Below are 144,179 nucleotides of genomic sequence, written 5' to 3' on the forward strand. Positions count from 1 at the left end.
AACAAATTTCCAAGTCTGCTAAGACCAGGCATCTTCGCTCACTAGTCTAGCTTCAAACTTCAAAGGATTATCGATTACGATATTTCTCGTGAATACACGAGTCCTTTGGCTTTGGCACTTGCAAGTTCCAAACAAAGTGATCCCAAAGGGAATACCCAAAACTAAGACCAACTAAGGACTGGGAGACGCTCCACTTATACTTAACTGAGATATTGATGACGTCACCAGAAGACTCATCTTATCGTTTCGCTCTACCAAACTTCAAGGGTCCAAATCAGGGCAATAGCCAGGGCAGTAGTCCTTTGTAGCCGTCGGGAAGCGGGGAACCTCGCAGCAAAGACTTTCGGACCACGTCGACATGCAGGGGTCGATGAAGTGGTTGGCCTCCAGAATTTTCACACGAAGCTCCTCACGAACCTCTGGCTGGACCGGTACCGCTGGTATCGCCCCACGTTGGGCGCCAACTGAGGTACTGGGTTTTTCAGAACCGGTACCGAACCGGTAACCCAGTGGTGTCAGGGTACACACCCAAAGACCTCGAATACTTTCCTGATTTAGACCACAGAAACTCAGAGTCTTCTAGGTGAAGTCAAAGATCGAATTTATTGGCTGCAACCAAGTAACAGGTCCTAGAAGTACAACAACACGGGATGTATATTCTCAGGAGACTGCTCAATCTTACAAAGCCAGGCTTCTCTTTTTATACAAAATATTCAGCTCCAGGCAAACATTCTTACATTTACAGTAGACTATTCACATATTTTCACTACAAAGAAAAAGCAGAATCATGATGACAAGCCCACATTCCAATTTGTTCAGCCCACAATAAATTACCCGGCAAGGCCCAACAGTTTCATCAGATATCGGTGGACCCCCAATAAAAACGGACACCTCCTCCTCGTAAAGCAAGTCAGAGAGAAAGGAACAGGGACAGGTGGGAGCAAGATTAGGCAGGGTGTGTGCGCGATGAAAAGGGTTTATGACATGTTGTGCCTTGATGCTATCTCGTTCGGCCACTGGGAGAGGAACTGACCAAACAGGTTCGGCCTGAGGCAATGGTTTCAGCTTGCCCAGGTCAGAGAAAAGTCAATCAAGGTGTAGGTGTCCTTTGATATCGAATTTAGCTGTATTATAAGCCTATGTGAGGGCAACCCACAAAATGGCTGCCGTACACAAAATGAAAGCCAAGGGTTCAAGACGAAAATGACGATTTCGAGGTGAAATCGTCACTCGAATATGACGAAAATGCTTGTACATAGTGTACTAGCCATTTTCGGTCTTTTGATATAATAATCGTCATGCTACGACGAAGTTTTATTCACGAGTCCAGAATTTTAAGAACTACAAGTGATCTCTAAACTGGAGGATAAAGTACAAAGGTGGATTCAATTGCCGTTGTCACTTGCAGATCGCATTGCGATAGTTAAAATGAACATACTGCCTAAACTGCTCTATCTTTTTAACAATATCCCCCTCACGCCCCCTGCCGAAGTATTTCGCCGTATAAAAACACTAGTGTTGAAACTCATATGGGCAGGCAAACAAGCCCGTATAGACCTTCAAACACTGTGTCTTCCTTACGCGCGTGGAGGCTTTGGAGTGCCAGACTTTCTGCTATATTTCCTGTGCGCACAGGCGCAATATGCGGCCTATTGGTACCACGAAGTACCATATCTCTCCCACATAGCTATCGGAAGTGATGACGCAGCTCCGATTCCACTGACAGCAATTGAATCCCACACCAGACAACCACTGCATGCGAGAGACATCAACTCGGTAGATACGACGGTTAGAGCTTGGCAAAAACTTGCTCAATTAGCGCATAAGACACCGCTATATGCACTTGCAATGCCACTACATCACCACCAAGAAATATCAGTAACCGGGGAAAAAGTAGGTATGACACTGCTGCAACGGGCGGGGATTGACAAAATGGGAGATTTATTCAACGAGGGTGAATTTCTGGAAATTACAGAGCTTACATATATTCAGAATAAGTCACCTATGTTTCTATTCACATATCACAGGCTGAAGAGTGCTTTGAAAGAATTGTATCCTGCGTTCCCTACTGAACCTAAAAGCCTGAACACACTGCAAATGGTTATTACAACATCAGACATATCTCACATGGTATCCAGATTGTACTCCAAGGCACAGGAGGAAATACCGCACGACACGGGACGAGCCAAAGCACGATGGGACAGGGTATTAATAGAACCACTAACCGACCAGGAATGGGCGCAAGCATGTGCACTAACACAGATCCTTACTCCGAACGGAAACCTAAGAATCATTCCCTATAAATTCCTCCACCAGGCATATTATACACCCGCACGGATGTGTAAATTTAATGGTCAAATGGTAGATAGATGCAAGAGATGCGGACTAGACAACGCAGATTTTCCACATTTAGCATGGAACTGCATAAAAGTACGGGAATACTGGTGTGAAATAAGCAGAACCCTCTCCGTTATGTTAGGTACTGAACTAGATTGCACAATACAGATTTGCCTACTGGGGCTAATTCCACACCTAAAATCCACTAAACGAAAGTTCTGTGCGGTTTCGCTATTATTGGCCAAACGACAGGTGGCACAATGCTGGCACAGTAGAAAAGTACCTAAGGTTTCCAGATGGTTGCAAGATATGTCCAGCTGCAGAGACAAGCTTATGACGTACGAGGAAGAGTTGCCAGCGAAATCCAGATCTAAAGACTTTTGGTGCTATCTAACAGATTATCTCCTCACATTGGAAGAGGATGTCGGGGGGGAAGTGTAAGGCCAGATTAGCTAGTTTAATGGCTGTGCGTAGGTCGATGGATGTCTGACATGGTCCGCTGCGCCACGGAACTATCACCATTTCTGAACCCACAAGGATGGTAACTCAAAGAAGTATGGAACATAAACACATTAGGATTAGGTCTCTAAGTTTCAGTTATGGGTTAAGTTCTATGATTCCAGTTGTAAAAAGGGAAATATAAAACAACAACAAAAAAAAGTGCAAAATGTATGACCACTATACCAATATTGTTATATATGAGACGATGTCATTGATGACGTGTGTAACCAACGTAAACATCCATATAGAAAAGTATATCTGTCCTGCGTCGGTTTTCCTATGGTTTTGAGGCCGGCCCCAGGGTTGTAGGCCAATAATGATGTACTTTTGTAAAAAGATCAATAAAGGTTTTGCAAAAAAAGAAAAAAGAAAAAAAAAAAAACTACCACAGCCTGCTCTCAAGAAGCCACCTGCATCAGTGGAATCAGTAAAGAAACAAATTCAGGATAGTATTCCTGCCATGTTAAGGCCAGAGGGACAGTATGAATGCACCACCCAACACCATGTACAACATGAAGCTGGCAAAAATGTTAGCGCTGGACCTCCTCCCTTTTGCTTTTGTGGAAGGGGTGGGCTTTCTTGAATTTTTGGCAGCCATCTGCCTGAAATGGAAGGTTCCCAGAAAGTCCTATTTTGACAGAGTTGCTGTTCCAGTGCAACATCATGATGTCCTGGAATTGCTTGGACAAGCAAGCAAACATTGCAGCAGAGTGCTGTTCTCAGTGTCCTCTTAAAAAAAGACATGTGGACCAGGCACCAAGTGACTGATTACACGAGCAAGCAAAATGACATCCCGGCGAGTCTTTTTCCTCGTTCGCGATCAGCAACATCAAGTTGCCGATCGCAAGTGTGGAAAATAAACCTCCCGGTGAGATTCTCAACGCGGGGAGGTCAGGTTTCTCATTGTGAGTGGTTGCGTATGCTCACGACCGCACGCGATGAGAAACTACCAGTCCGCGTTGAGAAAGCTGCTGCTCGAGTAAAAATCTACTCGAGCGGCAGCAAACGACAGCTCACACTATACATAATGCCATATTCAATGACTGCACAGTGCGGACAAGCATCCGGCACTGTGCTATTATTGCGAACAGTGCACTACGCAGTTCGCGTAGCGATACGCGTAGCTCACGTAGTGAGAAGTGCACTTTGCGTAGCTATGCGTAGCGCTACTTCGCGAACTATGCCCAGGGTTACCTCGAAACAGCTGAGGGTCATTCAGCATGATAATACAATGCCAGTTAAAGCACTCATACCAGAGGTGCCAACACACTAGAACTCGACCTATTACATGCTTGAACACCTGTCTGAGTAGTACAGACTTATCAATAAATATGACATGCAAAGAGGGGATGCAACTGTGAAAGGCATGATCATTGAAATGGACCAATGGGGCCCTAGTTAAATGCCTGACAGAGATGCTGCTTACTTTTGAGGTGTGCACATAGGAAGTACACAAAAAGAACAGTACCATGGGCCAAGCTATCCCATTGTTGCACATGAAACAGAGATCACCACCATGAGCTTCAGAGGAAGTAATAAACTAAAAACGCAAACAATTTTACATGAGTTTTTTTGACACTGTAAAAAGAGGGCTTAATAGCCGCGAGGACTGGGAAAAACTTTTATAAACTTTGATAAAGTTTTTTGTAGCAAAAGTTTTTTCTGTAAGGGAATTTGCTGTATAGAAATCTTTTAGAATAACATGGATAACGATTAGAATCACTATACCCAACATATGGTTCCAGAGTTCCAAATAAAAAAATAGTCCTGAAAGAAACCATAGAATTGATTAACTAAGGGTGACACTTAGTATACATAGGTGAAATTAAACTTCAGCCATCTATTCTTACTTTCCAATACTACTATAACTAATTCGGTTTATAATACATATATGAATCAGTTACATACATTTATGAAAAAATTCTTTTAGCATTACCAAATAAATACTGCGAGCAAGAGTAAAATAACTCTGGTGGTTTTCATATTTTTGCAATTTTTGTAAATGCATATATTGGGAGAATAAAAATGCAGGTTTCAAGTTATACGATCGGGATTCCCGATCCAAGATGGCGGCCAAAAAAACGTTACAATCGGACCGACTGATCGGGTATCATCTAAATATCCCATGCATAGTTATTAGAACAAGTGGGAGGATGAATCAGTACGCACATTATGTCGACCCAAATCAGTGTAAAATTCCTATATTTTAAAATAACAAACAAAAATTCCGATCCAATATGGCGGCACAAAATGTTATTCAAGTAAAGCAAATAACTTCACACAACTCAACACTATAATACAGACCAGAATGCGGTACTTATGGTACATTGCTATAAACCTATATTGGGTAAATCAATAAAGAACTTTGATATAAAATTAATGAAACCTCTCGGGAAAGTCACGTGACTCCTAGTGACTTTTGACCCAACGTAACACGGTATAAATGCCAAGAACGTAACAAAGGGTTTTCCGTTGGAGAATATCAAGTTCCGCGTGGGTGCAGGGAGGCAGTTCGAACTTCTAAAGGTAAGCAATGGAGAAAAGTAGCCAGACTATTGGAGGTTGTGTTTAACATAGCACTTAGTGGAGACCATTACGATATGGTTAACGTATTTTGCCTTCGGTCCAATACAGGCAATACAGACACTGCACAGTGTCTGTATTTCTTTCATGTCTACCTAACACGATATTAGTTAATAGCACTCAATAATTATGAGGCTGTTTGTTGATTCTTTAAAAAAGTATTTTTGAATGGAAAAGAAAAAGAATCCGATGGGGAAAGTTTTTACCAAAATCTAAAGGTCACCACATTTTGAAGATAAACGTTTTACTCTGATACCGTCAAGTGAAAGAGGAAACGTAGAAAGTATAATACCAATAGAATTTGTGCAGCAATAGCCTGAATATATATCACAACCCATCAGTACAAAGAGGATACGGTTAAAGGCAGGGGAGACATAACAAAGTATAAAAATAGAGCGTGAAATCAATATGATTTCAATAAAAACTTTTTAATACATGGTGTTCTATTAAATATGAGACATCAAGAAACCACGAGACACACGTATAAAAGGGCAGCTCCTAATGCTAACAGATAATTGATAGGCTCTTTTAAATTAATCTCTTTGCAGAATGAAAATGAGAAAGTGATCGGGAGAAACAAGGTTCCTCGCCATCTTCAGCGAAGTACCATCAGACCAATTATATAGTCTTATTGATATTCATTTCAAGGCAAGTCGACGTGGACCTCTGTTATATTTTTAGCATTCCCTGCCTAAATATAAAATAGAAGTATAAAAATTCTACAATGTACTCTTATTTATTTTTATCTCTAGTGGTATATATTCACTTCTGAATACTTCGGTGGCACCCACAGACGGCCGGCCATTGTGAATATTCTCTCACTATAGGGTAGGTCCATAACAATATTCCTCTACCCATTACGGCCTTGGAGATAGATGCATATTTGAGACATATAATAGATTGAAAATTTCATGGTTCGCTCTTTTTACCTATAGGTTTCCAATTGTGGACCCATACTAACAATTCAATGTCAAAGGAATTGCTATGTTGATCATTGTATAGAAGTTGAAATCTACAGTTGGCCCTTTAGCCAATATAGGTATGTCATTTTGAGTTAATATATTTTTATGCATACATGATCTATTGTCAGATGGTCTAACATGTTACATGAATTAGATGGTTGATGATTTTCATAACAAAGATATATCAACCAATAACATACGATAAACAGGAGAGAGAGACAAAGAAAACGAATAATGATGTATCCTTGATCCTCTTCCTTTGTTTTAATATATATATCATATCATCATACGAAAAGGTTAGTTGTAAATGCCTACGGCGTAAGGATTTCAGTTTAACGAACAATGTCATGTTTACACTTGTCAACAATATGTGGTCACCAACAATGGATGTTAATATTAATTGCACACATCATTTCTTGTAGAAAACAGTCCTGAAGAAGGTGTATATAGTAGAAAATTCACTGAAACGCTGCGTCGACGAATGTTTTCTTTTAACTAGGAGTTGAATTATTGGGAATTGTAATTACTTTGTGAATGTGTTATTTTAATATGTTTTTACATGTGATATTTTTAAACCATCAATCTAATGTAGTCTTTGATATTTATGAAATGATATAATAAAATGTGTTAAAGTTTTTACTTTCAGAGTAAATTTTGCTTTTATTACTATCTGTTGTTGTTTTGACCCCGGAAACATCTTTTGTTAACATAAGACATCTGAAATTTCTTTTTGACACAATATATGGCCTAGCAGACATACTTTAATAGATATTTGTTCCTTTTTTGAGGCACAGTTCTGAGAACAGACTTGAGGGACATTTGTTTACTTTTCCTTCTACTGACCCTGTCCTTATTATAACAATAGTAGGGTTCCTCCCTTTTTGTTTGATAAATTCAAGTGCACGGCTTTTTAGCTGGGGAGTTCAACATACCCATCCATATAGAATCTAAAAACGATCCATGGAAGGGTTAAAAACCTATGGTTTTTCTGAGGACCATTTTAATAGAGTAATAAATGGTCCGTCAACGACAATATCCACAGTCAATCTCGATAACACAAATGAAGAACAGTGGAAAACCTTGTGGAATTTAAAAAAGAGAATAATACGAACAGAACTCCACGCCGACTTTCTTATACAATATTGCAAGAAGGGTATTATCCTGAAAGGTTTACAAGTAGTTAATGAACCTGGTGTTTTTATCAAAAATCCGAAATTTATAGAAAACTGGACTTTTATTGCAAACAGATGCAGCCGTGACTGGATGCTTTTAATTATTGAAACAGCACAAGAAGTCCTAATAATAGAAAGAGGTGAGATAGACGAAATGGAAGGTAAATTGAGATCAATGGATGCGTTAGATGAAGCAAAGAAAAAGTTAGAGGAAATTAATAAAGACATAGAAGGATATAGGGACTTTATGATCAGCAAAAAATCCAATAAACTTAGAAAGGATATTTCCAATTACAATCTAGAGATAGTATACCCCTATTTGCAAAAAGACTTCTATGAAAAACCTAGGGATGAGTATATTTTCTTCATCGGAAGCAAGATGGCGGCTGTGTGAGGTAGCCGCGGAGTAGCAGCACGGGCACGGCGCAGCATACCTCTCTCCCCCCATCGAGGAAGCGACTTACCGGTTGAAAGGGAGGTGCACTGGCCGGGCGGGTTGTCGGCTGTGTGAAGCAGCCGTGTAGCGCCGGCGCAGGCTCGGCTCGGCTCAGAGCTGTGGCTGGAAGCTGTGCGGATGAATTGCGGTCTCTGGCGGCTCGGAGTGACGGGCTTCGGCGTGAGGCAGACCGCAGACGGGCTTCTGGGGCTGCTGCTCGCGGCCGGTCTGGCGTTCTGGAGCCGACGCCTGCACCGCTGGGGGCGTGTCAGGTGCTGGCAGAAGCAGGCCGTGCAGAGCAAGGGGAGAGCAGCGGGAGGAGCATCTCTGCTCAGAAACCTGCAACAAAGACTGCATTCAGCCATCACTGCATCAATAATGGCCCCGAAAACGACAGCAAGAGCAGCAGCAAAGGCAGCGGCTGCTGCAAAGAAGAAAGCCCAGGCAGCACAGGCAGCACAATCAGCACAGGCAATACAGATTACACAATTGGCTCAAGCTGCAGCCACAAGTATGGAGCAAACACAGCATGAGACAGCGGACTTATCTCCGTCCTCAGGGATCCCGATTATGGGTGAAAATGTTGAAACGCCGGCGCAATCCAAGAGAGGAAAATTGGCGGCACAGCGTTTGCGGCAATCGCCCTCTATTTCGGAGCTGCTGATCCGTGGCGGTAAGAACCAAAAGAACGCTGATGCTATGGTGCCGCAGCCCTTAGCCCAGGAGTCAATGACACAAAAATCCAAGGAGTTTAAAGAAGCAGGTATGGATCCTGCACTTACCCCCCTTCCGGATGAAGTAGAGGAGCTGACGGACGAGACGATGCGTGCTGCTGTGCAGGCAGAAGAAACAGTCGAAACCGAGGGACAAGTGGTAGCTGACGCACTTTTGGTGCTTGCAGGTACAGATAAACAACCTGGTGGGACTATACCTGAAAGCGGGGGGTCAGTTGAACTTGTATCGTGTATCATACAATCAGTGCCTGTGCAGCCCCCGCGGTCAAGCAACCAGCTGGTGATGACTTTGGGTCAAGCTATAACGATTAATGAGGACGCAGAAAGAGTAAAGGAGAATGAGATTACACAACTTTGCCCTCCTCTAGCTCAGATGACTCTCACTGGTGAAAAGTATATAGAACAAGAGAAGGATAAAGATAGTAGCGAATGTTTCTTCTCAGTATCAGAAGATGCAGAATGGTCCGATGAGGCGAGATCTTCTGAGGGGGAAAGTATCTCGGGTTCCGATAGTGATTTGGAGCAGAACCCCCCCAGCACGGCTAAAAGACTTGCTGCCCATGGAAGCGCCTATACACAACCTATGTGCGATCTGGCCTGGGATCACTCTTCCGCTACACCCCTTCAGGAAAGTCCTAATACCGAGGCCCCAGCATCCTATCCTCCATTATTAGATGTTATCTACCAGACCATCCTTACGCACAGGGAAGAAGCTAGACAGGATACCCGGAAAGCACAGACAGCTATGCGCAAGATGCAGGGTGTCGTCAGAAAACTGTCTAAAGCATACACTAATGTGGGGGATAGGGTCACTAACCTGGAGGAACGGATTGTGGCAACTGAAGCAGAAGCCGCTGCAGCATCTTCTAAGGTAGACTCCCAGAGCGCTCAGGTTATTGACATCCAGTGGAAACTGGAGGATATGGAAAATCGGTTAAGGCGCAATAACCTGCGCGTTCTGGGAGTTCCGGAAGGGGCAGAGGGCTCGGACATCAGGGTCTTTATGATCAATCTTTTTAAGTCAGCATTCCCCGAAATATCGGTGTGGAACTGGGAGGCAGAAATGCAGAGAATACACCGCACACCGTTTAGACCTCGCCAGGGAGTGGGAAACAGCGACAAACCGAGGGCAGTCCTGATCTTTTTTGGAAACTTTGTCCTTCAACAGCTTGTCTCCGAAAAGGCTCGCCCTGATGCAAAAAGATCTAGCGAGGGTGTGACCTTTTTTGTGAGACCGGATTTCTGTCATGCAACGGTCGAGAGGCGGTGGAGACTCCGCCAGATGATCAAGCCCCTCCAGGACAAACATCTCCAAGTCTATTTAGTGAATCCAGCGCAGTTAAAGATAATTAAGGATGGAAGGACTCTCTACTTCTCGTCAGAAGTAAAAGCAAGGGAGTTTTTGGATTCTTTGTAACTCAAATAAATTAGCTTGTATACCAGAGGGTTCAGTTCGCTGAGGGATTTAAAGAGAGGGGGGAAGGGGGGAAAGAGAAGGGAGAGGGAAAAAAAAAGAAAAGAAAAAAAAGGGGGAAAAGAAAATGCATAATGTAATTGCTCCTCTTTTGTTTGCTTAAATTTGCCTAGGTTGCTAGTATTCTTTTTTCTTTTTTTCCCCTTTTTTATATAGGGATTTAGAAGGATCAAAATGATGTATGCTTAGGACCGGTTATTCTCTTAGCCTAGCCTCATTCTTTTGATTCCACTTCTCTTTCTGGGGGGGGTAAGATATGGTTCACTTGATTGTTTAAGTTTATCTAACTGCTGCGCCCTTGATCCGTGCTGCTACACTCAACCATCATTAGCTCAGACCAAGGTCTGAGTGCTTCCAGAGGGAGAGGGGTAGCAGGGGGGAGGGGGGCATGAGGGCAGCTCGAGGTGTGGGGGGGGTCATGGGTTGGGGGAGTGAGGGGGGGAAAAAGCAAAATAAAATGAGAATTTATGATACAGTGATTTTTGTAGTTTTTGTATTTTCAGGAAGTGACGCAAATGTTGCGGAAACAGTCTCTTCTCTGTATGTATTGCAAGTAAGAGTAGGGCGCCTTTCCTATAGTGGGTATGTCGAGCCTTAGTGTATATTCAATAAATATAGGTGGGTTGAACGATTGGAGGAAGAGAGCAAGATTGGCACAGTTTGTTAAAACTGAACCTATCGACATTCTTTGCATACAGGAAACCCACCTTCCATGGGCTAAGAAGCAACTCCTTAGGCTTGAGGGGTTCAATATGTTGGCATGCTCCACTCAAACATCAACAGTAAGAGGGGTTGTAATTTTAGGGAAAACTATGCTGGGGGTGGCAAAACGTGCTAAGTCTGATGCACATGGTAGATGGGTCCTGGCGGAGCTGGAGTGTGGCCTTACAATTTGCGGCATTTATGGTTCAAATCAGGACGACCCAGAGGTTTTTGAAATATTGGAAGTGGAATTGGCTACTTGGCCAGCTCCCATCCTCGTTTGCGGGGACCTCAATATTTCTATAGATCTTTCTGCAGGGAGTCCGTATGCAGGCAGAAAACCCAGGGTATCTGCAGCTCTTCGGTCTATGATGCTATCTCAAGGTTTAACGGATGTCTGGGGGGCAAAGGAGCCTACTGACCCTTGCTACACATATTTTTCCTGTCCTCATCGGAGGTATAGCAAGTTGGATTACTTTCTTATTTCTTCCACGGAAATTAGTAAGATTAGTATCAGGAAACTCCCCAAGATCCTCTCGGATGATAATCCTCTGGCAATCCTATATAATGGCATAGCATTGGTTAGGAGTCGTAGGGCTTGGACATTCAATCGAAAACTCCTGTCAGATGCACAGTTTGTGGAATATATGCAAAAATGAACCATAGAATACTTCGATGCAAACCGATATAGCGCATCAAGAAACGGTGTGTGGGATTCATATAAGGCAGCACTGAGGGGGGAGGTTATTAGTTACACTGCCAACTCCAGGAAAAAAGCTCAAGCCAATAGGAACAGGCTCATGGCGGATTTAGTAAAGGCAGAGGAACAGCACTGCCAAGCTCTAATTCAAGGAAAGGAAGGCAGAGAGAGTCAAACCAGTATCTGCCTAATCAAAGCAGAAATACAAAAACAACTGGCAGAGAAAGCGGCAGCAGAATACTGGACATATAGGAGGAGAGTATATGAGACCGGTGAGCAGGCAGGGAAGGAGTTGGCGTTAAGGGTCAGGCAAGGCTATACTAAGAATACAATAACTAGCATTCAAGAGAACGGTCAGGAGGTTGTGGAACCTCAGGGTATCCTTGCAGTTTTCGCAAATTACTATCAAACCCTTTATATGGAAGAATCGGCTGGGGAGCGCCCACTTGGCAGATATCCGGACAATTGGCCCAGAGTGGGATCAGAGGACAGAGCAAGACTGGAGCTGGACATAACACTGGAAGAGATCCGCGGGGCGCTGTCTGAACTGGCCTCCGGTAAGGCCGCCGGGCCAGACAGCATTCCTCTGGAGTTGTATAAATGCCTCTCGGTGGTGCTGGCTCCAATTTTGCTGGATCTATTTAATGGCATTATGGGTACTGGTAGGATCCCGGAAACATGGAATGACACTACCATAATAGTCTTTCATAAAAAGGGGAAGCCAAGGGAGAATCCGGGATCCTACAGACCCATATCTCTGATCAACTCAGACAACAAGTTGTATGCAAAGATCTTGGCCGCACGGTTAGGGAGGATCATTGGGGTGCTCGTCTCTCCCTGGCAGCATGGGTTCATCCCCGGCCGGGGAACGACGGACCATGTTAGGAGAGCAATCTCATTGTTTGAAGCCCATGCTGCCGGGGAGAGGGGGGTCGCCATGATCCTCCTTGATGCGGAAAAAGCATTCGACCGCGTCAGGTGGATACATTTGTGGGACATCCTGACAGACAGAGGCATCGGCTCGAAATTCCTGATGGCTATGGAGGCCATGTACCGTGATCCAACAGCCCGCATTCAGTTGATGGGTCAGTGCTCTGATAGGATCCGGATTAGCAGGGGTACCCGTCAGGGCTGCCCCTGCTCACCGATCCTGTTTGCACTTTACATCGATCCACTGATTAGGCAAATTCTAGGGAATGTGGGAATCCTGCCAGTAGTAACCAATGGTTTCGAAAGCAAAATATTGGCCTATGCCGATGATCTGGCAGTCATTACTCCAGAGCCAGTTGAGGCCATGCGGATATTGGTGGAAGTCACCGGGGAATTTGGCATGTACTCGGGGTACCGACTGAATGAGTCAAAAACTCAGGTGATTTGCTCAAATCAGGTCATTAAAGCCGATGAAAGATATGTAGACTCTGCGACTTATCTTGGGGTAGTAATTAACGCAGAGACAGGCTCTATTGTTCAGGATAACTATGCTCCACTATTAAAAAAAATCGAGGTAGAGCTGAAGCGATTAGATTCACTGCACTTATCTTTGATAGGGAGGACCAATGTGCTAAAGATGACTATGTTACCCAAGCTCCTCTATTTGTTTAGATGCATACCTTTTTTAATTGAGGAAGGGTTGTTAAAAAAGTTTGAGTCTATTTTTAACAGTTTTCTCTGGCAGTATGGTAAGGTTAGGAGGGCAGCCAGGTATATGACTCTCTCACAGGAACGCGGAGGCCTAGCAGCCCCTAACATAAGATTCTATCATTGGGCTTGCTTGCTGACCCAGATGCCTATATTATTAATGCCAGCACCCAGTAGAAGGTATTCGGATGACCCGATATCTGATTTATATGAACCTCCATCAATCTATGAACTATTGATGGGCAAGGAGGCGGTAGGAGCACTGCTGAGGAAAACTAGCCGTAGATTTTTTTTAAAATCCCGGCATAAATGTATGCTCAGTGCCTGGGATTTATGGAAAAAGCTGCAGAAATTGCTTCATATCCCCAAGATTAATAAGTATACCCCGCTGTGGAATTCAGGGCATTTCCCAAACTTGAGTGTGGATAGAGGCTGGCAACAATGGGAACTAAAGGGTATTCGGACGGTTGGAGATGTAATGCCAAATGGCAGCATACTGAGCTTTAACAGGCTACAGGAGAAGTTCGGTCTGACCAGCGACCACATTTTCAAATATCTCCAGATCTCGCAAACGCTTAAAACTGTTGCCTCAGAAATAGCTCTAGGCCCACCTTGCCCAATGCTGGGATATCTGATAAGAGGAGGAGATAAGATAAGGAATATATATCAAGCCCTTATAGAAAGAATACCAGATGATCTCGAGAAGCACGAGGCTGCGTGGGCAGACAGACTACAAGATCCCGACACCGATCTTGATAAAGCTTTGGGGCTCGATAAACAAATACTGCGCTCCTCAAACTTGAAGGCTCAACATTTAAAACATTATTTAATCTGTATTATAGTCCCTCTAAACTCCATGACTGGGGTATGAGGAGTGATAACAACTGTCCCAGGTGCCAGAAAGGCCCTGGAGATCTCTTACACATGTTTTCTAATTGCGAGAAGCTCAGTTTGATAAAAACTGAGATTGAGAAGTTTTTGGAGGGGCTGCTGGCATAAAGATCAGCCTATCCCCGACGGTGATGATTTTTGGGAGTGACAGGGATACGGCTCTTGTCGGCAGGGAAATAGAGGCTTTTATTTTTCTGGCTGTGGCGGTATTACGCATTTTACTCGCAGCCGCCTGGAAAGATTCTAATGTCCCAACATTCCAAATGTGGCTGTCCAGACTTCTCGGTATACACAATATTGAATCCACCTTATATCTTTATAAGGGCAAGAAAACACAGGTCTTCGGCAATAGGATGTGGGATCCCCTAAAAGTTTGGAGGGATGGACAGTTATAATTAAATGAGGCTGGGCAACCTATTATCTATATTTATTTATAATGTATGTGTAAATAGGTATTTATTTATATATATATTGTATTAATATATTTTAGCCTGTATCTCTGTTTTGCAAAACTATTTTTATTGAGTAATACATCTTCGCTAGTACTATGTGTATGTATTGAAAAGAAAATGTGTTCTTTCTTTTGCTGCATCTGTTTTGTATCAATGAATTCTCAATAAAAAAAAAGGGATGAGTATGCATACAGAAAACCCTGGTTGAACCAATCTAGAAACTTTGCTAAGAAGAAGGTAAGATTTTTCGATACCTCATACACCAGCTTAGACACTGATAATGAGTCCAATCAGGAAATGAATAAGAATCCAGAAAGAGACACCGGCATCAGTGCCAATAGGGAATCACTGTCTTTTTTAGACCAACGACCAAAGAATTTTGCCCCCCCGAGGGGGAGAGGGAGAGGCAGAGGAAACTTTCACACACAGAATCAATTCCAACAACGTCCCTATACCAGGAGTCAGAAAAAATGGGAGTAACTAATAAAGCACCCATTATCAATCTTTGTCAAAAAGAATTTTCAACAGCTGAAATATCAGTATTAGGAAAGGGATTGGGGTATGCAATCATACAACCCATTAATAAATATAGTCTCGAACGAGACTTACAAAACTTTTTTAGAAAAATTAGACTCTGCATTTTTTGAAGATAAGGATAAACCCATTAGAATTAATAAATCAAGACTCAAGCCCAAATCTAACTGGACACCGTCAATATCTCAAGTTAATAAAGACATTGAGGCCTTCGAAAGAAGTGTAAGTAAAAGCATTGAAAACTTACTTAAGAAAAAATCATGGACTCAACACAATCTCAATAAAGAGGAACATCAAGCCCTTAAAAAATTAGAACTAGACCTTACCTTGACTGTCAAACCGGCAGATAAAGGGGGTAGTATTGTGTTGATGTCCACTAATGATTATAATAAAAGAATACAAACAATGCTTAATAATGAACTGCACTATTACAAATCAAGCAGAACAGAATGGATAGCCTTGCAGGATAAGATTAGGGAAACACTTAATTTCACAAAAGAGGATGAAGTCATCTGTATGGAAGAGTATAATTTTTTATTTAATGAAGAACCGGTTATCCCAGCGCTCTATGGACTTCCAAAAGTCCACAAGAGCATTACAGACCCACCAATGAGGCCCATTGTGTCCAGCATCAATTCCTTAAAAGAACCATTGAGCCAGTATGTAGATGTCTTTTTGCAACCCTACGTCACTCAACAAAAAGCTTACATAAAAGACACGATAGCCATGATCAAAAAGATTGAGAACATTGTGTTTGAACCCGATGTCTAGAGTCTTGTGACTCTGGACATCAAGGCTTTATACACAAACATTCCCCAAGAGGATACAATCAATATGATCAAAAATCTTTTGACATCAGGTGGAGAAGATCTAACAGCACATGCCAACTTCATTGTAGAATGTGTCAGTATCATTTTGAAAAATAATATTTTTCTATTTGAAAAAGAATTTTATAGGCAGGTCAAGGGGACCAGCATGGGAGCAACTTGTGCTCCCAGCCTGGCCTGCCTATACGTGGCTAAATTTGAAGATAAACATATTTTCAACGACATGGCACCATTTTTTGAGAATATTTCAGTTTGGTCACGTTATATTGATGATGTGTTTTTTATTTGTGATTACTATGATAGGAAGGAACTCGCACAGCTCAATAAATCAAAGGTTGAACAACAATAACAGGGTGTAGTGTGCTGCTAGAGTAAAACACTGTCTGGCCTGGCAGTGTTACATCCGAAGGAACTAATACAAAGCTATCTCAGCAAGGAGAAAGCAACTCTGAGCACTACGGAGGTGACCAACAGGTCTTATTCATTAAATCAAAAATTTAGTCTTGAGGTATACACCAAAAATCATCCAAAGTTCAAGTCATTTATTTTTCCAAAGTATAAAGATGGTTGAATCACCAGTCAACGAATTGGATATTCAATGACATATCTTCAATATTGAAAACGTTTTAGTAATGTTCACACATTCGGATGCATCTCGGGCACCGCCCTTCTTCAGGGGATTACTCTACAAAACAATCCAAAATAAATACTGTTCAAATACACAGTTATATGAAGTCAAAAATGCAATGTATCGAGTGCTCATACATGATCAAAATGCATAGAAAACCAAAGATCCTGACTTGAAAGTCTTCCTAATGCAACTGACAATGTTTACATTATATCACAGTTATTTCACTGTCCTGGACAAATGGATACTTCAATTAAATGGCACCGCCATGGGAAATTCGGCAGCTCCTTGCTACGCCAATATATACATGAGAACATTTGAGGAGACTCATATATTATGTCACAACAGCTGGCTTCAACATGGTAGACTTTTTCTCCGATACATAGATGACATATTCCTGTTATGGAGTGGATCAGCTGATAACCTAGTGAACTTTCTTGAGACATGGAATACCTTCAATGAGAGAATACGATTCACCTGGGAACTTAGTGAGAAATGTGTCCATTATTTGGATGTGGAAATCCACAGAGAAAGAGATGAGTGGTACACGACCATCTTTCGGAAACCCACTGACAGGAATTCCACACTACATTACAAAAGCTTTCATCGATCAGGGTTAAAAAACAATCTTCCTTATGCTCAACTGCTCCGAGTCAAACGGATTGTTTCCAACGAGAATGAAAGCAAGAGACAAATGAAACTGACCTTGGAGAGATTAAAAGCGCGAGGGTATCCTACCCCCATCTTGGATTTAGCTGCAGAAAGAACGGAAAAAACCTGTAGGAGTGAACTACTGCAACTAAAACCTAAGAAACATTCCGATCGTATGGTCGTGGTTTCCAAACACTCCAGGATATCAAACAAGTTTCAGTACATTATCCGCAAACACTGGCCCATTTTGGCCATGGAACCTGACTTTCATGGACTCTTTAGTCAACCACCAATGTTTGCATTTACTCGTGGCAGAAACGTCAAGGAAATCCTTAGTCAACCGAAATCTACCACCACTCCTTCTACATACATGGGACTAAAACCCTGCTACAATTGCAGTAACTGCAACAACTGCATTCCGGGTAATACCACACACCACCCGATGAAAGGTCATATGATAAAACTGCGAGTTAATGCCACTTGAAACAGCAGTAATGTTATCTATATGTTGAAATGCCCTTGTGGTAAGTGTTACATCGGACACACTGAACGCAAGATCCGTGTTCGCATTTTAGAACACAAAAGTAACATTCGTACCCACAATCAGAAATCGAGTGTGGCAAACCATTTTCATGAAAATAGACACAGTGTGGCACAATTGAAATTTCTGATCTTGGAACAAGTCAAGGTGACATATAACAACAAGAACACACTACTTAAACGTGAGAACTTTATGATCCGATTTATGTCCACCATGGTACCCGATGGGCTCAATGATCGCATGGAATTTTTATGTTATCTGTAATACATTCATGTCATCTTGTTATTCTACATAGTTATTAGTTATGAATTGTTTTTCGTGTATATCAGTTTTATGTCTTCTCTGCATTTTTTCATTGATTATTCTTTTCCATGATTTCTGTGATTTTCACCCCTTGAGGTGTTGAATCTTTCTTCTGATCCCCACCTTTGTATCTACCAGTCTCTTTACTCATCCGTCTGTCGACACGGGGTTGTCCGTTTTTTATTTTTATTCACGTTGTCCGTTTTTTATTTTTATTCACGTCTGCGTCCTACTTTACCGGGGACTTGTTTCACTTCCGGTTTAACCTGTGCCCTGCGGTAGCCCGCGGAGCTTGTATCGGCATACGTTTATGTGAGTAACCCTTCTGGGAACACATTATACTAAGGACTTTGCACGCGGTCCCCACGTTATGTATTTATCTTGTTTGAACCTCACGCTGGGATATATTTTGCATGCGGCACTTGAGTTATGATCTTACCTTTCTGTGACTTTGACGCTATTTTTCATCTAAGCACTTTTTCTGGTATATTCTCTTTAACTAGCCATATGCACCACTTTTGAGTTTTTTCGCTGGGTGGAGAGATTCATGATTCATTTGGAGACTGTTTTGCACGCATCACCACTCATTCTACATTCTTTGAGACACGGTTGGCTCGGGTGAAGGTGTATTCTCCTTTCAGCATCTTTGGTTTTCTATGCATTTTGATCATGTATGAGCACTCGATACATTGCATTTTTGACTTCATATAACTGTGTATTTGAACAGTATTTATTTTGGATTGTTTTGTAGAGTAATCCCCTGTAGAAGGGCGGTGCCCGAAATGCATCGGGATGTGTGAACATTACTAAAACATTTTCAATATTGAAGATATGTCATTGAATATCCAATTCGTTGACTGGTGATTCAACCATCTTTATACTTTGGAAAAATAAATGACTTGAACTTTGGATGATTTTTGGTGTATACCTCAAGACTAAATTTTTGATTTAATGAATAAGACCTGTTGGTCACCTCCGTAGTGCTCAGAGTTGCTTTCTCCTTGCTGAGATAGCTTTGTATTAGTGTTTTTTATTTGGACAGGCACAGATGACCTTTTAAATGACTTCTTAGAATGGCTAAATTTAGGCGATGACAATTTGAAGTTTACTTCGAATATCAGTAAAAATAAATGTGAATTTTTAGATATCCAAATGAAAAATGTTAATGGATATCTAAATGTAGAACTCTACACTAAGAGCTGAGATAGGAACACTATGCTCCACTATAACAGTAACCATCCGGCCAGTCAAAGAGATAACATCCCGTTCGGCCAATTTTTACGGTTGAAACGTAACTGCACTAATAATAAAGACTATGAGAAACATGCACCAGTTTTGACCCAAACATTTAGTGATAGAGGCTACCCAAAGAAATTGATCAGACATGCCTTCAAAAGGGCCAAATATTTTAACAGGGAAACTTTTTTCGAAGACATAAAGAAAAATATAGACGAAGAAAAAAGACCTCTTATCTGTGTGACTAATTTTTCAAATGCCAGTAATCAAATTAAAAACATCATTAATAGAAACTGGCATTTAATAACAAACAAAAACAAAGAAATGTTACCCAGACCCATGTTTTCTTTTCGAAGAAACAAGACCATCAGGAATTGTTTGGTCCACACCTATAGGGACATTAAAACAAACACCCAAGCATTACTGCCCAATGCCAGCTTACCTGCTGGCACGTTTCCTTGCCAAGGATGCAGTATCTGTCCACATATAATGAGAGGACCAACCATCATGATCAATGACAGTAAACATAAGATATGTAAATTCATCAACTGTCATTCTAGCAACTTGATATACCTAATCAAATGCCCTTGTGATTTAGCATACATAGGTGAGACCTCAAGAGAAATTAAAACTAGGATCCTTGAGCACAAATCTGCTATTAGAACGAATAAGAAAAATGCTCCCCTAGTTGAACATTGGTCAAAAGAGAAACACTCGTTGGATGATTTGAAATGGTGTGGAATTGAGATCACCACCATGAGCTTCCGAGGAGGTAATCAACTGATAAAAAGGAAAAAACGCGAACAATTTTACATGAGTTTTTTTGACACTGTAAAAAGAGGGCTTAATAGCCGCGAGGACTGGGAAAAACTTTTATAAACTTTGATAACGTTTTTTGTAGCAAAAGTTTTTTCTGTCAGGGAATTTGCTGTATAGAAATCTTTTAGAATAACATGGATAACGATTAGAATCTCTATACCCAACATATGGTTCCAGAGTGCCAAACAAAAAAATAGTCCTGAAAGAAACCATAGAATTGATTAACTAAGGGTGACACTTAGTATACATAGGTGAAATTAAACTTCAGCCATCCATTCTTACATTCCAATACTACTATAACTAATTCGGATTATAATACATATATGAATCAGTTACATGCATTCATGAAAAAATTCTTTTAGCATTACCAAATAAATACTGCGAGCAAGAGTAAAATAACTCTGGTGGTTTTCATATTTTTGCAATTTTTGTAAATGCATATATTGGGAGAATAAAAATGCAGGTTTCAAGTTATACGATCGGGATTCCCGATCCAAGATGGCGGCTAAAAAACGTTACAGTCGGACCGACTGATCGGGAGTCATCTAAATATCCCATGCATAGTTATTAGAACAAGTGGGAGGATGAATCAGTACGCACATTATGTTGACCCAAATCAGTGTAAAATTCGTATAATTTAAAATAACAAACAAAAATTCCAATATGGCGGCACAAAATGTTATTCAAGTAAAGCAAATAACTTCACACAACTCAACACTATAATACAGACCAGAATGCGGTACTTATGGTACATTGCTATAAACCTATATTGGGTAAATCAATAAAGAACTTTGATATAAAATTAATGAAACCTCTCGGGAAAGTCACGTGACTCCTAGTGACTTTTGACCCAACGTAACACGGTATAAATGCCATGAACGTAACAAAGGGTTTTCCGTTGGAGAATATCAAGTTCCGCGTGGGTGCAGGGAGGCAGTTCGAACTTCTAAAGGTAAGCAATGGAGAAAAGTAGCCAGACTATTGGAGGTTGTGTTTAACATAGCACTTAGTGGAGACCATTACGATATGGTTAACGTATTTTGCCTTTGCTCCAATACGGGCAATACAGACACTGCACAGTGTCTGTATTTATTTCATGTCTACCTAACACGATATTAGTTAATAGCACTCAATAATTATGAGGCTGTTTGTTGATTCTTTAAAAGAAGTATTTTTGAATGGAAAAGAAAAAGAATCCGATGGGGAAAGTTTTTACCACAATCTAAAGGTCACCATATTTTGAAGATAAACGTTTTACTCTGATACCGTCAAGTGAAAGGGGAAACTTAGAAAGTATAATACCAATAGAATTTGTGCAGCAATAGCCTGAATATATGTCACAACCCATCAGTACAAAGAGGATACAGTTAAAGGCAGGGGAGACATAACAAAATATAAAAATAGAGCGTTAAATCGATATGATTTCAATAAAAACTTTTTAATATATGTTGTTCTATTAAATATGAGACATCAAGAAACCACGAGACACATATAAATGGGCAGCTCCTAATGCTAACAGATAATTGATAGGCTCTTTTAAATTAATCTCTTTGCAGAATGAAAATGAGAAAGTGATCGGGAGAAACAAGGTTCCTCGCCATCTTCAGCGAAGTACCATCAGACCAATTATATAGTCTTATTGATATTCATTTTAAGGCAAGTCGACGTGGACCTCTGTTATATTTTTAGCATTCCCTGCCTAAATATAAAATAGAAGTATAAAAATTCTACAATGTACTCTTATTTATTTTTATCTCTAGTGGTATATATTCACTTCTGAATACTTCGGTGGCACCCACAGACGGCCGGCCATTGTGAATATTCTCTCACTATAGGGTAGGTCCATAACAATATTCCTCTACCCATTACGGCCTTGGAGATAGATACATATTTGAGACATATAATAGATTGAAAATTTCATGGTTCGCTCTTTTTACCTATAGGTTTCCAATTGTGGACCCATACAAACAATTCAATGTCAAAGGAATTGCTATGTTAATCATTGTATAGAAGTTGAAATCTACAGTTGGCCCTTTAGCCAATATAGGTATGTCATTTTGAGTTAATATATTTTTTATGCATACATGATCTATTGTCAGATAATCTAACATGTTACATGAATTAGATGGTTGATGATTTTCATAACAAAGATATATCAACCAATAACAGACGATAAACAGGAGAGAGAGACAAAGAAAACGAATAATGATTTATCCTTGATCCTCTTCCTTTGTTTTAATATATATATCATATCATCATACGAAAAGGTTAGTTGTAAATGCCTACGGCATAAGGATTTAAGTTTAACGAACAATGTCATGTTTACACTTGTCAACAATATGTGGTCACCAACAATGGATGTTAATATTAATTGCAAATATCATTTCTTGTAGAAAACAGTCCTGAAGAAGGTGTATATAGTAGAAAATTCACCGAAACGCTGCGTCGACGAATGTTTTCTTTTAACTAGGAGTTGAATTATTGGGAATTGTAATTACTTTGTGAATGTGTTATTTTAATATGTTTTTACATGTGATATTTTTAAACCATCAATCTAATGTACTCTTTGATATTTATGAAATGATATAATAAAATGTGTTAAAGTTTTTACTTTCAGAGTAAATTTTGCTTTTATTACTATCTGTTGTTGTTTTGACCCCGGAAACATCTTTTGTTAACATAAGACATCTGAAATTTCTTTTTGACACAATATATGGCCTGGCAGACATACTTTAATAGATATTTGTTCCTTTTTTGAGGCACAGTTCTGAGAACAGACTTGAGGGACATTTGTTTACTTTTCCTTCTACTGACCCTGTTCTTATTATAACAATAGTAGGGCTCCTCCCTTTTTGTTTGATAAAAAAAAAGAAAAAAAAGCACATGCTACAGGAACAGATAATGGATGTGACTCCAATGTACACATGTGTGGAGGATAAAAAGATGAGTCTGACTTGGTGGCGAGCTTAATCCTTCACTTGTCTGCTAATACAAGGGTACAAAGAGACATTGTGTCCTTCAAACATTACATCTGTGCTACAATTCTTGAACCACGGTACAAACCATTAGTGTCCACCTTAATTCCTTTTTCAGATGGGGATGTTAAAAAATACAAAACATTAATAGCTGAGCAAGGCAGTGAGCTGGAAAAAGAATGGCAGGGAATTAGAGGCCCACTCCTCCAGGGCACAAGTCCTGCAGGGAAGTCTTCAAGTTCACAACCTGAGGGCAGTGCTTTTGGCTCACAGCAGCCAAAACCAATAATAAGAACACGATCAACAACAAGAACACGAGCCACAGCCTCTTTATCAGGGTACTCTTCATACATTATTATTGCCAAACGCTAAGATACCGTCCACTGTTCCCCCTCTGCTTAAAATAGCTCTATTATACTGGAGTCGGACAATACAATACACTAAAAGATTTTACCCATATTCTCCCAATACCCTCTTGCTTGGGATACCCACCGCGACTGGGCTAATTTCTACACATGCTGTGTCCCAATGGATGCAGGAACAGGTGACGACAATTGAAACATTGTTTATAGATGGAATGCTAGCAGGCCATGATAATTTCACTCGCACCCAAGGGGTCCCCAGACACTGTTTATACTCCATACTACCATTTCCCATTATATTAAATGCCACTGGTCCCCCAAAGGGATGGAACCTCCTACCCATGAGCTTGTCCACACAGTGCATTTTAAGTTGGTTAGATAGGGGCATCAGGGCACACTCAGGAACACCACTCACTTTACTCCGGACAAAAGACACCAAGGATTTGGGCAGGGACTTAACGAATAAAGAGTGGGCTTCCATACTGGAATTCCCTAAAAAGGTGTCTAGAAACACTAATTTTAAATATATATACAGTACATGATTCTGCATAGGGCATATCTCACACTGCACCGCCTTCATAGTATGTACCCGAATGCACACAACCCTTGCCCTAGGTGTCAGGAGGATGATGCTGACCTACTCCATATATTATGGAACTGCCTGCGATTACGAGGATTCTGGCATGCGATAAGATACAGGATGCAAGAACTTACTGACACTGATGTCTGGGCGACAGCAGAAAGTTGCCCATTGGGACTGCACCGGTGTCCAAAGTCTGTTACAGATTTGCAGACATGTCTATCCTAACAGTGAAGTGAGCCATTACATGTCTATCCTAACAGTGAAGTGAGCCATTACTATGAGATGGAAATCTGCCTTTCCCCCTACACCACTTAGATGGCATGCAGAAATGACTTGTTGGGGCAACGCAGAGAGTGTGATTATTAGACAAGAAGAATTTCATGGTTTACGTAAAATACCCATCTCTATGGAATGGGATCAGATGCTGGAATCATTGAAAGCTATAGACCCTCTGGCCAGTCAAACATCTCAGGGTGCAACCAAACCCGTATAATACCATATATCCCAAATTGTCTTAATACCTAGGAGCCTACAAATGTGTGTTATCTGTAAAACTGTATAGTTTTCAAACAAAAGAACCCAATCTTCTGTCGAGGTCACAATTATATTGGGAGCCAGAGAACCGGGAGGAGGGGGTATTTTTAATTTAAGGTCTAATAGTTTATAGTTAACTGACTAGATACATGTTTTCTACTGTACGGCTGATTATTTACAGCTGTATTTTTATTCATCATACTTGATACACCGCTGCAACACAAAATGCTATTATGTCTAATCGATCATGTACATGATTACAGTTTGGCTAAATTACTGCACCACGAGAGCACCTGCACAGAACTATGTGTTATTGATCAGCTGTAGATTTCATATGTTATACAAATTGTAAAAACTCAATAAAATTGTGTTTTAAAAAAAGAAAACACAAGAACAGGAGCATAAGCCTTAAAATCTGCAACTGAGTGGTTTCTACTGGCAGGGATTAAGTCCAGTGCAGAGTCGAAGGCAAAAGAGGTCAAGCAAAGTAGAGCATCAGCAATGAACATAGAGAGAATGATCCAGGCCTATTTGGATAACCCAACGGAGGTCTACCTTGATCAGAACCCCTTGGTGTGGGTAGAGGCAACAATGGCCAGTGCTCAGCAGTCTGACAATCATTATCTGACTTGCCCTATAGCCAATGTCTCAGCTTAGAGTGTTTTCAGTACTGCTGATCCCATTGTCACAGTGAGAAGGGCTAGTCTCTCACCCAAAACGTGGAGAGACTAACCATGATCAAAATGAATCAGCACTTTATACCACAGGATTACACAATACCTAAAGTACCACATTATGAAGATGAGGGTGACTCAGGTCATGGAAGTAGTGTGCTAGGTGACCTACTTCTGGGCGAACCACCAGAGTTTGAGGACGAGCTCTATTTCCCTGACTACTAGGCCTGGACCAACAACCACCATAGAATGTTATCTCTCAGTCTCTAGGCTATCACTGATCTTCTTTCTTTCTTACTTATTTTGATGGCAAAATGAATGAAAAAATATATAGCTACTAGGGAATATTATTATTTACTTTATTATTTGTTTGTGTCTGGTTGATGAGTTCATCCCCACCGTCTTACTCTTAGACACATTTTATTGCAGGATTGGAGTTGCAACTGTGTCCAGTGAAGAAGTCCCAGCCCCCACACCCATTTCCCTAAAGTCGGGCATTGGACGGAGAATACAAACAAATGTGTGCCTGCCTCCAACCCTGGGCCCTGACAACCTATCCTTTCCTACCCTAGAAGGACTGCCCCACATGTGACATCATAATTTGATTCACACTGCTCATTCTCTGTTTCGTGAACAAATGGATCTGCATTCTGCAATGTACCAAGAATCGATCACGGTGAGCCCACTGTAGGAATAGGTAAATGGCATGCATTGCACGCTGAGTGATTCATTGTGTTTTTTATTTTTTAGTCCTCATTCGCCTTGGATAGAAAAAACTAAAGATTTAAAACATGCTACGAGGTCTCTCTAGGTTTAGCATGCAGCCAGAAATCTTTGTTTAGAGCCAAGGATGGATATCTTTACACCCTGCTTCAAATTCTCCAACCGTAAATAGCTCAATCTGACACAGCACCACCTGTAGGAGCTACCGCCAGAATAATGAAGCAATATAGTGTAAAGACCTAATCATCGGACTGTATTCGAGCAGAGGAGTTCACCAGATTTTCATAAGGAGTCGAAAACTCATTCCTCTTGCTTTGGAACATGGCATCCGACTAGACACGGTCGCGGAGGCTCCCGGAGACACAAGCTTTTTCGTCTCTTTTCGTTAGCGGTGAAATTTACCACCAGCTTAAATCAACAACTCACCCCCCCATGTTCTCACCTATTCTGCCCCATGGTGGTGGGCTTTGCGCGGGCTGGTGGCATAAGGGGAGTTTGTAGGATCGCCCGACCAGGTCTCCAGCTGGGCTCGAGCGTCTCGTGAGCTCGACAGGTGGTGGAGGGCAGTTGCCCAGCACTCCCTCCAGGGGAATTTTGGCAGAGGCAGCATAGGAGTAGGAGGAGACTGATCTGCCGATTTGGATTATCAGAAAGCCACGGAAAACACTAGGACCCCGGAGAATATAGGTCAGAGCCCTAGTAAAGAGGAAGGTGCTGTAAGGGGGTCAGCTGCGGGGCAAAAAATAAAAGAGGCAAGGTTTGTAAAAAATAAAAACAGATACTCTCAGCTAGACAAAAGTGGGGTCTTTTGGACATAAAAGAGTTAGCCCAACTGAACATAGTGGTTACCCAGGTGCTAGAAAATGGGGGGGGAGGTACCATAAAACTACATACCTCAGGGCAGATATCAGCTTAGAAGCCTAGCAGAGAGCCTAGCAGCGAAAGGGTCCACTGGAAATACACAATTTGAGATAACAAAAGGTACAGCTGGGACAGACCCAGTTAAAGAAATGATAACATCAAAACTAGGCTATACAACTACAGAAGACTGGGTTAGCCCTACAAGGAGGACATATAGGAGGAGAAAAGCAGATATACAACCACAAAATTTGAAAATAATGCCCTTGTTGAGGACCTTTTTTAAAGTGGTGCCAAAAAACCTAATATTAAAAAAGTTGGCTATAGCTCCTCCAATGAATGGGTCGTACCTGCCAGAAGAAAATGATATTATAAGCCTGAATATGTTTCAGGTACTGGCAAGTCCCCCTGAGTCCCCAGAAGCAGATGCTTCTAGCACTCTGAGGCTGGAGAAGGAGAGGAACTCAGGGTTTACTAGAGACATGAATCGCTCGCCTCCATAGGCAGAACACACTCAGAGGAGACAAATAACACAAGGTGATTCACTCCCACAGTTTGAGCGGGGGAAACTAGCTCAGTAGTTGTATCCCAATTACAGAGACCACGGAAGCCACTGACGAAGGAGGAAGCACTGAGGTGTGGGGGTTGATTGGACCCTCTATACCCTTCGCCCAGCTTGGCTCATGGGGCATTGTCTCACCATTCAATAAGCTTATATCATCAGTATTACTGACCGAGCTTTTTCACGTGTATTTAAATTATTTATACACATTGATCATACTCAACACTCTCCATCTGTGGGAGCGCATTAGTGAGTGACAGGGGGATCTATATATCCCGGTCCTGACGAAGGGGCATGTCGCCCCGAAACATGTTGACCCACACAGGAGAGCAAGACTAGTAACCCGATCTTGCACTCCGCCTCACCCCTTTTAACGATACCAGCCAGTGCCTATTAAATAATTTTTTCTAAAACACCAGGCCAGGTATTTTTTAATTTTAATTTCACTGTTCATCACTTCTGACCTCACTGACACTCACTCCATTATCACTCACATAGTACTCACAATTAAAAAGGTGCTCCGGCGTAGCCGCTTGTCGCAGCACTGCCCCGTCCCGCAGCGGGGGCGGGAAGACCCCGATGATGAAGCATGACACCAAGGGCCCTTTTGGTGTGTGAGGGGTATTTTAACACACTGAATGTATTCCAACACCATCGGAATATGTATTGTATGTTTGTCTCAGGTGGTCTCTGTTGATTATTTAAACGTTCATAAGAGGAGGATTAGCCCACCGCGGTGCCCTGTTGCACCACCTCTTCACTCCCCTTGTTGATATTTTTGGTATCCCAATTACAACCACAATAAGTCACAGACTTAATTCAATTATTACCATAGGAAGTCAGGAGCAGATTTGAAGCTTCTGAGATGAACCAAATGGAGATCAGGACAGCGTGTGATAAGCTGGAAAAGACGATAGACGGTTTCATAGCCAGGACTTCACTATTGGAAACCTCAGTTAGAAACTTATCGCTTCAATTGGAAGCTAATAAGTAAGAGATTCTGCTTCTAAAGGGGAACGAAGTGATGATTAAAGAAAAACTGAAGTCTTTGGAGAACAACCAAAGAAGAAACAAACTCTGTTTGTTGAAAGTTCCAGAGGGGGCATAGGGGAACCATGTGAAGGCATTTGTGGCAAGAATGATTAAATTGGTGACCCATATCGGTTGTACTGATCAAGACCTTGTTAATGATATAAAGAGGGTCCATAGAGATCCATTTAGGTTAGCCCCAAACAAAATGACGCAGGAAAGATTTTGGTCCATTTTCACACCTACAAAATCAAAGAAGGAATTCTTACAAAGGCCCTAAAAAAGGAGATACTAGCAGTAAACGGCATCAACTTTGAGATAAGGTCTGACGTATCTCAGATCACGGCTATCCAGCAATGGGAGCTGGGTAAACTAATTGAACCCCTAAAACTGAGTGCCACAGCGCATCTGAGATTTCCTGCCAGTCGGTGCATAATGCATAATAATAGTATGCAGAATTTCAGAGGAGTGGAGGAAGCTGGGCAATTTCTTAAATCCTTATCTGAAATAGGAACTAGTTAGTGAGGATTGAGGGTGATGGTATCTACTAATCACCTCCCTTTCATCCTTTTCACTCTTTTTTCATTTTTTCCCTTCCTTTTTCTTTTTAAGTTATTCACATTGTTTATTTTATTTTGCCTCTATTTGTGAGTCAACTTAGTGTAACGCATATCCTTAACGAGACAAAATCTGTTGAAATGTTATGTTTTTTCTTTTGTCTTGTGATCCTGGGGGGGAGTCCTTAGGCGATGAAGGAGGAAAAGGAGGGTTCTCCAGGGTGGGAGGTAAAGGGTACACAGGTATGGTTAGGTGCACTGGGTGGAGAGCAGTGAGTAAATAAGAGAAAGAAATTGCCCTCTTCCACTAAATTGGGGGTCTGGTTCCCTTATGGCAGTTACCTTATGGAGTAAGAGATGCGTGCCAGTCAGCAGTTACAAATTGAGTTTTTAATCATGGAATGTAAACGGGCTTAGAGTTTGGCATAGGAGAGAGAGGATTTTGCAATATTTGAGAGATACCCCTGCCCAGATAGTAATTCGCCAAGAGACCCATTTAACTAGTGAGGATATGAGAGGGACCTTTAAATCCAGAAAGTGGATGCAAAAGGCTGTATTCTCTGATCAACAACTAACTATAAGAGGGGTGGCAATATTAGTAAATAAAAGATGACCCGTATATTACAATAGAGGATAGCAGTGTGGCTAAGGCTGGCAGATGGATCATTGTTAAATTGAGATGTTATCATCATCTTTATTCTGTGGTCAGATACTATGGCCCTAACTTAGATGGCCTATCCCATTTAGCAATTTGTTGGCAGAGATCCTAAATTTCCCTGATCCAATTATCTTAGCCAGGCATTTTAATGGTTTGCTTGACGGGAACCTGGACCGCTCGTCTAAAAGAAGAGCTGTAGTAAAAAACAAGATGCGGTCCTTTAAAAAAAACTCTATTAGGCAACCTGGATGGTGCGATTTCTGTAGGGAGAAAAAGTGTGCCTTGAAGAGCTTTACATTTACCAATTAAAAATATGGTCTCCAATCAAGAATCAATCTCTTCTTGATCAATCAAAATCTAAAAGACTACATCCATGAAGTCAGTCACGTAGGATAACACCTGTCTGACCACTCGGCTATTACTTTAGTGTTGACTACTTAAGAGATGAAAGTACAGAGGAGATGGACATTGGATCGTACTATATTATTAGATGTTGTCGTAGTTGAGAAACTTTGTTTGGAATCCCAGGAGTCTTTGTGGTCAATATAGATAGTGCACCATTTGGGGTTGTCTGGGACGCATATAAGGCTTTTTTGAGGGGGAAAATAATGTCTACCCAATCCTATAAAAGCAAAAAATACAGAGCTGAGGTGATGGAAATTGAGAATAAGATACAGCGGCTGGAACAACAGTTACTAGAGAGTGGAGCAGAGCAGTGGTTGTTGCAAACCTCTCCTCAGGCTCTCAACATGGATCTCGTAGGGGTTGTTGAAGAAGGACTCCAAATAAAATGGCAAGCAAGTAAACTTGCCCATTTTAATTATGGAGAAGGGTGTGGGAAGTTACTTGCCTGGAAAGTGAAGAACAATCTGTCAAGATGCTTAATAAAGGAAATATGAGGCTGCAAAAAAATCTATTCCAACAAAGTAGTGCATAGAAGAAGCCTTTCTAAGCCATTTCAAGAAGGTATACCAGGGGGACCTAGCTACAACGGAGGAAGAGGTGGAGGGATGGTTGAGCCAGGATGTTCCTAGTTTAGTTAGCAAAGCTCAAAAGGATGCAATTAACAGAGCTATGTCAGAGGGCGAGATCAGGAAATCAATCATGGCAGGGAAATCAGGCAAAGCTGCAGGTCCGGATGGGCTTCCCGCCAAGATATATAAAAAACTGGGGGAATATCTTATTCCGGTGATGGTGAGGCTATTCTCAGCTATATTTTAGAATGGAAGGGGGATCCCCACCTCCTGGATTGAGGCCACAGAAGCCCTGAACCTAAAGCCAGATAAACCACCAAATGTCCGTGACTCCTACTGCAACGATAAAATCTTCACAAAGATACTTGCCGAAAGGCTGAATGGGGTGTCGGAAATCTCTTACATGTGTGGGGAAAGGGAATTAAAGATCTTACGTACAACCTAATTGGAGGTATAGAGATAGCATCTGTTTATAAAGTACCCCAGCCAGTTATTACCTTGGACCCGACTAATGCCTTCAACAGGGTAAACTGGTTCTATCTGCAGAAAATTCTAAGACTAACTAATCTAGTTGAGAATTTCTGCAGGTCCATAGAGCAGATTTATAAAAACCCTACAGCCAAAGTCTTGGTAAATGGGAATCTCTCAAGGTCCATGGGAACTAGGCAAGGGTGCCCATTATCCCCCCTTTTATTTAACCTATATATCAAACCCTTAGCGATGAAGATTTGAAAATATTTTAGAAATACTCCCTTTCAGGTTTAGGGGATGGGACTTTATGCAGGCAACTTAGTGGTATACACGTTCGATCTATGTACCTCTTTGCCTTTAGTATATGAGTTGTGATTCCAATTTGGGCACATTTCAGGCTATGAGGTTCATGAGAACAAAACAATTGTAATGGCTTGGACTTAAGTGTGGCTAGCCCTGGCGTAAGGCATAAAAATAATTCAGTTGGGTTGGGCAGGCCGTACGTCCAATCATCCTCCAGAAGATCAAACACCAGCCAAAACAAACGAACAAGGAGGAGATAAAGGCTAAAAAAAAGGACGGTGCAAGGAGGAACCCCAAGAGGAATTAATAATGAACATTTCAGATGTAGAGTTGAATGATGATGACCGAGCTGTTCTCAACAAAGGTATGTTCTTTGTGCCGACCTATCAAACCAACGAACTAGAGACTGAGGTGGCAATTTTCAAATTTATGAGAAAACTTAGATTAAGATGGTTCTTTCATCATGTAGTAGAAGATTCGCAAACTGGAGGCTCAATTTCCAGTATGCAAAAAATCTTTAAACCGAAGAGTACATTTATGTCTCCTATTTCCCACAAATCTTTGGATTTATTTGAAACACTGATCGAGAAGGATGTATTTAACATACATCAAAAACCAAATAAAAAGAGAAATTTAAGTCATAAAGAAACGGTTACATTATGCAAATTGGCTACCAATGAACACATCAAGATTCTACCAGCAGATAAGGGAGGAGCGTTGGTTGTTTTAAATACAACCCATTATGACTTAAAAGTAAACCAACATGTCCAGGACACCGACACCTACATTGCATTGGAAACTGACGCCATGAAAGAGTTTCAATCCATACTATAACAAATTCTTAAAAAAGCCAAAGATTTAAGTTGAATTGACGAACAGACATGTAAGTTTCTTACATCAGAACATCCGAAAAGACCTTATATATACATACTGCCAAAGATGCATAAAAACCCAGTGGACCCACCATTCCGCCCCATAGGGGCTGGATGTGGGTCCATACATGAACCTTTCGGGAACTTTTTAGACCACTACTTACAACCTTGGTACAGCAGTGGTCTTCGTATGTTCAAGACACTACTGATTGCCTTAAGAAATTACAAAGCATTCTGATACCATCTAGTGAAGAGTTTTGGCTGTGTACAATCGACGTATCTGCATTGTATACATCAATACCCCATGACGAGGGCATAGAAGCCGTAGAGTGGATGCTGCTTAAACATGAGTATGATGAATCTTTGAATGTATTTTTGCTGGAACTTCTACGTTTTTATTTGTACCATGGTTATTTTACCTGTCAAGACAGATTTTATCTGTACCTTTATGGGTTTTACGTGGGCACCCACATATGCTAATATCTTTATGGGCAGGTTTGAAGATAAACATATCCTTAATAACACAACATGGACAGATCATCTTTGAATGTACCCTAAGGTACATAGATGATATCCTTATAATTTGGAACGGCTCACAAGAACAATTGCAAAGTGCTTCGAGCATATTGAACTGCTGCCACTCACAGATCAAATTCACTTACTCAATGAGCACCACAGAGATTAACTACCTGGACATCTTAATTGAATGGAAAGGGGAGAAGCTGACTACAAGGGTGTACAAAAAACCAACCGATAGAAATAATGCACTACACTATGATAGTTTCCACGCACCCACTTTGAAAAACCATTTACCACTTTCCCAATTTATCAGAGTTCGGAGAATCTGTTCAGATGAGGCACAGGGCATTAGAGAGATTGAGGATCTTTCACTAGTTTACAGATAGAGAGGGTATTCGAGCACTGTTTTAAATGCAGCTAGGCAAAAGGCCTGTCAGCTACAATGCAAGGATCTGTTAAAAAAAAAAGTGGTTACGCCACTAGCGAAGAGGAAGTGTTTGTTCCTAAGTTTTCCACAGCAGCTTCAGTTATAAAAAGAAGTGTTTTAAAACGGTGTGAGATCATAGAACAAGAAACTGACTTCAAACAAGTATTCATGGATAGACCCATTTTTGCCTACTCTAGGTTCAAGAACCTTAAAGAAATATTGAAGAAGGGGTTTGTAACCCATTCTGATAAAGGCAATAAAGGCATGAGGAAATGGCAAAACTGTGGGCACTGTGGAAATGTTATAGTTGGGGACACTTTTACACACCCCCATATGGGTAAAAACATCAAACTGAAACATACAGCAGACTGTAACACAAGCATGGTAATTTATGCAATTAAATGTCCGTGTGGACTGGTGTAAGTAGGACGAACAACTAGAAGAGTAAAAGTTCGCATGACCGAGCATAAGAGTATGATTAGGACTGCCAACATCAAGTTAGGACAAGTTTATGTACTTGAGAAGTACAAAATTGATGTACGAATAAGCATCGTAAGGGCCAGTGTATAGTGCGTTCCTAATACGGAAGGTTCTGTTAGCTTTTGATTTAGTAAATTAAATTTACACCATTAATTGATCACACACTTGGTGGGGCAGATGTGGTGAAAACAATCTCAACTCAAGGCAGGGTGGGGATCTTCTTCAGCTCTAAGTAATATGGGACAGGGCAAGTGTTTTTCGAAGGCGGCTCACAGCTTAAACGTAACGCTAAAAATATGAATAAGGATTCTAGTTATGCGAGGTGCAAAGGGACGAGGGGATAAGCCCTATAACCCCCCAGAAGAGTACTAACCGAAGTCAGTACATGAAAGTCAAATAAACAGGGCGCCCATGCACACTCTGATGATAAAGATAAACATCGTAGTCGTGGTTAGCAATTTCTGTAGAGACAAAGGTTAGTGAAAAAACACATGTGAAAAGTATGTAACACGAGTAGTCCAGCGTAGATGTGGTGTCTTTTATTGGTCAGACACGAGAAGGACCAGCCGACACGTGTTTCGTCGTATATAGCACAATCAGCCTACGACTCTTCAGGGCTGTACCGGACGGGTACAAAAATAAAGGTCGCTCTATCGGTGATAGTTCTGACCCGATAGGGCCCAGGACCAGTGAAAAAGGACATCACATCTGTATGTAGAGGCTCTTAAGCGGAATCTGAGTAACAATCCGAATCCAAACATCCAAACAAGGCAAATAATGCGAGGTAATCTGAAATGAGTGGTTAAAAATTGTTTCCGTAGGGAAGCAGCTGAAATTGGGTAAAGGACGGGTACATCCGGAAATGTTTCTGATGCGAGCCGGATAAGCCCCTTCTTCAGCTCTAAGTGAAGCCCACACTGGCAATGTTATATATTTAGATTAGCCACCCATGCACAGTATTCGATAATTAATTTTTTTCCAGAGAAACGTTATTCATAATTGCTAGCATCATCATCCTTCCGGCACTGGATTGCATGCATCACAGGTTACGCTTAACAACTTCATAGCTCGAGTCGACTTTATTTTGGAACCTTTATTAGCTCACCATTCTGATTGTTTTAATTTAGCATTACTTGTCATATTTTCTCTATTGTATATTTTTTTCTTGTGTGCTAGTAGTCTAATATCCCTCTGGTGACTGTCTAATTTTCTCTGTAAAGCGTGCAAATAAAAAGACCTTAACTCCGTTTTTATTTCAATTTAATTAGTTCCTTATGATGAATATTCCTTATCCTACAGTTTGAGTTCCGCTAAGAGGGAGTGGGACCTCGCTTCTGGATCTGGTTCTTTCACTATTCGACTAGTACGCTAGCATGCTGCTACTGTCTACTACCACCACCATGGCACCTTGGGAAACGATAGAGCCATCACTTTGTCTACTCACAGGTCAGAGAAGAACTGTGGGGGATTCATACAAAAATCTTCATACAATGGAAATTCACATACCCACACCCCCTCCGAGTCCTTAGGAGTTAATATAGATGCAGACTGCAGAGACTGGGAGTAGAGAATAGTAGGACAAGTGAGGGTACTTGTTACATCTGGCTTATGTCTTTTATTTCCCTTGCTTAGACTTCCCTGTTGCTTAGCCAGTGTAAGTGGTAGAATGCCTGATGACATCATAGAATGTTTGGTGCCTGAATTGTGTGTAGAGTAGCAGTTGATGGCAGGCAGGCTGAGCGACAGGAGAACTGCTCCTGGTGGGGTTACAATTACATCTGCATATCTTTTTTATTATTAACTTAACATGGAACTAAGCTTCAATAAATGAAACCTATTTTTATATACTGGATTCAAGGACTTTTAATTGCTACATTTGGCAACGGGGTAAAGAACCTATGCGTGGAGAAAAAGACTGGTTTAATGGACTACTGCAACTAAGGAACTTAAAGACTACTGCAACTAAGGAACTACTTCAAGCTTGAAAGGAAAAGGTAAATAAACGGAAACGTCTTGGTTGGCCCCACCAGTGTCTCTAGTCATCTGGACAGCCTGCAACCCCAGGGTGTTTGAGTTCTTGCTGCAGAATTGGAACAGTTTTGGCCTGTGTGTTCAAGATTTTCCTGTTTGATTGGGATGTGCTGAGAACTATTACATTTTTGCCTCCGTGCCTTTTGAGAGGGAGTGCTCTGTTGGGCTCTGTTTGTGACCCTGTGTGTGTAATCTAATCTGGAGGCCTTATATTTATTAACTCAAAAGAAAAGGAAGAGGTTAAGAAAAACAGTGTGTTTCAACAGATAGCTACCATAAATGTGGTTGTGTCGTTTGAAGGCAACCTGTCTTCTATTCACACTAAAGCTTCCTGCCTTCAAAAAAAACATTACTAGAGATCGTTTATCTACATTTAAGCAGTGGTTTAGATAGTCTGACAGCGTGAGGAACGCCAATCTTTTCACACGGAAACTTGCTGCCTTCCAACAGGCATTAAAGGAAATCGTTCTCTACATTTAAGCTATGACTTAGATTGTTTGACAGCGTGAGGAGCAAGTGCCATCTAGTGAGACTTCCCATGTACTTCTTTTGGCTTTACACAAAGGATTGATTCCTCATTGCGGTGAATACTTTTGTGACTTATGCGTTCTTGCAGAGCCTCGGACAACAAGTTCAGCGATAAGCAGTTTCGGAGGTCACTGCTATCAACTACAGGTCAGAGCATTTTTATTTACACTTACTCGCATTTAATATTTTAAAAAAAAGAATATAGTGCATTCCTAATACGGACAGGTTCTGTTCGCTTTTGATTTAGTAAATTAAATTTACACCATTATTGATAACACACTTGGTGGGGCGGATGTGGTGAAAGCAATATCAACTCAAGGCAGGGCGGGGATCTTCTTCAGCTCTAAGTAAAGCCCACACTGGCAATGTTATATATTTAGATTAGCCACCCATGCACAGTATTCAATAGTAATTTTTTTTTCAGAGAAACATTATTCATAATTGCTAGCATCATCATCCTTCTGGCACTGGATTGCATGCATCACAGGTTTCGCTTGACAACTTCATAGCTCGAGTCGACTTTATTTTGGAACTTTTATTAGCTCACCATTCTGATTGTTTTAATTTAGCATTACTTGTCATATTTTTTCTATTGTATATTTTTTTCCTGTGTGCTAATAGTCTAATGTCCCTCTGGTGACTGTCAAATGTTCTCTGTAAAGCGTTGCATATAAAAAGACATTAACTCCGTTTTTATTTCAATTTAATTACTTCCTTATGATGAATATTCCTTATCCTACAGTTTGAGTTCCGCTAAGAGGGAGTGGGACCTCGCTTCTGGATCTAGTTCTTTCACTATTCGACTAGTACGCTAGCATGATGCTACTGTCTACTACCACCACCATGGCACCTTGGGAAACGATAGAGCCATCGCTTTGTCTACTCACAGGTCAGAGAAGAACTGTGGGGGATTCATACACAAATCTTTATACAATGTGTTTCAACAGATAGCTACCATAAATGTGGTTGTGTTTTTTGAAGGCAACCTGTCTTCTATTCACACTCGCATTTAATAATTTTTTTAAAAAGAATGAGTGCATTCTCAGTGCTATGGAAGTATTTTGCAGCTACTATCGTTATGCCTGCGACATTTGAATTGGCCACGAGGCACATTCTTACCTCGAGCCCCTGTTGCGAGAACTTTCAATCTGCCACATCTTCCTGTGCTGCTGGCGTCACATGAGGTTCTGCACATTTCTTTCCTGGAGCTCCAACACTACTATGACGTTTTGCGAGACTGAAGGAGCACGCACCTGCCGTGAGCCAGCCGACTCTGATGTTTCTTACGTGCCGCCATCTTTGATATGCCTGTGGGAGCTGCCGGAAATGCCAAAACTGTGGTGATGTTTGAAATACTTGATTAAGGTTTATTGCACGTAACTGGTAATCCATATTTTAGTAAAGAACATGTGTACTGTTGAATTGTTCTCACCTAGATTCACCGAGATGACATTTGGGGATTTCTCTGCTGAAAAGTAACATTTTGGTACTCTGTTTCATTAACTACAATCTGCTCTGACAGGAACTCAGTAACATTATCTACAGTCTTGATTCACCGGGATGCTTTGCTGTCATTTCAACATTCAGACTACGGTGACTACTTTTGTTGTTTTAATTTCTTATTTTTAAAAACAATCTGTGTAATATGCTTTGCTATTCATATGTACCAACTTTGTGCTGTTTATGCTACTTTTACGTATATCTACTTGTTACTGATGAATGGTATTGTTATTCCTTGGTGATTTATGTATCTTAATCAGTTTTGGAATTAAGCGATGTGTTGAGTTTGTTTACTTTTAATGGATTGAGCCACTCACGTGCTCAACTTATGTTGAGGTGCTCAACTTTATTTAACTCTGATGATTAATTGCATTAGTATTTAACACAGCCAGGCATGTTCGAGGTTTAATTGTAGATCAGTTGTTCCTGTGTTTGGACTTATTGGATGTGTACTTTTGGTGGAGCCACTTCAGTGCTCATGTTTGAGGCGCTCCATATTGAATATGTACTTTTGGGGGAGCCACTTTGGTGCTCATTTTTGAGGCGCTCCATTCTTTTCAAGTTTAAGGTTGTGATGAACCGCAGGTTGCTCAATTTTGTTACAGGAGTTCAATTTGTTAATGTTGTGAAGAGCCGCAGGTTGCTCAATGTTGGTGATATGAACCACGCAGGTGCTCTAATGTTTTAGAGGAGTTCATATTTTATTTATTATTGGATGTGGAGGAGCTGTGTGCTCTAATTCAATTTAAGAGGTTTTGGGATCTGTGTGTCCCAGTTCTGGATTATAGGAATGTGGAGGTTGTTGGAGCAGTGTTCTCTAATTTTTTTAAGAGGTTTAGGGACCTGTGTGTCCCAGTGGATTACAGGAACATGTGTTTCCTATTTCATGGAATTTTTCAAGTGTTTAGTGGTATGCCAATGTGGGGCAGCAAGGTTTAATTTAATTTTCCCCTAGGGAGAGGGATGGGCTCGTTATATTGGAATATGCATTTGTTGTTATATTTTTGAGAATGCAATTGTCATTATATTGTTATAATTGAGAATGCAATTGTTGTATATCTGAGAATGCAATGTAATGTGTTTCTTTCATATTGCATTGTGTTTATTGATATGTATGTTTCTTTCCTCAACTTCAGTTGTTGTTTTTCTATGGAAGAGGGATATGTTACATCTGGCTTATGTCTTTCACTACCCTTGCTTAGACTTCCCTGTTGCTTAGCCAGTGTAAGTGGTAGAACGCCTGATGACATCATAGAATGTTTGGTGCCTGACTTGTGTGTGGAGTGGCAGTTGATGGCAGGCAGGCTGAGCGACAGGAGAACTGCTCCTGGTGGGGTTACAATTACATCTGCATATCTTTTTTATTATTAACTTAACTGCATGCGCGCTAGTGGTTTTCCCGCTGCGCGCTGCGATTTTAAAAACCCAGCGTTACATGACGAGCCCAGCTCGTCATCCGCGTAGGGCACGTTACGCTCATGATGAGCTGGGCTCGTCATGAGCGCCGAAGGGGTTAACATGGAACAAAGCTTCAATAAATCAAACCTATTTTTATATACTGGATTCAAGGACTTTTAATTGCTACAGTACTACATAATTATTTTGTTGTTGTTACACGTTCAGAAGAATTTAAAAACTGGCTGCTGGGCTGCGGCAAAGGATAAAGTGCAAAGTAAAATAGTAACCCACCCAAAAAGATTTAAATCATATGTACAACAATAAAAAATATATTTCCCTAACAAATATAAACTAGTAAACCCACAACACCTGGCCCACCAATCTCCCTGACCCCAACAAATGTCCAAAGTAAGCTTCTTCTTAATAAAGAATGTCCAAAAACATAACAACAAGTCCCACCCACCAAACAAAAGATTAAAAAAAGGGCAAGAGAGGCCTAGCTGTGGGCCTGGAGCTTACTCTCTAATTTTCCAAAAAGCTCCTCCATTCTGGCTTCCAGGTGGACCATCCTCTGCAGCATGCCGGGCTAAAAGGCTCTATTAGGGGTAACAAATTATTAGGGGAGCAGCAGTGGTGGCATGGCAGCGAGCGGCTGCCTTGTGACCACGGCGCCAGACTATCGGAAGCACTGGAGCCTGGCTGGGGCCCGAGGCATTTGAGGCTGCAGCAGCTGACACCTCCTCTTCAACCACCAGCTGCTGGTATTTGGCCATGATGGCCTCCAGCTGCCTTTTCCGGGTCCTGGCTGCTACCTCCTGCCTGTTGGGTTGTTGTGATGGATTGGCATGAGTAGCTATATCAAGAAAGAGACAAGACAAATTGTAACCAATACTCAAAACAAAACACATACAATTATTTAGTGGCACACTAGCAGTACATAACATTTGCTGGTATCCTCGGTTCTTCTGACCATTCGATTTTGATGTCTTTAGAGTTTCAGGCATTGGGCACTGTGGAGTAAACAAGAATTATTTTCTCTCTTGTTGAGCACAGTTAATGTTGGCCATACTAGCTCAGCTTGTGCCCTACACAGACATACTCTTGTCGCCGTACTTTGCTACTGTCTGCAGGTGGGGCAACTGTTTTAGACAATTTTCTCTTTTCCTATCATGGCCATTCTCTGTTAAATGCCTCAATTTCCCCCTGACTACAACAAGACAGATGAATAGTTACTATGAATGATATACATCACGTGAGGTACTCCTAGCTAATTATAAAGAAGACAATTACAGAGGCAGACATCCTTCTGGCTGTCCATGGGAAAAGCAATACACTACAATACAGGGAAATGATTAAGCAACATGGTATTGTATTTGGCACATTCATCACAGACTGTTCCATCCACAAAATGCAAAGTCACGTTAGGGCAGATGTATCAAGCGTTTTGCGACTCGCAAATGCCGAAATTCGCTGAATTTCGGCCTTTGCGAATCGCAAATGGTCTTTTTGTATGTTTTTGAATGTATCAAAAATTCGCAAATTAAGAAATCGCAAAGATGTGCGATTCCTTAATTTGCCATAGCATTTAAGGAATCGCAAATTTTGCGATACTTTAAATGCTATGTAAGAAGCATTTTTCTTTTGCGAATTTTGGTTAAGGAATCGCAAATTACCACCGGCTTGTAGTTGATGGTAATTTACGAAGTCCTCAACAAATGCACAAATTTGCATTTTTTAAGGTGGCATGTGACGTGCACACATGCCCATGGGGCATGTATGTGCGCCATATGCACACATATGTACATTTCAGGGGTGTAGCAGGGTGTCTTTCAGACACCCCTGCACCCTTGAAATAATTTCAAATTGCGATTAGCAAATTGCGAATTCGCAATTTGAGAATTACTTCAAAATCATCCCTATGGACCTCCTGGCCCATAGGAATGCATGGGAAATTATTCCTTATTTGCGAATTCGCAAAATGCGAATTAGCAAATAAGGAAGTGTAAGGAATCGCACAAAAATAGCGATTTTTTCATACATTCCATTTTGCGATTTCTAAATTGCGATTCCTTAAAAATCGCTATTTAGGAATCGCAAAATGGTATCGTGATACATCTGCCCCCTACTCTATATTCCCACTTTAGTCACTGACCTTACCCTCTATCATCACATTTGACATTACTTGTTCCCAACAAAACAGATTTTCTTGGCTTTAAGGAAAATATTTATAAACTTAGTAGACTGCAGGTAAGTTAAAGGGAATAGGCTTTATAGGTAGACGTTTAACTGATCATTATCATCATCATCAAGTGCCTAACCTTTTGCTAGTATTGAGTCCCTTTGTTCGGCAATTGTTGAAAGTGAAAAACTTCGTCATGGAAGCAATAATAAAATATATCAATTGGCCAGAGGAAAGTGGCGCATGTAAAGAATGTATTTTTTTTTTAAATGTTGGAAGTATGGGACAGAACAAGGAAGCTAGGAAAGGACAGGAGTTACTTATGTACTAAGAAGTGAATGAGTGGGCACTGGGAGTGAATGGAAGCACAACTATTTATTTTTCGCGCTGCCTTGACATATGTAAAGAGGCTCACAAATTAACACAGGCACACGCATACTCCACAGCAACAATGCAGTGCCGCTGATGTAACCATGCAGCTGAGCTGATAGGTCACCTGTGGCTGTCACTGGCGAATGCCATGGTTAGGGACTTGGAGGGAGGCGATTGATGATGATGGGTGGGTACTACGAAGAATATATAATATATGTTGTGCTCAAAAACTACTGTGCGTCAAGGGAGTGGTCTGAAATACCACCTCAACCCTTTGAATCAAAAACCTTGATTAAAAAGCATTCCTTGTTTACTCTTCTTCCTAGGGAGTTTTCCATTCATCAAAGTTCTTCTCGGATTTTTTATCCTTCACCCTTATCTTTGCTACTCAATCATCATTTAAGTTGTACATTCTCTACATCTAGTCTTCATCTATGAATACCATCCATCCATATATCCATCCATCCAAACATGGTGGTCATTCTCAACAAATCTTTCACCAACATACATTTGTCATTTAACCACACATTCATGACCCATCAAAACGTCCCGGAATATTCCTTTCACCCATACACTTTTACCCATCCAGGCAGGCATCCTTTCACCTTTCATCCATCCTTCACCCACGCATGCATCTTATCAGCCACCTATAGTATATGCATCCTTTCACCCATGCAACCTTCTCTTCCAGTCATATTACATTTCACCAGTCTTTCCTCCTTCCATCCTTCCTTCCCTTTTCCACCTACCCACCAAGGTCTGACTCCTCATTAAACTTTCGCTGCTGAGTTGAAGATAGAAGAGGCCATTTGTTACTCATCACCCGCTGTATGTGCTTAGTAATGAGGGGTGTGTTCAACTGTCCACAAGTTTCAACAGTACAGTGTACACCCTTGCAGTGAGTATATCATTAATTGTCAATAAGCAAGCAATATGACTCACCCCCTGCAGCTACAGCATCTGCTGCCTGGATGGCTTTGCTATCCCCGCTGGACCCAGCACTGTTGGTCGGTGCTGCTAGAAAAAACATAACACATTTTTAGATGCCTTTACGCCTTCCCCAATTTATTTTGTAGCATTATTGAAAGTACATACGCCACACACAACACTTACAATATCTGGTTGAGCATTTTGTTGGTGGAAATTTTTGAAAAGCCTCTCAAGAAGATAACCTGTAAAGTACTGGAATGGCTAGAGCTATTGATGAATCTGAATTTTTAAAAAGAAATAAGAGTGCCCAACTTGAAGGACATAAGGTCTTGGGTGACAAATGCAATGGGGCCGTCCTCCTCCTCCTAATACTTCCTTCCAGCCATGGTGCACGGTAACCAGTTCACCATCAATTGTTGCTAATAATACTCGGCCTAGATAAGAAGAATACACAACTTTGGGGTGTCTAATATGACCACGGCCACTCTCACGTTTTACTGATTGAGCAATGACATGAGAAAGTAGATCAAAGCCTTATCATTTCAACATACATGCATATAATACCTTACTTCTGCATGCAATATTCACGGCAGATTAGTAGTACTAGTGCTTGTAGTAGTAAGTTACCTTGACCGATGGGTTCCCTGAGTCTTACAGTACCACCACTAGGCAGTCCACATAATATATATAAGGGGAGAGGGAAAGCTGACTGAAAAACCAGAAGAAAGGAAGCTACAGAGAGACTAGTACGAACAGAGACCGTTTGAGGTAAAATACAGACACTAGAAATATGAAATAGGTAAATAGGATAATGCGGGGATAACAAGAATTTATAAACAGAGAGACCGAAGAGGATTTGGGAAAAAAATAAAATTAGGAAACGGGTAGTCAGTCAGTCAAAATTACTTTATTTGGTTACTTAAAACCATAAAAACATTCTACACAATACAAAAGGTAAAGAACAATAATATGACATTAGCTAACATCAGGAATATTGCACTGGTTACATGATCAAGGTAGACAAACAGTTTAAAAACAGCTTTAAGACCAGATTATAAAAAATTAACTTTTATGTTCTAAATCATGGGAATCACTCTCACTTTTTTCCTCCTTATTCTAACTGCTGCTGTTAAGAAACTCGCTAAAAATTTCCCAGACATTGGTCAGCATCTGTAAATATATAAGCGCTGGTTTTGCCTGTAAAAATCCTTTGCCCTTTAAAATTGGAACAATAAATCTTTTTCGAATGTGCAAAAAGTGCTCACAGAATGAAACAAAGTGCAATGTGTCCTGGGTGGAGAAATTATCCCATGTACAGACACCCAGGTCCTCCTCCCTTCTCCATCCAGGAGGTTTGGCAAGTAAAAAAGTTTAACTGGAAATGGGTAGAAATAAATAATTCAAAATTGGGATCAGTAAAGATTAGGGAAATATATATCAATATTAACAACAGGAGGATTACTGGGGCCAGCAGAGTCATCGGAGGAGGAGCGTTCTTGGTTGGCACCTCCAGCTCCTGCCTTAGACGACATTTTCTTGCCCCTGGATGCTGATGTAAGACATAATTAACGAGACAAAAAATTATTGGTGGTAAATAAATGTTAAATAACCTCTCCAAAAAGATTTTTTGACAGGGCGTGGCCAGCCGGCGGCGATGATGGCCGCTCAGTGAAGCCGCTCCGATACACGATCGCTTCCCTACACAGCTCTTCAGCAATGATCTATCCCCTCGGAGTGTCTCAGCGCTGCTGAAAAGATCGCACTGCTGACGGGAGCCAGAGAAACTCAACCACTCGAGAAATGTGGGTGGAAAAAGTGCAGAGTCTGAGCAGCCTTGCGGAGGAGGAGAGACACCGCCCTCTGGTGATTCGTGGAACCAGGGAGGACGCCTACCAAGATGAATAACGCTCTCACGGTCCCCGCTTTTCCGCCCGTGTCGTTAAGGTAGGAGTGGGAAGCTGGCGGAGGGAAAAAGGGTCAAGGGGCCAACTTAAACACAGCAGAACAAGCACCGGGAGGAACAGCCAGCCATAAATAAAGCAGCGGCACGGACGTGTAACAATGAGCCACGGGAACAGATGAATGAACTCGGAGGGGACTGAGACTGAACAGGCCATATCCAAGAGCTGGGTACATACTAAAGACAACCAGAGCAAGGGACCCTCTCCGGAGTTGCGATCCAGAGAGGGCCTAAGTTATAGCTGGACCCCAACCAGCAGCATCAGGAATATTGCCCACGTTGCCTGCTAGCAGAAAATATATAAACGTGAACAGTTTATCTATGCTGCATGCCAGTTTGCTGCAAGCTATTCACATTGCTGCATTGCGGAGGGGGGCAGCTACCCGGAATTAGACAGTGGAAAACCAAAAGGCTGCACGGAGTAAGTTATCGCTCCGCAGGCAGGCGGCGGTGAGTACTCCATTTCTCCTTAAAAGGGCTCCTCCCCCTCCTTATACTCGGCTAAGACAAACTCCAAAGTAGACACCAGAACTAACCAAAATGGTGGGCAGTAAAATGTGTTCTAACACAAGATGGGGGCCCAAGCAGCAAGGCCCGATAGCAATCATTGGCAGTGGGGCCTACCCCAACGGAGGGAGAGTCCCAATATTGCATGATATGATGGTGGCGATTCAAGGGGTTCAGAACTCGCTTGAAATAAGAATGGACACAGTCATAACAGAAGTGTCTCTCATATGGGCAGACCTCCTTAATGTAAATTCCAGAGTTAAAGAAATTGAGACACCACCACCTCTTTAGGCCAAGTCACAAAGACCCTACAGAAGCAAGTCCAGGACCTTTGAGACACTAATCCCAAAATGGAGGCTTGCTTGGAAGACTTTGAAGGAAGAGCCAGGCGCAATAATATATGCATACTGGGGGGTTTCCAGAACGAGCTGAGGGACCTTCAGCAGATCTTTTTGGTGAGCATTTGATAACCAAAGAACTACAGCCTTGACTCTCCAAATATATTTTGGTTGAAAGATCTCATTGAATTCCAGGAGGGCCCCCGTGGCCTGGGGCGGCCCCAAGGCCTTTCATTTTTGGGACAAGGACGTGATTCTACAGTCTGCCCATAGTGCACCCCCAGTTCTCTATGGAATTGTACACATCACCTTTCTCCCAGACTTTATGCTCAAGGTACAGAGACTACAGCAAAGTTTCCCAAAGTCAAGCGAGAGTTGAAGGCCAAGGGTCTCCGGTATGTGATGCTCTCCCCAGCTCGATTGCGAGTGGAGGCGGAGGGCAAAGCATGGTTTTTTGAGACACCGGAGGTGGCGTGGGAATGACGGGAGGGATGGAGAGCCATGGGAAACCAAACAGTTAAGATCCAATGTGAACAACAGTGATGCTTTTCAGGAGAACACTCACAACAACAACCCTGAAAATTGCCCAAGAAAAGGCGAGGCTGGCCCGAGAACTTGATCCATAATGGGAAAGAGCAAACTGTGTTACTTAATTGCTTATTTGCATTGGAGGCAAGATAGACACTGATAATGTAAACCACTGTCCAGCCACTTTAACTGTGGTAAGATGTTGTTAAACAACATTTGCCAGGGGTGGTACTCCCCCAAGAAATACATCTAATGGACAACACTTGAAGGGAGTTGGACAGGTGGTGGTATAAAATGGAGGCGCACACAGGATTCACGACCAGCTCCAGATGGGTGGGTATTCTAAGAAGAAAACTACCATTGATGAAACAACATTCCTGGGCAGACCACTTAGGTCGATATGTGGCGCTCACAGGAACATGGGAGGGGGAAACTAGTATCAGCACATGAACCGCCGGGTTTGCATAAAGCCACAGCCAGACTTAGGTAAACTCCTACTGGAGCTTCTCTCTGGTGAGCTCTTGATGGGGGAGATTTTAACATGACGATGTGTGATCCACTGGACCGCCTGCCCACAAGGAACATCACACCCTTCACAACTTATCTGACAGATTTTTGCACAGCAATGGGAACAATGGGAAACAGGGTTTACAAAGCTGTCATTACATCGCAGTACTATTGCAACGCGGTCGTCACAACGACTGCATTATTAATACGTGATACATTTACATTGCAACTCATTAGAATGACTTGCTATAGGGGGTGCTAAGGTATTGGAAAGGAATTCCAACACTTTCCTTACTGCGGCACAAACTGGAGTAGGAATAGTAAATAATACTATTCCTAAGTCCAGCGCGCCCCTACAGCAAGTCTTTATAATGACTTGCAATGTAAATGTATTGCGTACTAACAACGCGGTCGTTGTAACAACCGCGTTGTAAAAGCACGTAATGTAATACATTGAATTGTAATGTCCTATTTTCAGAATAACAGACATATGGTGCAACCAAAACCCTGAAGCTCTGAGCTTCATATTTCATTCAGAAGCACACAGGAGCCTCTCTAGAACTGACCTTTTGTTCACCTTGGCTCATAGGCTGCCAAGATTCAGGGAGGTGTGACATCTGAAGAGAGGGATTTCTGATCATTCCCCATATGGGCTTACTTTATTGCGGCCGCATCCTTCCCCATCGCGGCTTCATCTGGAAACTGCGCATGCACGTGAGCCTGCCAATGCGCATTTATCGCCAGGACTGCACATGCGCAGGCTCCCGCGCATGTGCAGTTTCCAGATGAAGCCGCGATGGGGAAGGATGCGGCCACAATAAGGTAAGTTTTATTTAAGTTTCATTTTAGGCTTTTAAATATAATTTAATAAGGTGGGCGGGAGGCGGGCGGCGGGTGGGTGGCCAACTTCCGTTGCGGCCCAGAATGTGCCCAAGGGCGGAAGGGCAAATCTCCGCACATTCCGTGGGCCGAATGGAGATGTCCGCCCAGCCCTAATAACATGCCATTCCCAGTATCTGATTCATATTTTTGTACAATTGACTCTGAACTACGGGCACTGCTGTGGGATAGGAAGGTTCCTCGTATAGTGCTAACAAAACTGACCTGTGACTCGTATGATGGAGGCATAGCGCTGCCGGACATCCGCTTATACTATCAAGTGGCACAGATAGCCATGATCAATCAGTGAATTCACTGTCCCCCAGGAGACCCAGGATGCCATAGACTGACACTTGCTAAAACTACATGGCTACATTGCTAATGGTCCAAGTATGGCACAGTACCCTTAAAGATCTAGGATGGGAGTGGAAAATAACAAATTCCATGCCTCTGTGGGATTCCAATAAACTGGGCACTTTGAGGCTCCAACCTGGGTTTCATAAATGAGATATGATTGGCATTTCCAGGGTGGGGGATCTCTGGAAAGTGGGAAGGGTGATAAAGTGTCCGGAATTACAAAGGGAAAATGGCCTTGCCAGAACTGAAACTTTTAGATACCTTCAGATCCAACACGCTATAATGGCAATTATTCCCAGAGGTGAGGTACTCCCTGAAGTGTCCCCACTGGAAGCTAGGTTACTTGAAGATTACATGACGTGCAAAGGTATCCCACTGACATTTAACAAAACTGATCATCTATATGCCAGACACATTGCTCCGGCTACGTCAGAGATTAGAAGAGGATATAGGGGAAATGGATGAAGTTGACTGGAGTGAAGCTTTATCCTCACCCAGAGAAGTAGCAATCAGGTCACAATTTCGTTTAGTACAGCTTAAGATTTTACACAGGGCATACATGTCAGGTAATACACCAGTAAGGATGGGGAGGAGAGCTGATCACACTTGTTTGCAGAGGTGTGGCAGGAACGGAACCTTCTACCATATACTCTGGGGCTGCTCAGTGATGCACAAATATTGGTCCTCAGTTCTGTCTTGTATAAATAATGTAATAGTAGGAGATGTTTCCGTCACAGAGAGGAGATGTCTACTGAATGTGTGGGAATCCTCTGACTTGGATAGGATGGAGCAAATATGGGTCACGTTTTGATAGATGGTGCCCAAGAGGAATACTGTGATACTATGGGGTACGGAGTTACACCCAAAGCTTAAAGACTGGAAACAAGACATCGACTGGTATATGATGGTGGAAAAAGTAATTTATGCAGGCCGTGGGGTCTGCAAAAGTGTGGGAAGATCAGGGCTCATTGGAATGAATACAGAGGGGGTCCTTGCCATGATCCAGGGAGAAGGCCTGCAATACATGCCATGGGCTGGGGAATAGGTGAAGGAGGGGCAGGAGGGCTCGTCTGTAGCAGGCTCCGACAGAAATTATGGACAACCAAAATATGAATGCTGTATTCATCTGACAATGTGCATCAAACTGATGTTACTGATAATATGGTGTAACTGCTGTCATGATTCTTCAATAAAAAGATATAATTTTAAATAAAGGATTTTTTAACAGGACTAACATTGAACTTTCCTAAATCAGATCGATTTGTAGTAGACTAGCATCACAGTTGCTGACCGTCCTGTCTTTATTCCACATTTCCTAAACCTAACTATCCCGCCTATTCCAAAGACTTTGGAATTACTATTAAATTGCAACAAATTATATTTGCTTCTAAGTTCCAATCTCATTTGCAATCATTCTCAACCCCCTTTGACAGGCCAATTCACTAAGTCTGCATTGTGTCTTTAAATGCATAGATGTACGCATGCATACACCAAATTGGTTGGTTCCTTGTCACTGTAAGAGCTCCAAAAAAGGTTCTATGAACGGAAGTGAGAGAACGAGCGATACTAAATTACTAATGCTAACTACCAGTATCTTAGTGACAGGACAAAGGAAAGGGGTCTCTCCTTAATCTACATTACTTAAGTTCTTACATAATCAGCCCAAGCGAGCGGAAAGTCACAAACAATTATGATTAGGTAGCGCCAAGCACCTGTCTAGAATACAAAAACAATCACATATTATAAGATGTGTAAATGTAACTTACATGCATGTGAACAGTAGGCTTGCTATTTGGGAAAACAATATTAGCAAAAACAGTACTCATAAGCAATAATATTATTCATAATTAGCTTCTCACTAAGCCCTGCGACCTCAACTCGTATGAGGTCCAGCAGGTCCTACTCTCAGTCCAGGATGTCGGGCCACCGGTGCGTCATCTGATTCTGGGTGCACCAGACCCTAGAGCAGTGATACACTGCTGTGCGCACCCTCGCCCAGCGCTGCTGGCTCTGCCGGAGCCCATACCTGGGCCCAGGCCTGCTGCTATCTGCCATGGCCATGATGGAGGGGAGGTGACGCTGCACAACAAAACAAGTGCTGCCACCTCCACCTCAGAAAAAAAGCCCCGGTGCTGCAACCCTTACGGACCACTCCATCTGCAGGGAAGGAGACTCCTAGTTGGCGCCTTTTTAGGGGTACTCTTCTCTGCCATGATGCTGGGTTTGGGGGTGGAAAATAAAATGTAGAAAGGTGAAATGATGTGCGACACTTAATACTGCTTTATAAGAAGATTTATTGAAGAGTAGAGATGGGTGCAGAGAGCCATGCCTGGTACAGCTGAGAATCATGCAGTAACTGTCACTAGGAACACCTAGAGAATGCCAGGCACAGCATTCCATACGACCTCATAGAATGCTTACAGTTCCCTTGCCTTTGGAACCTTATATGTAATTAGCTATGCAGCACATTAGCCTGGGTGCTGAAACATCTATAGTTCTTTAACATGGAGGGAAAGTAAGGACCGAACTGTGTCACACGGCAGGTATGGAAAATGGTATAGTCCAAAGCTCTGTTTTTAATTTTAACCGCATGCGCGCTAGCGGTTTTCCCGCTGCGCGCTGCGATTTTAAAAATCGCGCGTTAAGTGACAAGCTCAGCTCGTCATCCGCGTAGCGCAGGTTACGCCCATGACCGCCCCGAAGGGGTTAAAAAAGGGCTTTCGGTGGTCATGTCACTGAAAATACAAGATTTGAAAAAAATATTATTGTCTACGGGTGCTTGCAGAAGACAATTTCTATGGACTGGAATCTAGAGAATGCTAAAGTGATCCTGGTATTTTACGGACCTCTGCTGGTCTTTTTCCATCAAGAAAGTTAAATAGAGGCAGTTGCAAGAAAAATTAAAAAAAGAAAGTCCCTCAGTAGAAGGTAGTTCTGGTATTTTACTGACCTCTACTGGCCGCTTTCTATCAAGTCAGTTAAATAGAGGCAGTTAAACAAGCAGAAAGCACTTCTGGTATTTCATTGACCTCTACTGGTCGTTTTCTATGAAGACAGTTAAATAGAGGCAGTTGAACACGAAAAAAGTCCTAAGCAGAAGCAGACTAGTCCTAGGGCTGATCGCCAGAGCCCACAAAGTACATACACATATAAGTATATGCTGAAGTATTTACAAGTGGTCTTGAATGCTCAATCTAAAAAACAGGAGGAAGAGGAATGAAAGTAAAAAAAATTAGGAAGCAAATAGAAAAAATAAACCACAAAACTCACTAAAACACAAAAAAGTTGAAATAAACACAAAATACACACTTAGGAAGACGGAGGGAATGATAATAAATAAAAAAGATCAGAAAAAAGTTTGGAAATCAAGGATTGAAAGGATTAAAGAAGGATCAAAAAGTAGGCCCCAGCACCAAAACAGAGAAAGAAACAAGTTGGCGGATATTTCCACCCGAACACCAGATCCGCGTTGCCTTATGGCGGAAACATCATGTGAACGGGCATGACAAGCAACTCCCCCTACTTGCGGAACTCCTCATATTGCGCCGGAATTTTTTGCCACTTAGCAGAGTTCCGCGAAGCACTGCTACAAGCACTTCGCCCAGGCTACATATAATACTGAATAGAGGATTGCATATTTTAACAATAACTCTCACTTACATGAAATACAAAAAGCATTACCTAACTAGAAATCTGTGAGTAAATGTGTCTGTCTTCAATTTAGTTCATTGTCACGCTAATTGAATAAAGAGAAAAATAAGATTGCTTACCTCTTTTTGAGAATAAACCAATTTAAAACTCTGAACTAAGAACTGATAAATCTTGATGTCAATTGAGATGATTTGGTTTAGCTTCCATTTAAAAATGGTGGCAAAGATCTGTTGTCTAGATGAAGAAACTGGTGTGGAGCTGGAGCCCATTCTTGTAAGTTACAGGTTGACCTGGCACTAAAAACTAAATCGGAAGTAGGGTCAGTAGGAGAGAATACGGTGAGTGTCTATGGATAGGTGTAAGTTAGTTTTAGACTGTTGAAAGAGAGTGGCTTGGGCAAGAGAGCATGGGGCTCATTTGCAACCCCCTTGCGCTGCTGGTACAACACTTTTTCCCATATTAAATTTGACGCACTGGCGACACCAGGAGATTGTAAATAAGCCTCAAATGTTTGGGGTGAGAGTAAATATGAGATTTGACCAGTAGTGAGAGGGAAGAGGAGGTACGAAGAAATACTGAGAACTGGGTTTTAGTTAGTAAGTTATAATCTGAAATTCAGCTGAACAGACTGGAACATGTGTACAAATGCGTCTGTAGTTTGTAATATACAAAATAACCCTATTTTTATTTGTGCAGTCTAACTTTGAATTCCTCCTCATCTGAAACTGATAGCTACTAAAACGCCATTAGGAACCACACGCTCATGTGAGCTTTTACTGGCCAAAAATTGAAAATCTAGAATTAACTCAAGGAAAGGGTAGGTGCCTCTGAGCAGCATAGGATGAATGCAAGAACTTGCAATGGCAACTGCAGTTTTTTCAGCTATTGCTTCTTTACATTTAGCTTAACAGAGCTTATGTAGGCACATCAGAGGGTATCAAAGAGATGAAAGTGGGTGGTAAAGAGCGTCTGAGAAAGGGATTATCCTTTATTGGCTGATGGCTCAGTTTAAACTATGAGTGGAGCACAGCCACGATGTGGGGGTTGCACTGGTCTTGGAACGATGGCCCAGATTTTAGAAAGAGATTTTAACTATAAAAAAAGGCTTTGAAAATTCTCATTCTTAAATATTTTAAAACCAGTTGCACAGTTAACCACAGGATAAGCATGTACAGCCACACAAGGAATTGGGCTGTTGGTTGACTGGTATGTGAGCTCTGGTCAAGCAGCCATCATAATCCCTCTCAGGGTGAGGCGCAAGCCAACCATAAATTAACCTGTGCTCAACCCTCTGGTAGCTTGGCACAGAGCACTCAGGCTTAACTCAGAGGTAATGTGTAAAGTATTTGTGCAACACTTCAAACAGTAATAACATAAATAACACCACACAAAAAGGATCTCAAACCAAGTTAGGAAATTGGAGTACTTTTTAATAAATAAAACAAGACCAAAACAACAAAAATCCCATCAGTTCAACTGTTGATATGCAATTTTAAATATTTCAGTGAAAATAGAGCTAAAAATCACAAAGCACCAACTGTGGATATCTGGTTGTGCTGGACCGAGACAAAGTCACAAGTTCAGGCCCATCACGATGGAGCACAGGCTAGCTACTGTGACCCAGTTAGGCTTGCTGAACAGAGTACTTTAAATCCTGGTTTCCTGAGCTTTTTGAGGATCTGCGTGGAAGATGTGTTGCACAGCCGAAGCAATGCGCTGGTTCAGGAACGCGACAAGGCTGCAATTGGAGGGCTTGTGTCGTCACCGAGGATCCCATCAATCTGACTTGCGATGTGAAGTCTGGTGTCGAAAATGTAGTACACACTTGGGCGATGTATAGGTTCTGAAGAGCTGTGAGGATGCAATGAGGAATCTGGCATCATTGTCGAGGCTGCTGTCAATGAGGGATGTAAGGGCCTACGCTGAGGATGTGTCACGTAGTGCCGGATCGTATGGAGGTGCGGCAGCGATGCAGATCTTTTTGACGTGACCAATCCACTAAGCAGCGGTGATGCAGCGGTTCTGGCCAATTTTGTGTTGCACACAGCAGAGGAGTTGCATCGGTTCCACTGGATCCACAGATGCTGGCAGAGCACCTTAAGTCCACTTCCAGTGGGTTCAAGACTGGAGTGTCACCACATTGCAGGGTACATTCACAGATGGCAGAGTCGAGGTCCAGGTGCAAGGTTGTTGAAAGCCTGTTGTGTCACTGAGGCTTCAGATCAGGAGGCCAGCTAACTAGGAGTCTCTCTGGGTTCTGGGTTCCAAAGATTCAGGTCCAGTGCTTCTCACCCATGCAAGGGGTGAGCAGGTCAGTACTGCAGGGCAGCAGTCCTTAAGATTAGGGATCCAGCAGAGTGGCAGTCCCTTCATCAGCACAGCAGTCCTTCTTCCTGGAAGAGTATCCACAGGTCCAGAAGGGTACTGAAGTGGTGGTGTCTTAGGTTCAGTATTTATGACCAGTTTTGCATTTGAATTGGTGAGAAGCTTCTAAAGGTATGCCTTTGAAATGCACAGGTGCCCTGCCTTCATGGCCCTGGCTCCAGAATAAGTACAGGGGAGACAGGACGGAGCCCAACTCCTACCTCCCATCTTGCCAGTGATGGCACACCCAGTCACACCTAAGCTCCCCATTGTGTGTGGTTGCATAGGAAGAATATACAAAGCCCAACTGTCAACTACAGCTAGCCATGTGACCCAGAAACAGATTACAGGCACCAAATGGCTAAGGCAAGAAAATGCCAAGTGTCTAAAAAGTGGCCGTTATATAATTTTAATTTAAAATCCAACTTTACCATAAGTTAGGATTTTTCATTACAATTCCAGACACCTGTTCCCTTTTGGAAATTACAATTACAAAGTGTTATACGGTAACTTCAATGTTATCCTATGGGAGAGGTAGGCCTTGCAGTAGTGAAAAACAAATTTGAGAGTTTTTCACTACCAAGACATGTAAAGCTTAAAAGTACATGTCCAACTTTTTAAATACACTGCACTTTGCCCTCTGGACTGCCCGGATCCTACCCTAGGGGTGACATATATATTCAACAGAAAGGTTTGAACCTGGCAAAAGGTTTCCCTTGCCTGGTCATAATGGCAGTTTAAAACTGCTCACACACAGGCTACAATGGCAGGTCTAAGACATGTTTAAAGTGCTTCTTAAGTGGATGGCACAATAAGTGCTGCAGGCCCACTAGTAGCATTTATTTTACAGACCCTGGGTACAAGTATTGTCATTTTACTAGGGTCTTGAAAGTAAATTAAATACACCAGTTGGGTTTAAGCCAATCAAACATGTTTTAAGGAGAGGGCACTTTAGCACTGGTTAGTGGGGTAAGGTGTGCAGAGTCCTAGGGCCAGCAAAAACGGTCATCCGAAGGGAAAATGATAGGCGGGAAACCATAACATGAATTCCAAGCCTAGCACTGACCATATCCTTCCTCTGCATTATAGAGCATCATAGAATGGGTTCATCTTTGCAGACAACCCTCTGGAACTAGGCAACCAAACGCTTTTAGGAGGGCCTTCAAGAGACTAATCACTAAAACAAGGCTAGAGTCAAATCTAGTTATCATTAGTTATCAATGGCGATTCCTCCATTTGGGTGGAAGACATTGCCTCACTGCTTCAATATCAGCAGAAGTGAAAAATAAAATGGTAATAAAAATGTATTTATTACTGTTTTATTTTTCACTGCTGCTCTCAGCCTGAGCCAACGGTCAGGGAGGGGAGGGCCCTTGCTGCTGATTTGCAGCAGGAGAGGAGTGGGGACCACTGCTGTTTGAGGTCAACATGTCACTTTGGCTGGCTGTCTAGTCCAGTACCTAAAGGAGCACTGAGCCAGCCAGCTTCAACCAATCCTAGCAATTCATTCATTATGCTTAACATCATCAGCAGTTTGAGAACAGCATCTGGGGTGTTAGTGGAGAGTTGTCTGAGGCTCTGGGACTCGTACTGGGACTGCCAAACAGAAGAACACAGAGAACATGCGGGTAAGTAACATTTTTTTCATTATTACGTTTTTTGACTAAATGACAGGCAGTATGAGAAAAGCGCACAGCATTTAGTGTTAACGTCAGAGCTCTGCATCATGGCCTGTTATAAATAAAACACTGGTAACAAGCCATGATTGAGAGCTTTGTCATCAAGACTAAAGGCATTTATCATAGTGCCTGTAACTGGGTTAAAACATTCACTTCGCTCCTCCACTTCCAAATATCACAGCCCAACATTGCTAGTTATCACCCAATAGCCAGAAGGACAATGTAGTAGCTGCCTCGAACAGCCCTGAAGCACAGTCTTGTGGACTGCAGCAAACAAGCAGGTCAGTTATTAGTTTCCAGAGATACAGTTAGCTTCACAGTTCTATAATTTTAGATTGATGTACTTTGGTATTCTATAGCAAAAGCTGACTAGGTCATTGATGAGGATTTCAAGCATTTAATGACCAATCACGTTGTCCACTCCTCTTACCAACAGAACAACAATACGTTGGGCTCCAGCTAGTCAAGTTATTAGCGGGCCTTTAGTGAGGGGAGGGTTCAACAACCCTTTAAAGCATACTCTAACTGCCCACGAGGCTGTACTGTTTCCGGGCATGAGCTTCATATTTTAATGACCACACTCTATCATCTTCAGAAAACATACCTGTATTTAACTCTAGGAAAGTACAGTTTGAGGCTCATGTACTTGAAGCATCCAAGCAGGGTGTTCCTTAATTAGATTGTCCAACACACATTTTAGGAAGTGGATTAATAATGCACCATTCTCAGGTGTGAGTTCCTCAGGAGCAGCACCCTCCAATGCCCACCTTCTGGCAACACTGACTCTGTGAAAATGGTATACCAGAGGTTCGGAGTGGCCAGATGGGGGAAGGGTTTTGGGGAGGGTACTGTGGAGGAGGGAGACCTGAAATAGCAAATGATGGTGATTACTCCTAGTGTATAAAGCAGGAAGCAACATCTCTGTTATGTCAAGAAGTGTGTTATAAATCACTCTTACCTGTAGGGGATTTAAAGATGCTGATCTCTCACTTAGTAAGAACTCAATAAAGCATTGATGCTCATGCTTATCTGAAATATCATGTAAGCTTAAACAGTAGAAAGTAATTAGTTCTTGTCAGAGTTCCAAATGCACACTTAGTCTAGTGTTGTTTCTTCTGATGTTGTGACTCCGAAGCAGTTGTCTTTCAGTGTTCAAGAGTCAGTTATTGCTACAAATTTACATGGCTCATACCCCATACCTGATGGGCTTTAGTCTTTTCTTTAAATATAATTTTGCAGTAAGCATCTGTTATAGTTTTTAATCGCTAAAGTTAATTCTGACGATGTCTTTAATTCACAATGGACCATGAAGCAACATATGATTCAACATATGAGTATGCCAATCTCTTTACGATGTGCTATGTCTCAACTTCTTATCTTAACAATGTTTTTACTGCAATTCGCAATGTTCTATGAGTCACTGTGTTAACTACGGTAGTCATTGATTTAAATACAGAAGTAAAACTCAAAGTGCGCTGTTAATTTACAGTGTCCTATGAGTCACGGTTTTCACTGCTCCCTAAGCGCTGTTAATTTCTCCAACGCTTTTTAAAACAAAAATCAACGAATACGGGTGAGGGCTAATTTTTAGACATGGCCACACCCAATATGGTGGCCACAATTTGGAACATATCACTGGAGTTCAAAACCTTCAGAAGCTATAAAGGAACCACATAATTCATACAAGCAACATGGTGTCTAGCAAGTACTGATGGTACTGGAAAGTACTTGATGTACTGTACATCTTTAGCAAAAGGCACTGGGCATAGTCTCTGTACCACACACAAATATGGTATGTGCAGTGTATGTATGTATGTTCTTATGGTCCTCACATTAACTGTGAATGTGTGTATGCACAAGTTGTCCACAACTGCCAGGGGAGGACAACCAAGGGATGGACCATGATACAAGAGGCATGATAACACACCATGCAAGGGCTCTAATTAGGGCGTACTCAGGGCACAGGTCGCCAGTGTCAGATTGGTAACGCGGGCACTCAGGCAATGTCTGAGGGGCCGGTATTTGAATTCCAGCTGTGGGCTGCTTTTTTTAGCAGCCTGGGGGCCGATTTGGGCAGTTACTGCATTGGTTGATGCCGCCAGTCGCCCAGTGGGTGCCTGAGTGGCATTTCTGGAGCTAATGGGCGTCCATTACCCTCCTCTTATCAATGACAGAGGTGTCTCTCCCTTTCTCTCGCTGGGACGGCCCATTAATATATGCATTTTGAGTGGGGCTGGGGGCCTGAACAAAAGTGGCCCCACTTGTTTTCAGGTGTTTCACCAATGTAATTTAATCTGAGCATTTTTTTAAGCCCCCCCTTTTTATAAAATTTCACTGAAGCAGTGTTTTGCGGATAGGCAATATGCAAATGTGGGCCGCTTTTTTTTAGCCTGCCCATGCCGATTTTTAATCCCAATCCAATCCTGCACGTTGTGTAGCACTGAACCACTGCAGTAGTCTTGGGACAGATAACATCGTAAACATTGCTTCAAATTCTGATTGACTCTTTCAGTATGTCTGTCCTCCTCGGGATGGAAGCTGGTAGATAGATTACTTTGGATTTGTAATGCTGAAAACCACGCTTTCCAAAATCGAGAGGTAAATTGTGTGGCTCAATGGATATTATGGTCTTTGGTAAACCAAGGAAATTAACAACTTCAGTAAGACGTATATTAACCACTTTGGCACCTTTTGGACTTCCTGACAAACAACAAAAAGTGCAATTTTTGATATGCGATCTACTACAAGCAGAACTAAATATTTTCCTTGATCTTTGGGGAGAGCAGTGATGAGATCGATGGATATATTTTCCCATGTTCAATGAGGGATCTGGAGCAATTATAATATACCCCCTTTTTTTGTTCTGCCTGTATTTGCTCTATTGCAAATATCACAATCAAAAACATAACCTATAGTGTCTTTCCTTCATTGAGGCAACCAAAAGTTCACATCAACCAATTTAGTGTACGGGTTTGACCTGGATATCCAGCCATAGGAGGATCATTGCTCCATTGTAACAGTTGCCCCTGTAACCTTTTTGAGGGAATATAAAGTTTGTTTCCTTGAAAGGGTAAACCATCTCTGATTTGTCTAGTTTGTTCTTGTATTTGCCAGTAACTCATTCTAGAGAAGGACATAACCTTTTTTATTGTATCCAAAAGGTTCTCGGTTGTGGTTACACTTATAACTTGAGTTGGAGAAATAATGGATACCGGTTGAATTGCAGCCCGTTGCGTTATAGGATCTTGTAAGGAAAGAGCATTTGCTTTATTATTGATACTTCCCGGACGCAAAGTAATGATGACATCAAATGCTGCGAAGAACAGAGTCCATTGAAGCTGTCTGAGAGCAAAGGCCTGTGCACAGTGCAAGAACTGTAAATTGCAGTGGCCCGTGAATACAGTCATAGGATGTCTTGCCCTCAACAAATATTGACAACATTCTTTAAACGCTAAGCAAATAGATAATAGTTCTCTTTCTTCAATGGCATTTTTTGAGAGGTAAGCTACTGGATATAATTGGCCAGTATTTATATCACATTCAGACAAAGTGGCATTGTCAGAAGCATCTGCTTCTGCTATGAAAGGTTGTGTGATGTCTGGGTGTTTCAAAACTGGACCTGTAATGAAAGCTTCTTTGAAACATTGGAAGGCTTGATTAGTTTCTGACATCCACTGAAAAGTGACCTGTTTACACAGCAATGTTGTCAATGGAGCAGATTTAGAGGAGAAGTGATCTATAAATCTGCTGTAAAAATTCACAAATCCTAAAGATTGCTAGACGTCTTTTATGTCATGGGGAATGGGCTAATCTTTGATAGCCTGTCCTTTTCGTTCTGCTATGTTGATACACTGTAGTGTTAGGATAATTCCCGGAAACTCCACCCTAGTAAGGTGGAACTCACACATAGTGTACTTGTAAAATTCCCCATGCTATTCTAAGGTTGACCAAATGGTTCGTACATGTATCACTTGTTCTTCTGGAAAAAAATAATAGATTAAGATATTATCAATATATGCTATTACAAATCTATCCAAAAACTCTTGTAAGACGTCATTAATAAAAGAAAAACTGAAACACTGCAGGGGCATTGCAAAGACAAAAGGGCATCACAAATACCCAAATAACCAATATCAAGTACAAAACACAGTTTTCCACTCATCTCCAGGTTGGACACGTACCAGGCAGTAAGCACCTCAGAGATCTAATTTAATGTAAATAGTGACTGACCTGATCTAAAAGGACAGGGACGAGTGGCAGAGGGTATTTATTTTGTATAGTGGTTATTTCATAGCCTATAGTCTATGCATGCTCTTAACCTGCCATTCACTTTTGACATAAAAAATAAAGGTGACACAGCAGGTGTTTCAATGGACGGATAAAACTGTTCTGGAAATACTTGTCTAGATATTCACATAGATACAGATTCTCTTGTTCAGTGACTGCATAAATCCTGCTGCATGGGATCTTAACTCCCAGTACTAGATCAATTTGACTATCGTATGTGTGATGAGGTGGTTGAGTTTCTGCACAAGTGGCACTAAATACATCTGTGAAGTCTGCATATTCCTATGGACGTTGAGTGTCTTGTTCTCCGGCAGTTGCTACAACCTTGTTGGTAATTAACTTTAGTGGGACCTCCACAGCGCAGGCTATGACAATATTCTTCTTTTGGACCAATCAATCTGATGATTGTGAGAATTGTGACATGATCTTTGATGCCTTGTTTTAATTCTGGAAGTTCACAATCCACAGATCTGGTGATGGTTTGTCAATCAAATATTTTTTCAGACTGATCCTTGAAATTTCTCCAATTATATAGCAATGGGCGATCAGTATTAACCCACGGGACCGCCCATTGGGCTGCGTCCCTTCCTAAATACGAGATGAGAAAGGCTAGGCTAGATTGGCTTCGAGGAAGGCAGTGGGCCTAACCATGAAATGTCATTGTACCTGGGTGAGAAATATTTGTACTTTGGTAGGATCCCCAGAGGTGCTTATGTTGAGCCAATGGGACAGGAATAGGAACCGTAACAGAGAGCACTGATTGAGTGGACATTAAATTCGGTCCTGGTGTGTGTGTGTGAGGGTGACTAAACCCTGGTTTGACCCTGAAGCAGTGTCACTTGACTAGCTAAAGTCACAGTCTAAAGTTGAGTTGCAGCAAGCTATTTTTGAACTGAGGCTATTATTTTGCAAACATCTTCTAGGACGACGTTGTGTAGGTACTGCTCAGGAGGAACAAAATACATTTGGGCTTGTGGTCCTGTAAAGTGTGGATTCTCATGAACAGTACCCTCCAATGCCCACCTCTGGCAGCACCAACTCTGTGAATGTGTTACATTAGAGGTTTTGGGTGGCTGGATGGGGGTAGGATTTGGGGAAGGGTACTGATGGGTGAGAGACCTGAAATAGCAAAGGATAGCGATTACTTCTAGTGAATTAAAAAGGAAGCAACATCTTTGTTATATCAAGAATTGTGTTCCCAATCACTCCTACCTCTAGGGGATTCAAAGATACTGATCTCTCACTTAGTCACAACTCAATAAAGCATTGATGCTCATGCTTCTCTGAAATATCATGTAAGCTTAAAACATAGAACGTAAGTAGTTCTTGTCAGTGTTCCAAATGCACACTTGGTCTAGCATTGTTTCTGATTTTGGAACTCTGAAGCAGTTGCCTTTCACAGTTCAAGAGTCCATTATTGCTACTAGTTCACATGGCTCATACCTCGTGCCTGATGAGCTTTAGTCTTTTCTTTAAATCAGATTTAATAATCAGCATCTGTTATAGTTATTAATTGCTAAGATTTATTCTACCAATGTCTTCATTTCACAAAGGACTATGAAGCAATATATGATTCAACATATGAGTATGCCAATGTCTTTACTATGTCCTATGACTCAACTTCTTATCTTAACAAATGTTTTACTGCGATTCTCAATGTTCTATGAGTCACTTTATTAACTGCAATAGTTATTGATTTAAATGCAGAAGTACAATTCAAAATGTGCTGTTGATTTACAGTGTCCAATGAGTCACTGTTTTCACTTCTCCCAATGCGCTATTGATTTCTCCACTGCATTTTAAAAGAAAAATCAAGGCATACGGAATGCAAACCCTTACTGTGATTCAAGTGACGGTTCTATTTCACTTCACAACTTGGCCACAAGACTGCTTAATGCGAATGACGTGCAATACTTCCTCAGTGACTCTGACAACGTGAAACCAACTGCTGCCAGGTAGCAATGCTGGTCACAAGCGGTTGCTATCAGGTGGGGTTCGTTTTTATATGTGGCCTCACCCAATATTGCAGCCATGATTTGTAACATCTTGCGGGAGTTCAAGACCTGCAGAAGCTAGAAAGGAACCACATAATTAATACAAGCAGCATGGTGTCTAGCAAGTGCTGACACTACTGGAAAGTACTTAATGTGCTGTATCTCTTTAGCAAAAGGCACTGGGCATAGTCTCTGTACCACACAACAATATGGTATATGCAATGTATGTATGTATGGCCTAATGGCCAACACTACTTGTGTGAGTGTGTATACATAAGTTGTCAACAAGTGCCAGGAGAGAACGCCCAAGAGGCATAAAAACCGTTCATACAACAGAGTAAAGTATTTAGGAAAAGCCTACAAAAAGCATTGATGGCATTTTCATGCAAGGAAAAAGCCGCATAGCAAACATGACTTACTGGTTCAGATTTACGAGTTCCTATCAATAAATATTCTACATAGTTTGTAAGGCTGCAGATTCACGATGCCAGACTGCTTTGCAAAAAATAGACATTATATCAGGTATAGGTTTATTTTAAAATCAAAGACAATAATTTTCACAGTAGAACAAACACATTACAAAATAATTTAGGAACACTTTATTGTTTAAACTTTTAAGTATTATTTGTGTTCACATCGTCAGCTCATGGGGTCATTCAAGGCAGAAAATAATATTGACCATGTATCATCATTTCTAGCTGCAGTGAGACATGTCTCTAAGTATTCAGGCCTGACCACATTAGTGCCATTACTTGCATATGAAGTTGTACATACATTGAAACGTATATGGGTCTGACAAAAAACTTGGGCTTCCAGCTGAACAGAAAAAAGGTTACGCCTTGGAGCAAAATAAATTATGCTGGCTGTTAGACCATGCATCTTTTGGTGCGGGTTTCCCTGTCTTTTTGCTTCTGACCTCCTGTTTTTGGCCATGTGCTGTACTTCATTTTTACTAATTTTCTGACTCTAGGCACTTTATCACTGCTGACTAGTGCTAAACTGCATGTGCTCTGTCCAAAATGTAATGGCATTTTGTTTCTATAGGATTGGAACATTTGATTTACTAATAAGTCCCTAGTACAGTGCATATTGTGTACCCAGAGCCTGTAAATCAAATGAGTGAGTCTGCAGCACTGATTGTGCCACCCACATGAGTAGGCCTTCAAACTTGTGTCAAGCATGCCACTGCAGAGCCTGAGCGTGCGTGTGCAATTTTAAACTGTCATTTCAACCTGGCAAGTTCACCTACTTGCCAGGCCCAAAATGTTACTTTTTTTTACATGTAAGGCACCCATAAGATAGGCCCCAGGTAGCCCCCTGGGCAGGGTGCAGTGTATTTAAAAGGTATGACATCTTTGTGAGTTTTACATGTCCTGGTAGTGGAAAAACTGCTAACTTCATTTTTCACTACAGCAAGGTCCATCTCTTCCATAGGTTAGCATTAGAGCTGCCTTGTAACATTTATTGTATCTTTCAATTGTAAGCAGATAGAAAATTGGAGTTTGGTGTCTCTGGACTCACAATTTAGTGAATTTTAGTGAAGTTTATTTTTAAATTACAGATCTGGAAATGCCACTTTAAAAAATAATTGCATTTCCCACTTTACTGAGCTTCCCCTGCCTCTTGTTACCAGCCCCAAGGCTCCTCTGAGTCCTGCCGTGCCAATTGGTGTCAAACCAGACCTTGGCTATGGAGTTGAATTTGGTGCTGCAACCAAGAAATCAACGTCTCAACTCCAAAGCAGCAGTTCTGAACCGGTGCATCCCTGCAAAATCGGCATATTCCACCAAAACCATGGAAAAAACTCACCGAGTGCACAATGCAATGACCTCCACTTTAAACACAGCCTCGACTTTGCCGCAGTACCTCTGAAGAACCACTGCTGCGTGAGTCTCGAAAGCAAAAGGAACAAATGACATAGAGATCCAGATTTAATCCATCATTGTTTTGCTCACCACGCCACCCCAGTTTGGACCTAGCCATCAGCAAATTAGTCTTGACCCTGCTCCTCATGATAACAGTCCAGCACAAACAGCCAAGCCAGACCCTCCCTGGAACGGAAAGAAGCATCCTGGGAGTGCTTACAGGGCATCAACATTCATAAGTCAGGCTTGCTTGAATCAAGTAGTGTAGTGAGCATAGGACTCACATCTGGGCACAGACTTCCTACTTAGGGCAACAAAAGCAAAAGGTGAAAGTATGACATTGTGTAACATTCTGTCCATCAATTGTTCTTTTTGCATTTCCCACCCAAAGTGGGACAGGTATGCCCAGACGTGGGTCCCTTGCTCTCCATGCCACTGGAGTCAAGCTAGCCTGGCTAATGAGGGGTGAAACCAGGAGAGATACGCCATTTTTCTTTATTATTGTTTTTGGGTGGCTGCTGTGCTCCTTGCACACCACCACAACATTAAAAAAATCTTGGTGGTTCATTGCCCCTTCTAGAAGCTCCACCAGAATCTGAACCAATTTTGTAATTAAAAAAAGCCATTGGAGGGCAGTATGGAGTACTCCTCAGCTTGAACAGTGAATGTGAAATGAGTAGCTACTCTGCCTATTTCACAGTAACTTTTTTTATATTGGGAGATGGCCGCGGGGTCTTCATCCTTTGGGGCCAGATGGCAGCAGTGTCCCTGGGACCCCATTCCCCAGGACACCGCAGTTACCTGCCTGCAAGAGCATAGACAGGAAGCACTTCAACTCCCTGCCCACACTTTGGTGGGCAGCGAACACAGATTTGCTTCGGCACAGTGGGAGCAGAGAGAAGCTGAAAGCAAATGCAGCCTTCTCCCACTGTACTCAAGTCGGGTGCGGACAGGGGACCCTGCAGGGGCCACGGGCCCTTGGCTCCCCCACCACCTACAATTGCTGTGGGTGTCACAGGTGGGACTGGGGCACCTAGAACATTTGTTTAATTTGTTGCAGGCCCCTGCGATAAGCCTCCTGGAGTATTGTAATAGCCTGAGTAGGGTCTCCACATACTTCATTTCCCTTTAACGATATATTGCAGACACTGTAGATGGGGTCGCAAGACTTGGTAATGGTTTGGGGAGGGAAGCCACACCACCAATGTCAAAATGTTATGCGGCACCGGGGGATCAGGGCTCCCGGGCCAGGTAATGGCTTGGCCAGGGAGGCTGCATGCCCCTCCAATTAACTAATAATATAAATAACCCCCATAGCTCTGGCCCATCTTGGTGGAGGGGAGTCAAATTAACAAATACTGCCTATCTTTTTTTTTTAACTATTTTTAAAAAGGACAAGAAACTGAGTTCTCATGTCCTAGAATGGCAGAGGCCACATCTTTGTTCATGTGGTGGCAGGAAATCGGATCTTATCTGAAGATCTACCGGGTCTGCTGATTCTCTGTGGCCTGAAATATACCTACATTTTAACCCCATTTTCCCCAAATCACGAAAAGCATACTTTCTGGATCAAGTTCTTATAGCCTTCTGCCAAATTTCGTGTAATTCCATTTAGCCATTTTGTAGCTGTGTTTAATTTTCCTATAGAAAATTGCATTAGAAAAACACATTTTGGGACAACCCTTTTCTCAGCCCCACTTGAGAATGACAACAAAACTTTCCATGAAAAAGTTGATTTGGTGGAGAGTTTTTCCTGGGAATATCCAGAAGATTTGTCAAATGGCACCAACGTTTTGGTGAACCAAAAAATCTATTTCCTGTGGAAACATGGTCTTAACTATAACGAACCCTATATGTGACTCAATGAATTTGGTGTACTTGCTGAAATGCCCGTGCGGCCTTCCGTACGTAGGCAAAACTGAGAGAAAGATAAAAGTTTGTATAACCGAACACAAAAGTACAATCAGGAACAAAGTTTTGAAATCACGGCTCGCTGCACACTTCATTTCTCATCACCACAACATAAGCCAATTGAGATTTCTTGTTTTGGAGATTGTACCTGTCAGACAGGGTATTGATAACAGAAAGAGACTCTTGCAGCGCGAAATAATCTGGATCAAGAAACTTGACGCATGTCAACCAAAAGGTCTCAATGACAGGATGGAATACAGTTGTTTCCTTTTACTTGCTGAACCACCAGAACATTAGCTTTCTTTGAACCTCGTTCTTTCTTTTTCTCAGATTTTTTTAACTCAGATTGAAGGAACCTTGATGATCGATATGAATAATATGATTATGTTGCATTTTTGTACCCACACACCGCCCACATCATATCTTCATTCCCATCTGACCAACTTCTACCAGCTAACACACATACACTTGACTAAACGTACACCATTTTATTTCCACATCACCATCCGGGTATCCAAGATGGTCGATTAGCAGACAATCTCAATGTACCGTTTCTTAAGTCTAATCTGTTACAAGTTTTGGGACAAAAGCGCGGGCTTGGAACATTTTTAGAACATCTACTTTATCAACATTTGGGAATGCTAATACTCATTGTAATATTGCCGACTGTTCATGAAATCGATGACACTTCTTTTTAATACCGTTACGGCGTTTATATTTACACGCCACTGAAGACTGGAACACACCCAGGGGTACACGCATCACACGTGATTCGAACCTCGTTGCGGGCTTCCAACATTCAAGAACATTAAACTTTATTAACATCCGGGGATGGAAAACACCCATCCCAACATGGCTGACACCCGTAAGTCCTCTGTTTCTGTTCATGAAACCGATGGCACCATTTCTTAACGCCTTTACGGCGATTACATTCACACGCCACCGATGATTGGAACACTCTCACGGACACATGCGCCATACACGATCCAATCTCCTTTTGCGGTAAGAGAGATTGCCCGTTCTTCTTTTTTCTGTCCTTTTACAATAGACTGCATGCGGTCGAAGTCACCCGCTAAAGCACCTGATTTTTATCGTAAAACATAGGTGGTACAGAGTTTGCACATGACCCGCACCTTCAGTCGACGATAATGGGCACCACTATTTAAACTCGTTGTACAGTCTCCCTCACCCATTGAGATTAAACTGCACTACCTTATCCGTTTTAATCCCAGACCTCACCACCCCACTCTTTAACCTTTGAATCATCACATAATCACTCAATTGTACTTTCGTTATTTTTTACTTGCATTTGAGGTAGAGTTCCCACTCCTGAATGTTGTACATTTCATTTTTTAGATTGCATACCAGTCCCCTGATGTAGGGCACGAGTCCTGAAATGCATAGGGACGTATCTTTCACAATTAGATGAATTGTTATATGAACTTAATATACCGTGATATGGATCATGTCTAGATGAGATTAATCTTGAATGAACCTCAAAGAATAAACCACTTGATGAACTCAAGCAACTATAAGTGTTTGTCTTAAATTGAAACGGAATACAAGCCAATGAAATAAGAGACTACATCTCCAAAGGAGTGCCACCAAGGGCACAGTGTCGTTTGGTTCGACACTGTATTTCATTTTGTCTAACTATAACTTCCTAGGGACACCCACCACTGGACAATTTCATAAGTGAATGGCATCTGCATAGTGGTTAAATCATTCGTGGTAAAGGCATGCATTGTAACATCATACATTCCTGCACATTATATGCTTCATGTACAGTTTATGAACACCGTGCACAGTACATAACCCACTGTGCACGATGGCCTACGATATAGTACACTCTAGGCTTTATGAACTCATGCACTTTAACATCCCTCTATTCCCCCATCCGTAAGTCAACCAAAGAGGGATGAGCTGTGAATCACTCAGCCTTCTTCCCTCTCTCTTTGCTCGGTGTTGGGCCTGTGATCCAATTAGCTCCATTCCATGTGGAAGGCTGCATGCAAAGGCTACTGAATTCCTAGGCCCGGGTGGTTCTCAAGCAGGAAAAAGACTGGGAGTGCTAGGCCAGGACATTAGTTTACTTAGGATCATGAATGACAAAAAAACAACCTGAAGAATTTCCTTCACAGTTAATTTTGCTGGTGGTGTCCAACGGCACAATTAAGTACTGCTATAATATCACATCATCCATGTTACCAACTTCATTTGTCATTTCTATTTGTACATCAGGTAAATATAGTAGCCAATTATTTCATACTAAACAAATGATTCAATGCTTAGAAATGCACTGATTTAACTGTAGACCTACATACTGTCCAAAACATTCCCAGCTTTGCTTTCAGCCATCAAGTTCAAGTATGTGTGTTTTGATTAGATATGGATATAAACATTGTATACACATATTATATCAAGGTCACTGGAATTATGCGATTGTGCAGCTGCGGCGATTTTAGCACAATGATAGATATGCCACATTTGCCATATAATCGAGCATCCGCTGCATACTTTGCAGATTTTTAACAAAAAAATGGTTTCTAGCTCAAATGGGTCAAGAGTTACTAAAAATGCACCTACACAGGTTGGTACACAGTAACCCTGGGCGTAGGACTACGCTACGCTTGCGGGGCATGCATAGTTTGTGCAGACTATGCACTATGCAAATTGCATGAAGCACAGTACAAAAACGTGTAGCGTAGCGGGCATTTTTTGCTTGCTAGCGGTCCTCAACGTCAAGTTGGCGACAGGGAGGGAGCAAAATCTACATCCCGGCGAGACTTTTTCCTCATTCGCGATCAGCAACATCAAGTTGCCGATCGCGAGTGCGGAAAATAAACTACCTGGCGAGTTTCTCAACGCGGGTCAGGTTTCTCATTGCGAGTGGTCGCGCATGCTCACGACCGCTCGCGATGAGAAACTACCAGTCCGCGTTGAGAAAGCTGCCGCTCGAGTACAAACCTACTCGAGCGGCAGAAAATGACCGCTTGCACTGTGCAAGATGCGGTTTGCAATGATTTCAGAGTGCGGACAAGCATCCGGCACTGTGCAATCAGTGTGAACAGCATTTTCCCTACCGCACTACGCAGTTCGCGTAGCTTGCGTAGTGCTAAGTGTACTTCACGTAACTACACGTAGAGCTACTACGCAAACTACGCCCAGGGTTAGTACACAGTGGAAGACATTTTCCATAGTATGACTGATCACCTTTCTGTTGCTTATTGATATATTTGAGTGTTAAATTGGTACTAATGAGGTGTGCCCAAAGCCCAAAATAATGAAGTAATACTATAAAAAAATGTGCTGCATTACGTCGCATAATTTGCCTTTTACCTTTTATTGCCAATGATTTACTCAAACCTGCCACATAATTTGACCCTCCCCTCTTGATTAATTCCAGTGGCCTTGATTTACATGATGATGTGTACAGTAGCTCAGCCTTAGCAGTAAAGTAGGTCACTCTTTTAAATGTGAGGGGTATTATAGGCACTCTTCCATGTAAGGTGCGTGCCTGCAAAGGCATGCACCTATCTCACCTCGAGCATGCAGCTGGGTGTTTGAAGCACACACAGGTGAGTTCTTGCATTTTTTTTGTAAAAGGGCGCGGCTGCGTGGCAGATTGTATGCCTTTGTGAAAGTATTCATGTTAATCGCAGCATCCATTATGCGCTGCAATTAACATGATTACTTTAACAAAGGCATAAAATCTGCCCCGCAGACGCACCCTTTTAACAAATGAAAGGCAGCACGTTTAAAAGCACGACGTGTGCTTTCAGGGGATTCTAAAAGCACACGTGTGGTCGTCGACTTGCAGCATTTCTTGTAGTAATAGAGCGTAGCACATAATCTGGTCCACTCTATTACTAAAAGAAATGCAGCAAGTCTACAAGCAAACATGTGCTTTCAGAATCACTACGTGCTGCAGCTCCAAGAAACACTGGCCTGCAGGGGTGTGCAAACAAGATGCTAGCACCGTAAAAACAAGCATCTCAGTGTTCACAGCAAAGCCCTATGAAAGTGCCTTGAGACCCTCACAGGTATGTAGCGCGCTTTATAAATGCAGTGATTGATTGATTGATTGATTGGGGCACCTTTATTTTAGTGTCAGCGCAGGTCAGTGCCTAGAAAATACATGAATGTGCTAATTATCCGTGGTCAATGGACAAATGTGCATAGGTGGGGAAAAAAACACCCCACAAACTTTGCAGCCTTCCCATTGCACGTCATACACACTGATACAGATCTGCCCAGGGCATCTGGTGGAGGTGGGGAGTTGGGAGGGGGGATATTCTTGATGTTAAAACAAAACTCGGGTTTCTTGGGAAGGAGGTGAGATAGCTATAGGAAATGAGTGCCCGCTGGAGAAAACGATATGCCAAATGCATGAATTCTGGTCGGGCTGACTCAGCCTTTCATCTTTCCATGGATGAGAAAATGTGTGGAACTTGGTGGATTATTCACAACATGTTTTATCTGTATTTATGAACTTCGTGAGGTGGAATCATGAAAATATTGGTTTGCTTATTCTGCTTATCTATATATTAATGACTGTGTCCAAGATTCTATCGGAGCCCTCAAATTACAGGAACATGGAATAAAAGATCTTGTATAGATTCTACAATCATTAATGTTATTTAATGCTTTGAAAATATATGACCTTAAGTCCCAACATTTTATAAATCTTAGAGAAGATCTGAGCATGATTTTTAGGGCATGTAATCACTGTGGACTTCAGCAGCTGCGGCTATTCTATAGTGAATCTCTTGCCAATCCCCAAATCAGGACCTTAGGGGTAGATGTATCAAGATCCCATTTTGCGATTTCTAAATAGCGAGTTTTTAAGGAATGGCTATTTAGAAATCGCAAAATGGAATGTATGTAGAAAATCGCTATTTTTTAGCGATTTCTTAGTCTTCCTTATTTGCAAATTCGCATTTTGCGAATTCGCAATTAAGGAATAATTTCCCATGCATTCCTATGGGCCAGGAGGCCCATAGGAATGATTGTGAAGTATTTCTTAATTTGCGAATCGCAATTTGCGAATTCGCAAATTGAGAAAAATTTCAAGGGTGCAGGGGTGTCTCAAAGACACCCTGCTGCACCCCTGAAATGTACATGTGTTTGCATATGGTGCAATACATGCCCTATGCGCATGTATGTGCGTCACATGCCACCTTCACAAATGCCAAATAGGGCATTTTTAAATGAAATCGCAAATTACCACCAATTACAAGTTCGTGGCAATTTGCAATTTCTAAACACAAATTCGCAATTTCTAAAAGCCACATACATCGCATTTAAGGAATCGCTAAATTTGCGATCCCTTAAATGCTTAAGCAAAATAAGGAATCACAAATTTTTGCGATTCCTTATTTTGCAATTTTTTGTTACATTTCAAAAAATGCAAAAAAGCCTTTTGCGATTCGAAAGGCGAGACCCATACACCCATAAAACCTTTCATATGTACCTGGGGCTGTATTCCCTATTGTCCACACGGTCCAGGGTGTATACAGGGTGCACTCAATTACAGAAGTTGTATGTCAGAATACTGACTACAGAAACCTTGTGCTATGAGAATATAGTCGCAAAAATATTGAAGACCAAATTACAAATTATATAAATTTACTATTCTTAACTATACATCTATGTACTTTGATGATATGTACATGTCAGATACTTTTATATAATTACCTTGTTGATATTTTGGTTGTTGACGCTATTCTATTTTTGAAGCACAATATTTAAAAGTCAATCAATTACTCAATCAGTGTCTTGTAGAGCGGGGCTAATCACCAGTATGGATCTCAAGGCGCTAGAAGAGGGTGAGGTGGGTGGGGTTCTGCAGTTCAGTCAAAGAGCCAGGTCTTGAAGTCCTTCTTGAATTGAGGCATTGAGGGTGATTGTCTGAGATGCAGAGGTAGGGAGTTCCAGGTCTTCACAGCAAGGAAGGAGAAGGATCTTCCTCGAGCCAAGGTCTTTTGGATCTGTGGGACAGTGGCCAGGGCCAGATGGGTGGAGCTGAGATGTCTGGTCAATGTGCAAGAGGAGATGTGGTGGTTTAGGTATTTGGGTCCTGCAGTGAGATCAGAGTTTTGTTTAGTGGAAGTTTTGACTCAACAAAAAGTAGCGCAGTGGGTTAATATGCCTGATGCAAAGTATGTGTACATTGCAGATCACAAAGTGCATATAACGTAAAGAGGTTAGTGCTTTTGTCAGAGAGATCCTTTTGTTCCTTGCAGTGTATAAGTTAAAATCCTTATATAGAACAGTGAGTTAATAACTGACATAAAAGAACTGCATGCAAACTGCAAGGTATATTATTAGTATAGCGTTATGCTTTTCCTCCCAGCCTTTCATTATTCTAACCTTGCATAATAGGTTCATTTATGTTAAACAAACTATCAATTCTTAATATTAACTGTAACCCCCAACTATGGTGTTATGTTTAAAATTCTGAGTTTGTGCTTCTCCAAACCAAGCACTCTTAAACTATTATGCCTACCAGTATGAATAACATGTGACTCCCTCACCTTGTATTCCTCTGTCGTATGTAACATTTACTGTACACTGATTTATACATGTGTCATTGATTGTCTATTTGTAATGTGTATGTGATGTAAAGTGCTCTGACACCCTACCTTGGTATGAGCGGCGCTAATAACCTAATTCAATGCATCTCAGAGAGTGTGGTAATGGAGACTTGAGGGGCACTGTTGGAGGTTAATAGTGAGGGAGTCATGGCAGAGGTGGGCATTGGGGGGCACCAACAAACATTGTAGCTGTTAGATCTGGGGGTCTCTAGTTGGCAGAGGTAGGTACCACTGTCCAAATAGGGACCCTTGCTTCTAGTCAGTGCAAGGAGATAACCCTCTGAGATAACCCCTGCTCACCCTCTAGGTAGCTTGGCACGAGCAGTCTAGGCTAACCAGAGGCAATGCGTAAAGTATTTGTACTAACACTCACAGCAACACAGTGAAAACACCACAAACTGACTCCACAACAGTTTAGAAAAATAAAGGTATTTTTAATCTAAACTATACAAGACCAAAACGACAAAAATCCAACATACACAGTTCAAGAATATGGTTTCAAAAAGAGTTCTTAAGGTTGCGTTAGAATTCTCTACGTTGCGATAGAATTCTCTACTGATGCGTGAAAAGTTCACAGTTGCGTCACGTTTACTCACAGTACCTTTTAGTTGCAACAAAGTTCCAAAAGCAGAAGCTGGTGCGGTGGAAAACAAGCGATGCGTTGCTCCTGAGACCCTGGGGAGGCGATGCGACAGCCCCGCTGCAGCAGCGGGCGTGTTGCGACGAATCCGGTCTGTATGGGGAGGAAGGCCACTTGTGTGGATTCCGGAGCGTAGGTTCCGTAGGAAGTCTGTTCACGCAAAGGCACGATGCGACGATCTTGTAGGGGCTGCGACGACCTCCGGGGCGACGATGCGCGGTCCAGCGGGGATCCTCTCTCTCGCAGCTCCTCGATGCGTTGATTCTGCGACGATGCTCGCAGCGACGTGATGCGGTCCGCAAGCAAGCGGTGCGGCGTTCTCACCCAGCGACGACAGGCTCTGCGACGATACTCGCAGCGATGTTCGATTCTCCCGCACCGGTCTGGTGCGTCCCGCAAACGAAGGATGCAACGTCTCTGGCAGCGGCGTCAGGCGCTGCGACGATCTCGACCTCCGCAGCGGCGGGAAACTTCTCGCACTGTCGGGGATGCGCTCCGCAAGCGAGCGATGCAACACTTTTCAGTTTCAAAAGTCACTCAAGCTTAGTTTCAAGCTACCCAGCTCAGGTCCAACCTCCAGAGGCCCCACAACTGGATCAAGCACTCTAGGAGGGACAGAACTCTCTCAGCAGAGTTCAGGGAAGCTGGGGGTGAAGTCCTTTTGTTCCTGGGACTTCAAAACAGGGAGCCAGCTCTTCTCAGGCCCTTGGAGATTCCTTCAAGACAGGGACACAGCTCAGCAGCAAAGTCCTTCCCCTCTCCTTGGCAGCAAAGCAACAGGTCAGTCCAGCAGAGCAACAGCAGGACAATCTTCCTTCTTCAGTTTCAGCTTTCTCCTTGGCAGAGGTTCCTTCTTGATTTCCAGGATGATCTAATTTTCTGTTGTCAGGGGTCCTGTACTTATACCCCTAAAGTCTTTGTTCTCTCTGTGCATGTGGGCCCTGAGCCCGGTCTGAATCAGTTCTGGGTGTTTCCTGAGTACTTTGTTTTGCTGGCTTCTGGCTTCCTTTCAGAGTGAGGGGCAGGGTCCTCAGCCGCCCAGCAGGGGGCTGGAGCCAGCATTGTGGAAGGCAGGCACAGCCCTATTCAGCCCAGGTGCTAACTCCTCCCACTACTCCAGTTGCAAATGCAGTCATTCAGCCTAGTGCTGACTCATCCAGGGGAATTCCCTCCTGGGGAATTCCCCAGCCCCTGTCACTCTCAAACCAGACAGTCAATACACAAACAGGCCCAGGCACACAGAAGGGTCAGACAAGAGAACAGCAACTTTCTAAAAGTGCTGTTCTCAAACACAGGATTTAAAAACAACCTTTCCTAAAAGATGTGTTATTAAATTCTGAGTTCAGGGATACTAGATACTTATGTCCTATCTTGTTCCTATGGGAAGAAATGCTGTTAACCACTGTAGCCAGCGTCCCCCATGTTAATCTATGGAGCAAGATAGCCTTACAATAGTGAAAAACGAAAATGGCTGTAATTCACTACCAGAACATGTTACCTGCACAAGTACATGCTCTACCTTTTACATACACTGCACCCTGCCCAGGGGGGTACATTGGGCCTTCCATAGGGGTGACTGATGCGCACAAAAAGGGAAGGGTTAGGCCTGGTCAGTGGGGACACTGACCAGGAGGACATGGCAGTTCTAAACTGCACACAGGCACTGCAGTGTCAGGCCTGAGACATCATTTTAGGGCTACTCCTTTGGGTGGCACAATCAGTGCTGCAGGCCCACTAGTAGCATTTGTCATCACCAGCCCTGGCACACCCAGTGCACTTTACTAGGGACTTCATGGTGATACAAATATGCCAAACATGTATATCCAATCAGAATAACACTTTACATAGAGAGCATATGCACTTTAGCACTGATCAGCAGTGGTAAAGTGCGCAGAGTCCTATTGCCAACAGCCACGGGTCAGGAAAAATAAGGGAGGAAGAAGCAAAAAGTTTGAGGATGACCCTGCAAGAAGGGCCAGTTCCAACAGTAGCCTAGGCGCCACAGCGCTAAGAAAGTATTTATGTTAATTGCAACACATGACTGGCACTGCGATTAACATAAATACTCACCCAATTTGCACTTCATATTTGTCGCTGCACCCACACGTGCAGATGGGTCCCGGGTGCACATAGCCTTGGCTGCAGCGCACAGAGACCTTACACTGCCGCACACAGTGGAAAAAATTAGAGGGAACATTGATTATAGGTATGTAATTGGGTGGGCATAACACATGTTATTGCATGTAACGTAATCAGTTAAGAATTCCACAAGATTATGCTTGAATTACATGAGAAGAGTAATTCTCCATTAAGTATTACTTCATAGTGTAAAAATGCCCCCTGGTGTCCAAATTTCCGACAAGGATGCGTTTTGCACTAAGAAATAGCGCTAAATGCAACAGAGCACAAACCACTCACACGAGCGACCGCTCACACTCAGTAAATATGATCTTGCGATAGGATTCCCCCCCAAATTACTTTTAATTACGCGAGACATAATTGCGTAATTATTGGTAATTCAAGGTCAACGAGTAACAAGGATAAAAAAAATTGCTCCAGTTAATCCAGCATATTCAAAATTATGCCCAGGCCTCCTAGTACGCAACCACAAAATCACTTCCCCACCATTTTTTCATAGTCCTAGTTGGGCCCTGTTATGGTCTTCTTACAGTCCGTTTGTCCGATGGAAACCACTACTACCCAACTCGTTTCAGACACAAGCTTGCGAAATGCTGGGGCCACATAACCCCCGCATGTGCCTACTCCGTGGGCCCCCAACAGAAATCACTCACCAGCCCGCCCGCCATTCTTTACAGTGATGGAAATAATGTCAGCCAACAATAACGGTTATTAGTGATGGTCGTTGTTGGCCGCAGCTTTATTAATATTAAACACAAGCTGGTTATGCAATCTTCCATTTGCGAACTGTACCTATTAATAATACACTTAACATTACAATCGATGACACCCTCTTGTGATCCCCGGTGTCAGTCTTCTGTGCACTCATCAGTTCGTAAATGGCACTTGTACAAAACCAGCTCCTTGTTAGTCTATTGGTGTTCCAGTGGTTGGTTGCCCACGCCTTCTGCGTGTCGTGGAGGGGAGCTTATCTGTCTGGAGTTAGGTCCCCAGCTCGCTACCATTTGCGCCCTGCCGTCTGGCCGAGTCTGGGCCGCGAGTGCCGTCTCCTCCTGTTCCTCCCCTCCTTTGTGCGGCCACGTCACCCTGCCGTGCGGCATTCAAAAGTGAGTGGCCCTCCTCCTCCACACCGCCCGCCGGTGTGTTTCCTTAGCCAACCATTGTAGTATTTCCGTAACGCCCCTTCCCTTGTCCAGCGCTGCGACTTTGCTGTTTCTCAGGTGTGGGTGGGTGGGCTTCAGTAGATTCCGTTGCGCCGCTCCCCCAGCTCCTCGAAGACGATGTGCTTCTGCTGGGGAGCGGCGGCGCTTAAATCCTCTTGGCCCTTCCATAGGGCCTCAGGTGAGCCCCCCTGATTGGGGGGTTCAAAGCAAAGCACAGGTGACCATTGGCCGCCCCTTGGGGGCGCCCGGGTCACAGGTCACTTCCGGTCGGGGTGGCTGGTGCGCACCCCTCTTCCGCTGGTTCCTGGGCGCTCGCAGGCGCCCAGAACCAGTTCTACCCACCGGTGGGCACCGCGTGGGTTATGGCGCCGGCCTCCAAGCCTCCCCCCCCCTGCGGGGGGGTGCGGCGGCCTCTGCAAAAGGAACAATAAAAGAAACCTTCCAGTACGAGTAGCAGTGTGGAACGAAACCTGTGAGTTATGCAGGCCTGTCGCGCGCTAATCTGATGCAATGGGCCGCTTGCTCTTGTCGCTAGCTCTGACAATCTCGGAAGCTCGCACACAACAGGCTCCTCATGGTCACAGAGGTTCCCAGAGGTGCAGGTTAACGCAATGAAAACCATGTCAATGGTCACTAAACAAAGAGTTCAAAGATCCTCATTTAATGATACGAGTCATATTGCCCAAAGTGTTTCACTCACCTATTGCCCAAAGTGTTTCACTCACCACTTGACGCCTTTATGAAATGCAAAAACGAACAAATAATGAAACGTATGCAAAGTATTCTACACAAGTAAGTACGAGTCTCATTAGTCCTAGTAAGCGCATATAACTGTCAAAAAGCAAAACCGCTCCGGTTCTAAAAATGTCCACCCCACCAGCCGTATTTCAAATTCTGCAATTCAAAGGCAAGAAATGTCAAAGCCTCTGATCTGAGCTGAAATGGGCAATTTCTAGCCATTGCGGGCACTGTCAACAGAGCGGCACGTGCTGCTGAGCTGTGTGGCCAGCGCTGCAGAATTTCAGCTTGGTTCGCATCAGCTGCTTTCTGCTCCGGTGACACGGCCAAAGTTTACTGTGTGCTGATGAGAGACGGGAAGTGCAACCCTGCTGGTCAGCCACCGCAGAGCCAGCCCAGCACAAAGGTACAGGAAGGCCCTCGTGCAACCATTTTAGCAACAACACTCGATGACTCAGTGCTGAAATAATCTCAACTAGTTATGGACTCACGTGACCTTGTCATCCGAAACCACGATGGAGAAAGCATGTAGGCCGAAATATTGAAAGGAGATTCCCGCGGATTAACAACAACGGCTCTAGGGCGACTTTCCAAATTACTGGAAAACTTGTGATGCAGGCTGATTTCACGATTACTTGGAATGGAGTTGTTTTTAGGCAGGGGACCAGGTGGCGCGTGGGAACTTCAAAACAGGTGTTTATATAAAAATACTTATTCTACATACATACTATAAAACTACTACATAATAAGGGTGTGCAAAGTTGAAAAGTCTCAAGGTGGCAACTAAGAGTGTAAAGCACGCAAAGTTTAAAGAAAAGCTTCAGTAACTCAGTATAAAAAGAACATATTCCTGCTGCTGTAAATTGCGCCCTATTCTATGTGCGTTTTCCTATTTAAAAAAATTTGACACGTTTCATTCTTCCCATATCTGTGACCCTGCTAAAATATCAATAGACATATCAATCTTGAATGCTATTAATGTATGAACACTTTTCATTGAGAAGGAAGCATTAACAACATTTTGGTAAACTGTAATCTATGACTGGGTAGTGGTTCAGTGGGACCGGTGGCTTGGAAAAGTGTTGTTGTTGTGGGGCCGGTGGGGCCGGTGCCTCTTGTACCCCACCACTTGCAGCCAGCGAAAACAGGCACTACCCTCTGATCCTCGGATGAGTGATGTTCCTGTTTACATTTTACATCTTTCTTACGCTTGTATTCCCTCTACGCTTTTTACAGGATGGTGTGTTTTTGTCGTTTTTTCATGCAACATAGTGGCAATTTATACTGTAGTGTGAAAGGAGTTGCTCCTATGTAGCTGTATGAATTCAGGTTGCAAGTCGGCCACGATTGAAAGTTGTGGAGTTTAGTCCAAATGCAGTGCAGATTTCTTACAGTGGGTCAATATTAGTTTCATAGTACATATTCATCCAAACCTTGGCCTCTCTGCATAGTGCACAGAGGAATGGTCAGGTGTGCCAATTTTTTGATTATATGCTGATGTGTGTGATGGAGGTACACAGATGAAAAAATATTGTCATGTCAAAAGGTAAAGAAAATGCAGGGCGCACAAATAAGAGGATTCATTGTGTGTGTATGGATGTGTATGTCTGTTCCCAGTAGAAGTAACCCCCTAATAATGAAGGCTGTGAGTTGCCCTAGGTCCTGTCTCATTTAACTGTGCTAAGACAGCCCCTATTTCATGCACTGAGGCAACAGTCTACCCAATAAACTCCTAGGAGAAGTTAGGAGCCCTGAGTACAGGTGCTGTCCTCTGTCCAGATCATCTTTCTGGGCTGGTTCATAGAAGGCAGCTCTGTTAAGGGTGCAAGAATTGTGCCATAACCCTGAACAAACCTCCTGTAGTATCCTGCGAGGGCCAGGTAGGCCCTCACTCCAGTCTGCGTTTTATGGGGTTCCCAGGCCAGGATAGTCTCAATTTTGGCGTAAAGGGACTGCACTTTGCACCCACCCACCACGTGGCCCAAATATATCACAAACTCTGCCTGATCTGGCTCTTACTGGTCTTGACCATCTGGCTCGCCTGCTAAAGGGCCTGAAGCAACTCCTGGATGTGATACAGGTGTTCCTCCCAGTCGGAGCTAAAGACAGCTAGGTTGTCTAGGTAGGCAGCACAGAATGCCTACTTCCCAGCTACAACCCTGTTGACCAACCTCTAAAACGTGGCAGGGGTGTTCTTTAAGCCAAAGGGCATCACCCTAAACTGGAAGTGAGCCACTGTTGTCGAGAATGCAGACCTCCCTTTGGCCTCCTCAGTCAGTGCAACCTGTCAGTACCCTGATGTAAGATCAAAAGTACTAAGAAACTTGGCAGCCCCAATTGTGTCTTTACGTTCATCAGCTGAAGAGATGGGGTGTGCATCAGTCTTATTGACAGAATTGAGTCCTTGGTAGTTGAAACAAATCCTGATTACTGGGACGGTGCCCAGTGGGTAAGAGTTGGGTCTAGCACCACAGGGCCTAACCAGGGACTGCTGGAGGGCAAATCCAGTCGCGGCTCCTCCGCTAAGGTGGAGGAGCGTCGCCCCTCTGCTTTTGAGCAGTGTAATGCAGGTACAATAAATTGATAATAACGTGATGTTATTAACATTTCATTTTTTACATCTGCTTTGCGGGTGGGCGGGCGGGGCTGCTCTGCTCTCAGAGCAGGGCAGGGAAGGGAAGGAGTAGTTTGCCCATTCTTAAGTAAGCAATGATTCTTTGACCGGCCCTCTCAGGCCAGCCAAACCGTTATGCACACTTTGCATGTTCTCCATGCAGGCTGCATTACAGCCTGCGTGGAGAACATGCCCAGCCCCTCAGATCACATCTGAGCTCTGAGCCACAGCCCTCAGACCAATCACAACACTGCATTGCAGCGTTGTGATTGGTCTGGGGAGCGTGGCAATGGTTCCTGGTTCAGCCAAGTCTGACAGAGGAGAGACGCTGAGCGCAGAGGTGCGGTAAGTGGTTTTATATTTTTCATTTTTTTTTTACATCCAACCTTCTCCCGCCCTACCACCACGATCTGTGCCGGCCGCCACTGGCTAAATCACCCCTAACACAAGCATCTTGTAGACCTACTTCTTGATGCTTGCCCTCACCTTTTCTGACAGCCTATACATTTAGTTTTCTAAAGTCCTACTTGTATGAGGGCTGTAGGTCTTGAGGTGTATGGCAGAATTGCTTGTAGGTCTCAGTGCTGCTGTAATTGCTGCTATAGAAAAGTGCCCCTTTTTGACATGGTTACCCCCCCCTTCTAACCAGGTCTCCAGTGCCAGCTCTCTTTCCCTAAAAGTGTACAATTGTTCCCCAATTGGCAAGACCTTTAGCACCCCTTTATGTCCCTACTAATTGGAATCCTGGTAGCTAGTGCATAGGTACTAAAGAGGATCACTAAGAGCTGCAATATGTGACACCCTAAGGGACCTCTCACCACAATCATGCAGCCTGCCATTGCACCCTGCGTGAAATGGTGCAGATAAAAGTGAAAATACTACATGGCACACTCTCTGTGTGCCATACTTGTACACACTACATGCATTATGTACGGCACCCTTACAGCAGGTCTTATAGCTAAAAGCCAGGGTGCATTATATTTAAGGCTTTAGGTTTTATGGTATTTTTTTTTTTTATATTTCCGTCTGTATTTATCCATATTTCGTTTTTTAACTTTATCTGTATTTATCCATTTTTGTTATGGGTTTTGTTAAAAAAACATGGCTCAAACTGGTATATTTCCGCCTTTATTTAACCAATAAATATGCAGTCATGCTTGAATGCCTGCCAGGTTTCAGTGATATGACAACTGCAGAAGATAAATCAATACACTCATATGAAAATATGCACATTTCAGCATCAGCCTTGTGCATATCTACTGCTGTTGAAGCCTCTTTACTAAAAATGTCTTTCTTTTTAACCCCCTTACCTATCAATCCACACAGTCATAGGCTTGGCAGTCATGGCAAACTGTATTTAGAATCACTCAAAAAGCACCCAACTTCCATTTTTATTCTCCTTTAAAAATAAATACAGATGAGAAAATAAATGTTTTTCTGTCTGTATTTATCTGTAAAAATCAGTAAAAACGGAAAACAGGGAGCCTTAAATATATTACACATGTGGACATATCTGCATGAGAAGATATGCCCCTGTGATGTCAAAGCCAATACTTAGACATTGCAAGGGAACAGGGAAGCCATATTTAGTATTTGTATTGGGCACTGGTATTACGAGTTTCCCAGCTACATGATTGCTTCACTGAAATCAAAGATGTTTTCTATCAAACACCTCGTATTAATAAACCCACACTGATTCCAGTGATGGATTTGTTAATACATGCATCCAGAGGGTTTCTTAGAGGTACCCCCTGAACTCTACTAGTTCTCTAGTGTGCTGGTTGACTATTACAGTTGAGCCTGCCACCACAGATGCACTTCTAACCCCCTTGGAGATGGGAGACCCTCTTTCAGAGGTCAGGAACAATGCCTGCTCTGGCAGATGTTTACACCTCCTCTAGACGGATGGCTAGTAAATCATCATACCAAGGCCAGAGGCTTCAAAGCCTCTTCCGACTTTGATATGTGACCCTTACATTCCCCAAACCTGGGTGATGCCACCCCCTGCTCTGGGGCCCATTTGGCCCCAGGACAGGTGGGACATTAGTTATGCGAGGAGGTGTGGAGCATATCAGGGTCAGACACACCTCTAAGGTGAGCTGCCTGATGTGCCCCACTCTAGGAAAAGTCTGCCATCTTGGTGATGGCAGAAATAGGAACACCAGGGCAGGGTTATGCCCACTTCCCACAGGAAGTGCTCATATATGGGGTGTAATGACCCCAAAGGTGAGTATCCCTTTAGCTACTACTCTACACTCCCCTAATGCCCCTAAATTGAGCATTTATTGCCTACTGACACCAGAACTTTATATTCACCTGACCAAAGAAGAAGAGGACACAGAAGAGCTGATCAACGTGAGAACTGAAGACTGCTGTGGACTTTTGGCACCAAAGTCTGACTGCCCATGCCAGACTCGATAGTTGCAAAGACCCGACTTGTCCTGCAGCTGTGCGTACTCGAAAGCCTTGGAGGGTAGCCAGTACTTTGAAAACCAGCCAGCATCTCCCTTGAGGTGGAGGTACTACTCCTCTGCATCCTGCAGGCACCAACTGCGACGTACGGTTCAAAGAAGCTGCTGAACATCAGGTCCACCAATGCAGTAGCTACCCAGGAGGAGGTCAGCATACTTAAAGAGTTCAGTTCCATCGCCCCACCAAGTTTGGAGATGCCAGGACCCCTATGAGCCTCCCTGCCCCATTTCCCGAGGTACCAGACCCCTTTCTGTGACCAAAACTTCTTTAGAGTCCAATCCAGACTCCAGTGACCCAAAGACCAACTAGTCAATAAGAGATGGCAGCACTGCAGAGGCCAGCACTGAGAGTGGCCCAGTTGTCCTGTTTTGTCCCCCTTTGCAAGTCTACACTGAGAACCGTGACTGCCTATGATCCACAAGGGCCAGTCGACCAAAACCTTTTGCATCAGAGCTTCCCGGCCCAGGTCTAAGAACACAGACTGCCCCCCCCCCTTACTCCCAGTACCCTCATGAACCAAGCTCCTCATTGGGAGCTCTTTGATGTGTCCCCAAGTCCCCCTATGCACTCACTTATAGGTGGCCCCAGCTTTTTTGCCACAGTGTATCGTGCATGGCTACCAACTGGTTCTTGTACCCCTGCACCCCAACACGCCAAGGCAGGTAAGACCAAACTGCTGGTGGAACTTTTGACCTTGGCCCTCTAACATCTCATGACCCTCAAAATCCCACTGCAAATACCTGCATGCAGTAAATGTTTCTTTTCCCATAGAATAGCATTGCAGGGTAAAAATGCACTGTTTGCGAACTTGGCTCAAATCTGTAAATGTGACAACTCAAAAAGTACTTACCCAATTACAAAGTTTTTGGTGTTGATATATATATATAACCAAATGTGTTATTTTTCTATATTGGTGTGGATCTTCTTCGTGAGTATGTGTATAATTTATTTCATCTGTGAATGCAACAAGTGCCTAACCCTCCCCTCTGATAAGCCTAAGGCTGCTCGACCACACTACCACAAATAGAGCACCTTTGGATTGTTAAAGCAAGCCCCTGTCCACTTATAAGGAATACCTGGACTCTTTACACAGCATACCTATTTTTAGTATACTATATAAAGAGCCAGCTTCCTACAGCTGCATGTTACGATTGAGGAGTATAAAGGAGTTACATGTGTGTCACATTAACGAAAGAGAGGAAGTTAGGGGCTGCATGTCAGGATTGAGGTGTATAGCATAGCTGCGTGTTGGTCCCAACACAGGAAGAGCAATGGGTGAAAGCTGCATGTCAGGACTGAGGTGTATAACATAGCTGCGTGTTGGTCCCAACACAGGAAGAGCAATGGGTGAAAGCTGCATGTCAGGACTGAGGTGTATTATAGCACTGCTGATGCGATCCAGTACTCGTTGCAGGATAGTAATGAGTATGGGATAGCTCATGTGTCTCCCAGTCCTGGAATAACAGTGGGTGGGTGTGCATGTCAGAATTAAGGTGATATGGAATATCTGCATGTGTGCGAAAAAGCAGTAGATCGGAGATGCCACAGATAATGATTCAGATGTTTGGCAGAAGTGTGTGTGGTCCTGGTATTCAACCATCAGTGCATGGGTGCTGTAAGCCATCTCTGTAGTGTACTTCAGAGTTGCATGTGGGCCCTAGTACTGAAGTACAGTGGTGAGTGCTGAAGGTCAGGATAGAGATTTAAATGTTTAGTAGAGGCGTGTATGGGTCCTGTTACTCAAACATCAGTGCATGGGTGCTAATAATCAGCTCTGTAGTGTACTGCAGAGCTCCATGTGGGCCCTAGCTCTGGAGTACAGTGGTGAGCGCTGAAGGTTAGTATGGAAGTGTTTGACAGAACAGCATGCGGTTCCTAGTACTGGAGTAGAAATACCGGTCAGTGTTGGAGAGACCTTTCAGGCCGCCTGGCAATCCCAGATGGGTGAGCTTTAAAGGGCCAATGCGTAGGCAGTTTTTTTCTTGGTTCTGTCACAGGACACACAAAAAGGCCCACACACTGGCCCTTCCAAGCTGGCCCATCTGGCAGTGCCAGACTGCCTGAAAGGCCACTCCAAACCAGGGCGTGGGGTGTATTGCAAGAGCATTGGGATGGTTTGCTAAATATGTGTTTTGTGGGACCAAGACGTCATGGCATAGAGTGGAGTTCTGCAGGCCAGTTTTGAGGTGCACTGTGGGTGGAACTGTGGGTGGGTGTTGCATGTCAACAATCAGGGGTGTGGTAGAGCTATGTTTATGTCCTAGCAATGGAAGACCAGTGGTTGAGTACTGCCATGGGCAATAACTGGGGATCACCCGGGGTAGTAGCTGCCACCTTTGGCTTTCCCATTATGTCATGAGACACTGTCTTTGTCACCCCTGGCCTCATAGGTACCAGGAGTAGGACCCAAATACAAACAGGGCTTCAGGATTTATGTTTATTATCATTTATCAGTGTGCCTACATCTCAACTATATCATGTCCCTGTAGAATTAATGCTTTTGAGGCAAAAGGTATGTATTCCTGCTGAAAATGACCAAGAACATGCATAACTTCAGTGTCTGTGTGCAATCCCACTCTATAGGTGCGAAATACCTAAATCAGTGCCTGGATTTTTATTGGCAAAGTATTCTTGTAAAGTACTATTGTAATATTCTTTTCAGCTACAACTGAAAAGCAACGTGAAATTATTACTGGGTGCAGTCATACAATAAATGTGAGCTGATTTTAAAATGATAACAAGTTCAAAGCCCCATTTCAGAATTGTTTTGTTTTTTCAAAATTGCAGAATATCAAATACTTGGTTACTAATCTAAATAACCATTCATTAAAATAGTGTTAACAAGCACTATTTATTGACAAAGAGAAACATTATTTCTCCACTCCTGATGTGAATAAACCAAGCATGATCCTAAAGTTATGTAAACCAATTAGATTATAGGTGACCCCAGATTTAATTATAAATTTATCACCAGAAACAAATATGTTAAAGGTTAAAGATTAAAATACGGGGGGCGTGGCTTCGGCGCCACGGCAACATGGCGGATCTTGTCTGAGCTCCTTTCGTCGGCGGAACTCGTCTCTTTGAAGAGCCGTCTCTTACGTTCCTGCATTCCTCCAAATTACGGGCATCCACTCCGGAAGATGCCGTGAGTGACTGGAATTTGTTTTGAGCGTTTTACTGCTCAGGACGCATCTATTGAAGCTCCGGTTTCGTTCTCCTCACAACGGCGCGGTTGGCCGCCATTTTGGGCCGCCGCTCTCGCGCCTCATCTGCAGGTAATTTCTTTGTTCCTATTATGAATGCCACATTGCAACCTCATCTGCCGGCAACATGTTTTTAGTTGCTTTTCACTGAAAAGTGTCTTTCCTCAACTGAATTCTGCCTTTCTATATGGTTTTCCACGTGGGACAGGATTTTTGCATGTTTGCTACTCTTCAATCCCTTTCCTTGCCACATGCCCTGCTATATTAATGCATGACTTTCACATTCCACAGTTATATGGCTCATAATGGTTTTTCTTTTTTCATTTCTCAACTTAATTGAAATTGGATGCCACTTGATGCCTTCAGATGCTATTCTGAATATGTGGAGAACTGTTTTTTCTTGCGCCTCCTTCAGGAGTTTTTCCCTCAGCAACTATCAGCTACTATTCTAATTTCAGCAACTATCAGCCGCCATTTTTTGCCGCTGAGCTCATGTTTCGATAATAGTTATTCTGCAACAGTCTTTGTTACTTACCAGCTGGGACTGTTCCATACATTAATACTCTCTTGTGGCGCAAATTCTGTGATATTTTATTCTCTTCGCTACCATGGCAAGACCTTCTATTACTAGCACAAAATCAAAGAGGCACAACAATGACCCACCGTCACCTATTCAATCCTCACAAAATCCCATTCTGGACTCTATTTTGGATGAGGTAAGGGGTCTTCAACCTTTTATGACTGCAACAAATGAAAAATTGAAACAGATAGAGGATAGATGGATTGTTATGGAAAGCAAAGTTTTGGATCTGGAACAACGTGTTAGTGATTTACAAGATATTTCTACCAAGATCCCAAATCTTGAACAGGAAATTCATAAGTTAAAGATCCACGCTGAGAATTTGGAAAATCGTAATCGTCGTAATACCTACACCTATATGGTCTTCCCGAAAATGTTCAGGGCTCCAACATGGTCGTGTTTCTTCAGAAATTTCTTCCTGAAATCCTCAATCTTCCATCCTCTGACTCTCCCCTCAACATACAGAGAGCTCATCGTCTGGGGCACCTCACTTCTAATCCTACTAAACCAAGTGGCATTATCATGCTCTTTTTGGAATTTACTGAACTCATGACTGTTTTGAAGGCTGCTAAACTCAATAGGCGTCTCACTTGGTCTGGTCATAACATCACCATCTCTCAAAACATTTCCATTGCAACTAATGCACGCCGGAAAGAATTTCTTGCTCTACGTCTTCAAATGAGACAGCTTAACATTCAATATGGCATACTTCAACCATGCCTCTGCAAGATTACTCATGCTGGGCGTTCACGCTCCTTTGATGATTCTGAAAAGCTTAAACTTTTTCTTCGATCCTTTCCTTCAAATGGAATGGACACAACTATCTGATTTTTTGAATTGCTACTATTGCCTTGTCTCTCTCTAACTGTTTTATCTGAATCACCCTTCTATATTTAATTCGTGCTACTTTCTTGCAGTATAATTAATGTTTATTTATGCTCTTTCTTTTAACATTTGATATTAACTGTTTTTCCTTTATCATTTCTTTCTCTGTGTTTCTCCTTAATCTTCTCTCTCCACTAATTTGTTCTACTTTTTTCCATTATACTCCCTTCTATCTTTTTCTATGATGCCTTAACTGTGGCTCTCCTTCTTCTATATCTTATTTTTCTTTTCGAGACCCGCCTTGCCTCGCGCCAATATTCCTCCTCTTCATTGTCTTCTTTATTTCTTTCAGATCTGGCTGTGTTGCTTTGATCTGTTTGTTCCTCTCTATCTTCTTGCTCTATCCCTCTCTTTTTCTCCTTTTTCTTCTTCTACTTTCTCTTTGATCGCATACTTTTTGTTTCTCTGTATTTATACTTATTCTTTAGTGTTCTTTGTTATTGATTTAGGGTTAACGTATTTTAGTATTGTGAATTGTTTTGTTGGAGTGTCTTCACGTACTTTTTTTATGGTATGTTCTTTTTTGTAGTCATGTCCTTAAAGTGTACCTGCTCCGCATGTTCTCCATCCTCCCAATCCTCCATTATGTGTAACTTTGTCACGTGGAATGTCTGGGATCTTGGGAATCCAGTCAAAAGACAAAAGGTACTGTCACACTTATCTAAACTTAATTCTCAAATTGCTTTTCTTCAAGAAACACATTGTTCAGATGTGGAATCGCTAAAGTTGAAAAGACATTGGGTGGGCCATGTTGTTTTTTCTCCTGCATCCAACAAAAAAGGGGGTGTTGCCATATTGTTTCATAAAGCTTTATAAGTTCAAATTTTATCCACTCAAAATGATGATGATGGTCGATGGGTAATGGCTAAGGTTGTGGTACAAAACAAGACATTAGTTTTGTTAAATATTTATGGGCCTGTTTGGCCAGATCCCAAATTTTGGAATGATAGTAAAATTCTTCTTTCCTCAATTGATTGCACTAATATTATTGTTGCTGGTGATTTCAACCAATGGTTAGACCCTTTTTCTGATAGACTGTCCAAGTGTAAATTCCAACCTGATAAATCTCATAAATCTTTTCAATCAGCCATTGCCTCTCGTCCGTTATTTGATGTTTGGAAAACTTGTAACCCTGATCTGCTTGAATACACTTTTTTCTCTAATATGCATCATACTCGTTCTAGGATTGATCACATTTTGGTTAGTAAGCCTCTACTTCCCTCTATTCAAAAATCTGAAATTGGATCCATTTTTATTTCAGACCATGCACCTGTTTATGCTGTTTTAGACCTTTCACTTTCTTCCTCCAAATTTAGCAGATGGAGATTTAATACTTTCTTATTATCTGACACCGTTTTTATCAAAAATGTCACAACTTGTATTAATGAATTCTTTAATTTCAATAAATGATTAGATACTAGGCATGGGCGCAAAATCCAGATTTTGCGGATTTTCGGTAAATTCGCGATCCGCGAACTCCCGCGAATTTACCAAAAATCCGCAAATCCGCGAGCGGCGGATCCGGGGGGGCAAAAGTTCAAGCCTTCAAGCTTGAAGAAGTTGTAACTATTTTAGGATGGCGCCGGCAAACTGCCAGCGCCATCCTAAAATAGTGACTAAGTTAGCTTCAACAGGAAGCACAAATAGATAAAATAAAGCTGGTGCTCGAGCCCCACCCGTTTGGCCCCGCCCACACACTTGCGGTTAGAACCGTCTTCCCGCCATTTACCCACTATGATGGACAGTTGAAGCTCAAATTCACTGATGCATAAATCAGCCCAAAAACAATCGTGAGCATTGTCGAGGCTGGGCAGGTGTGCTTTCTTCCCAAATCTACTGTTGAAAATCAGCTGTGATGCTGGATAGAGGCCTTTGCATCCTTGACTTTCACGAGCGCAATCAAAAAAAAAAAAAAAAAAGGTCCGCGGATTTTGCAGATCAACTATACGCAAATCCGCAAAATCCGCGGATCGTGGATCCGCGGAATCCGCCCATCCTTATTAGATACTTCTATCCCTAATAACTAGGATGCTTTTAAAGCTGCTCTCCGTGACTTTACTATTTCTTATGTATCAAAGAAGGACACAAGAAATAAATACGAGAATCAATTACAAAACTTTAAAAGACTAGAGCATACATATTTTTCCTCTAAATCTCCTAATGGTCGGCATGATTTAATTGCAGCAAAAACTGAACTTAATAAGTTAGCAAACACTGAAGCATGCAATATTCTGCTTAAAATGTAATCTAAATATCCTGGGGGTCAAAATAAAGCGGGTAAGATGTTAGCAAATTACTTGAAAGTTAAGTCTGAACATAAAACTATTGGCCCTATACTCAACGGATGTATGACATTATAACGCATACTATTACTCCACAGACCATTACAACGCGACTTTTACTCCGCATACCGTTACAACGCATAGCACCTTGGGGCGCTGGATAGTGGTAAGTATAATTTTCTATTCCAACACCAGTCCCCGTGGACACTAGGGAAGGTGTTGGATAGAAAATTAAACGTATTCCCTATCCTACAGCGCCCCCCAGCGCAATGCGTTGTAACGGTATGCGGAGTAAAAGTCGCGTTGTAATGGTAGTGCGGAGTAAAAAATGCGTTGTAACAGGTGTATACCATACTCAACAAGTCTTCTAAAAAACTGGTCTCATCAGATGAAAATATTGCCGAGGTCTTTCATGAATATCATAAATCTCTTTAATCTGATGACACATTCCCCTCCACTCAAAATTTAGACTCCTTTTTCTCAGGTCTCCCCTCCCCACCTTCTCTTCCTGCTGAATTTGATGCATTAGAAAATGATATTACTCTTCAGGAAGTAAACAATGCCATCCAATCGTTGAAAACATCGAAGTCACCAGGCCCTGATGGGTTACCTGTAGAATTTTATTCTACCTTTAACTCTATTTTTGCCCCCAAACTATTACAAGTTTTGAATTCCTTTATTGCTGATGCTAAAGCGTCTGGGTCGTTCATGGATGCCTTAATTGTCATAATTCCTAAACCTGATAAGGACCATTCATATTGTAAAAATTATCGTCCTATTTCATTAATTAATTATGACTGCAAAATCTTTGCAAAGATTCTTGCATTCCGCCTTGATACCATCATACCTCTTTTGATTAAAACTGACCAAGTTGGATTTGTGAAAGGTAGATTAGCTTCTAACAATGCTCGAATGTTTACCAATATTATTTCCCATGGCAAAAAATGTAAAGTCCCCCTTGCAGCTCTATCTTTAGATGCTAAAAAAGCATTTGACCGCATTTATTGGCAATTCATGTTTCAAACTCTCCAATGGTTTGGTTTTGGTCCCTCTTTTATTTCTTATATTAAACTTTTGTATTCTTGCCCCCAAGCCAGTATTTTTGTTAATAACCATTTCTCTAATTTTTTTTCCTTATCTAGAGGCACAAGGCAGGGATGCCCTCTCTCTCCTTTATTATTTATCTTATGCCTTGAACCATTTTTAGAACGTATTCGGACCAACTCTCAGATTACTGGCTTTAAACTTAACACTGTTGAAACTAAAATTTCTGCTTATGCAGATGATATTCTAATTTATATGTCCAATCCAGTTGACTCCCTTCCACATTTTATGAGCGAGGTTCAACTCTACTCCTCCATTTCTGGTTATAAACTAAATTTATCAAAAACAGAAGTTCTACCTTTGAATTCTATTTGCTACCAATTTATGTTTAATGATACTAATTTTGCTTGGTGTCCCTCCAAAATGAAATATCTTGGCATGTGGTTTTCGTCAACCCTAACTGATACTCTTAAATTCACATTTGACGCATTACTGAAGAAACTTCAATCCCTCCTCCTCTTATGGTCTCCCTTATATCTTTCATGGTGGGGTAGACTGGATACTATTAAAATGATGATTACTCCTCATGTATTGTATACAGTATCTATGCTGCCTATCAAAATCCCTAAGGTATATTTCTCTTGAATAAACTCTATTTGTATAACATTCTTGTGGAATAATAAGCACCCACGTATTGCTCTAAAAAACCGTATTCATCCTAAAATTGAAGGGGGGTTCGCTTTCCTGATTTTAAAGCTTATCATTCAGCTTTTTTGATTAAACAATCTTTCTCATTAGCTTCTGATTTTTTGGATATCCCTGTGCCCAGATGGATCATTTTTGAACGTTCATTATTAAAGGATTTTTCCTTTCAACATATTATTTTTATGTCAAATTGTACCTTTTGGTCTAAAAACCCTGTTTTGAAATACTCCCAAACTTTACTCTACAATACATTCTCTAAGGATTTGACTCCTCTTCAATGTTTTTTATCCTCGATTGTATGGTATAATAAATTTCTCAAATATAAAGGCAAATCTTTCTATTATAAATTTTGGAAGGGAAAGGGCACCTCTTTTGTTCATAAATTTCTTCACAATTTTTCTATTATCCCTTTTCATGAACTACAAATACATTATCAGTTACCTGATTCCTTTTTCAATGAATACAACATCATTGTTCATTTTGCAAACAGAAATGGGTTTTAGTAGGCAGGAAGTAGTGGCGCTCACGCAAATTCACGTATGATCTATGCCAAGTATCAGTGTTAGGGATGGTGCTGACAGGGAGGGGAGACTGTGATAATTAACACTGTAGCTTTAATAGAATCTAAGGATGTCACCAACTATGTCACGTTATGTTAACATAGGAATGTTCTAATACCAATCAGTTGATGTCTGCTGGCATTGTATGTGGATGGGATCTTTATTCCTGGATTAAACTTCACTTAATTTATCTTCCTGTATCTTGGATTCATTTATGGAGATACCACACTGGCGTAGTCGGCTTGGAACCCATTCAGGAATCATCTGGAACAGATCTCAACACAAATCTTTGTGAGGAGAAGAATCAACTCTATTCTTTCTTGGCAAGAACTGTTGTCAACCCTCACTTAACTGCCTAGCACCTATTATAATTACATCAATGAAGATTAAGAACTCTGGTTATTATCTTCAATCGACTTGTGAGTAATATATATTTTACTTCAACATATTCAGCATGTTCTGTGGTCTGCGCTCTTATTTAAACCTTTCATGCTTGTTATTTGCTCATGAACTCTCATCGTGTCCTACGCGCAAAGCTTTAATTTGACTCTGTAAACCTTACGTTTTTAATTGTTTCTAATGAGTTTTTCACTAAGAAATTGAAAGGTAAGGTGTCTCTTTTAAAACCTGACATCATTCCTTTAGGGTATGATAAGAAACCTATAAAATTACATGGTTATTTTATAGGCCTTATAGAGTATAAATCTAGACTTGTGTCTGGAAAAATATATGTCTCGATGAAAGGAGACAGCATGATCAGCTGGATACATCAGGGAGATTTAGGAGTATATTTAGACCCTAATGCTAGTCCTTGCATACAATTGAGAGAACATATTCTTAGTGTTTTAGATGGGAAAGAAAAATCAATCAAAGGGAAACCATTGAAAGACAAATTTTCATGTGAACTAAAAATGAATTTTCCTAGTGTATTTAAAGAAACTCTAGGCTGTCTTAAAGGTTATCAACATAGGATACGAGTAAAGAATGATTCTATCCAGTGAGTTGTAAAGTCCGGAGTGTACCTTTAGCAGTAAAAGAAGATATGAAAAAAGAAATTGAAAAACTTATTGAAAATGGCATAATTGAAGAAATAGAGGGTTGTGAATGGATGGCTCCAGTCGTCGCAGCGCGAAAACCTAATGGTGATTTGCGTTTATGCATTGATCTCAGGCAACTTAACAAATGTGTAATAGTTGACAGATATCCTCTACCTAATATCGCAGAATTGTTAATATTGTTAGGAAAAGCTAAAGTTTTTAGTACATTAGATCTTACTTCTGCATATCACCAAATTGAATTAGAAGAGTCTTACAGAGATTTTACGTCCTTTATCACACCTTTTGGCACGTATAGATTCAAGAGGATGCCATTTGGATTAGTATCTGCTTCCTCTGTGTTTCAACGAATAATGGAAAAAGTTTTAAAAGATATTCCTGGCGTTTGTATATATCAAGATGATGTATTAATCTTTGCAGAAAATGTATCTGATCACGATGTGACTCTGAAAATGGTATTGGAAAGATTCAGCAAACACAATCTCACAATAAAAGCAAGCAAATGTAGATTCAGATCCGACTCTATAAACTACTTAGGGCATAATATTTCTGGTGAGGGCGTAAAACCAAAATCCGAATTGGTGGACACTATAAACAAAATGGTGGCACCAGAAAATAAAACTGAACTCATGAAACTTTTAGGCATGATTGAATATTATGCAAAATGTATCAAAGGTTTTGCTGAATTAACAGTAAACATGAGGTGTTTGTTGAGGAAAGGTGTAGAATTTCATTGGTCTGATCAATGTGAGAATGAATTCATCGAAATTAAGCGAAAGCTAAACTGTGCTCCTGCGTTAAAAAGCTTCAACCCTAAGATTAAGTCCATCTTAGTTACTGATGCAAGTGAAAAAGGGTTAGGTGCCGTATTGAAACAAAATGGTCCTGATGGCATGCAAACCATAATGTTTTTATCTAGAAGTTTGAGAGACGCTGAAACTCTTTATTCTGTTGTAGAGAGGGAGGCTTTGGCTGTGTTTTGGGCGGTGAGAAAACTGAAGAAATTTCTTTGGGGTCTAGTTTTTGATGTCCACACTGATCATAAACCCTTAGTAGAAATTTTTAGTAAGAAAGGATTGGATCTTGTGTCTGGGAGAATATCAAAGTGGGTAATTGGCTTACAAGAATATAGCTTTGGTGTTCAATACATTCCAGATGTTGATAATGGAATAGCAGATGTTCTTTCACACCTAGTTTCTAAAAATGATTTGGGAGATGATGATCATTTGGAGTTAGATGATGAATTGGTTTGTTCTGTCGATTACGAATTTCTATCAGAGAAGAAATGGTCTGAGGAATTGGGAAATGATGATACATTATGTGAAGTTATGTCTTTGATAAAAAATGGTTGGGCTGATAGCAAAGAAGGTTCTGCTTCTACTAAGCCTTTTTGGACGGTACGCAGTGAATTATCTGTTGATAATGATTTGTTGTTTCGAGGGACAAGGTTGATTCCTCCAACTAGTCTTAGGAAAGATTTGATAGATTTAGTTCATATTGCTCATTCAGGTTTATCCAAAAGCAAAGAGAGGCTTCGCATGTCTTGTTGGTGGCCAGGCATGGACAAAATGGTGGAAAGAATAATTAGAGAGTGTATACACTGTAATGTTAGCGACAAGTCTTATAATACGCACACGCAACCCATGGTTTTAAGAAAAAGACTTAATGGTCCTTGGCAGGACATAGCTCTGGATTTAGTGGGTCCTATACAACATAAGGATTCTCAAGTATTTATACTAGTGGTCATTGATATGTACTCAAGATGGCCAGAAATTTTTTTTTTGTCAGGAATTGATTCAAGTAAGATTATTCAATGCTTGGGAGAAATATTTTATAAAGAAGGTTTTCCTGCAACCATTTTATCAGATAACGGTGTGCAATTTGTTTCCAAAGAGATGGCACACTATTTATCTTCTAAGGGCATTACGCATAAGACTTGTTCTCTTTACCACCCTGAGGCCAATGGTATGGTCGAGAGATTCAACAAAGTGATCAAAGACACTATTAGTTTAGCAAAAAACTTGTCATCTGACTGGAAAAAATGTGTTATGGAAAAGATAGAAGAATACCGATATACTCCTCATGCTACAACTGGAAAAACTCCATTTTTGTTGTTTCGTAGGAGAATCCCTAACACACAGATAGAACCTTTTTGGGTTAATAAGTATGAAATGTTGAAGGGTAAAGAATGTGTGTGCAACAAAGATGACATTGTTAAAAATGAGATGGATAAAGCTGAACGTAGAAAAGCATATTTTGATGTTAAAAATAGTGTTAAGAAAACTGTTGTATGTGTTGGTGATATGATTATGGTCAAAGGTCCTGGCATAGTGAGTAGCTCAGAAACAAAGTTTATGAAGCCTATCAAAGTGATCAAAATTCTTAACAATGCAGTGCAAACTCAAGATCATCGCATATGGAATTTAAATAGAATTGTCATTGTTAGAAGGAAATTGCAAGGTGGTGAAAGCTTGGATTCCAAGGAAGAGAATTTGACTAATGGTAAAACAATTAATTCTGGAAATATTAGGTCTTCCACACGAGTGTCTAGAAAACCTTCTTATCTTACTAATTTTATATAGTTTAAGTATATGCATTAATTTCGTGTATATTATACAACTTGTAATTTTGTTTTGAAGGGAAGGAGATGTGTGATAATTAACACTGTAGCTAATAGAATCTAAGGATGTCACCAACTATGTCACGTTATGTTAACATAGGAATGTTCTAATACCAATCAGTTGATGTCTGCTGGCATTGTATGTGGATGGGATCTTTATTCCTGGATTAAACTTCACTTAATTTATCTTCCTGTATCTTGGATTCATTTATGGAGATACCACAGAGACCCTCAAACCCCTCTATCTGTGTGGTACACACCACACAATTACAAATGAAACAAAGTTCTGCGCACTCAAACGGAAGAAACAACAATGTGTAAGTCAAAAAAGGTTCTGCAGATGAAAAACCATCCAAACGTCTGTGGTATTTTCTGGAGTTAATGTTCTCCCTTTTTAGTGGGTCATCAGGTATCAGTCTAAACAGCCAGCTGACACGTGTTATATTGTAGACAAGAAAATTCTACAAATCTTCAGGGCTTAGTGGCTGAATCCACAATAGGACAGGCCCAGTTCAGGTGATAATTCCAACCCGGAAGGGTAACCGAGTACTATATCAAAAGTAGCTTGACCAAGTTAGGATAGCCGTCGAACATCAGCATGTATAAATTTAAATTAAACATATCAGGATGCCAGTATCCATGTATCCGCACACAATAGCAACGATAAAAGACTCTGCACCTTAGATTATGGTGGCCATTCGTCTTGAGAGGCGTGTCAAATTTAGTTTAGATGGAGCACGAGTATATGCCCGTCATGGTACGAGATGTAGTAAGCAAACAGTGCACTGGCGTCGTAACCCGTAACCCAATAGAATCTTTCTATTATAAATATTGGAAGGAAAAGGACATCTCTTTTGTTCATCAATTTCTTCACAATTCTTCTATTATCCCTTCTCATGAACTACAAATACACTGTCAGTTACCTGATTCCTTTTTCCCTGAATACAACATCATTGTTCATGCCATACAATCTCATTTACCTACTTGCTCACTCCCGCCTGACTCACCATCTTTAACTCCTTCTACTCCTCTATGTCCTTTATTTTCAACCCACAGACCTGAAGCCGCCCTTGTATATAAATTATTGTTATCTAATGTTACTGATCGTTCTAAGTTTAACTACTGAGATTGCATGGGAAAATGATCTGTCCGTTTCTCTCCCTGTTATAACTTGGGAGAAACTGTGGTCAAAGTTGTTCAAAACTTCTGCTGCTGCGTGTATAACTCAGTCTTTGTATTTTATTTATCATAGAGCTATTATTACTCCTGTTAGTATTTGTAAGTTTTCACCAACCTACTCTCCACTGTGTTGGTCATGTTCTAGAGAAACGGGTACGTTAAAACATCAACTATATGAATGTTCTCCTGTTTTATCTTTTTGGGATTCAGTTTGGAACGTTTGCATGTCAATATTTAACTTTAATGCTACTTTATCGTTACTACATATTTTTTTAGGATCTTTATCAACCGATATAGATATTGTACCCCCTTTTCAAGACTGTTTGATCTTTTTATTGCTTTAGCTTTTAAGGTAATTTTATCATCCTGGAAAGATAATTCCAAATTATCGTTATTTACTTGGTGGAATTTTATTAGTGACGAACACAGGATTTCTACTGTTACCTCTTCGTCTGTTTCTCAAAAATTAGATCTGATCACCTTTGGTTTCCCTTCACTACTTACCTTTCTTCTCACCCTTCTTTACGTTAACTCTTTTTCTTTCTTTTCTACACTTATTACCTTATAGATTTGCTTTATCCTCTCTTTTCTTTCTTTCTTCCTATTTCCTTTTCTTCTTTCTTTCTCTTTTTCTTTCTTGCTCTCCTTTCTCTTTTTTCTCTTCTCCTTACAAATGTATCTTATGATATATGCCTAATTGATTATTGTATTTAGGTTACCTATGTTTTATTATGGCTTTTGTTTTGTATTTGAAAAAACTTTATTAAAAATCTCTTAAACAATAAAACAACCTGAAGTACCTAAAAAAAAAAGATGAAAATACGATGCACATGAGCAAACATTGATGTATTTCTATTCTCCTACAATGAAGACATATATGTTTCGCAGTCTGGTTACTGGCATCTGTATTAGGAAAGGCTGAATACTGAGGAAAGGAACTAATGTTGCTTAACAGTGCTTTGACTTATTTTATTTATTTATTCATGTTTGATTAATTAAAACCATTACATGTCGTAGAGCTGTACATTGCATTTAAACTTGAAATAAACAGCGAATACTACAACCAAAAAAGAATTGCAGGGAATTAAAAACAATGACAACAATAATGTTTCATTGTTGTTAATCAGATAGATCATGACACGAATATTAGCAGTATCGGAGGGTTGAAGATAAAGAGGCGTGGTGCAATGTGCCATGTGCAAACCAGTAAGTCGTCCTGCTGATAGGGCTTGGGTTGCTAAGGACTTGGCACCCCAGGTTGTATTTGTCAGTGAGTGAGGGTCAGCAGAAGATAAAGTATTCTGAGTTAGCAGTCTCCATAACACAGAATATAATATAAACGAAACTCAACATATGAAGATAGATCTGTAACTCCGGTTGAAAAGGGCATACCGTGCCTATATACATCATAAGATGCTTAGGGCCTCATTTATGAGACTCCTTGCACCTCCGGAACATCACTTTTTGTGACATTCCGTGGCTCAGAAGCCTGCCTGATATTTATAAGGCAGCACTAAGACACTTTTTTTGGCTTAATTCTTCCTGATCAATATCAGTCCCCTTAACACAGTGTTCTGTGTTAAAGGAGCATGCAATGGTTATTGCTGGGGGCGTTCCCAGCAACATCCATGGCCTTTTGAGACTGCCCCAGATTTACGAGAAGTTGTAAATCTGGAGCAGCGCCAAAAGCTTAAGTCTCCCCAGGGGAGGCGTAAGGAAGGCACAATAAGAAGAAATATCTTTATTTCTCCTCGTTTTTCCTTTTTCTATGTGTGCAGCATTCTGCAGCACACATAGAAAGAGGTAAAACCTCTTGTGAATATTTTTGTACAGAAAGGTTTCCCTTTCTGTACAAAAACAATTAACCCCACAACGCAGGCACCCTTGCACCATGGTGTAAAGGTGCCTGCGTTGGCGCACGGCAACACATTGTGCTCCGGCGCTGGGGAAAAGGACAGGAATGCGCTGTATCTTATAGATACTGCACATTCCTGCCCTTTTCTTTTTCCGTAGGGAAGCGCAGCAGGAAGGCTTGCTGCACTGCCCTCCGGCAAAACCTCATAAATGAGGCCCCAAGTAGCTATCAGGATATTAAGCAAACAAAACAGCAGGTAATGGTGTGATTATTATGAGCAGATTTGTGCATCAGGTGAAGCTTATATCCAGAAATTGTACATAGAGAGTTAATATTCGTTTTGTTTAGCCTGTCAGGCATATGAGAAAACAGCAAAGAATACAATGTAGTCACTTTCTGAGGCAGAAACAAACACCTGCATCACAGATGGTAAAATCATTCAGGATATGATTCTGAATCAGTAGGAAAAAAATCTATGACTTATGGCAAGAGGTGGATAGTGCAAAGCTGCTGGATTTTGTTATATAGCCTTCCTATACCTAGTATAGAATGAAGGTCTGCCCAAGCCCTGGTGATGCCGTTTATATTAGAGAAAAATATGGTGGTGAAATCCCTAGCAAATGGGAAAACTTGCAGGGAAGACAGCCTTCCGGCAGAGTTAAAAAAAAGATTGAACTTTGAATTAACATATTTTGAGGGTTGCAAATCATATACTGTGGGAGGGGCAAATACCCCACTCTCTTTTTATACAGCTGTGGATCCGGAAAATTAAAATTAAAATTCCAATGGACTTATTAAAGAATAATAAAATTATTGCCTAACAGGATGAATCAAGTGGTTGGGCAGTTAAAAAAGGATCTAAAATATTTTTATTGATGGTAAGTAATTATTTACTAGTACACATTTTTTAATTGATGACTCAGATTATTTTTAAGGAGAAGAAGAATCCAGCTCAGACTGTTGCACAAACTGAGTCACTGGCTCATCCCTTCAAGGTGTATTTTCACAACTACGGGCAATAAGAGTGAACTAAGTCCAATGCACCAGCTCTGAATATGAAAAAAAGGTTATTGTGGTCCTGCAGAATACCAGACAATATATAAATGAGGTGGTGTCAATGGTATCGGACTCCTAACAGGGAGCAGTGGTAATTCAAATGATCATTCATTAATGATGTACACACTCGAAATCACTAGAAACGGAATATGTATTTCAACATTTTTATTTTGAAATAATTATTTCAAAATGCCAGGATCTAGGGCACTTGACATCTGTAATATCACTGATACGACAAAGGGGGTGCAGGAGAGACTGGGGTGAATCTACCTCAACTACACCACTGGTCTACTTCCTGCACCGCACCAGAAAACAAAAGAAAAGAAACCATTTTCATTTTTCAGGGAGCAGCTACTCAGGATGTAAGAATAAAAGAAGATAAGAACATGCACCCAAGATGGACATAAAAGAAAGTAAGGACTGCTTCACAGTCGTGAACAGGAAGGAGGAGGAGACTTCACTTGGCTCAGAACACGAAGGAGAGACGGACAATGCTGTGAGTGAGAAAGCAAGTCCTGTTGATCCCCGCAATGTGTTGAGAAGCCAAAGAGAGCCGTATGGCATTAAGAATGAGACAGCCTGGCTAGCAAAACATAAAGAAGACAGTAAAAGTGACAGGTGGACAGCAGAGAGGAAAGTGCAACAGAGTGCAGAAGGTGATGAGGGACAGACGCTTGTCAGCAAGATGTAGTGGGATGACAGTGATGAGCATGACGTTAGGAGACTGTAAACAGAATTTGCAAAACGCAGCGGGTATTTCCAAGCTGGAGTGAGTGACGGTAAAGGGAGACAGAAAAGGGCAGCAAGCGAAAGTAGATAACAGGGCAGTTCATATTTTCCCACACCAATGACATTGTCCCAATCAAAACTTAGGATTTATCACTTTCTCTTTGGGACAGGGCTCTTTACATACCCCCCCCCCCTATCTATATTCTGTTGCAGTGTGTTGCAGTGGGGAGGGCTGAGAGTTTGTTGGCACTCTGTCAATGCCCTCGAGAATCGAAGACCTTCTGTTCACTCTCTGTTGACACATAGAACACACACACACACACCGATGCACACATGCACACACACACAACAGTCGAAGATTATTGGGGGGAATTGCGGAAGGGATAGAGAGAGAGAGACACGCAGGTGCCACTCGTCTGCTTCTCGGATCTCTGAGGACAGACAGGCTCAGCAGGTAATTCAGACTTCAGGAGGAGGCATTGTACAAACAAGAAGCAAGGGAAATCTAGCCTGTCTAATCCCACTAATCCTAGGGAACCAGGAATGCAGCAGCAGCCTGCATGCTTGAGGGAGAGAGGGGGGGGGGGGTCGTAGGTGGGGAATAAAACAATAAAAATAAAGTGTACCTGAGGGCCGGGTACCGCAACACCTCTACTCCTGGCCGGTCACGCTGTACTGGTGCAGTGGCAGTTTGGTCCGCGTGTTCCTGCTGCAGGAATAGGAAGCAGCCAGCAGGCAGCTTCCCTCCCTTATGCAAGCCAATCACAACGCAGCAATGGCAGCGTTGTGATTGGTAGGCGCAGCAGGAGAGCGCCCCAGCCGGGACATTTTCTCTGCATAGAGAAAAAGGGAGAGTGGGCGGTCCTGCTCGAGGGCAGGGGGGGAGTGGCTTACCCACCGTTGTGGGTACTGACTGTTTGGCCGGCCCTGGAGCTGACTAAACAGTCAGTACCCACAACAGTAGGTAAGCCACTCCCCCCTGCCCTCTAGCAAGACCGCTCTCCCTCCCGCCCCCAACCAGGCACACAGGCACTTCCGCTTTCTCGCAATGCGAGAAGGCAGAAACAGAAATGGCAGTTTTTACCGTTTATGTTTCAGCCTTCTCGCACCCTGAGAAAGCAGTGGGGCAATACGCCCACGCCCCAATGAGGGAGCAGCCACTGAGCACAGTATTCTTTCACCCACTTCAAACGCTCATGCGGAAACTTGCATGGGCTGGCCAATAACCTAGAATTGCATGGTCGAAAATGCAACTTCTTTATATATGGGCGGCTTAGCTGCTCCCAACTTAGAACTCAATTATTTAGTGGCACAGTACCCACCATGCACATTACTGGATTCACAGGAGACACCCTCCCTACCTGAACATGGAGGCGGGTTGGTACATCCCACACCACTGCACCAAGCAATACTATTAAAGCGTCAGCAACCGCAGGTCGAAACACACATGGTCCAATGCACACGCTGGGCATGGAAAAGATTAGTGGATCTTGCCCATGTTGTAGCACGGTATTTCCCACACATCCCACTACATACGAATCATCTAATGCCCCTTACAGCGGAGTGCTGAAGCATATGTGTGAGCTAGCACTCCATACCATGGGAGACCTATTACAAAATATTATCTTTCTATCATACTATGATTATTTGCACATCAGTATTTGTAACCCCTTGCAAATACTGACATACCATAGGCTGCGCAGTGCCATACAACACCTATATTGCTTATTCCTGGAGGCACCACAGGAATGTCAGCTGCTCATTAACACTTTTCATTATTCCCACAACAGCCAAACTATTACCTGGACCATATGATTCCGTTTCATCCAAGCTCTCACAGCCTTCTGCACATATTAAATCCAGCTGGGAGCAGGAGCTCGGACACAAAATCACCGATACACAATGGGCATACTGTTGCGAACAGACCCGAAGAGTATCCCTCAATTGACGGGTCAGATTTTTGCACCCTATATTTCTGCATCGGGTGTATTGTACCCCAGTAGCTATGTTTAGATACGAAATCTCCCCTAGTGCTAATTGCTGGAGATGTGGCCCTCCTGATGCCACATTCCTCCATATGACCAGGACATGCCCTGGTATATTATCTTATAAGCACCAGCTCATACTGAACTGAAAGTTATGACTGTTTCAGATCTACACATTACACCTCTTTTTGAGTTTGAAAAGAGTAAAGTTTATTGAAGGAAAAGGGTAAAAGAAAAGGAAATACAATAAAGATACATTTATACTATGCTATTAAAAATTTTAATATACATGAATGAGTGGTTGTTTTAACAATAGGGAAAATATATGAGGAGATATAAAACAAATCTCATTCATATGAAGCATAACAGCATAATTATATTAAATCTAGGCAAACAATGTTAAAAATAGAGAAAAAACAGAATGTCAAGGAGGTTTTGAAACCTTTTTCTCCGAAAGCTTGAGTGTATGTGAGAGTTTAGCATGACAGTCTATAAACATCATAACTGGGGGGGCGTGGCTTAGCCGGCGAAGATGGTGGTCGCGGTTTAATCGTGCTCCGACCAGCCCTCTAGTATCCTGCAATAATATCCTGCCTATTGACATCAGCTGCGGTGTGCCCTGCGCCGGAGAACCCTAGAACACCCACGCTGTTCTCCGACGTGAGGGGGGACCTGGAGGTGGAGCGGCGGTGGCGACCGGAGGTCCGCATACTGTAGAGGCCTAGCAGAGTGACGGCCCGGGAGGAGCCGGGGCCTCACGTGATTCGCCCGGCTGGGAAGGGGACCTGGAAGACGGTGCGGCTGGTGGGAGTGCCGCAGGAGAGTCGGTGCCCGGATTCCTGCGCCAGCACCTGACCCCCCCTGGGGCTGTGACACTGGGGGAAGTCGGGACATGGCAGCTGACGATGTGAGGAGGCGAGCACTGGTGGCAGCTTTGGGCCGCGGCGGCGGAGTCCCTGGGTGGAAGAGGCCGAGGAGAGACAGCGGCCATCTTGCGGAGCCCCGGGGAGGCCGCGAGCAGCCTGACAAGTCGGGGGTGTGGCGGCGGCTCAGGGGGTACCGGTATAATCCCCTTCATATTGCTCCTGCCTACCCCGGTGGACTCCCAGCACTCGGCGGCCGTGTCGGGCCACGGCAGTGGTAGAGAAGGGGCGGCGCCCGAAGCCCTCGACTGTCCAGCCACCCGCTCTGGGATAACAGGAGTCTCGAGGCTGCCTTGCGATAGTGGTGCGTGCCAGGCATTGGGTATTCTCTGGTGTGCCACCCAGTGGAGCCCCAGAAGCAGCGTAGGGCGACACAGCACAGCCCCCAAGCACAGGTACGCTTGGGCATAACTAGTGCAGCAGCATTAGCGGCGCCCCAGACATTGCCAGGGTCAGTGGCACCTATCGGTGGTCGGGCCGGGCCACAGAGAGGTGAGGCCCTCCGTGGTGGAGGTGAGGGTGAACTGGAGGCCATTTTGCATGCCCTCGTGGCAGTCGCAACCTACTGAGCGGCCTGGAGGGAGATACTATTGACTTGGGGATACGCCTCCTGGATATCGGGCTGTTTCCACACTCGGCCCCCTGAGTGGCCGGCCCTAAGTGCCTGGGGGAAGCACATACTATACGACGATGACACGCGATAAGGGCGGAGGAGGCCACACCAAGCAGGGCACCATTGACAAGTTCACTGGAGTGGGCGCTGCGGCAGGGGCTGCAGGGTCTCAGGGCCAGGTGCCGGACAACGTGGCACTCCTGGCGGCCATCACCCAGTCCAGGGGCATGCTGGATGCCAAGATCGGGGCCGTGGGCTCTGATGTCATGCTGCTGCTCACGGTGACCGTGACCCGCATATCGGAGGTGGAGGATGACGTCACGACCTTAAAGAAGAAAGTGGTAGCTATGGAGAAGATTCAGAAAGGTCTGGCGTTGCGGGCTGAGGATGCTGAAGGGTGGGCTCAGCACAACAACCTTCGCTTTGTGGGATTCCCGGAGGGATGCGAGAGAGATAGCGTGGAGCATTTCCTGACATGGTGGCTGGAGGGCTGGCTCCCCCCAGATGCCCTATCCTGCTGCTTCATGGTGGAGCGGGCCCACAGGGCCCTCATGCAGAAGCCTCTGCATGGGGCCCGCGGTTCTTGAATTATATGGACCGCGACACTATTCTGAAATAGGCCAGAGCTGAGGAATCCCTCACCTGTGATAATGCAAGCATCCTCATATTCCCGGACTACATGCGTCTGGTGCAGCAGCAACGACAATCCTTTCTGGTGGCCAAAGCTCACCTCCGAGACCTCAAGCTCCAGTATGCGCTGTTGTATCCAGACCGCCTGAGAGTAGTCTACGGATCTCGCACGTATTTCTTCGACTCTCCGCAAGAAGTCTTTAAATGGACTGACGAGACCGTGCGGGTGCGAGTCCATATGCCACCTGGCAGGGAATCAGACTCATCATTGAGTGAGGTGGCCCGGAGGGGCCCCCGAGGCCAATGGAGAGGTAACAGGAGATCGCGTCCAGGCATCGTTCCCTGTCCAGCTCCGCCCTCCGGCAGAGGGATTTGTCACCGGAGAGACAGGCTTTGGCAGACTGATTAGTGGGTCCGTCAGGGACTGGGACTCTAGAGACTGTGTTTTCATGTCCAAATAGGCACATTTCATGGGCTGGGAACCCAATCACGCAGTGGTGGGCGGGAAGGGGTAAGGCCCGAGGGTTATAGGTGGCCAGTTGGTGATCTATTGGAAGGTATGGTTCCGGTCCTCCATTTGGGGACTTGGCTCCTATCCGACCGCGATAGATACTTACATGTTCGTGAGGTATGGGGTGGGGGGGTAAGAGGGTTGTTGGGGTGGAGGGGCTTGTTCTGTTTGTTTGATTGCGCATCCATGCTGGTTGCTTGTAACTCATCATACATACCAGGGAACACATGCACAGGCCATGAGGGCTTTTGATGTGTCTGGCACGAAGATGGAAAGGCAGATAACCCCTGGTTCCCTGTGCGTAGTCAGTTGGAATGTTTGTGGGGCACTGGATAAGGTAAAGCGAGGGGCCATTCTTCATTATGCCAAACGAGCTGGGGCCGACGTGCTCCTGCTCCAGAAAACACACTTGCTGGGTACTAAAGCCCTATTCGTACAACGGTATGGATACTATCATATATTTCATTCAGGTTTCGGCTTGCGGGGCGTAGCAATATTGATCCATCGCAGGGTCCCCTATGCACATGAGAGACTTTGGTGGGACACGCAGGGAAGGTATATCTTTATACAGGGCAGAATTGGGAGAAATGTCTTGACTTTGGGCAGCATGTATGCTCCACCACCATTACAGTGGTCCTTAGTGGAACGAATTCTAACACTGTGGGGGTATATGCCGGATACACTCTCTGTTGTAGGGGGGGCTGGAATGACGTGATGGAGCTGGATCGGGATACATGGAGGAGCAGGGATGCTGCTGGGGTGGGAGGATCCCCTACCAAACTACACTCCCTGGTAACGGGGCTAGACTGGACGCATTGATGCCCAACTTCGGGGGTTTGAATGGGCGCCGGGCCTCACAGATAGAATAGCACTTTAAGCGGACGATGTCCTGTTCTTTCTTACCGATTTGGATAGGTCGGGGCACAGTTGATGCGCATCCTTCAGATTTTTGGTGAGACCTCTGGGTTGTATAGGAATCCATGCAAGTCCACGCTGTGGGTTCTGGGGGGTGGGCCGAGGGTGGGAGCATGGGCCTCAGCCCTTTAACTAGCGACGGGGGGCTGAAGTATTTGGGTTTTTTTTGTCCGACGTACCGGCAGTATCCAGGAAACGTAATCTGGTCCCGGTGTGGGATCAGACCTGGGAAGACCTTAAGGTGTGGTCCCGCATGCCCTTAACTATATACGGTAGGTCAGCCATCTTCAAGATGGTAGCGCTTCCCCGTCTCCTTTATCAATTACAGAATCATCCCTACCAGATTTCACCCCGCTTGTTTAGACAGGTAAACTAAGCATAGGGAGGGTTCTTGTGGGAAGGGGGCGCGGTGAGGGTGGCCCTACGCACCTGTTTTCTATCTACGTACACCGGTGGTCTTGCTACCTCCGACGTCCTCTCCTATTACCAAGCCGCACACTTGCTGGTCCTCAATGAGTGGTGGTACGGGGATAGGGGGGACCCGGCCTACGCGGTTGAGCGGCAGTTTATGGGCAACAAACCTCTACACACACTACTATATTCCGCACCGCTTTGGAAGCTTCTGCCCCAGGTCACGCGAGTGGTGTTTCACGTCTGGAGGCAGGCTCAGGGCAGGATGGGGTGGTGGAATGTCTTGACCCGGGAGATTCCTCTCTGAGGCAACGGGCGTTTGCCTCAGTTGTCAGCCCTGCAGGGCTTCCAGGGATAGGACTCTATCGGGATTTTGGCCTTAGAAGACGTGATGACTGATCTGACGCTTAAATCGTTCCAGGATCTGCGGGACATATATGGGCTGCCACGATCCCAGTTCTTCAGATACTTGCAGTTTCGACACGCGCTGGCACCTAGTCTGGAAGACCTGGAGTCTCTCCCCGACTTCAGCTCCATTGAAGCAAAGGTCTTTATGGGGGAACTACCGGACCGCAAAATTTCTCGCATATACCAGACGTTGGTCATTCACTGTTCCACAAATCTGCAGTGCTTAAGACAGCATGGGAGGAGGATGTGGGTGATCTGGAGGAGGAGGACTGGGCGGAGGCTTTAGCTAGCCCGTGGGGGGTGGCAATAGCCACGCGCCTGCGATTGATACAATTCAAATACTTACACCGAGTGTATTTCACTAGAGTGCGTTTGTGGAGGGCTGGAATGACTGAATCCCCTGAATGTCTCCGCCGTAGGCGAGAGGAGGGTATGCTTCTGCACACAGTCTGGAGTTGTCTCTCACTACATCGCTTTTGGAGGGAGGTGTTCTCCTGCCTGTCAGAGGTGTTGGGCTGGAGCTCCCTTGCACACCACGCCTGGCCCTGTTACATGTTATGGAGGGAGTTGGGGGCAATAGATACAAGCGACACCTCTTGTTATTAGGTCTCACGTTGGCGAAGAGGGATATTGCCAGGGCTTGGAAGGCACCCCGGGCTCCGTCGCTGGCTGCATGGAGGAATGGGATGGATTTTTGTATGCGGCTCAAAACGGCCGATCTTCATTGCCAGGGGGTGCCCCCGCAAGCATTATAAGATCTGGAAAAGATGGGCGGAATACGAGGGACTGGATCTAAATCCGCCACCGGAGGGGGATGTTCACTTGCCGGATTGATGGATGTGTGGAAGCTGGACTTTGCTGGCTGGCCGATGGGATTGTTGTTTTGTTCCGGAGGTATTGTACTTTTCCATTGTGGCATGGGCGCAATCGGGGGCGGAAGGGGGGGTTTGTTCTATTATGGTTTATTCACTTTTATAAAAGTCATCGTCACTCTTGTTGTATAATTGATGTGTGCAGTAGTCTCCGGATTGTGGAGCTATGCAGCTTATGTAAACCGTGTTTTAAAAATAAAAAACATCATAACTGGGGACCATATATTCAAGCGTTTTACAGCCAGGGATATTGGATATACATACACAGTATGTCCAATCTATGGTTATGACATACAGCATACCACCAGGCCTGGAAATAGAGGTCAGATAAATGTTTCCAATGTTTGGTAATTTGTTGAAATGCTACCCAAAGTAAATCCAAAACACGTTTGTTTAAAAGACATTGAGACCAATCATCGGAAAGAGAACTCAAAAAAACATTAGCAAAAGAGTAGGGCACCACATAATGAAAGATCTGGGTGATTTGTTTCCAAACACATTTCCAAAAGACATGAACAAGTAAAAAGCAGGTGTTTTAAATCTGCATTCGTGAAAGAACATGACCAGCAAGTATTGGGTAGTTCAATATTTATCTTATGGAGGAAGAGGGAGGAAAGAAGTAACTTATTGTAAATAAAGAAAAGCGTCTATGTGGTGTTAGCTGCTCTAGATGTATTCTTAATCTTAAGCCAAATTTTGTTACATAATTGAATGGATCAATTGACATCTAAATCTCAACGTAAACCCTTCAAACATAACAGCAGAGGCAGAACCCTCAGTCACAACGACTCAACCTGTCAGCACTACCCTAGTTGCCGAGAGGCAAATGTTATTCTGGAACGTGGCGGGCCTAGCAACCAAGCACACGGAGAAAACTTTCTTGGACCTAGTTAACACAAAAGACTTGATCTGTCTCCAGGAGACATGGCTGAACGAACCGATTCATCTGGCGGGATACAGAACGTATTTCTCCCATGCAATAAAGTCACATCTAGGAAGAAGCAAATGCGGCTTAACAATATATATCTCCAATCTTTGGCCAATCCAAGAGATTGCGCTTATCGCACTCCATCAGAATTATCAGGCTAACAATATTAAAGTAAACAATCAGGTTATTTACACAGTAATACATTTTTACAATAATATGTGTCAGTCTGACTCAGCCAAAGTTCTTGGCGAAATTAGAGATATGATAAACGACCAACAAACTAAATACGCCAAAATTACTCACTCAACTATTTGGGGTGGAGACTTCAATCTACATATATGTAGCAAAAGTAATGCTCCCATCTGTGGGATCATGGACGACCAAGAAAACCCCCTGGAGCATTTTTCTCACACGGAAGAAGGAAACATCATGCAGGCCATGATGTTTGAGTTAGATCTAGGGTTTGCAAACAGGATAACGACCCCGCCAACCCAGTTCACTCCAACTTTCCACGGAAGAGGTGCTCAAACCTTAATTGACTATATTTTAGTCTCCAAAAACAATGCTGCACGTATAAAGGACTTCGCAGTAAATAGTAACGCACTAAGTGACCACTACCCACTCACAATAACATACTTAGAGTCTGTTCACCGTAAAAATCAAGCCGTGGACCACCTGGGTTTATTGCATCAAGAAGCACTCACTTTAACCAGACTGAATGGGTTCACCCTAAAATGGGGCAGCATAGACCAAGAAACATTCAGCGCAGGAATAATTAAAAAATGCAGGACTCACATAGAAAATTGCCTAAATCCTGCCACAACGGCACCTGATATCTTGACTAGCTACAGCGCAATAGTGAAAACCATAGCTAACGAACTAACCAAACCCAGAACACAAAATAAAGCACAAAGGAAAGGCTGGTTTAATACCTTGTGCACAAAGGCCTACTCAGACCTAAAGAAAGCTCTAGCAAAAAAAGATCGAAACAGAGAAGAGATAGCGCTATTAAGGAAATCATATACGCAGGCACTTAAACAAAGGAAAAAAGAGATACAACGCAACCTTTGGACCCAATTGATAAACAGCAGCACTCAAAACAACAGCGCAGTATTTTGGAAAATAGTTAAATCTCCGTTTTTAAACGGAAACAATGAGGGCCCTTCAATAGATGTTGCAATAAATGCGGCGGAATGGGTGCAGCATTTTTCGGAGGTTTTTAGAGAGGTAAACCTTGCAGATCCGGCCTCTTCGCCCCTCCTCCCATCGGTGGTATACCCGATAAGCATAGAGTTTACTGTCAACGAAACAAGGAAAGCAATAGAGATTGCTAAACATGGCAAAGCGCCAGGACCGGACTCCGTCCCCATGGATTTATATACATTTTTACCGGAACTATGGTCCCCTCTGCTAACCAAAGTCCTGAACGCAGCAAAAGAAATTAACCTACCTAAATCTTGGTCAACGTCCATTCTGGTACCCATTTTCAAGAAAGGCAACAGGGACAGTCCTTCCTGTTATCGTCCCATCTCCCTCCTGGATTCGGTCGGAAAAATGGCAGGGAGGATACTTCTAGACCGCCTCCAGGAGTGGTCAAAAGAACATGGGAAAATCTCAGACCTTCAATATGGGTTCAGGGCTGGACTGAGCACCGTAGACCAAGTTTTGAACCTAACACTGCTGGCCGGAAAATATACAAAAGCAACAAAAACTAGCTTACACATGGTCTACGTTGACCTTACGGCAGCGTTTGACTGCGTGGAACACTCAAAACTTTGGCTTATAATGCTGCAAATGGGGATTGAGCCAGCAATTGTAGATTTCCTTCGTGAGTTATACTCTGGGGCCACGGGAAAAGTACGCTACGGGACCGAAGGTCAACTTACAGACAGCTTCACAATACAGAAGGGGGTAAGGCAAGGGTGTGTGCTGGCCCCCTTCCTATTCACGCTCTACACCAACGGATTGGAAGCTGCTATGTTACAGGGTGTAACAGATTACCCAGAAATCGCCCGGCGTCCAATTCCGGCACTACTGTATGCCGACGACGCGGTGATCCTCGCGCGTACCCCAATCCAGTTACAAAAGGCTTTAAATAACTACTGTTTCTTTATGTCAAGTTTAAACTTAAAAGTCAATATCAAAAAAACTTATGTGATGCATGCTGGTAGTAAGGGGAAAAAGCCGAAAACAATTTTTTTGGACAAACTCCCCCTTGAAAGAACGAAAACTTATTCATACCTCGGCATTACTATCGACGAAGAGTTTAAATGGAAAGAAGCCATTAACTCACGCAAGTTGTCACTAATCAAAACAGCCGGCGCATTAAAAGCATTCTCCCTCCGTCTAGGAAAAAGACCCCTGGCCGAGATGATTAAGATCTATAATGCAAAATGCATTAGCACGGCGATTTTTGGAGCAGGAGTATGGGGAATAGCAATCGTTGAACACATACAGACAGTGGAAAATGCATTCTTAAAATTCTTATTAGCAGTCCCAAAGAGTGCAACTACCTTTGGCTGCCATCTAGAACTCGGACTGGATCATATCACTGATATCATCAAGATCCAACCCATAATGTTGTGGCGAAGAATATGGGCCACTGATGAATGCCACCTCACAAGAGCAATTATCGAGGACTGCGTGAATCTAGAGCACATGAAGAAGATAAAATGGTTATGTTACGTAAAATCTTTCCTCACAGACATTGGCCTTTCGAGGTTTTTTGACGAACCACAGTCAGTAACAGACATAACAAAAAAGGATCTAAAAAGTTATGTCTGTCCCACTTAACTCAATTGAGAATAATGACTGAAATAAGAAAGACATCAGTCCAACACTGTTTAATGATACAACTGGTTCCATCAATCCAACCGTATCTGCAACATGACCTCACACAATTTGAAAGACTTCTTCTCACTCGTTTCAGGTTCAACCTCTTCCACATCATGGTTTTATTCCCCACCCAGAACGTATGGACACATAACTCGATTCCATGCCCCTGTGATCTTACTTCCCCTCAGTCTACAATTCATGTTGTTTTCTTTTGTAAATTTTATACCCCATTTCGTAAAAGATGGATTTTACCAATTTTAAATGTAATGAAGATTAGAAGATGCCGCCCTGCATTTTTGGCGTTGCAATTTCTGGAAAACAGTCTGGTGTCAAAACCTGTGGCTCACTACCTAAAGTTGTGCCTCAGGCATCGCACGAACTTATAAACATTACAGTGACACATAAAATCTTGGATCTTAGAAAAAGTACTGTTCTCTTTTTAAACAGCGAACAATTTTAACATGTTATGCAATTAATGTTTTATCATTGTACTTTTATGGCTTTCTGATTGAAAACCGAATAAAGTTAATTTTGATTTGATTTGACATCTAAATCCCGTTCCCAATCCAATTCCACTTTAGTTTTATCTCTAAAGGGGTCAATTTACATAAATAGGTATGCATTTTTGATGCTTTGGGACCTGAATTCAAAATGTCATGAGAGATGTTAGAAGTAATAGTAGATGGATGTGAAATTAGAGTTGTCTCTTTCATAAAGGGTTTTAAGGCGCATATTTCTTTCAACAGTGGATCCAATGAAACAGGAGGCGGAGACTCTGCAGCAGAAGGAGGATCTTTCTTGAGGCGCTTAGGGTTAACCTTGACAGGATTTGCTGGAGTGGGTACCACTGGTAACGTAGATGGTGAGGCGCTGACTTTTGACTGAGAAACAGAAGTGGATTCCATTGCAGCAAGTTTCATGAAGACGGTGGAATGTTTGATGAATTTGCACGATGGAGATGAAGCAGAAGAAAGCCTTCTTATTCTCCTCATAGGCTGTGCAAGGACAGAGTTTATAGAAATGCAGAATCCTCAGATTGAAGGAAGAAATTGCAATGGTAAGTGCAAAGTTCTGACTAGAATCAAAAGCCGAGCTGACTATTAAGAGCGGAGTACAAGTGGCTGAATCTATTAAAGATGTCACAGACCCTATTGTCCAAATAATGACTTCAGAGGTGTTGTTGAGAAAAAGTTCCTTTAAATGAAAGAAGGAAAAAGGCCACAGTGAGGAACCAGTGAAATACGCTGCAAACTTTCCTTCATCCACACCTGAAGATATAAAAAATGCCCTATTACAATACAAGGATTGAGCATTCAAGATAAAACGAGTAGGCGACTCTGCATGCTGTTAAGGGGTGACATCATCATTAAAAGCTGGAACATGAAGGAAGTCAGGGCGCACATCTCCAGCACTGAAGAAATGTCAGTTGTAATAAGAAAAATGACTAAGCGTAACTGAAGTTATTTATTTGTGAAGAAAACAAATAGTTAAAATCCCTCGTGGCTGGTGAGTTCTGTGCATTACCAAAAGGTCGACGTACTTTATGAGAAATGAAATATGAGCGCGTATTCAAGGTCGTTAGACTCACCAGAAGCCAAAACAATAGATGAAATTGGATGCGCCTCATAAACAGCATATTTTGTAGCGGCCGCATTTCAAAATGGTGGACACGTTGGAGACAGTAGCTGGAAAGGTAAAAATACCTTGTATTAATGACGTTGGAGCATTAGTCACATTCCCAGAATGACGTTGGTGGGTTATAACTTGATATCCAAACGTTGAGGAAGTGTTAGGACAAGGGACCCGCAAAGAATTATCTCCGACTTGCACCACCGCACCGGAGCTCACGGTGCAACCAACATCTTCCTTGGGCGTCAAGCCACCTACACAATACACCTCTGATTGCGCTACTCGGCTATGTCAAAGAGCTCCTAAAACTGTACTGCAAACTTGACGCCCTGGCACTACTGTTGAGGAAACATAGGGTAGTCATGTCTTGTAAATGCCAGGGCCGCCTAGATAGGCTTCACGTCTTCAAGATCTCACCACCTGCTCTGAACAAGAAATTAAGTCTATCTTGCTACCCTCCTCTTGACCCAGAGACATATGGGTCCGCTCAATTGGTACTTAGGGTTCTTAGAGGTCCTACCTTAAAGTCCTTAGACCTGCATCAACTCCTTTAACGTGGGATCACTTTGACTGTTGGAGTTGTGTTCTGGGGGTGCACCCACCATCAAGAATGATGACTGATTATAAGGCTGCACACCATGTGATTGACTGTAACGTGTATGTGTTCTATCCAGCTATATCCACAAGGACTACACTTTGTATACTGTACTATTGTGAGTAACAAATGAAAATACAATTGAAAAAAAGTACTTTGCTGTGGTTTTTTAATCAAAATGTTGAATCACTGACATATTATCGAAAGACACATTATCAAGATACTAAAATATCGACACAAATATATCGGAAGCATTAATATCGACATCCTATACTTAACTATACATATACCAAAATATCGGAAACATAATATCGATATACATAAACACCGATGTCTAAATTATCGACTACATACATATCGAAGACCATAAATATCGATCACATTAAAATGTATACACAAGTACTAAAATATCGATTTCACTAATATCGTCCACAATAATATCGTAATTTAAAATATATCGATAATATTAAATATGTATATAAACATAATTACTATCACCAAAAATTATTATTTTCTATAAAATAAACACCTCTCATTTATTTATAAATTTTAAATACATTTTTAAATTCAACAACATATAATAATTATTACTTATATTTCCAAAATATTTAAAAATATTTATTTTATTTACTTGTAATCATAAATAAATTACATTAACCTTATCTAACAACATGAAAATCCTAACCGAAATTCAAATATACTAACTAACCAATAAACACACAGAAATACTAAATTAACCAATAGCAAACTAATTGCTAATTACAATACTCTATATAAACAATTATCCATTAAACACAAACCACATGCTAAAAAAAACGAAAGGAGACACATCTATGGATGAATTGCACTACAACGACAAGAAGATCAAAATTAGAAGAATTGATTCATGACTTTCAAGTAAGTAAATCAAATAATATAAATATATTTTACTACTAAAATGTAAATTAATTACTAAATATGCACTTTTCCATTTCTCAATTAACTACAGATTAGTATACTAAGATATACCACACAACTGATTTATAATTAAATAAAACGCTAACATTTGTAAATATATTGTCTATATTTAAAACACAGTTAAATATTTTTAATAAAATACAAACCATATTATTAAAATCCTATACTTTTTTATATCTCTTCTAACGCTGCAGATAACTATCATAACAAATACAAGAATACAGAACTCAAACATAAAGATACAACTAAGAAAGTAAGTAGAATGACTCACTAAATTAACCACTTGGATGCTAAGGCCCTGGAAAGATTTACAACCACTTTCCATTGAAATCAATGGAAACTCCATGACGAGTTACCCTTGTCATTAGCATCCAAGGGGTTAAAAGCTAAAATCCAAATAAATGAGGACATTTTGTAACTAATTATACATATCTCCTTTCTATGTTTTACTACCACTACAGACAATTCGACAGACAACAAACAGAGAAAAATACTCTGAGAACGAAAGATACACAAAGCTAAGTAAGTATATTCAACATCTTCATTAACTAGTAACATGTTTAAAATGAAACACTGGTTTACATTTCTAAAACATAGGAAAATTTGTATTTCAGAAACGACTATACAAGACTATACTACAAAAGAACAAACAACAACATTATACAATCAAAAAGAACACTTACAAAGTAAGTACCTCCAAATACAAAACTAAGAGTTAAAACGCCAAAAACAGCACATGTTCTAATTAATAACAAATGTCTACTTTTTTTCCCTCCTAAAACTACAGAAAACTCTACTGTCAAAAACAAGAAAATAAATTACCAATTCACAAAGATATAACAAAATAAATGTGTATATATAATAACGAAAGTAACACATAAAATGTTAAAAACCTAAAGACATGCTAACATTTCTAATAAATCTTTTTTTTCCCCAGATACTACTACAGAATACTCTACTAAGAAATAACAGACAACTCTACTCCAACGTCCTATCTAAAAGTAACAAAGTAAGTATATTCACAAATTTTTATAATATCCTAAAGTTATTAGCAGCCAATTTTATTTAAAAATTGGCCCTGAAACTCTAAAAATCTACAAAAGCAAATCATTAAAATTACTCTTATTTTTAGCTTACAGATCAGAGACAAACAGAAAACACAGTCAACAACCGAAGAACAAAGCATATCAAAATATTTCACAGATTTGAACAAATTGTAAGTATATACTAAAGTATTGTTTAATTAATTATTTTTATACACAAACATTACCATTTACATAACTAATAAATATATCTCTTGTAGATTTACAAACAACAAAATGACTGAAGGAGCAGAATTTGTGACCAGCCAGAAAGGAAAGCTATTACTCTGCTACATGGGTTACACTTATACCCAGGAGAAACAATATGGGTTGAAAGTTAATTGGAAATGTTGCAAATATTATTCTAACAAGTGTTATGGAAGGGCAACAACTAGAGAAGCAACTGTACTTTATACAAGGGAACACAACCACCCACCAAACATAACAGAAATAGACATTAGAACAGCATTAGAAAACATAAAAGAAGCAAGCACAGGTTCCCAAAAACCAACCAGTGTCATATTAAAAGAAGAAATTCCCAAAATTCCTAAAACAGCAACAACACAGATGCCAAATGTTCGTGCACTAAAAAGAACTATAGCACGGACAAAAAAAAGTACTACTACTACCACAACACCTCCAAGAACATATAGTGATATAAGTTTAAATGCCAACCAAACCATAACTCTAAACAAACAACCATTTATCATTTACGACAATGAAAGCAACGATAAAAGACTTATAATTTTTGGAACAAATCTTAACTTAATAAAACTTCAGCAAACTCAATATTGGATGATGGACGGGACTTTTAACATTTGTCCCAAACCATTTTTCCAATTATACACCATACATGGCCTATATAATAACTGCAACATACCTCTTCTTTATGCACTACTACCAAATAAAACTAATTCCACATATATGGAATTATTAAATATAATCAAACAAAAAACTAATGACTATTCCCCAGAAAAAATAATCCTAGATTTTGAACAAGCAATGCTTTCAAGCATATTGAAATTACACCCCCATACCTGCATTCAAGGCTGCTACTACCATTTAAACCAGTGTCTATGGAGGCATCTACAAAAGACAACCTTAAGTATAGAATATGCAACAAACTCATCTTTTGCATATCAAATAAAAAAACTTATTGCACTAGCTTATGTCCCAGAAACAGACGTAGCAGAACACTACAACATTCTAATAGATAGCCCCTTTTATAAACAAAATGAAGCAAAACTGAGTCCATTTTTGGACTACTTTGAAAACACCTGGGTAGGCAGACTCCATAGATCTGGCCACAGAAGAAATCCTAAATTCCTAATACCCTGGTGGAACGTTTACAAAAGCACCTTAAACGGAGAATCTAAAACAAATAACGCAGTGGAAGGTTGGCACAATGCCTTTATACAGTCAACTGGCAGAACTAAACCAAGTTTAGAAACATTCATTAAATGCCTTCAAAAAGAACAAAGCTACCAGGAGTTTAGAATGGAACAATCCATTACTGAACTAGTCCCTAAAACATCTAAACAAACCAAACAAATGCACAAATATCTAGAACAACAAGTAAAGTTATACCCTAGTACTAAAGGAATTGAATACCTAAACGTAATTGCCAAAACACTACTCTAAATAAATAATACCACCAAACAAGTACATATAAATGGAACCTAAGCAATTAAAACAACATCAAAATCTTTATTTTCAAAACTCTTAAATGTATGCAATATATTTCATATTTTTTGACATAAATATGCACACATTACTTACAATGCATTACTATAACACAGAACAAAAATTATAAATACATTACCCACCCACAAAATATTTTTAAAAAAATAACTCACCATGCATGTTGACAATCCAGGAAATCCTTCTCCCCCAAAATAATCCAGGTAGTGTAAAATGTTCCCAAAAAAAAATGCAAAAATGCAAATGTACCAAAAATCGATAATCCATCCAACGAAGATCCTTTGATAAACCATAAAAATCCCGAAAATTGTTCAAAAATAAAATAAACGCTCCAGGAAAACCGAAAAGTTTGAAGAAGTGTTAGAAATGCAGTAGTTAATAAAACTAACAAACACTTCCTTAAAAAAAACGCTCCTTCCGAAATGGAAAACACCTAGAACAGAAACATATAAAACATACATTCCCACCCTCATAAAACTACACATAAACAACTACTAACATTAGTATTAACATTATATTCCTAATAATTATACTTTAAACATCTATATAGTAACTCTCCAAACAAGCCAAAAAAACGGTAAAACTACGTGTACCTACCACACGTTAATAAACAATAATAAATCCTGTAATAGGACTCACTTAAATCTAACAACAATAAATATCACCACACTAGTCTCAAAAATAACATTAAATACACATAAAACATATAAAACAAACCTTACCTTAAGCGACGTTAAGTTTCTCCCAACCGCGAGCTGCTCTCCATCCAAATCACACAAAACAACCTAACCCGGTTACAAAATAAAAGACCCAAAAGCAACAAAATAGTCCATAATGACAAATATATTAATGAATCTGTGTAAAATGACCTTCAATATTTGCAAAATTAGTACAATATTTAACACAATGGTTTTTTTCTCCTTATAATAAATAATTGTGAAATATGTAGTAAAACTATAAAAATAAATATAATAACAGAATGTTTAATATTAATTTAAAATATTTGAAAAATTGAATGTAATGTTACAAAATTTTGTTATGAAAATTTTCAAAATGTATATAAAGAAACCTATGTTAAAAATAAAATGTATCGAAATACATTGTTTAAATAATTAATATTAATATATTCAATATTAATATTAATAAAATAATTGTATTTACTAAGAACATATGTAACACTATAAAAATGTGATATGACATTAAACAATACTATGTTTTATTTTTATCATTAAAAATTTTTTTACATTTATATAATGTTTTTGTTTAAAAAATATAAATGTTTCACAAATGTCAATAATATATGTTGAAAATAATTTACTCAGCAAATTATACAATACATAAAAAATTATGTTGTTTGAAAAAATTTATTAAGTGTGTGTTTTACTATTAATATCATAAAAATGTTTTTTTTCCCATACACAAAAATAATATATATTATTTTATAATACATAAATTAACAACTCTTCCCAAACTAATCCACATATATATCAATTAGTTACTGGACACTAAATAAATATAATTTACTATTCCCACTCCAGTCTACATTAAATTGAAATAGGTGCTGGACACTAATTAAATATAATTTACTATTCCCACTCCAGTCTACATTAAATTGAAGTAGGTGCTGGACACTAATTAAATATAATTTACTATTCCCACTCCAGTGTACATTAAATTGAAGTATGTGCTGGACACTAATGAAATATAATTTACTATTCCCACTCAAAACTGACCCTAACCCTAAAAATACCCCTTTACCCAAAAACTAAAAACTGACCCTGAACCCTAAAAATACCCCTTTACCCAAAAACTGAAAACTGACCCTGAACCCTAAAAATACCCCTTTACCCAAAAACTGAAAACTGACCCTGAACCCTAAAAATAGCCCTTTACCCAAAAACTGAAAACTGACCCTGAACACAAAAACATACCCCTTTACCCAAAAACAGAAAACTGACCCTGAACCCTAAAAATAGCCCTTTACCCAAAAACTGAAAACTGACCCTGAACACAAAAACATACCCCTTTACCCAAAAACTGAAAACTGACCCTGAACCCTAAAAATACCCCTTTACCCAAAAACAGAAAACTGACCCTGAACACTAAAAATACCCCTTTACCCAAAAACTGAAAACTGACCCAGAACCCTAAAAATACCCCTTTACCCAAAAACTGAAAACTGACCCTGAACCCTAAAAATAGCCCTTTACCCAAAAACTGAAAACTGACCCTGAACACAAAAACATGCCCCTTTACCCAAAAACTAAAATCTGACCCTGAACACTAAAAATACCCCTTTATCCAAAAACTGAAAACTGACCCTGAACACTAAAAATAGCCCTTTACACAAAAACTGAAAACTGACCCTGAACCCTAAAAATACCCCTTTACCCAAAAACAGAAAACTGACCCTGAACACTAAAAATACCCCTTTACCCAAAAACTGAAAACTGACCCAGAACCCTAAAAATACCCCTTTACCCAAAAACTGAAAACTGACCCTGAACCCTAAAAATAGCCCTTTACACAAAAACTGAAAACTGACCCTGAACACAAAAACATACCCCTTTACCCAAAAACTAAAAACTGACCCTGAACACTAAAAATACCCCTTTACCCAAAAACAGAAAACTGACCCTGAACACTAAAAATAGCCCTTTACACAAAAACTGAAAACTGACCCTGAACACAAAAACATACCCCTTTATCCAAAAACTGAAAACTGACCCTGGACACTAAAAATACCCTTTTACCCAAAAACAGAAAACTGACCCTGAACCCTAAAATCTATATTTTTTTGGTAAATTTATGAATACACATAATTTTCAAAATATTTACATATTTTATTTAAATTTCGAAATTCGAATTTCGATTTTTTATTTGTATTTAGTGAAATTTTTAATTTTTTATATAAATTATATAAATATTTAAATTATATAATCAATATTTCGCAATTTTTTTAAATACATATATTTTTCAAAATTTGGAAAAAAAAATTACATTTGGATTTTCTCAATTCGAAATTTTTTTTTAAATGTAAATTTTTTAACATTTTTTTTATAATCATTATATAGATATTTTTAAAAATATATTATATTTTAGAAATATATATTTTTTTAAACATATATTTTTAAAACACTCCCCACCCTTATCCCCTATAAACCCAATAACCCGCTCCTAAAAATATATATGTATTTATAATTATTATAAGATAAAAAAATTATTATATATTTTTTGTTCAATAAATATATAATCTATATTTTGGTAAATTTATGAATACACATAATTTTCAAAATATTTACATATTTTATTTAAATTTCGAAATTCAAATTTCGAATTTGTATTTGTATTTAGTGAAATTTTTAATTTTTTATATAAATTATATAAATATTTAAAATATATAATCAATATTTTGCAATTTTTTTAAATACATATATTTTTCAAAATTTGTAAAATACATTTTTTAAATTTCGAATTTCTAAATTCGATATTTTTTTTTACATTTTAAAATATTTTTTTTAAATTTTATAATCATTATATAAATATTTTTTTAAATATATTATATTTTAGAAATATATATTTTTTTAAACATATATTTTTAAAACACTCCCCACCCTTATCCCCTATAAACTCAATAACCCGCTCCTAAAAATATATATGTATTTATAATTATTATATGATAAAAAAAATTTATATATTTTTTGTTCAATAACATTAACTGATTTCAATAAAATATTAACTTAATATGCATATTTTTTACTATTATTTACTATTATACGATATTTTTTTGATTAGATATTTTGTCTTCCGATATAATTACTTTCGATATTATTGTAAACATACTATTTACGATATTTTTGTATACGATATTTTTTAGTTCGATATTTTTGCCCTACGATATTTAATGTTCGATATTATGTCAGTTCGATATAATAATTTCGATATTATGTCTGATTACCCAAAATGTTGTGTTTTTTAACTAGCTAACTTAAGTTCAAAAGTCATACTTATAAGATCAGAACTAGTAGAGGACCTTGTGGAGATAAACACAGGTAGATTGATCAGATTTTGTAAAATGAGTTGGGCAGAATCTAGCTAGGTAGATATTAGCCCCAGAATACTTCAAATGGCAGAGCACTGAAAACGTGACTATCACAGTGGAAACATGGGAAATGAGAAACCAATATAACTTCTCTGTTCTTAAAGGTGCAAATTTTGGCAGAATGCAATTTTACACCAAATAGTTATTGTAGAGAGCACGTGCCTTTTTAGCCTGTTAGGATTCCCGCGTGGTCCTCTTTCTCTTACCATGTTTGGGAGCCCATGTGACCCGCTGGGTGGAGATAAAAGTCCCTTTCCCCCTGTCCTCAGTGCTTGTTATCAATTCGTGTGGTTCCTGGTTTTGGGATAGGGGCTGATTTTGTATATTGGGAATTGTGCAGTTGATTACGGGCTCGTGATCTGGCAATTACATTTTCTGGCTCTTAGGAATTCCTGCCATTCCCTTCCCTTCATTTGTTTCTGTGTTTGGCGATCCTTGGATTGCTTGGGACCCTATTTACCTTGTGTGTTTTGTGTCGTCCATTTGTCTTTGTCTGTGTGTTTGTTTATTTTCGTGAGCCATTTTAACCCGGCTGGGAACAAGGAGTAGCTGGGGCTCCAGCGCTTCTTGAGGGGATTAGTGGTCCGGCTGGATTACTGTTGAATTCCCCTGTTGTAAGGTGACGCTTCGAAACAAGCACTTCCGCCTTATTCTCCATTCTGTCCACATCGTTGTGTGGAGGCGGAGTGCTGTTTCGGGCGTATCCGGGTTGTGACGGTGAAGCTGGTGTGCACAGCGTTTTTTCCCCTGCTTCTGCCCCCTTTTGTGTATGATTGGAGCATTTTCCTGTTCATAGGAAACGGAGGTTTTTTCAGTCGTTCTCACGGCTTTTTCCTCCATATTCCCTTTGGCTCCGTTAACTTTGGAGTGTATTTCCCGGCGCCAAAGTTCCCTTTTCCCTGCCCCCTCTCTGCCTGCTTTGACCTTACTGAATCCCTCCTCGACGGAGATCTCCATCCAGCCATCGACCACAGCATTGTGGGTAAGGAGGTGTGAAGGGGTTTATGTGGGGCATGATAAGAGAAAGGGGTGCTGCATTGTTTATGTTTTCACCTTGTGTGTTAGACAGTGATTTATTCTGTTCCCTGTAGGTGAAGTACGTGGAGAACATTGGTCCTAGCAGTGAGTCCCTAGACCGAACATCTGGGATCCCTTATCTGTCTATCCCTTTTTGTCCCGCCCCCTGTCCATTGCCACTCTGTTGACCCATTGTAATATTTATTCTGTGGGTCGCTTAGGGGCAGGGGCAGAGGAACGGGGTAATCGTCGCTCCTGCATTGTATGGGCACAGTTGGGAAGGAACCAACAGAATAACAAGCCCACGTTAAATCTACATTGCCTGAGCGACGATGGATGAGTCAGGGGGGGCTACGGGAGGAACGGCTGTGGTTCCCACTCTACAGGATGTTATGGGTGCTTTATCTGCCCTACAGGAGCAGATACATGACTTAAGACAGGAGAACGTTGCTTTGAAACAGGAGGTTGGGGCATTGGTTAGCAGGGAGAAGGGGCAGCATAGGACTCAGGTTCCAGTTCTGCAACCAGCCACCTTTCAATATGGTAGTGGGCAGGGCTCGGGTGGTGTGGTACCGGTAGCGGTTACTGTGAATACTCCTATTCCAGTGCCATTGGCTCCGCCAGAGAGGTTTACAGGGGATAGCGCTAAGTTTGGCACTTTCATGAATCAGTGCCAATTGCACTTTATGTGTAAACCAACTGCTTTCCCTAATGATTCAGCAAAAGTAGCCTTCACAATATCATATTTGGCTGGTACTGCGGCCCAATGGGCTATCCCCCTGGTAGAGAGAGACGATCAGGTGTTGACTAACTATCCTGCGTTTAAGGATTTGATGCATGGATTGTTTGCAAAACATGCCTTCATGCAGGCGAGTGACGCTGAACTATTGAAGTTAAGGCAGGGCAGACAGGATTTGCTGACGTACATTTCCACCTTCAATCGTCTAGTGTCTGAAACCCATTGGCCCGAGGATAAGAGGACCTCCTTATTCTATCAGGGACTTTCTGAGGATTTGAAGGATGTGGTGTCACAAGTGGTGGATCCCCCGGTCGATTGTGCAGCCTTTATAGATCTTGTGGTCAAGTTGAATCATCGTTTGTCAGAGAGACGGGGGAGAAAAGTCGTTATCAGGCGTCACGGGGGGGGTTCGTGAGGCCAGACAATAAGACAACTGGAGCAGGGGAGACAAGAACTGTGTCTGAACCTATGGAAATAGGTGGCGTAAGAGGGCCATTGTCTACTGATGAGAAGAAACGACGTAGAGATTTGAACCTGTGTTTGTATTGTGGTCAAGGTGGGCACTTTGCAAGGGAATGCCCAGTGAAGCTCTCTGGAGCTTCTTATAGTAAGAAGGTGGCCTGTTTGTACCATGTGACGCCGGAGAGACAGTATGAGGTGCTTGGAGCCATAGACAGGGCTCCTAGGCACTTCATCATAAATGCTCATTTGTTACTCTGCGGGGATAACAGAGTGCCAGTATCGGTGTTATTGGATTCCGGGGCAACAGGGAATTTCCTTGACATCGCGCTGGCAGAAAAGTTGAGGATCCCTTGTTGTGTAAAGGATCCCCCAGAACCCGTGAGGGCAATAGATGGTACCGAATTGACATCTGGGTCCATCACTAGGAGGACAGTGCCTTTGTGTTTGGTGTGTGAGAACGGTCACTTAGAGATGGTGTGTTTCGATCTGATAGACGCTCCTTCTTTTGGGATGGTGTTGGGTGTGCCATGGTTGCAGGAGCACAATCCCAGGATAGATTGGGTGCAACGGTTAGTGTCTCTGGATTCATCTCATTGTTTGAAACATTGTTACCAGGAGGCAGGTGAGAGGGAGTTGTCGCTGTCTTGCGCCGCCACTGATGTGGATTTAGTACCATCACAATACCAGGCGTTTAAAGAAGTGTTTGATATTGATCAGGCGCAAGGCTTACCCCCTCACAGATCGTTTGATTGTAAGATCGATTTGATTCCAGGGGCTCCTCTCCCTTGTAGTCGGGTGTATGCTCTTTCGGAACCCGAGGAGCTGCATCTCAAGAAGTATCTTGATGAGATGCTGAGGTTGGGATTCATTCGTCCCTCCTGTTCGCCAGTTTCATCAGCGATCTTCTTCATTCCTAAGAAGGAAGGCACATTGCGGGCATGTGTGGATTATAGAACATTAAACAAGGCCACAGTAAAGAACAAATATCCGCTTCCATTCATTCCCGTGTTGTTGGACCAGCTCCGCAGCGCAACGGTGTTCACTAAGCTGGATTTGCGGGGTGCTTACCATCTAGTGCGTGTGCGCGCAGGGGATGAGTGGAAGACAGCGTTTAAGACCAAGCATGGCCTGTATGAATATCGCGTAATGCCGTTTGGTTTATGCAATGCGCCGGCGGCCTTCCAATTCTTTATTAATGAAGTGCTTCGGGAGTTTCTGGATCGGAGTGTAATTGTGTATTTGGATGACATCCTAATCTTTTCTGAGACAGGGGCTGAGCATCAACGGCACGTGATCCAAGTGCTGCATAAATTGCGAGAACACCATTTATATGCAAAGCTAGCGTAGTGTCAGTTTAGCACAACACAGGTGGAGTTTTTGGGGTTTGTGGTGTCTGCCGGTGGGGTTCGGATGGATCCGAGAAAGATCGAGGCCATTACTACCTGGCCTGTTCCAACGTCAGTGAAACATATACAGGTGCTGTTGGGATTCGCCAATTTCTATAGGCGTTTTATTTCCCATTTCTCAGATATCGTGGCCCCCCTGACACGGTTGTTGAGAAAGGGGGTTTCTTTTGTATGGTCCTCAGAGGCTCAGGAGGCCTTTCAGCGGTTGCTGGGGGAATTTACGTCGGTGCCTGTATTGATCCATCCTGACCCTGCCTTGCCTTTCTTTGTGGAGACGGATGCCTCGTTATGTGCGGTAGGAGGGGTGTTGTCCCAAAGAGATGTTGAGACAGGTTGTATGCATCCCATCGCCTATTTCTCTAAGACCTTGCTGTCAGCGGAGCGCAATTACACCGTGGCTGAGAGAGAGCTGTTGGCAGTCAAGTTGTCATTTGAGGAATGGAGGCATTATCTGTGGGGGGCCCGGCACACCGTCACGATCTATACGGATCATAAGAATTTGGTATTTTTTTGTTCGGCACGAGCCTTGACACCACGCCAGATGCGTTGGGTTCTTTTCTTTAATGAATTTGATTTCATTATCACGTACAGGCCCGCAGCACAGCAGGCTAAATCTGATGCCTTGTCCCGCATTCATGTCGACACTAGAGAGTTGGGACAGGGTAGGGAGGATAGGCCTATGATTCCCGGTGACAGAATCATAGGGGCGGTGGATGGTGAGGACTTTATGTCTCTAGTGAGGGAACAACTGCGTAAGGTGGATCTCGCCCCATGGTTGTCATTACCCCAAGTATCGGTCCAGGACGGTCTGTTGTATAGGGAGGATAGGTTGTTTGTTCCCCCTACCTTGAGAGAACAGGTCTTGGAGTGGTGTCATTCGTCTGCCTTGGCGGCACATCCTGGGATACCAAAGACAAAGGAGATGTGCATGAGGTGGTTTTGGTGGGAAACACTGGCACAGGATGTTCAGGCGTATGTGACGGCTTGTCCGGTTTGCGCCATCAGTAAGCCTACTCACTGTAAGCCATCAGGGCTGTTGCGTCCCTTGGAGGTCCCTCCCGCTACATGGCATACCATTAGCATGGATTTTGTGACTGAGCTTCCTTCTGTTTCCGGATTCACCGCCATTCTGGTTGTGGTTGATTTGTTCACAAAGATGTCTCACTTTATTCCGCTTCCCAAGATCCCTACGGCTAGAGAGATGGCTTTAGTGTTTATGTCCTCCATAGTACGGATACATGGGTTGCCATCTGCAGTGGTGACGGACTGGGGGGCTCAGTTTGTTTCCCATTTTTGGAAGGAGTTGTGCTCGGTGTTACGGGTGGAGGTCAGATTGTCTTCGGCTTTTCATCCACAATCTGATGGCCAGACCGAGCGAACTAATCAAACCATGGAGCAGTACCTCAGGTGCTTAATATCTTCCCTGGCATGTGATTGGGTTACGGCTCTGCCCATTGCGGAGTTTGCATATAACAACAGTTTGCATTCCGCTCTGGGTATGACTCCCTTCTTTTGCTCCTTGGGTTACGATCCTAGGGCATTGGCCATCCAACCTACAGGGCGAGTACCAGCCATAGATGATGTGTGTAGGCGGCTGAGTGAGATATGGGGCAGTGCCCGGATGCAGTTGCTGGCTGCTAAGGCCAGTATGAAGGTACAGGCTGATAAACACCGAGCTCCTGCTCCTGATTATCAAGTGGGTGATCAGGTGTGGTTGGCTACAAAGAATCTTACGCTTGGTGGGTCTCGCAAACTACAGCCTAGATATGTGGGTCCGTTCCCGATAGTGCAGGTTATCAATCCCGTGGCCATGAAACTTGATCTGCCCGGTGATTATCGGGTTCACCCTGTGTTTCATACGTCCCTGTTGAAGCCCTATATGCCATCTTCACAGGCGCTACCACCTCCTCCACCTATAATTGTGGATGGACAAGAGGAGTTCGAGGTCCGGGCCATACTGGATTCAGAGAGAAGGAAGGGCCATTTATTTTATTTGGTCGACTGGAAGGGGTATACCCCCGAGGATCGTACCTGGGAACCGGCTGGGGGGGTTCACTCACCCCGATTGGTTCGTTTATTTCATCGACAACATCCTTCCAAGCCACGTCCGGTGGGGAGGATTGTTGGGCGGGGGTACTGTTAGGATTCCCGCATGGTCCTCTTTCTCTTACCATGTTTGGGAGCCCATGTGACCCGCTGGGTGGAGATAAAAGTCCCTTTCCCCCTGTCCTCAGTGCTTGTTATCTATTCGTGTGGTTCCTGGTTTTGGGCTAGGGGCTGATTTTGTATATTGGGAATTGTGAAGTTGATTACGGGCTCGTGATCTGGCAATTACATTTTCTGTCTCTCAGGAATTCCTGCCCTTCCCTTCCCTTCATTTGTTTCTGTGTTTGGCGATCCTTGGATTGCTTGGGACCCTATTTACCTTGTGTGTTTTGTGTCGTCCATTTGTCTTTGTCTGTGTGTTTGTTTATTTTCGTGAGCCATTTTAACCCGGCTGGGAACAAGGAGTAGCTGGGGCTCCAGCGCTTCTTGAGGGGATTAGTGGTCCGGCTGGATTACTGTTGAATTCCCCTGTTGTAAGGTGACGCTTCGAAACAAGCACTTCCGCCTTATTCTCCATTCTGTCCACATCGTTGTGTGGAGGCGGAGTGCTGTTTCGGGCGTATCCGGGTTGTGACGGTGAAGCCGGTGTGCACAGCGTTTTTTCCCCTGCTTCTGCCCCCTTTTGTGTATGATTGGAGCATTTTCCTGTTCATAGGAAACGGAGGTTTTTTCAGTCGTTCTCACGACTTTTTCCTCCATATTCCCTTTGGCTCCGTTAACTTTGGAGTGTATTTCCCGGCGCCAAAGTTCCCTTTCCCCTGCCCCCTCTCTGCCTGCTTTGACCTTACTGAATCCCTCCTCGACGGAGATCTCCATCCAGCCATCGACCACAGCATTGTGGGTAAGGAGGTGTGAAGGGGTTTATGTGGGGCATGATAAGAGAAAGGGGTGCTGCATTGTTTATGTTTTCACCTTGTGTGTTAGACAGTGATTTATTCTGTTCCCTGTAGGTGAAGTACGTGGAGAACATTGGTCCTAGCAGTGAGTCCCTAGACCGAACATCTGGGATCCCTTATCTGTCTATCCCTTTTTGTCCCGCCCCCTGTCCATTGCCACTCTGTTGACCCATTGTAATATTTATTCTGTGGGTCGCTTAGGGGCAGGGGCAGAGGAACGGGGTAATCGTCGCTCCTGCATTGTATGGGCACAGTTGGGAAGGAACCAACATAGCCCAGGGAACTGATTTAGATGCTCAATGAAAGGGGAGAGCAATAGGACACATATGATATGGTGTTGCCCTAAGTTAATGGTCTATTGGGAAGCAATACTGCAATTTTGTCCGGCCACACTAGATATAGGAAAAAGGTGTATATAGCCATGTTTGTAGCGAGATCCATGATATCGCAAAATTGAAAAACAACGTTAATACTAACATTTTACCAATGGACAGTAAAAATGTTGAAAATGAAAGAATGTGATAGGCGCTATGCATTAAGAGAGAGTTCACTCAGGAAGTTTTTGACACTTTTGGAAAATTTGGGATATATCCAGATTGTTTTGAATTTGTCAAATTTAGAAAAAAAAATTAGCTTAGTTTAACATTGTTTGATGCAATTTGAAAAAGTAGATCGTGCAAGGATAGATGATCATCCAGGTTATCACCATTGATGTACGTAAATTGATTCTGTGCTTCTCTTGTGGGTGTAATTTATGAAATATTGTAATGAATTGAGTGGGTGTGATTTCTTCCAATTAAAAAAAACGCAATATAGCTCGTCATTACAAATAATATATTTGAATTTGGGTCTGATACAATACAATAGAGTTTCGATCCTCAACAAATACCAGGATCATCATCAGTACTTACCATCTATCATCACCCTGAGACCATATTAGCAGCCACTGTTAACTGAAATTGAAGTAAGCAGAGTGAGTATGCTGTAGTTTTATTCCTTGTACTTTTACGACCTATTTTGATTGGATTGAATTGAATTGAATAAAATAAATGAATTAGAAAAGCTGTCCTGTTCAGAAAAGAGGGAAAGTAAATGAGCTCCGTTGAGAAGCATAATAATTTCCCAGCAGACATCCATGGAGAGAGAATTTGTCAGACTAGCCATTGAATGGTAAAAGTAGCAATAAGGAAATTGAAAGGGCCGAGGTATTTTGAGAAATCAGGAATTATACACATAAAAGTTGTGAGAAATTGGGTTGTTGGTTGAGCAGGCTGTGAACCTTTCTCAAGCAACAGTCACAATCCCTGTCAGGGTGAACCAGCAAAAAGTCAATTAAAATTGAAAATCAGAATTTGCCAACATAGGAGTAGGATCAGATGGAATGACAACCAAGGTTTTAGCTATTCCTGATTGAATTAAATGCCTTATGCCAAAGAGAAAGGTTATCAATGTAAAATCAATAGGTTGGTCAAAGGGAGAGCTTCTGCAGTACAGTCGGTGCAACAAAACTCCCTATGACAAAGTGGATGATGTAAAAAAGTGTGGATTTCAAGGTTTCTGATTGGGTGCTGATGAAACAACCCACCAGGGTTAGTAAGGGAGAGTCAGTTTTCTCTGAACCTGGGAAAATTATCAAAGTTTCCAGAAGCTTAGTTCTACTAAATGATAAGGGTCGGAGGAGCAAAAGGGTTCTCCTGAAGATTACACCTGAACAAGCTGGTAGAATTTGCGCACACAAGGGCTTTCTTGATGGCGAAGAATGTCAATACTCTGATTGTTAGTTTGACTTGGAATATATCCACTTTCACTCAAGTGGGGCCCAGTCTTCGTCCCATACTGTATCCAACCCTTCTGAATTATGCACGGATTGATGTAGGGATAGACACGGACTAATGGGCACATGCATCAAAGGAAATTGCATTCGCTAATGGTGCGAATCGCAAAATTCGGCCATTTGCGAATGCAATTCCCGTTTTTGAGATGCATTATCTTTTTTGTCATTTTCGCAATTTAAATTGCGATTTCTTAAATTGCGATTGCATTTAAGGAATCTCAAATTGAGATTCCTTAAATGCAATGCATCAAACTTTTAAAATTAGCGAATTCGCAAATAAGAGGAGCAAATTACCATGAAGTTGACCTTCATGGTAATTTGCGAAAACTTTGAAAAATGCACTAAAGTGAATTTTTCAAAGTTCCATTTTACACACACACACATGCCCTTGGGGCATGTGAGTGTGCAAAATGTACTTCTAAGCAGATTTCAGGGGTGCAACACGGTGTCCTTTGGACACCCCTGCACCCTTGAAATTGCATTCTTAATTTGCGAATTTCTAATGGTGAATTGCAAATTAAGAATGTCTTTCCATTCATTCCTATGGGCCTCTAGGCCCATAGGAATGGATGGGGAGGTATTCCTTAATTGCGATTCTCAATTAGAGAATCGCAATTAAGGAATTTTAAGAAATCGCTATTTTTTTAGCAATTTCTTCATGCATTGCAGTTTGCAGTTCCTTAATTGCGATTCCTTATTTTTCGCAATTAAGGAATCGCAAAATGCAATATTGATGCATGTGCCAGCATGTCCTTTATTTAATTTGTTGTATTTAACTGTGCTTTCATCTTACGAGCTTTGCCTCGCTCTGTGTTTATGCTTGTTGGTGTTTACTTTTGATGCCTCTCACGCTCAGCATTCCTTCTCCATGGTATCCAACTACAGTTGCAGCACGGACTCCGTGGAGGCAGGATATGCGGGACGTGGGCTCCTTGATCTTGATATTAAACTTGTCTTGAAAACCATGTCAAAGTCTCCTTCATTTCCTGTTCTCTCACCTCCACAATAATGTTTGTGAAAGTAAAACTGCAAGTCCAGCATGTAATATGCTCTTGACTAAAAGGACAGAACCGGCGGAAACTGCAAACAGCTGCCATTGATTGTTCCTTTCTCTGCACTGCGATTTGGTAAATTGCGCTGGCTAGATTTTTACTTTGACAAAGGCAGTTAGGGTCATTCCAGCCCTATGCTAGCTCTGTGTCCAAATGTACAAAAATACGTTTAGTTATACAGGGGTTAAAGTGCATATGTTACTTTAATCACCTTTCCCCAGCCCTCGTGCAAGCTGCCTATCCTCCTGACCCTTAACCTTGGCCCATATCCTACCCAATCTCACCCCCCCATGATAGTGAGTTCCCAAAGTATTTATTGCCATTTACACCTCTGGAAGCGAATTATAGCTGTAAGGCGGACACGTGCCATAAGTTACACCTTCAGGGAGTCCTGCCCTTTTAGCAAACAACTCCTGCCATCTCGGCGCTCTTTTAGTTTTGTTTTTAACACGTCGGGGTTTAGTTAAAAAAAAGCTGGCAAAGTGGTGCCATCTAAAAATAAATAAATAATTAAAGGGTTACGAGTAACATGGGGCCAGCGCCAGATGGAATCTATGAACTTTGCACTTACAGCACGTGAATGCGTAAATTATCACTGTGCCTACCTCGGGTTTATTTTTTCACTAACATCTCATGATTTGTTTCTCTGTGAAACAATATCAGACCCTATGTGTAACACCCTTCTTCCACTCCATCCAAACCTCACTCTAGGTAAGCATTCCACTACCAAGAAACGTACAATGGCTGCCTTTTTTTCCAGTCTAACCCTTAACCCACCTCTCCCCACTCACACACAGCTGTCGGGACTTCTCGCTGTCTTTACTCTTCGGCTGGGTTAATCTGCATTCTCCTTAAAACGGTGGCAGATCGGTTAGGTGCCCAAGGGCCTTGGCACATGGACATCTTAAGGATTTTGGGATCCCTGGGCCAAAAGTATTTTGGAGGCCCCTGTTCAAGATAGCTCTGAATTTATGATCCAATTCCAGCTCTTTCATGCCCCATGTCACTGAGGCACACTTATCCAAATTCTAAATGTTTTTACATCTAATATTGGGGGATAGTGACATTTTTTCAATATTGTAACACAGCAGCAGCTCACGAATGTTACTGAGAATTATCTTTGTGATACCCTCTCATTCCTCAGATTTGAGGTCCTGTTTTGATCTAAAATAATCTTTTTTTATGGCTGCTACATGCAACATAAACACAACATTTATCTGCAAAATGCCAGAAAAAGAATCTCACACATAACCCACATTACAAATAAATGAAAGGTATTTAAAACAATCTGTTCATGAATTATTCAAGGTCATCGGGGCAAGACTCTGCAGGATTGAGCTGACTCTATCATTCCCCAGAAAGTCTGGGACCCTGGGCAGAGCCCACTTTGCCCACTTTGCCCAGGCCTTAAAACGTCTCTGCCTTGGAATGTATGAAAAGCTGCCAAGTTTGTGGAGGGTAATTGTGACGATTATTTGATAAGCAACTCTAAACATAATGCTACCATTTGTAATTCAGATTGCTCTGCTGTTCCAGGTTCATGTGTGACTTTTGCATTCGGTCCCAATTTATTATCAGCACCACGAGCACGCAAAGAAGAAATCCTAGCCAGGATGAGGCCCCACTCACTCTTAGATTTTGTAAGCAAGAGATCGCTGATAAAGACAACAGTTTCATGGCTAACTATTGGAATAATTGGCTTGGTGTCAGACTGTATGCTTTCTAAACAATTCTTAAAATGTGAACAAAATCCCGGCTCAGTTTGGTCATGACTTTATTTATGCATGTGGTATTGTGCCCGTTCTAGGGAGGAGGGCGGCTGTGACATTACGGGCAGACCTGGCGCCTACGAAACTGAGTGCCAGGTTCGAGCTTCGGGGTCGGCTCAATTTCGTGTGATTGAGGGTAAATTGCTTAATTTCTCCGTGCCTAAAATTGAAGGTGACCTTGTGTAATGTAAAGCGCTCTGATATCTGTGGATCGACGAGTTTGCGCTCTATAACACTGCAAAAAAAAAATCAAAGATGCACATGACCCCATAACAGAAGATCCTTTCGTCGTTTAAAAATGTTGTCCACTCTGATACTTGTAGTCTTAATGTGGATCAAAAAACTGAAATTTAGTTTCCACAGGGCTTTACCTCTAGATTGAAACATCTGTACGGGAACTAACACTATTATATCATCATTTTGTGCATCTGACCAATGTAACTGATACGAAAAATAGTGAGCAATTTCTAAGCTTAGCTTAAAAGTTTATTAGCATGATGATGCAAGATGATGACACAATTGGGTCTGCAGATTTTCCAAGATATCTTTTTTGACACACTAGAACACAATGCTGATTAATCTGAATTCCTGCACCAAGTGTGCTAGTGGGTTTAAGTAAATGTTTAAAAGATGTTAAAAAGAAGGCACTGACCAATGGTAAATTAAGAAACTAGAGTGCTGTGGGAGCCAACCAATTTTAAGTAAAGCTGACTAATGGGTGGCTTCTAAGTCCTTTTTAAGCTTTTTTTTTAAAGAAAAATATCTTTCACTGACAGCGCATGTAGGCAGTTTTGGATTGTCCCTTGTTTTGTACGCTGATGATACTCAGCTGGTGGTCTCGGTGGCAGAAACTCCCAACTCAAACCGTCTGCAACTAGTTCCAGGCCTGGGAAAAATAGGAGCCTGGATGGCCAACTGTAGCCTTATATTAAACGGGGACAAAACAGAGCTCATGTTCCTAGGTAATGGACTGGGCCCACAGGCTGAGATTAACTGGCCGGGAGACTGGGGACCTCACCACTCCTAAAACTTCCATAAAGAACCTGGGTATGTAGTTAGACCAAAACCTATCCATGGAAATTCAGGCCAAAAAACTTTTGGGCATCTGCTTTGGCATCCTTCGGATAATCCCAAAAATCTTGAGCTTAATCCCAGAAAAATCAAGTAAAACTGTGGTACAGGCTCTAGTAGTCTTGTGACTGGACTACAGCAACTCTTTGTACCTCGGCTCCCCCATAAATATGTCACAGACAGGTTGCAGGTGGTGCAGAACGCAGCAGCCAGACTGCTTCTCAAGATTTCCAGACATCAATCTGTTAGATCATCTTTGAAGAAGGTCCACTGGCTGCCAATCCAATCCAGGGTTTAATTCAAAGCCCTCTGCCTGGCCCACATGGCCATGCATGGGAGAGGCCCAACCATGCTACAATCTTTGGTCTCCCAATATGCTCCCTACAGATGCCTTAGGTCAGGCACCATCTTCCTGATGAACTCACCTAAAATAGGGAGAGCAAGAATGGTTGGAAGATCCTTTTCACACTTAGTCCCTAAACTCTGGAATAGCATGGATCTAGAACTAAGACTAACCAAGAATGAACAGTGCTTCAGAAAAAAACGAAAACTTGGCTGTTCCCTTGAGACCTCACATTTCGTTTGCTCCTCTTGGTAGCGCTGAGAAGCCTGTGGGTAGCCATGCGCTTTATAAATCCCTTTAAACTTAAACTTGTATCCGAAGGGCATGGCTGTGGCGATGTCTGCATCACAGCGCTTTTTATTTTTACTTTACACCATGTAGTAACTCTCCTTGAAATGGCCCATATTTCCCCCTGCCCCCAACCATCCATTGTTTTTCACCCATTCCCTTCTCCCGCTCTCTGAAGTGTTGATCACCCAAACAACACTGCTGTTTTTTTTACATGTTTCACAGCAGCGTGGGCTGCTGTGCAATGTTTGAAGAAAAAAGTGCTATGATGCGGTGAATGGAGGCCACATCATAACTCTTTTATTTTTCTTTAAGCCATGTTGCACAGCATCGCGCGCTGTGTTGCCAAATCTAAAAAAAACCTTGACAAAGTAAATAGATTTTGCATATCCAAAACCGATAGGGTTGCCACTGTACTGACACCAACCACAATAGTTGACTGCATATCTGGCTGCAGCACTATCAGGGCCCCCTTCTTCAACATCTAATTTGTGCTCCTCTCTCTTTGAGGAACCAGTTGTGAAGGCCCCAGATGTCTTATTTCTTGTACTATTAAACTCTCCAAAATTTGGAACTTATTGTGTGCCATAAATGGTTGTATTCTGAGTTTTTTGGAAACAACATGCAGATTGTGATGCTTACTGCATCATAAGCTGTATGTCACAGTAAACACCGTACTCTAACATGGTTGACCTGCCAAAATTTAGTAGAGGGCGGGGATTTTATTGCACCTGTTAGTTACTCCAACTGACTCATAATCAGGGCTCAAAAGTCTCAAATTACTTCCTTGGCAAAAGGAAGCAGAAGGGAAGGAGTGAGTTAGTGGGAATCTTGTGAGGGCACAAGCCAATTACATCCCCACCAGGATCTTCAGCCAAGGTGCCCACCCAGTTGCGTAACACAGGCCCCTGCAGCCCCCGCAGTGCGGGGGGGCCCCGAGCTGCAGGGTACTCTCGTTCGAGAGCTCCAGAAAAAATCTGGAGCGTGGCCCCCTCCCTGCACCTTGCAGGGGGGCCTCCTCAAATTTCGTTACTCAACTGTGCCAACCATAGCTGCCCTGGGGCTCCAACTCATGTACAACACAGTCAGCCAGTGCTAGCTTTTTATCCAAATGTACTTTGCATAACATTATTTTCAAGCCCATATTTATAAATCTTTGAATCAGAAAATCAGGCCACAGAATGCAAAACTGTGTTAGCTAAAATGCAGGGCTAGTTGAAGGTGTCACGCATAAAATGAGTCTGCTTACCATTTAAGATTATGCATGGGTTATGCATAGGATCACATTTAAAGCTAAGTGGATCTAGAGAAAATGGGAAACCAATTAGCAATTGATGTGACAGGTGAAACAGCCACAAGTACCACTGCACAACACTGATCCTGCAGTGGATTGTGGAGACCGCCAGAATTATGGAAACTCTTCCAAAAGCACACCAATCAGTCATGGTCATCCAGCATACACTCCCCCACATCTCTGGAACTCTCTATGGGATAGGGGCAAAAAAGGTTTCCCTAGATTAAGGCATCAACACAGTGTGTTGTTTTGTGGTATAAAAGGAAATCTTATTGTTAGTGTCTATGTAGAGTAATTTATAGATTGTATTTTTATGTGTATTTATTAACCTCACCATGCACCAAAAGTCACCATGGCACCATGGAAACTGGCAGAGAATACAGTCAGAGACTATCATTGCAATGATGCAAAAAGACAGTTTTTTAAACTTTTCCTGAATTTTTGCAAGATTGACTCCAGACAAATAGTAGCCAGTAAGCAATGGGTGTTACAGAAACAGCTGCACCACCAAACTTGGTATTTTTGATCTAGTGCTCAGCAACTCACAGAGTGTGGAAATGCATTAGAGTTGAAAATCATTCGACTGGGGAGTTGATCGAGCCTTATAGATAGTCTTGTGAACGAGACACATAGATTTGAACATAGTGAGCTGTTTAACTGGTGAACAATGTAAACTCAACATTGTGCATAAGATATGGTCTTGGTGTGTCAGAATTAAGATCACTCTGGCTTTAACGTTTTGTAATAATAGAAGCCAGTGAATGGAACTCTCTGGAAGATCAAGATGCAGTGCATTACGATATTTAATTCTAGACTGTATGAACACATTCATTATTATTCTCGCTAAGTTGTACAGAAGTCTGTCTTTAGCCAAGGCATTTTCATTTTACTTAAAATATATGTGTTACCTCTCTATCAATTGGTCTGCTCTTGTGTCATTCACATTTTGCTTCCGCTGACTACAGCATACAGCATGGGGCAATGGGTGAGCCTACTTCGGCCACTGGCTAACTTCACTTTGAGTGACTGCGTTTAGCCCTTTCACAAGGAGCTCCTCCGTACACAAGTTGGTTCCCTTCCATGCTTGCTTATTTGTTTTGACTTTATTATTACTTTAGTGTTTTGCCTTTGCTTGAGCATGATGTGATGGATAAACACTTGCTATCAGATGAGACCAAAGGCCACATTCCAGCTTTATCAGTGCCCGTCTCCTGCTGATGCTGTTGTAAATTCCTTTGAAGATTCTGTTGTTTTTCTGATTGCTGCTTTTACATACCATACGAGACGCTCACATGACCTCTGATTATAAGCTCAAGAGGAAGTTCTGTCTTTGCAACCCTGTCTGTCACTCCTTATTTCTGTCCTTTTTTCTTCTTTCTTTCTTTGTTTGTTTTTTCGTTTCTTTCTCTTTCTTTCATTTCTTCCTCTTTCTTTCTTGTTTTCCTTTCTTTCATTCCTCTTTCTATTTTCTTAACTTTTTTCTTTCTTGCCTTCTTTTTCTTCCTTTCTTCCTTTCCTTCTGTACTCCTTTTTCCTTCCTTTACTCCTTCCTTTTTTCTTTCTGTCACTCCTCTTTCTTTCCTTCTTTCTTTTTCTGTTCTTGCCTTCCTCTTACTTGCCTTCTTTTTTCTCTCTTCTTTCTTTCTGTCTTTGTTCTTGATTTCCTCTTTCTTGCCTTCTTTCATGCTTTCTTTCTTTTCTTTCTTTCTTTCCAAAAGGCAAGAAGCTGGCAGTCAATGCCAGACCGATTGGCTTTTGATGGAGCAAGGATTTGCACGTAACGCGACTTGCTTGTATTCAGTCCTCTCGACATAACGTTAAAAATACTAATCAACGTGTTCGTATTACTAATATCGCATTACACGACATCCGAGGGAAGCTTGCATGTGTGCTTTAACTAATGTTAATCCGCTAGCATTAAAATGGCTGCTTCTACGCGGGATTTTCTACTGCGCATGCGTCTGTCACACTCATGTGACATGACGTACTCTTTGCTTTGGAGGGAATCTTTTGCTTCTGCGCACTGCAACTAAAATGGTTGCTCTGTGTTACAGCATGCATGAAGCTTGCACTACTGCTTTTGCTAAGCTGTTCGTTCTGCTTAACCTTAACGCAATAGTTAAAAATAAAGTAATGGGAATAGAGTAGAGATAAGTGGTATACAGTGCATTCTTTTATTCTGTGTTCTCAAACTGTGTCTTTTCTATTTTTACATGTAAATCAATTTGGGCCTGATGTCTGTCGCTGAACTCCATATTGAAACCTTTGAGCCTGCGCACAAGAGTCTAAAATCCATCGAGTCATGGCATTGAATGAGTGCCAGGGACAATCTTGACCAAGATGCGCCTGGGAACCTCACCTCTTGAACTTTACGAAGGAAACAGAATTCTAATATGAACTAAAATGTAACAAATGATAGAACATTCATTTTTGGGCGGAATAAAACATACATGGGAAAATAAAAATTGATGGGCGGGAACGTTAAACAGAATATTCAAAAGGAAAGTGTCATTTTGGTATGGTGTGATGACCTCTCCTCGTTCCTTGTCCAATCAAAATTGGGGATCCTTACACTTGCAACATTGGGGGGTGGTACACTGACTTGGAAAATAGTATAGCTAGGGTAGGCTTAGTTAGTCAATTTGTCCGACTTGTCCGAATAGCTGACCTGTCACTGACCCAACACACTCAATAGGTGACCAAGAGCAGAGGGCTGCGAAGCACTCTGTCAGAAGATTCGATAACCCAATCTGGGTTCTGGGAGCTGAAGTGCTGGCGAAGCACTTTGTCGGGGAAATCGATAACCCAATCAGGGTTCTGGCTGTTAGCTGCAGAGAGGGAGTAGCACAGGCGTTGCAACTTAATTGCGGGTGCCAGTCTCAACCTTTGGTGGTCCTGTCCTGATCCAATTTGGCTTTACCTGTCCTGATTCTGATCTGAACCTGCTAGCCTACTGGCGACTGCAACTTTGGTACTGCCCCACAGAGACTCCTCTAACTCAACAAATAAAAGACAACTGACAGAAATTCCCACCGGTTTCCAATATATTTGCCAAAAGTATAGAAAAGCAATGGAAAGTGGTTGCTGCATGCAACCTTTAATTTCTTGCTCCAAAGTTTGCCTATAAAAAAGGGGAACAATTAAAAGATCATCTGGTTTATGCTGCTATTCCCACTACAAAACCCATGTTGACCCTCACTGGCCACTGGGTCATTCCCCCTGTCCTAGACAACTGTAAATGTGATGATTACAGTTTCATCTCCCCTGCTTGCCTGCAATAGCGCCGGGACACCACTGTCAGAGGTAGCTGTTGCGCTTTATACGTGTACTATTATAATTATTATTATTATTATTATTCTGTCAATTTACTATTGAGACAAAGGTGTTCACTCGAACAATATTACAGCACGCTTACAAACACTCTCCAATTGCAATACGATTAATGTTATATATGCCATTCTCTGCCCATGCTCTCTACATTATTTTGGTCAGGCTAAACAAAAATTGAAAATCAGAATTTGTCATCACAGGAGTAGGATCAGATGCATGGTTCTCACTGCCTGACTATTTCTAACTTTACAGATTCCGGTCACTCTGAAAATGATCTGCAGTGGTTGATGCCAGAAAGAGGATGACATTTTGAACAACTCTTGCACAAGAGAAGCTGAAATGGATACTCAAATTTGACGCAATGAATTCTTGACTTAACCATCACGATGACTGGACATCATTGATCTAGAGACTTATGCTCACAAATGCTTTGCGGTATACCATACCCTGCAGTTTCTTTACTGGAATTGGTGTGTATTTTTGAAACAAAATGACTAAGCTGTCTCTTGTATATATTTATTGTGGTGGGCGTCTTGTACTTTTTTTAAATTATTCTTTTTATTGAAAACAGCTGCATGTGCAGTCCAACAATTAGATCTTTTACATATAATGTAGCGGTATTTGGTATTGCATGAGTTGGATCACCAGTATACATTTCTGCCTCCATTATACAAACACTTTACCTCCATACCATGTAACCTACTTTGGTATTGCAGAAGCATTAACATATCTGCAGCACCAGTCATAAATGAGAGCAATCTAGGAGAAAAGAGGGGGACTGCGAAAGGGGTGCGGGTGGAACCTGACCTCCTCGAAGTGTTCACCAGTGTGCTTACTTTCTCAGACACTACCCTACAGGGGTATTCCCTTTGACTCTATGTGATTATCAACTGGTCTAAGGTGGGAGAGTTGATTTGGTCTTGTGAGTTGAGTTTGAGGTACCTCCGCAATGGTTCCCAGATGTCCTTGGGGTGTGCCAGTGAAGGAATAAGTTTCCAGAAGGCCGACAGTTGCCCATGACAGTAGACCGCATCCTTAAACCAGTCTGCGGCCTGGGGTATCTGGCGGTGGCCCCAGCACATCGCTATACAACACTTAGTCAGAAGCAAAAGCATGGACACTAGTGTTCTGCTTTCCACTGGTCAATTTCCCACATAGGTCAGAGGCGCTATCAGGGAAGATTGTTCCATCTGAAATTCCAATATCTCATCCAGCGCACCAAAAATAGTTTCCCAGCAACAGGTATTATTAGGGCTGTACCAAGCCAAATGTAAGAAAGACACTTCCTGGGCCCTACATCTCAGATATCTTGCATCCACACTCAAACCGAATTTGTGCAACCATTAAGGTGTCCTGTATCATCTATGTAAAAATGTGTTCACTTTATTGCTGTTTAAGTGCTGCATAAATACCTTACACAGTGCCTCTAAGTTAAGCACGACTGCTTTAGTGCCATGCTATTAGAGGGTTAAGGACAAGTTTTTAAATTGACTTGTTGGTGGTTCACCCTGACAGGGATTGTGGCTGTCGCTTGAGAAAGGCTCACAGCCTGCTTAATCAACAACCCGATTTCTCACAACTTTTGTGTGTGTAATTCCTGATTTCTCAAAATACCTCAGCCCTTTCAATTTCCTTATTGCTATTGTTACCATTCAATGGCTAGTCTGACAAATTCTCTCTCCATGAATGTCTGCTGGGAAATTATTATGCTTCTCGAGTGAGTTAATTTACTTTCCCTCTTTTCTGAACAGGACAGCATTTCTTATTCATTTATTTCATTCAATTCAATTCAATCCAATCAAAAAAGGCCGTGAAAGTACAAGGAATAAAAATATAGCATGCTCACTCTGCTTACTTCAATTTCAGCTTACAGTTCCTGCTAATATGGTGTCAGACTCATGATAGATGTCAAGTCCTGATGATGACCCTGGTATTTGTTGAGGATCAAAACTCTATAGACGTGTTATAAAGCAGACCCAAATTCAAATATATTATTTGTAATGACGAGCTATGTTGCTTTTTTTTTTATTTGGAAGAAATAACACCCACTCAATTCATTACAATATTTCATAAACTACACCCACAAGAGAAGTACAGAATCAATTTACTTACATCAATGGTCATAACCTGAATGATCATCTATTCTTTCATGTTCTACTTTTCTAAATTGCATCAAACAATGTTCAACTAACCTGATATTTTTTCCAAATTTGACAAATTCAAAACAATCTGGATATATCCCAAATTCTCCAAGTGTCTAAAACTTCATGCAAGCTCTTAATGGACAGCACCTTTCACATTCTTTCATTTTCAACATTTTTACTGTCCATTGGTAAAATGTTAGTATTGACTTTGCTTTCCAATTTTGCAGTATCATGGATCTCGCTACAAGCATGGCTATATACACCTTTTTCCTATATTTAGTGTGGCCGGACAAAATTGCTGTATTGCTTCCCAATAGACCATTAACTTAGGGCAACTCCATATCATATGTGTCCTATTGCTCTCCCCTTTCATTGAGCATATAAAGCAGTTTGCTGGGCTAAAAAGGCGTGTGGTCTATACAATAACTATTTGGTGTAAAATTGCATTCTGCCAAAATTTGCACCTTTAAGAATAGAGAAGTTATACTGGTTTATCATTTTCCATGTTTCCACTGTGATAGTAACTTTTTCAGTGCTCTGCCATCTGAATTATTCTGGGGCTAATATCTATCTAGTTAGTTTCTGCCCATCTAATTTTCCAAAATATCAACGAACTACATGTGTTTATCTCCATAAAGTCCTCCACTAGTTCTGATCTTATAATTAATACTTTTGGACTTAAGTTAGCTAGTTAAAAAACACAAAATTTGATTGCAAAACCACAGCAAAGTACTTTTTTTCAATTGTATTTTCATTTGTTACCCACAATAGTACAGTATACAAAGTGTAGTCCTTCTAGATACAGCTGGATAGAACACATACACGTTACAGTCACTCACATGGTGTGCTGCCTTATAATCAGCCATCATTCTTGATGGTGGGTGCATCCCCAGAACACAACTCCAACAGTCAAAGTGATCACATGTTAAATGAGTTGATGCAGTTCTAATGACTTTGAGGTAGGACCTCTAAGACCCCTAAGTACGAATTGATCAGACCTATATGTCTCTGGGTCAAGAGGAGGGTGTAGGAGCAAGATATAGTTCATTGGTGGTTCGGAGAAGGTGGTGAGATCTTGAAGATGTTAAGCCTATCTAGGGGGCCCTGGCACTTCCAAGACATGACTTACTACCCTATGTGTCCCCAACAGTAGTGCCAGGGCTTCCTGTTTACAGTAGGGTTTTAGGAGCTTTTTGACATAGACGAGTAGCGCAATCAAAGGTGTAATGTGTAGCTGGCTTGATGCCCAAGGAAGATGGCGGTTGCACCGTGAGCTCTGGTGCGATGGCGCAGATCAGAGATAATTCTTTACGGGTCCCGTGACCTAACACTTCCTCAATGTGCGGATATCAAGTTATAACCCACCCGACGTCATTCTGGGAATGCGACTAATGCTCCAACATCATTAATACAAGGTATTTCTACCTTTCCAGCTACTGCCTCTAATGCCGCCGCCATTTTGAAATGCGGTCACTACAACGAATGCTGTTTCTGAGGAGCTGAAGTGATGCACTCAATTTCATCTACTGTTTTGGCTTCGGGTGAGTCTAAAGACCTTGAATACGCACTCACATTTCATTTCTCATAAAGCACGTCGACCTTTTGGTAATGCACAGAGCTCACCAGCCACAAGGGATTTTAACTATTTGTTTTCTTCACAAATAAATAACTTCAGATTTGTTTTCGTGACAAATAACTTCAGTTAAGCCTAGTCATTTTCCTCACTACAACTGACATTTCTTCAGCGCTGGAGACTTGCGCCCTGGCTTCCTTCATGTTCCAACTTTTAATGATGATGTCACCCCTTAACAGAATACGGAGTTACCTGCTCTTTTTATCTTGAATGCTCTCTCCTTGTATTGTTATTTATGCATTTTTTTATATCTTCAGGTGTAGATGAAGGAAAGTTTGTATAACCACTAGTAGCGTGTTCCACTGGTTCCACGCTTTGGCCTTTTTCCTTCTTTCATTAAAAGGAACTTTTCTCAACAACACCTCTGACAATGGGGTCCGTGACATCTTAATAGATTCAGGTATAAAAAACAATGGTCCTAAACCTGGTTATGGTTAAGTCTGAATCAAAATGTCCTTATAGGTCTGTCAATACATTTCTGAGATCATATGGAACTGATTTCTAATCTCACAGTACTAGATACATTGATTCTAACAGTATAAGCAAAAGAGTGCAACACAAAAAGACCTCGTCCAACATGTATTTATTCTCATGTGGATTGGCGAGCAAGTGTCAATATATTTTTCAATTTAAGAAATAAAGGTTGCTCCAGGGGGAACGTGCATCAAAAAGTGGGTGCTCAAGTGAAGAGTGGTGATGAAAGAATTAAATAAGGTGACAGAAAAACAATTTTATCATTCAATATTGTGGACTGGTTAATAATCACTGTCCTAAAGGGCCTGGCCGATTTTGAAAAAAGGGGGTGGTGATGGACAGAGTTTCTGAATGATGCAGAATACTCTTACCAAGTCAATAGATCATGGTTTTAATCCATCACCGTTTTTTAGCTGAATGCACCATCCCAGCTCAGAACCTGGCTATATGCAAATTAGTCTGTTCCTGTCCCAGTGCATGATGGAAACAGGGCAAACCAAACTACCAAGCCAATTCTTATACTGGGAAGGAAACAAGCTTCCGGGGACCGGTTTCTGGCATCACAGCCTTCTTCGGCCAGGCTTGCTTGAATCCTGATGGTGCAATGAGCAAGGGACTCACGTCTGAGTATACCCTCCCACACATAGGGGGTCATTAGGATGGCGGATTTCCCGCATACTCCGGGCCGGCGGAAGCCACCGCCGGCCCGGAGTATGCGGGAAATCCGCCGAGGAGGCCTGAAAGACCCACCGCCAAATCAGGATGGCTGGTGGGTCTCCCAATCCATCCGCCGCTTTTCCGCCGCGGTCGGAAGGCGACCACGGCGGAAAAGCAATAACATGGCTGGCGGTGTCTATCAGACACCGCCAGCCATATTAGGATGCAGGGTGAGTCATGCTTTTCCGCGGCGGGTTTTCCGCCGTGGAAAAGCATACAGACAGTCACTTTGGGGGCCCGTTGCGGGCCCCCTGGGTGAAGGTTGCGTGGGGGGTGCACATGGGGGATACCTATGGTACCCCCCTGCCCTTGCGAGCACGAAGCGGCAGGCACTGCGCGGTGCCTGCCGCTTTGTGCATGCAAATGCACACCTTTCGTTTTTTGCATTGCGGCGGATGCTGCTTCAAGCAGCATCCGCCGCAATGTAAAACATACAGGATGTGACCGCCAGGGTGGCGGTCACATCCTAATTGCTATGGAGGGACCGCCGCTGCCCATGCGGACGGTCCCTCCAACTCAGGGGTGGCGGACGGACGCAAGTCCGTCCGCCATCCTAATCGGCCCCATAGTGTGGATAAAACCGATTTTGAAAAAAGGGGGTGGTGATGGACAGAGTTTCTGAATGATGCAGAATACTCTTACCAAGTCAATAGATCATGGTTTTAATCCATCACCGTTTTTTAGCTCACTGCACCATCCCAGCTCAGAACCTGGCTATATGCAAATTAGTCTGTTCCTGTCCCAGTGCATGATGGGAACAGGGCAAACCAAATTACCGAGCCAATTCTTATACTGGGAAGGAAACAAGCTTCCGGGGACCGGTTTCTGGCATCACAGCCTTCTTCGGCCCGGCTTGCTTGAATCCTGATGGTGCAATGAGCAAGGGACTCACGTGTGAGTATACCCTCCCACACAGAGTGTGGATAAAACCGATTTAAAAAA

This window comes from Lissotriton helveticus, chromosome 3_1 (assembly GCF_964261635.1).
Source record: "Lissotriton helveticus chromosome 3_1, aLisHel1.1, whole genome shotgun sequence".
Lineage (NCBI taxonomy): Eukaryota > Metazoa > Chordata > Amphibia > Caudata > Salamandridae > Lissotriton > Lissotriton helveticus.